General features: G+C 35.0%; 4 protein-coding genes and 2 long non-coding RNA genes across 7 annotated transcripts; 2 read left to right on the top strand and 4 right to left on the bottom strand.

Moving 5' to 3' along the window:
* Positions 1-8,191: 8,191 nt before the first annotated feature.
* Positions 8,192-18,118, bottom strand: LOC125648217 (protein FAM199X-like). Of its 2 annotated transcripts, none has more exons than XM_048875180.2 (7): positions 17,916-18,118; positions 16,306-16,404; positions 14,718-14,923; positions 13,147-13,309; positions 12,887-13,038; positions 9,681-9,814; positions 8,192-8,500 (listed from the first exon to the last, which is right to left on the bottom strand). In XM_048875180.2, exons 1-7 carry the CDS (start codon positions 17,939-17,941, stop codon positions 8,324-8,326), a joined length of 957 nt encoding a protein of 318 aa, XP_048731137.2. In that variant the 5' UTR covers positions 17,942-18,118; the 3' UTR covers positions 8,192-8,323. The 2 variants fall into 2 exon arrangements, with proteins under 2 accessions (XP_048731137.2, XP_048731138.2); XM_048875181.2 differs by having other exon boundaries at positions 18,008-18,117.
* Positions 18,119-21,112: 2,994 nt separating this feature from the next.
* On the bottom strand, positions 21,113-32,135 carry LOC125648214 (acetylcholine receptor subunit alpha-type acr-16-like). The gene is made up of 4 exons (XM_048875174.2): positions 31,893-32,135; positions 30,880-31,019; positions 23,504-23,652; positions 21,113-23,304 (listed from the first exon to the last, which is right to left on the bottom strand). The coding sequence occupies exons 1-4, from the start codon at positions 31,954-31,956 to the stop codon at positions 22,533-22,535; spliced, it is 1,125 nt and encodes a 374-aa protein (XP_048731131.2). The 5' UTR covers positions 31,957-32,135; the 3' UTR covers positions 21,113-22,532.
* Positions 32,136-48,525: 16,390 nt separating this feature from the next.
* LOC130046884 (uncharacterized) lies at positions 48,526-49,329 on the bottom strand. The gene is made up of 2 exons (XR_008795936.1): positions 49,220-49,329; positions 48,526-48,608 (listed from the first exon to the last, which is right to left on the bottom strand). It is a non-coding gene; the product is annotated as an uncharacterized LOC130046884 (long non-coding RNA).
* Positions 49,330-52,240: 2,911 nt separating this feature from the next.
* Positions 52,241-70,563, top strand: LOC125645538 (ADP-ribosylation factor 6). The gene is made up of 5 exons (XM_048871124.2): positions 52,241-52,460; positions 57,606-57,710; positions 58,423-58,526; positions 65,383-65,581; positions 68,085-70,563. The coding sequence occupies exons 2-5, from the start codon at positions 57,629-57,631 to the stop codon at positions 68,225-68,227; spliced, it is 528 nt and encodes a 175-aa protein (XP_048727081.1). The 5' UTR covers positions 52,241-52,460; positions 57,606-57,628; the 3' UTR covers positions 68,228-70,563.
* Positions 70,564-88,489: 17,926 nt separating this feature from the next.
* LOC125646398 (uncharacterized) lies at positions 88,490-121,999 on the bottom strand. The gene is made up of 2 exons (XM_048872644.2): positions 120,159-121,999; positions 88,490-90,027 (listed from the first exon to the last, which is right to left on the bottom strand). The coding sequence occupies exons 1-2, from the start codon at positions 120,261-120,263 to the stop codon at positions 89,089-89,091; spliced, it is 1,044 nt and encodes a 347-aa protein (XP_048728601.2). The 5' UTR covers positions 120,264-121,999; the 3' UTR covers positions 88,490-89,088.
* LOC130046876 (uncharacterized) lies at positions 108,942-110,072 on the top strand. Its single transcript, XR_008795925.1, has 2 exons — positions 108,942-109,222; positions 109,317-110,072. It is a non-coding gene; the product is annotated as an uncharacterized LOC130046876 (long non-coding RNA).
* Positions 122,000-122,398: the final 399 nt, after the last annotated feature.

The following is a 122,398-nucleotide window of genomic DNA, read 5'->3' as shown; positions in this document are numbered from 1 at the left end:
ACACACCAGAGGTGGGATGAGGTGCCCAGGAAGAGTACGCATCCCCTGTCGACCGGTCACACTCGCCGTGAGCCCGATATCCCGGTCAGGTAAACAGAGTTATCCGTAGTCAAAATCAGTGTGCAAAGAACGGCCTAACAATTGGCATGAAACACGTCAGACATCATTTGACCCAATGATAGGTTGTATTGGCAAACTAGATCGTTATAACGACCATAGTATATACGGAATGCTGATTTTAAACGAGACTGTTGAAACCCCTGCACCATCACTTGTTTGGCAGTAGCCTGCTTCGATTTAAAAACTGACCATACGCAGAACAAGCTCTTGCGTAGGAGAAGCAATGCAGGTAACATTTTTACAAATCCCTCGTACTTTCATTTTATTGTACATGTATATGTGCGTAATTGATCCTTGTTTTGGATATGTTAAAAATGCTTCAATGTGAGCAAGTCTTTAATTTGTGTGTGAATAAGGTAAGTCTTCCTATTGCTAAAATGTGACGCATGCATGTCTGGTTCATGATTGATGTTTTAAACTCCTTTTGAAGTAAACTTGGGGGGGGGGGGGACATCTGAAATAGACAGAGAAATGATTTTTTGGAAAAAAGTAAACAAAGAAAATATCTTTTGAAATGTTTAAATTTAGAAAATGCGATAAAATTTATAGTAACGTTGTGTTTTTCTGAATAATTTAATATATTTGGTGAATTCAATTCAAACTGAACAAAATAGAGACATAATCAGTGAAGAACAATGGCTTTCCATAGAATTTCTCAGATCTGAATAAAGTGGGATTCAAAATCAAATACATAAAACCATGCTGTAAGTTTTGTTAAATTATTATACAAAACCAAAGGAAACACATTTTGAACTACGTAAATCAAACTAGCATTGGAACATCTGTTTGCTATTCCATTTCTCGTAAAATAGTTTCAAATGCGTACGTTATATATCTGCGTTTGAAGCAGAAAGGTGATGATAACGAATAGTGATCAATCTCATAACTCCTATACGCAATACAAAATAGAGAGTTAGGCATACACAGACCCCTGGATACACCACAGGTGGGAACATGTGCCTAGGAGAAGTAAGCATTCCCTGTCGACCGGTCCCACGGAGTTATCTGTAGTCAAAATATGTGTGCCAACAACGGACTAACAATCGGTCTGAAACATCAGACAACGGTTTACCCAATGATAGGTTGTATTGGCAAACTAGATCGTTATATAAAGATAATAGAACTTGTGACATGCTGACATTAAACGATAATGTTGAAACCCCTGCACCATCGCCTTGTTTGTCAGTAGCCTGATAATGGAATATTGCCACATAAATATGGGAAATTGACGACGGAGAAGCTGAAATCATCCCGTTTGTCATAAAGTTGAGTTGTTAGTTTGCCGTTAATATCTACTTTCAATAAAATATGTAAGAAGTGGACTACTAAGTGGTGTCTTTTTTTCCCCGCGTTCACTGGGATACATCGAATCGACATATGAATGAAAATTATTATTATTACATGTAATAGATAAAACGTCGTCGATATATCTAAATGTTGAATTGAAGGCCACAGCAAGAGGTTTTTTTCCTCTCACGTATAAGTTTTTGAATAAATTTTGCTTCATACAAATATAAAAAAAACAAAAAAAAACAGGCCAGCTTACAAAGGAGCACAATTCGTGCCCATGAGAATTCCTACAGACTGTTGGAAGACCTGATCACCAAAGACTACGAAGATATCGTCAATGAGGAACCAGCATATCTTTTATTTCAACTTCAGACTACTTGTGCATGGAATCAATAGTGGTGTTTAACAGAGTAATTAGTTGGATGACTGATCACTAGATATGAATACATGCCTTTCCATTTCCCATTTTTGTTGAAGAAGGAACTGTCTATGATGTGTAAAAGTCTAGTCTTTTATTTATCGTGAGGAATGGTCGTATAAAACATTATTTTTCAAATTTCCTTCACAACAGGACCCGATGTTAAAATGTATCAAGAATTAATAGGTGTACGCCGGGATATCCGATATATATCAACATGTAACAAGACTTCGTGTACAAAGCCGAGAACAATTGGGCAAACAAAAGTCAGGGATCAAGAAAATTAGTGAGAAAAATAACTCTAAAAATTTGTTATATCAATAATAGTTTGTAGATAATTTAAAAGTGATAAATGCAGTGCATGACTGTTTTTTTTTTTTTTAACAAAATGTCCAAAAACTGACACTTTGATAACATATTTTATTGTTCCCCTTTATGTGTCACAAACATAGAGGGGCACTGTTTTACTCGAATTTTATCTTTTCTTTTCATCAGCAAACCTCTTCTTGTCCCAATCTTTGCTATGATTTGTTATGATAGTTGGCATGTGGTTATGTTTCACATGTAATATTATGGTATTTGACATGTGGATATGTTTTGTTATGATATCTGGTATGTGGGTTGTTTTGCAATGATTTTGTTAAATATCACTCTGATTCCACGTACAAGTACTCTGAAGTTGAAATTAAAAAGATGCTGTAGTTCCTCATCTGTTGGAATTCCCATGGGCACTGATTGTGACCTGTTTTTATATTCTTATGAAGCACTATTTATTCAAAAACTTCAACAGGAGATAAAAAATCAAAGGCCCCAAGGGCCTCAGAGTTAACTAATCCACATTTCCAACAAGGGGTGGGGGGTATACAGCACCGTCTTATATGCTTTAATTCTGAATCTTTAAAGGATGGTAAAACAAAATGTGCATGCATAAGTATTATGCTTAACTATATATCTATTATTTGTCGAAATGCGCATCTGGTGCATCAAAATTGGTACCGTATAAGTTTTACATTATGACCCCTGGGTCGAGGCCTCTGCTGGTGGACTGTTAGTCCCCGAGGGTCTCTACAGCCCAGTAGCTAAGTACTTCGTTACTAGCTTGAAAATACGGATGTATATTTAATTGCTGTTATAAAATTTAGAAATTCATTTCAAAATTAAGGATTATCTCCCTCATGCATAGCTCTTATCCTTGGACGAATTTGGCTCCACTTTTTTTGGCACGCTGTTTTTGGCTATATTAAGCTCTAAAACTTCATAGTTATTTCGGATTTCAAACATTTCGGTTCAACATCACTGAAGAGACATTATTTGTCGAAATGCGCATCTGGTGCATCAAAATTGGTACCGTACAAGTTTTACATCTATAGGAACTAGGAACACAACACATCGGCTTGAGGAATTTACCCATACAAGCTTCAAAAGTTGTATGAACATAAAAGTACAAGATTAAAGGTCACTAGCAATGTTAAGAAGCACATGACGTCAAAATTTGAAATATCAAAAGCCTACCGCAAAAGACAAAACAGTAACAGCCCCGACACAATTTGTAGCAGGTATTGATACAAATTATTTTCTTGAAGTCTTCAAATATCTTGATCGCCTCTTCCTTCGTTTTGTTTACATGAAGTATTCCCGCAAAAATGTACCACGTGCGTATGTAAATGATGTCAACTCATTCGTTGTTTATTTATTCAAACAAAGCAAATATAGAATTCATTAATTCATTTCAGATATAGTCAGAATTATGTTAGAATATTAATCAAAGAATCGCCATATCATTTATGTTCACGGAGTGTTAAATGCAGGATATTGAAGTCCTTATTCATCTAACCCGAGTTCTAAACCTCTCCCTCATTAATAAAGGATGAGGTGAAACAGCTATTAGAGGCGGTCCCCTTTTACTGTACAAAAGTTAGAATTTTATACACAGACACCACCGGCGATGGTTTCTGAATAGTTTTAACAGTTCCCTTAATTTTTTTATTTATTTTTTTTTTTTTTGTCATGAGGAATGACGAAATATCAATTGATTATTAAACCCTATAACAAGTAGTTTTCGTCGTGGCTTATAATCTTTCACTCCTTAAAGCTTCATGGATTATATGATAAACAAAGTGGGCGGATCTAGACACAAAGGACTACATTCAGCTTAGGAATATGAATATACCTCGTGCTTTCCCCGTTTACAAATCACGGGATGTTATTTATTCGGTGTTAGAATCATGATGGGTTTTTTTATGAAATGGAAGCTATGCATGGTTTTCACTGAATAGATATGCTGCATATATGACTGATATTTTAATGCATGCTATTCATTCATTCATCCTGATATAACTAATACCAAAAGACTTTTAAAACTTTAAATTATGAAAACACATTCGATCATAGATACCGGTGCCGGAAAAAAAAAATGAAATTAGAAATGAGAATATTATCTTTTATTCAAAAGATATTTTCAACTAAATACGGAAATTAAATGTAAAATAGTTAACCGTCAACATATATTTCCTTCAAACCCTAATTTGTTCTAATGTACTAAATATATGACATAAGTGCTCTCAAAAAATTAAGAATCCCCCCTCTTCTTTTCTCGGGCTTAGAATCGACACTTCGGGCAGGAATTTGCCTTGAAGAAAATTATTATAAATATTTGGGCTCGTACATACATGTATTGGAAATTATTCATGAAAAGACATTATTATTTTTTTATTTTTGAAAAGCACGTGCGATGTTGTGAAAATACACGGATAGCTTAATTAGTATACGCGTACATGTAAGTCTTTCTTATATCATAGGTAGAATGATGAAATGTAAAGTAGAATATACTTAAAATCCGAGTATCTGCACAAAGTGAAACTGAATGAACTCTACAAAGATTATGTACAGCTACTATCACTGGATAAACATTTATCATTGGTATCGCTTGACATGTTGTAATCAAATACATTTTCTGGCATCATCTGAGGGTTAAGTGGCGTGCTGCTATGTCGCTGAATACCTATATACCAACGTAGAGAGGCTACATGGGCGCACCCTTCCGACTTAAACTGACAATACCAATACTTCACGGGATCAGTTTCTTCCTCGGCATCAAACTACACCCAGAGAAAATACAACTTTGATGACACATGTCTAGACTGTATTTCACCCTGAATTATGTTTGACATGGTTTTTTCAACAAAAATGTCATCCCCCTTCATCATCTAAATGTTCACTAGTATAAGAAGATGCCTGTTTTATTTGGTATACGCCAAAAGTCAATGATCGAAGACAATTTGATGACAGGACAGGAAATTAAAAAGTTTTTAATAATATAAAACCATAGTTTAAATGATTTAACTGTACCTAATGTCGTCCATATATTTCCAGATCTGTAAAAGTTTGGGCGGGGCCAAATCCCTATCTATTTCGACAGACTTCATACATCTTTCACCATTATTGCTTGGCTAAATTTGAATATATTACACATAGCTTTATTGAACATGTTAACAAATCTTAAACTCAATGAAAGACATGCAGTGTCTGCTTTCATATCCGCAGTCTCATCTCCCAACTGCATTCAGGAGAAGCTCGCTACGCGAGTCGACTTAATAAGTCCCTTGTTGTGGCCTTCAACTCGACATTTAGATATATCGAAGTTTTATCTACTAATAATCATTCTAAATCATACGTCAATTCGATATATCAAAGTGAACTCGAAATAAAAGACACCACATAGTCCACCACATCTGCTTTGAACTTAGATATTTTATTGAAAATAGATGTTAACGGCAATCTAACTCAACTATATGACAAACGGGATGATTTCAGATTCTGTACCGTCAACTTCCCATATTTATGTAGCAATCAGTTTTTAAATCGAGGCAGGCTACTGACAAACAAGACTAGATTTAGACTTTAGATTAGATACTAAATTTTAGGCCGTTCTTGGCGCGGATTTTTACTACCGATTACTCCGTTTACCTGATCGGAATACATATATTGGTTATTCCGCGTACATTACGCATGGGGAAAAGTATGCGTCAAATGAATGTGATATATATATCAAATATTTATAACTACATGTATACACGTGGGGGAATTTACGCGCTTATTACGTGACCGTATTACACTTAAAATAACCACATTAATAGGGGTCACAGCGGGTGTGACCAGTCGACAGGGGATTCTTACTCCTCCAAGGCACCTGATCCCAACTCTAGTATACCCAGGGATCCGTGTTTGTCCAACTCTCTCTTTTGAATTCCTTTTGTTGGTTATGACATTGATCACTGTTCGTTATCCTCATCTTTTCCTTTGGCATGTAATTGTGTTTTGTTATATTTGGTACATGGGTTGTTTTGTTAAATTTGACACGTGGGTAGTTTTGTTATATTTGGTATGTGGGTAGTTTTGTTATGATATTTGGTATGTGGGTAGTTTTGTTATATTTGGTATGTGGGTAGTTTTGTTATGATATTTGGTATGTGGGTAGTTTTGTTATGATATTTGGTATGTAGGTAGTTTTGTGATGATATTTGGTATGTGGGTAGTTTTGTTACGATATTTGGTATGTGGCTAGTTTTGTGATGATATTTGGTATTTGGGTAGTTTTGTTATGATATTTGGTATATGGGTAGTTTTGTTATATTTGGTATGTGGGTAGTTTTGTTATATTTGGTATGTGGGTAGTTTTGTTATATTTGGTATGTAGGTAGTTTTGTGATGATATTTGGTATGTAGGTAGTTTTGTGATGATATTTGGTATGTGGGTAGTTTTGTTATATTTGGTATGTGTGTAGTTTTGTTATATTTGGTATGTGGGTAGTTTTGTTATATTTGGTATGTGGGTAGTTTTGTTATATTTGGTATGTGGGTAGTTTTGTTATATTTGGTATGTGGGTAGTTTTGTTATGATATTTGGTATGTAGGTAGTTTTGTGATGATATTTGGTATGTGGGTAGTTTTGTTATATTTGGTATGTGGGTAGTTTTGTTATATTTGGTATGTGGGTAGTTTTGTTATATTTGGTATGTGGGTAGTTTTGTTATATTTGGTATGTGGGTAGTTTTGTTACGATATTTGGTATGTGGGTAGTTTTGTTATATTTCGTATGTGGGTAGTTTTGTTATATTTGGTATGTGCTTGTTTTGTTCCGATATTTGGTATGTGGGTGACCTTACAACGATGTGTCGGTCACCTCCAATCCAGCTTAAAAGCTGAGTATCAATATTTTTTTTGACATGATTTCACATTTGGCACAAAATATTACATACAAGTGTGTCGTTCACAACTTTTAAAAATGTTAAGACAAATTCAACTCAGAAGCGAGCGAACTAAGTACACTGGGTTACCCGAGTATCACGGCACCGTGTCCAGGTCGCTTAAAGCTCTTCTGGTATTATAATTCTACCACAAATACTGCTGAGAGACCAAAAAATACATCACAGTCTAGTATCTCGTACGGCCTACGTTACATGTAACTATTGATGCCTGTTCTCAAACATAAGACAGCTCGTCCGTTGAACTCTTGTAGTCGCGGCATCTGGAGTTCCTTCTGAATTGGACATCTCTAGAATCAGTCCTAGCAAACCATGACCGGAACGACTTAGGACATTACAACATGCCATAAAGATCAGCATTTGGCCGTAAATGTTTTAAAGTAATGCAAGACTAATGCAGGTCCAATCGCAACGAAACATGTTCAACAAGATGACAAAACCACATATAAATATGTTTAACATAGGAAAATCTAATCATATGGTAAACATGTACTGCTTTATCCGTGTAGCAACAAATTTATAAAGGTAGATAATTCTTGTAAATTTTAGCCATAACCGTTTTAAAGTAAAGCAATATTTGCATTTTAAGTGAAATTGCAATGCTGCGCAAGCATGTTTAACGTCTATTAAATACATCAATATGATCATGTATGTATATATGTTCAAAACTCACCCTGTAAGTTCAATATGATAAAATTGTATGTTTAAGGAGCAATACTACACCAGAGAAATCTGATATGAATGGAGAGTGGAGAATGTAAATTTAGTCAATGAAATGCATTTCTAGTTTAAAGTGATCTGAAAATTTTTTAAAACCTCTACCGAACTTGAACCCTTTTTAGTTTAAAGTAATCTGAAAAAAATTTAAAACCCCTGCAGAACTTGAACCCTTGATCTACAGTTAAACAGTCGACACACTAACCAACTGAACTTTTCAGCTAGAAAATAAAATCCAAACGAATCAAAAAATATTGCTGCTATTTATATTTTCATTTATGTTTAAAAGGAAGTCGGCCATTATGACGATGTAGTATACCTCCTTAAAACCAGAACATATAAAAATTCAATCAAATGGTAAATAACAAATTTCAAAAGTCAATAATTCTTTTATCAATTTTATTTCCACATGATGATAAACTTTCAGAAAAAATGTGTTTCTCATCAAAATGAACATTGGTTTACACTTAGAAAAAAGGTATTGGCAGTCATGATTTAGGGAGTATAAGGGCTGTTATCCTAGAATGTCTATATCCCCATCTCCTACCCCCGGCTCGATCTCAGACACCGACAAAACCTCCTCCCTCGCAAACAGACCGCTACGTTTCTCTTTCAACATCTGGCGATACTCCTTCCGTTGTCGTTGTTTGTAAAATTTCTGTCTTGCTTTCTTTTCTTGTGTACTCTGTTTCTAAAGAGATAACGGAGAGATATAGATATAGATGGGTTTTAAAAAAATTGATACCAAATAAAATTTTTACAAAAGAATTGAAAACCAAAATCATCTCTTACATGTTTCAATGCGACATAATTTTTTTTAGTCTCATTAAAGTATACATACAAGGCCTAAAATAAAATTGTTTTTATTTAATTGAGTACATGTAATATCAGCACATGCAGACATATACGAAGAATTGATTGATTATATATTGTTTAACATCCCTCTCAAGAATCTTTCATTTATATGGAGATGCCATCATTGCTGGTGAAGGGCTGCAAAATTTAGGTCAATGCTCGGCAATTATAGCCTTTGAACAGGGAGGGATCTCTGTACATTTCCCAGTTTTTCATAAAAAATTTTTACAAGAGCATTTCCCAGTTTTTCAAGTAACATTTTACATAAGCATTTACCAGTTTTTCAAGTAAAATTTTAAAAGAGCATTTCCCATTTTTTCATGTAACAAGAGGCCTAGGGGCCTTATAGGTCACCTGAGTATCATGTAACAACCTTCCAATGTTTGAATTAGGTTTGTGTTTAAATATAAGAATTTTACTTTTGGATGGAAGAAACATTGAATAGCTATGTGGTCATGAAGTACATGTGTCATTTTTATGTTCAATCAATAAACCTTTTTAAAAAACCTAGGTCTGAGACATCATAAAGAAAAGGGTTATTTACTCCTTAGATAAAACCAATATAAGAAGATTTTCAAAGAATTTCTACATTTTCACTATATGACCAATAGAGCCCCACCCTAACACAAGAACCCCTGCCCCAGGGGCCATGAATTTCACAATTTTGGTAGAGGGCTCAACGCTCATTATAATTATGCCCACAGTTTGGCTTCTTGATGTCCAGGTGTAAAGAAGAAGATTTTTTAAAATTACACTCATTTTGATGGTTTTTGCCCCACCCCTCAGGCCCCAGGGGGGCAGGGACCACGAATTTCACAATTTTTGTTCCCCTCCACCCAAAGATGCTATATGCCAAAATTGGTTGAAATTGGTTCAGGGGTTTCAGAGAAGAAGCTGAAAATGTTCAAATGTTAACGCACGACGACGGACAAAAACAGATAGCAATAGGTCACCTGAATGATTCAGGTGACCTAAAAATTTTACATGTACATTTCCCATTTTGCGATGACTCTTACTTTGTTTGTTTGTTTGCTGTGTTTCTTTGGTAAGACATTTGATTTGTCCTTGTTGGTTATACTTGGGGTCTGAGCATGGATTGCAATATACTCCTGTATCTTCTGTAACTTCTCTTCATCTATGGAGTAAATGTCTGAAAGGAAACCAGAAATTCTGATACACAAAGTCAAAAAGAGGTAGCAATGGCTCAAAAAGTCAATATTAGATGTATCTAGTGATGGGCAATCGAAAAAAATAAAAATCGATGATCGGATTAATCGGATGCACCTTTCCAATTGATTAATCGAAAAATAATCGAATTTTATTTATTTCAAATTTATGGCATAAATATATTGAATTTAATTTATTTTTTACCCTAAATATTAAGTTAATTTGAATAAAATAATTAGATTGATTGATTGTATCTTGTTTAACGTATCTCTTGAGAATTTTTCACTCATATGGAGACATTTAAAATCATAATTAAAAATTTGAAGTTAATAATCCCATACTTTCGATTTTATTTTCCCGGGATAGGGATAGATCTCTCGACTTTTGTTGTTGTTCGTATGGGATCCAGGTTAGAATAGTGCCTCATTACCCCTTGCTTGTTGTAAGAGGCAAAGTCCGAGGCCCGGAGTCACAGCAGGTGTGGCACGATAAAGATCCCTCCATGCTCAAAGACTGTAAGCGCCGAGCATAGGCCTAAATTTTGCAAGCCTTTACTGGCTATGGTGACGTCTCCATACGAGTGAAAAATTCTCAAGAGGGACGTTAAACAATATTCAATCATTTAATTTTATCGGATGATTCAGCTTTGTCAGCCATTTTTGATAAGTCATGGCAGGAATACCGACGTTGACGATTTTCAAAATGATAATCGATTATTCACATCATTTCAGTTATAGCAACCGACAATCGAAAGTCGGCGATAATCGGGACATCACTAGATGTATCATTGTGGAACATATTTATTTACACATTTATTCATTCATACATTTTAATGTTAATGGGACATAGACATAATTTGAGCCGAAAATTTTATTTTTCCATTTTTGATGTTTAGAATGCTTAACTAAGGTATTTTTAATGGTTAGCAAAAATTTGAATATCAGTTGTCAAGGTACATGAGAGATGCAGAGCTCACAATTCCTTGTTATATGTAAACAAGGCTCGTGCCATGTTTTTAATTACATAGGTAATACACAAGTAAAAGTACATTTAAAGCAGATTTTTTCATCTCACACGTTAATTCTGAATACAATCAAATAGTTTCTAGTGTTTGGCACATCTCATTTTGTTCTAAACATGCTATTTTCTATTAAGCCATCTATATGTAAACAAAAGCATGACACAAGCCTTGTTTACATTTCAAAGAATTGCAAGTGCTGTATCTTGCTTGTAACTCAGCAACTGATATTGAAATTTTGGTTGACCATTAGAAATACTTTAGTTAAGCATTAGAAACAATAACAAGAGTACCGCAAACGGTACATAATACGCCTGTGAAATGCTTACATAGGGTGTTTTTCTTGTGCTATAATTTGTATAACTTTGCTTCAGGTAGTATCAGCCATCATGAGGCTGTGACAAACTTTCATATGAACAAAGGGTCTTAGCTTAAAAATCGAGATTTCCTCAAAATGGACCAAGTTCAACAACCTGTAATTTTTTTCAAAAATGGAAGAAAATCAAAATCCTTCCCCAGATGCACAACTTAAATACCCATACAAACACTCCACAAAATAAGATAGTCCTCACTTGAAAACTGTGGGAGGAGTTGGGCGGACAAATTATGTACCCTCCATAGAAGATTAATTTCCAAATAGACTAAGTTCAACAACCTGTAATTTTCTCAAAAAATTGTAGAAAATCAAAATCCACCCCACATATACATCTTCAATACCCATACAAACACTCCACAAAATAAGAAGGCTCTCATTTGAAAACTGTGGGAGGAGTAGGGCGGACAAATTATGTACCCTCCATATAATAATTATTTCCAAATAAAGGGGCAAAACTCCTGGAAAAAAGGTTGAAATGGATCAAAATTGCAGTATGATCTAGAGTGACCCACAAAGAAGCTACACAGCAAGTTTCAGCATGATATGTGAAAGGGAAATGAAATTATAAAGAGAAAACCCTGAACGGACGGACAGACATCGCTGTACCATAATACGTCCTGTCTAAAGACGGGCGTATAAAAATGGAAAAATGAAATTTGAAGATTGTCAGCTCCAATCGTGTTCATGCCCCTTTAAGGAGGAATAATACATCATTTCAAAATGGCTGATATCACTTCAAAACACAAATGCATATAAATTTGGCTCTATTACCAGTGCTGAAAAATAGGTGCTTTCCCAAAATGACGTCTAAAAATTCCCAAAGGATGATAAAAAAAAGATCGCAAATCAAAAGGTTTTTTTTTTGTTAACTCATCACTCAAATGGGCATTTACCTATTTTGTAGCTTTAATGCGATTAACTTCGGGATTCCATAAATCTGTCAGTGCGACAAAAACTACTACTAAAAAATTACTATCCCACAGCGAGATTCTTAGAAGATAGAAAAACATGAAGCCTGTACTTTCATATTTAAAAATAAAAGAATTGATCATAAGGTGAGGAATCCAAGTCCAGTTACAAGAGGCCACACATGGAAAATCAACAAGAGATTGTATCTGATGTTGAACATGGGCATGACAGTAGCAAAAGTCTTTCAATAGAAACAAATCCAAGGCTTTTACTTCAATTTCAGAGAACGGCAGAGAAAACAAATTAAGTATTCAGAATGTTGGAGATTTAAGTTTTGATGATCCAGATGAGGAAAAGACTTTGTTCGGGTCTTGGCTTTTCTGGAACATTTTCATCTTCCTTTACCACCAAACACTGGAAATCTGCTTATATCAGTCGATATATATATATATGAATTAGTTTTGCTTTATAAAAAAATATGTGTTTTCCCAATTTCAACCATCAAAGGTTAAAAAGAAATCCCTGTACAGTTTATTGTTGCTCATTTTATTCCTATGAGAAACTGTGTCATAAAAGTTGATGCACTTAATTACCAAAACTGCACTATGTATATAGCCAAAGTAATATAAGTAAATTTATAAATAGGATTACACAATGCTGAAAAAGATAAAGCTGCATAGAGCAGATGATTACAACTTTAAGCTGCATGAACAGTATATTAGCTTTCGTAGCATCTTTGGGATTGAACTGACCTATAACAAATTCCTTGTCTGTCGGTGATATATGCGCTGAGGGGTTTATGATTCGTATGACCTCTAGCTGCTCTCGGAGACCCAATTCGTTACTGATCACTCGACTGATTTCTTCGATGACAGATGTTTTTTCATCATCACAGAGTGTGTTCCTGGAAAGAAAAAAATACTAAGCCTTCAGAGCATCAGCCAAAGTTTAAATTGATCAAATCTTTAATACCTTAACATAGCTACTGTGCTGTTATTCCGTGGTTGCTCACCATTTGACAGTTCTGAAGTTCACTGATTTTTTTCTGTTTTGAGGGGGTGTGCTTTTATGACTTGACGCCGTGGATTCACAAGGGGTTGAGCTGGAGAGATCTGATACTGTTGATAATGTTTCCAAAGCTGTTGTCCAAACTGCACTGTCTAAAAGACATGCGTCTACAAAAAAAAAAATCATGTCTCATACTAAATGCTTTACAATAATGTCCTTTCCATGAATAATACTGCATAGTATAAAGAGGTTGGTTCACAATGGGCCTGGAAAGTTTCCAAAGTTTCAAAATAGCTAATTATGAATAAAGAAACATAAGAAACAGTCTTCACCAACAACCCACAAGACCTGCATGTCAAGAAAAACTACAGACCCTGGAAAATTAGGACTTTCCCAATTTACTGTACATTTGAATTAACATATAATTACATGTATATCAAAACAAGTGCACCTTAAACAATAGTGGTTAAACTCAATATCATATCTGTTGTGATGAATCCATTGTTGCCTACAATCGATTGTCGATCGTTTTTGGCTCTTCGATTCCGATTATCAATTTTATTTTTCATGATCGATTGTCGCCTGTACACTAGTTGATAACTAATCAGAGATTCTTCTGACTGTTAACCCCGATTTTATATCGTGACATGTGCAGGGCCGAGTCAGGGTGGACTCAATATTGAAAAGTGGGAATTCAGCAACAACAGCTATTGTCGCTGTTTTGTCCACCCTTTACAGCTTTATTTTGCGGGTTTACTTCCAAGACGTGAGGATTCAGTTATCAGATGATTATTCTACAAGTTAAGCATGACTAATACAACGCTATTTCCATGTAAAAAGCTCTAACACTGACAAATGAAGCATCACTTTGACTTAGGGCGCTTACTTGCCATTTGATTTCTTTGCGCATGACGTCAACACACAAATACACAAAATTACAATCAGCGTCAAAGTATTCTGACACGATACTCAACCGATAATTGAATCCTATCTAGATCCGCGAAATAAAGTTGTAAAAGGTAGGCAAAGCAGCTACATTAGCCGAATTCACACAATTCAATATGGAGTCCGCTCTAAATCTCGCACGCACATGACTCGATATAAAAGTCAGAGGAATCTCGGATTAGTTGATAACTTATATATATATATATACACACACACACGTATATCCCAAGACAGGGAAACCCAAGTCAGACGTCTGGATTTTTTTCCCTTTAAAGTAAAGTCAATTTTTATTTGTGGCTAGAGAAAACAAATTTCATTCCTCGTTAGGCCTAATATAATATAACATGTGTATGTTCAATATAATGTTGCACACATATCCGAGCATAAAACTAAAGAGAAATAACCCCAAAATGTAAATACCGATTATATCGATCATTGATCGATACAGTTCTTCCGATTATAACCGAATATCGATTATGAATTTTTGCTGATTATTCAACACTACTTCTTACATACATTTACAAAGAAAACGTTTACCAGAGAATAACAGAAAGGTACTGTAGAAAATGTGCAATCTCTCCATTAGATCATCCATCTACCTACACTCTTCATCAAATGATCGAAGTGTACCTTCTTCAGTAACATCCAAGATATTGACTAGCGATGTTGAAATATCTCCAAACAAAGTCTCTTGAAGTTCTGCCACTATATCCAGTGGAATCTCGTCCCCACAGTCTGAGCCGTTCTCGCTGAAGAAAGTACTGTTCAGATTCTCACTGCACTCCGAGCTCACCTCACTAGGACAAGAACTGGAGGTCGGAGATGTTCTTTTTACCCTTCAGAAGACAACATAAAATAAGAGTCTAATTGTGAAAAACAAAATAACAGGAAATATTTAAATTTTCCCCCATATATAATCCTGTGGTGATCCGGGTTAGAATAGGTCCTCAGTACCACTTGCTTGTCGTAAAAGGCAACTAACTAAGGTGGTCCTTCGGATGAGACTGCCAAAACAGAGGACTGTGTCACAGCAGATGTGGCACGATAAAGATCCCTCCCTGGTCAAAGGCTGTAAGCACCGAGCATAGGCCTAAATGTTGCAGCCCTTCACCAGCAATGGTGACGTCTCAATATGAGAGAATATTCTCGAGTGGAACATTAAACAACATACAATCAATCAATCCCCCATATCTGTGTTAGCGCTAGCTGATCACAACTTTGCCGATGGCGATTTTCAAGTAAACTGCATGTGGTGAGGTAATTTCATGCCTTACTCATGCACCACTTTGGCAAATGAGATTTTACTGACTTTCATTTCTGTTTTGTACTTAGAATTCTGATCTTAATGTTACTGTCATTCAGAAACTCATGATACCGTCTAAATACATGATGACTGAGGTCGGAGGCAGTCAAGTTTGACGAATGATTTAACAGAAGGTGACGGGTGAGGACAGGAGTGATAATCAGAATGTGCAGTATCAACTATTGAGTAACAAAATGGCGCCACGATCAATTGTAGATTGTTTTAACATTCCGTTTGAGAATCTTTCACTCGTATGAAAAGTCACCATAATTGATAATTGCAGAGCAGATGGAATGCACCCACTTTAAATGCTTTATATCAGCCCTGCATTCAGGTTGAGGGGTTAGGCAATATAGTTGAGAATCTAATAGTAAACAATTTGCTAGAGTACTCTGCATAAAGTTGTGACTTTTTTCTTACAAACACGGTGACCAGGTTCCCGTCTTGAAATCGAGTATCATAATTTTAGGATGTGTTTTCACTATTTCCCCCCCCCCCCCTTTTATTTTAGACAATCCTCAGATGGTGATTGTAATTTTGCAAATAAAAATCTTCGAAACCCATTAAATTCCTTGCTTCAAATTTAGTGTGGCTAATGAAAATGAAATGTTGCTAATGAAAATTTGACCCAATTAGCCACAGTGGCTAGAGATAATTCTACACTAGCGCTAACACAGCATATATAGGCTCCTTTTAAACAGGAAAAATGAAATGGAACTGCATGGATTTTTGGCACCCATGCCTCTATACTGACTAAGTCTAATTTATCAATACTGCAATTCCAGAATTCCCTACCACGAAATCAAGTCTGCACACTAAGTCCACAAAACTACCAACCAGCCCACCACCCGCAAAACAACCAACCAAACAAAAACACCTTTAAATGATAGTACGGAGAGCACTAGCAATGGATACCTGTCCAAATAATCAAAATCCTGTATCTCTGACAAATCTGATTCTAGAAGGCTGCTCCTTATGTTGTGGCCCATCATGACTGCCTCACAAAGCCATGGGCTAAAAAGCAAAACAAAACGATATATAAGTATTTGTTAAGTTAGGTCTAAAATAAAATTGCTATGTTTCCGCTAACCCAACTGAACCTAAATCGTAACACGTCCTACAAATATTCTTTAATAAATTGTTTAACATGTTCAAGATGCAATTGAATAAATTTTAAGCAATCAATATTATCACATATCTAGTTGCAATGGGTTTTTTGGGGGCTGATTTGGGGTTGAATATCAGCCCCAGTCCCAATCCGAAATTCCCTGAAATTTTCCCTATATCCGACCTAAAAATTCCCAAACATATTTTCTGAAAATTCTATGTATGACGCATTTAAACAAAATATTTATATTGTGTACACTTGATCTTTCATGGCACTTTCGGTGATGAAAACCTCGTGATTTCAGATACTGTACAATGGACACTTCATTCTAAATGTATGATTGATGAATATCACAAATTTTCATTAAAAATGAATTTTCCCCAATTTTCTTGTTTTGTCACTCATTTCACAATTGTAAGGGCCCCGGTCCCAAAGTAATGGGGAAAAAAACACTGACTGTTGAATCAAAACTGTAAACTTAGCCCCTCGAGTACACAGTATGTTAAGATACCTGTAAGGAGATTGTGATGAGAACGTTTCTTTGTGTACTCTAAAGATAAAGTTGGTGAAGAAACATACTTTTGTCAGTATCTACATTAACGATGTTAATTTTATCTAGGATATTAACAAAAATAGTTACCTGAAGATTAATCTACAAATAGATCATGATTAATATCATGCTATCGCCATTTAGACGATGAAATTTTGTGTGTTTATGTGCCGACGTCATGCTCAAAGAAATTGAATGGCGAGGCGGCACCCTATTTCAACTGATGCTTCTTAATTTGTCAGTTTTAAGGCCGTTTAAATGGCGATAGCATCGTATTAATCATGATCTATTTGTAGAATAATCTTCCAATAACTGAATCCTCGCGTCTTGGATGATAGAGCCGTGAAATGAAGTTGTAAGAGGTAGGTAAAGCAGCGCAACCAGCTGGTGTCGCCGAGTTCCCACTTTTCAATATGGAGTCTGCTCTGACTCTCCCCCGCACATGTCACAATATAAAAGCGGGGGAGAGCGTCAGAGGAATCTTAGATTACACACATGCATGCTGTATTACCATCGGATATGTGAATCATGTTCTATTCTAATGTTGTGTTGGGGAACAAAATATATATATAACAAGAACTGAACAAATTCGAAAAACTTAGTGAAAGTTTTTTTTTTTGGTCACGTTTCTGCCTCATTCCATATATGGCATTACTTGCGCAATGCAGCATGCTTGCACAAAGATGTCGCCCAAACAGTGAAAGTTCTCCAAACTATATCCATATGAAGATTTAGTTTAAATACTTGGCTATTATGCATAACTTACAATCTTATAGCAGTGCATATTGGTATCAAGAAAATGAAAAGCATATTGCTCGATATTTCCCGCCCCCTTTGCACATTTGGAGAAGAAAATACAACTATTACCTGTTTGTTGATGTATCAGCAAGCATGCTTAGACAAAAAGGATAAATTTTTAATCTTGAAATGAAGGAAGATATCAAAACTATCTTAATTACTTCATCCTCAACACAGTCAGCAATAACCGAATAAAGAAAATATTTTACACCATGTGTAACCAACGTGGACGTGAAACATGTGCGTCATCAATGAACACGTTTGTTAAAAGGTTTCTGATTGGAGCAAATTTATCATTACTATACGAACCCATAAGTATCTTTTCCCGGAATAATGGTGATCCTTATTTGTGTTTGGCGGTATGCAGTGGTAATCTTATCTGTGAATTTTGCAATATTGTATTATCGACCGCTCAAAGAAGCCGGTCTATTTGTAATAGCGCGATAATACTCGTAGAGATCTGCACTTGACCAGAAATGTTAGAAAGTGCGTATGCATGTATCATTGTATGGGGAAATGAGAAAATATTTTTTATTACTCTTTCAACTTTCTTTGAACCTTATCAAGTGTTCTGAATGAAATAATTTAAAAACTGATAAAATGTAAATCTAAATGACAGCTCGGAAAAAAGTCCGGTACGACTCTGTATATTATGTAATTTTGGAGGAAAGGTCGAACCCGATGCTTATATTGCCCATTACCTTTAACTTGTCTTTTTCTTCTTCTTTTTTTTTTTTTTTTATAACAATACATATTGTTAGAAGACATGGGCATGTACTTAATTGATATAATGATTGATTCGTGTTGCATATGTTGTGTTAACGTCAAGAGACACATCGAGTTTATAGAATGTCAATTTTAATAATCTGATCCCCGACCCTCATTGATCATTCGTTATAACTTTATTTCCAAGACTTTCGACACCGTTCTACATACAGATCTCATCCTTAAGCTTATCCATGGCAAAATGCTGTCATGCCTTACATCACTGCAGACAGACAGAAATATGCGGGCTATGGCCGACGGCGTTTTCGGTGGAGTCCGGAGTACTACAGAGGACAGTTCTCTGCCCACTGCTATTTCTCCGCTATATAAATGACCTTTCAAACTCAGTAACATCATAAGACAGATGGTTTGCAGACGATCGACAAATCAGACCTTGAAAAACTACAAACAGACCTTGACAACATTTTTAAAAAAAGGGGGACAACGACTGGGAAATGCGGTTCAACGCAGAAAAAAAAATGCATGATGAGCATTGCCGAAAATCAGCTCAGTTATATTCACTAAATAATTATGTGCTAGAGTAAGTACAGGACAACCCCTATCTAAGCCAACACAGGAAGCGGACCACACATATAAACAAAATTATCACAAAAAGACTCAATCTACTACATGTACATGTATATGATTCCTGGCCTAGACGTTTATCACATTGCGCAGAAAACCGCAGTAAAACAGCTTATATCTTCATGGCACGATCAGTTGGAATATGGGTCGGTCATATGGGATCCATTTTTCAAAAAGACATTAAAAAATTGAAAGGGTCCAATTGCAAACGAAGAGCCATCCGTTATATCAAAAGACATTACCACACAAAAGGAGGGTATATCAACAAGATGGTAGAGAAACTATATAGATCTAAAACCACTCCAGTACAGATTGATTGAATGTCGTTTAACGTCCCTCTTGAGAAAATTTCACTCATATGGAGACGTCACCACTGCTGGTGAAGGGCTGCAAAATTTAGGCTTATGCTCGGCGCTTACGGCCTTTGATCAGGGAGGGATCTTTATCGTGCCACACTTGCTGTGACACGGGACCTCGGTTTTTGCAGTCTCATCCAAAGGACCGCCCCATATACTCGTCTCTTACGACAAACAAGGGGGTAGTGATGACCTATCCTAACCACGGAACTCCAGTACGAAAGAACCAACCTGCACCTAATGATGTTATATAAAAGGAAGAACCAACCTGCACCTAATGATGTTATATAAAAGGAAGAACCAACCTGCACCTAATGATGTTATATAAAAGGAAGAACCAACCTGCACCTAATGATGTTATATAAAAGGAAGAACCAGCCTGTATCTAATGATGTTATATAAAAGGAAGAACCAGCCTGTATCTAATGATGTTATATAAAAGGAAGAACCAGCCTGTACCTAATGATGTTATATAAAAGGAAGAACCAGCGTGCACCTAATGATGTTATATAAAAGGAAGAACCAGCGTGCACCTAATGATGTTATATAAAAGGAAGAACCAGCGTGCACCTAATGATGTTATATAAAAGGAAGAACCAGCGTGCACCTAATGATGTTATATAAAAGGAAGAACCAGCGTGCACCTAATTATGTTATATACATGTATAAGGTGGAACCAGCGTGCACCTATTTATGTTATACACATGTATATAAGGTGGAAAGTTCTAGCTTGCACCTCATGATGTTATAGAGGGTTGTTAGTGTAGGGACTATCAACACAAAAGTTCTTATCTATAGCCAAACTGAGAAGGCAAATAAAACTCACACAATTTGAGGACTGTAAATATGAACATCCTCTCAAACAAAGTAAACAATAGCCAACTGTTTCTTATCATGCACTTAAAACTACCACATTTCATTAGTGTATTTACATGTTTGAATGAAATGTCATACATCTATACTTCTTGAAAACCACACTTGTAAGTTTTCCAACACAAATGAAAAGTATTCATGCTTTTTTTAGTAAGTTGGTTTTTAAAACTGCTTTTTCTGTTTCCAGTTTTAAATAAAAGATGTAATATTACAATCCCTGAATGGTTTTTTTTACCCGGAGCTTTGTGGCATGTTTGGTTGAAATTGGCCTAGTGATTCTTTGAATAGTTCACATGCAACAGACGATGGACGTCAGACAAATGTCGGTCAGAAAGCTTCTGCGCATGTGTATGGAATCCTATTGACGTCATGATGTTACGATGCTACAGAACCACCGCTAACGCGGCGATGATACGATGGAGGATATGGCAGCAATGGGATTCCGTAGGGGTGAACCAAAAAAGACATTCTTTGATTGAACACTGTCTTCGGGGACCTGATTGATTGTATATTGTTTAACGTCCCTCTCGAGAATTTTACACTCATATGGAGACGTCACCAATTCCAGTGAAGGGCTTCTTTAGGCCTATGCTCGGCGCTTAGGGAAGAATACAAGGACACTGATATTTGGATGGATATAGATTTTGATTGAATTTACAAGTGTTTCAAAATCTAGAGAAAACACGGTTTTTATAGATTTAGATTTTATTCCAAACGATTAAACACATATCGTTGTGTGCATGTCTGACTGACTTATACAAAACGATGAAATTGTTACTAGCAAATATTTGACATTCATCAATATGAATTTATGATATGTAATTTTTTCTTCTTCAAAATTTACATTTGCATGCTTTGTTTATATACGAGTATAATATGTATATAACATTTTTACAGAATAGTCATAATTCAAATACTCTAAGACAATTCTAGCATCGTTTAACAATACAAAGCATCCTAGAACTACTAATGTTAGATAAAGCATGATATTGTTTTCATTGTACACGCTCCATAATAATCTTATGATCGAAATGATGCAACATGATTAATCAAAACATATTGTATTGTATGTTACAATGATATTGTAAGCCTAATGTTTCCAATACAAAATTTCAATCATTGTTCAAAGTTCACTGTTCAATGAGATTACAATGCACCACATTTTCATAATAATCACAGTGGCGGATTTAAGCGGGCGCACCCACCCACCCACCTTAAAATAATTCTAATTTAAGGTCAATCGTGGTCTCTTGTTTAGAAAAACGCAAACGATAAAAGAAGCAATAATTTCTTCCACTCTTAGAGAAATAAATGACAAAATCTTTTTATTTATTGAATTACTTTTATTGGGAGAACCTACATTTTTTTGCAAAAAACCCTTAAAATGTGCGTCATTTTATTAATTTCACCATATTAAAAATGACAAAAAATTGTAAAAATGACTATACAGAGGAAGCATATTTCAAGCCTTATAAAATCTTAAAATTCGGGAGCTTCGACCCCTAGACCCCCACCAGGACTTCGCCCTGGACCCAATGAGGGCCTCAAGGCGATCCTTAGACCCCCTGCTTCATAAAGTTGCACCACCCTAACCACAGTAAATAAATCCGCCCCTGAATTATATGTAACAAATGATATAATAAGGTATTACAGATTATTGTTGTTATACAGTAAGTGGGAAAAAATATTAAGGAAATGTTGACTTTGGTTTAAAAAATGAAGTAGTTGAAGCAAATTGATTTCGGTCAATGCATACAACAACACAATTATATCGAACGCATAAAATAAATCAATTTATTTAGCACCGGAAGTATGAGTGCGCAAAATATACATAAATGCAAATTATCACCGGGTAAAGTGAACTTGTACATATAAATATATCACATTATTCCAAAAATATGGGTTGTAAAAGCTTTTTTGTAATTTTAAGTGTCATTGTCTGAAACGTAGATAATTTTATTTGTATTATCAATATTATCAACAAGTTAAAAAAAGAATACATTTGCTAAACTCCAATTTGATGAACTACTACAACCGCTTCAACCACGTCTTGTTCGTTGAGGGAATGAAAATATCCCAACTGTCTTAACTCGTTCGTGTTCACGGTTTATTTCCGGTTTTCCATCAGATTTTCTGTAGATTTCTTTTCTCCTTCAACATGTTTAGTCTGGTCTGCATGTTCGTCCCCCTTTACGTCATCAAGCAACTGCTTCTCACTCTGTTCGTCAGCTGGGGCTTCGGAAGGAGTGGCAATTTCTTCTATGCTTTCACTCTCAGAATGAACAGGTGTTTTGTCATTTTCGTCAACTGATTCTGATGCACTTTGCCCTTTGTCAGATAGGGCTTTAATGGTTCCGTTGCTGTGTTCAGTATCCTCGGTTCCAAGAAATTCTCCCGTGAAATTCCCCAAATTAGGCTCCGTTATCATATCTTCTGCATGTACAAAGGGGGACTCAACATGCTCGTCATTTTGGAACATACTTTTAGCAGTGGTATAGGACATTTTGGGCATCTGCAACGGTTCGAGGCCTCTGAATCTGTCGGTGTCTTTCCACTTGATCGTGAGATTATATGTCACTACGGCGTAAGAATCTGGACAACATTGATATTTCTTCAGACTTCTCTGAACGGACGAATCTACTATTACAATCCTAGAACTTTCTTCGTACTCGGACAAGTCTAATTTACCATGAGTGTTGTTCAAGTCCATCTTTTTAATGTTGTGTGACCAGGAACCAAATGTCCATATGCAGTAGAACACATCCATATGTGGTTTGCATTGTGACGTCAGACGTGTGGGAGGTATGTACGCCACTTGTCCGGTGTGATATACTACCAAAGGAAGGTTATCGTAAATGAGTCCAGAGTTACCGCCAGCGCTAAAATTAGACAAAGATTCGAAAATGCATTTTATTTAAATTATGGCAATCAAAATTTAACTCTGATTCTCGTTCTTTCTTTTTGTTTTAATTTTTTTTTTTTTTTTGGTCAAAAATAAGTAAAAAGATTTTCTTTACATGAATATTAAAAGTAATAGATTAAGGAATTTTACCATATTTATACAATGTACGTCCTTACTTGTTGAAGTTAACGATGTCGGGTTTCCACAATCTTTTGGGATCAAGATTGATCGACTCCAAATCATCATAATACGACTTATCCCAGACAAGCCTAGGATCCATCCACGTGATCACCTGCCACGTGTCAATCACTAGTAAATCGTCTTTCTGCGGAATACAAAAAGTATACTTTAAATTACCGTGAGGCCTCGCATTCACCTGAAAATGTGTTCAACAGAAATGTTAAGTAGCAGTGTATGCAATTACGAATCACAGAAAATAAGTGATTCGTTTATTTTTTGTTCTGTACGTTGATTACCGTCTTCCTTGGAAGACGGTACTATACAGAGTTGAGTGTTTTACAGTCTTCGGACTTTGCACTTCCTCTCTTTTTTCATTGGTAGAAAGTGCATGAAGTGACAATTTTCAATTATTTCATTGGTTGAAATGCTCTTCAAGGCAAGGGAGATAATTTTCTGGTGTTCTAATTTTCGTACGACTTAACAATTTTTCAAGATTTTCAATCTTAAAAAAATCGACAAAACGAACAAAAGAAAAATGCAATTCATGAAATTGACACATTACTTTTTTAAAGCAACTAATACAAAGCATTTCTATGGTTACTTCATTTACAGCAATGTTTTCATTTTTGCATACAAACAGAAAAACTCGCCGTTTTTTGTTTTGATTGCTTGTGTTTTGGGATCATTTTAATTGACAATCAGTGATTCCAATGCAACCATTTTTGTTTGTATTATCAGTGGCATTTGAGAACTTTGCTAATCTTAAGAAGGAATAGGATAGTAACATTTCATTACATATTATGTTGCTTAAAATTACCCCTGTCTGTATCAGGTAAACTTAAAGTTTTTGTTTTTTTCAACACATCTGTTCTAAAACTATCCTATTCCTTCAGAATATTTTTTTCCTTACAATTGCTCAAATTTGAATAACAATTATTAATCTTTTCCATCAAACTCTATGTATTTTATGATATAATTTTTGGCAAAACTATTACAATATTCTCAGGTCTTTATCCTGGTTAATTTCTAAAGCAGTTGTACTGTACAATATGCAAGAATAATTTTTATGCAAATTTGAGCAATTTAAATCTTTTTAGTTTGTTTTGTTTCATAACTTTGTTAAAAAATAAATATTTTGATATACACACTGAAAATCTCAGTTTCATTTGATATAGAGGCTTTAATCAGTGCTAATACAGGGAACAGTGATTTTGATTTCCAGTACATATACCCTTCATAAATACAAACTTTTACAATGGGAGTCAGGACACAGCTTTGTAGGCATGATGTCCGTGAGATTAATTATTTTAGCTCAATTCAATAATGAAGACAAGGGACATAATTCAACTTCGCTCTATAGAGTTGCTGCTAAAGACGGCAAGCTTTTTAAAAAAGCTTTACTTGTTGTATTTACATCCATCAAATAAATTGTGACATTTCCCAGAATTCCCGTTTGCATCTTTGAGCATGCACGCATGCCTAGTTTTATACCTTCTGATTAACAAATAGACCAAGGGCCAGTAACACATTACCTCCCCCCTCAAGGGATTTTTCTACACTATGATTTTTTGAAAGTGTGTATAAAATAAAGGTAAATGAAGGTTGTTTGATAAATTTATGTTGGGGCGTTTTCAAGATATGACCATTTGAATTTATTTAAAAAATTGACAAATTCAACATGGCTCTTACGGTGTTCCATACTGCATCAAAGACGACACATTGTAAACACAACAACGGGTATAAAAAATAGAAGACAGCGTATTATGGAAAGTGGTACATATTTTTAAATGTCTACAAATTCATGTCTTACGAAATTATACAGTGTATACTACATTCCCAAAATAACATGTACCTATTTAAAACATGTTCAATACTAAATAAACAGTATGAAAAACGGTTCATTCCTAGATACTATAATCCATAGACCCTATCTTTATATGATATATATGCCATCTTGAGTTATCAAATATAATAACTTTCAACATAAAAATCGTTGTCAACATTTCCAAGTCTTACATGATATATCTAATGTATGGAAGACCATAAATGTATATAATCAATAAAAAGGAAGCACATGGATTACTTTTGAGTATACAATGCAAAAATGGGGGAAACCCTGATAAATAATGGCTCGACTATTGAGAATATGACATATTACAAACAATAAACTAATTTATGAATAATTTAGATTTATGAATTATATTAATCTACGATTGTAAAATAGATAAATATATTGTCATATAGGGTTATTGAACTTATATTGGTGAATATTGGCACGAGTTGGCTATAAAAATGCACGAGCTTGCGAGTGCATTTTGACAGCCAACGAGTGCCAATATTCACCTATATAAGTTCAATAACCCTTTTATTATATAGCTAAAGTATTTAGTTGTTAAATTATATCCCTTTTCACTCAAACTACTCCAAAATAGACGAGAATTCATCAATATTGGCATCTAAGGTGAAGGTGTGCAATAACAGCATGCATTTCTTAACTGTTCAATATTTAACCCGTCATTAATGCATGAAGCAAACTGATTTTGTAAATGGAGACATCATAATTTATGTACAGTAAAACATTTTGCTTAAGTAAATATCAAATACCGGCTCTGTCAGATTCGGAGGACCGTCATCTGCCATTTTGGCTTGTTTACGTCGTTACGGTAACGTCAATATTGAACGCTCATACTCGGAATGTTTCGGGCGCATACAATTTACGCAATGCAAAGTTGGAGTTCAATAAATTCTCAGGATATTGAACGCTAACATTCTCTAGATTTTACGCAGATTTTATAATAGACTATTTATTAGCTATATAATAATACGTAATATTGAACACCTTTTCAATTTTCAGCTTACTTATAAAGATGTCACATAAGACAGAGTCCCAAGAATAATAAAGGCATATATTGTTTACTAGCTTCAAATGGTGCCTTACATGGTTTCTATCGCTGGTGTTATAATAATTTACAAATATTAGTTACTAGAAGTAAAACTTGAGCATTGACGAAGTTGCGCCGAGTCAAGTGAACTGTAATTAAGACTTAGAGACGTTCACTCAACCTGTGCTCACTATCGACACTTTTCCCCACCCATAAATGTTTGTTCTGTAACAAAGGAACTCAAGTACAAGGATGTTAAGTGTGTGACAAAAACAGTAGAAGCTATTTAAAAAACTCTTCATAGAATAAAAGTGACTATTAACACAATAAATTAGTTGGTTGATTGTATATTGTTTAATGTACCGCTCGAGAATTTTTCACTCATATGGAAGCGTCACCATTGCCGATGAAGGGCTGCAAAATTTAAGCTTATGCTCGGCGCTTACGGCCATTGAGCAGGGAGGGATCTTTATCATGTCACACCTGCTGTGAAACGAGACCTCGGTTTTTGCGATCTCGTCCAAAGGACCGCCCCATTTAGTCGCCTATTACGATAAGCAAAGGGGTACTGAGGACCTATTCTAACCTGGATTCCCATGGGAAAATGGTTTTCTTGTCCCATTATTCGCCTCTTACGACAAGCAAAAGGTACCGAGGACCTATCCCTTCTAACCCAAATACCCACGGGACAACTATAAGTAAAGTTCAGTATATTGATTTGGTTGCTAAGGGGGGAATATTTTATCCAACCTGTAGAAAAACGTACATTAAGTTCGATGATCTAAACAAGTCAGAACCTAAAATTGATATAATTCTTGAGCAACATGGAAAGGCATTTGACTTTATCTGAATATATGGAGATATATATCGTGTAGAATTATGTGGTTGAGAGTATGAAAATGCTCAGAGAGAGAGATACTTGTCATTTATCCCGATTCATATAACAGTGATTACAAAACTTGAAACCTAAATCAAAAACACAAAGAAAATTTGGTAGCAAAATTGAATTTCGGAAAACTCCAATGGCGAACTTATATAATCTGCATGTGTTGCTACTGAATTGAGTATGCATTTGCGTTAGCCCTTTCAAGTAAAAGAATCTGCTATGATAATCAAAAGGCAAATTTCTGACTGCCACAAAATTTCCATGCAATAACTTACCTTGGCCACCTCTCCATCATCTCTGAATACATGTGTATATAATATCTCATTGCATGTCTCTCTCAAGTCGTATCAGACAACCCATCTTATTTTCAATGGCAAAAAGGTTTGCCAAATCGTACTCTCAGGACATATGTGTCTCAGCTATGGACGGCAAATTGATATTACTTAAGCACCTCACGTTTAAAATGACTATGCACCATCTGCCGAGAAGTACTAAGTTAATTACACTATCAAACATGTTATGTCACTATATTGATTGATTGATTGTATCTTGTTTAACGTCCCTCTCGAGAATTTTTCACTCATATGGAGACGTCACCAAGACCGGTGAAGGGCTTCAAATTTAGGCCTTTACTCGGCGCTTACGGCCATTGAGCAGTGAGGGTTCTTTGGCGTGCCACACCTACTGCGACACGGGACATCCGTTTTTAAGGTAATCTCCGAGGACTCGTGACATTCACACCTGATGCCGAGCGTTTGGCGATGGAACTGTCACTACCTGTTTTAACGACTTAGGTTTGTAATTGCGGCCGGTTGTAGAAGTTACTCACAGACTCAAGAGTTTGAAACTACTATTTGCAATGCGATTACAAATTCTGCATTAATATTGCATGCAAGAATATCTCTTACAAATAACTCAGTAATTCATATACCTCGCCTTAATGTCAAACAACTTGATATATAAACAAGGGGTTAAGTGTTTTAATGCAAAATACATTTTTGCAAATGTCCATATTGTGTTTGTAAGATTCTCGAAGTTTTTCCATTTTTAAACAATACTTTAATTACAAATTTCATGAGTTTGCCCCAAAACTTGAAAAGGCCCCCTTGCATTAATGTCAAACAATCTTATTCACAATTAAAGGGTTACATACTTTCAAAAACTAATTGTTTTCAAAAGTTCATGTTATTTATATATGATCTGAAGAACTTTTCCATTTTTCGGCGATTTTTAAAGAAGAAAAAAATCATGTTTTAGCCCCAGAAGTCGTAAACGTCCCCGATTATTTATGTCAAACATCTTGTCAATCAAAGGATTACATAAGTTCACATAATACTTGTTTGTAAATGTCAATGACACCTGTATCGGATGTGAAGAGTTTTTTCCAGTTTTCGGCTATTATTTGTACAAATTTTTGGTTTTCGCTCCCAAACTCGAAAAGGTCTCAATGTTCACAATCTGATTTATAGTTATAAAGGGTTACAGACTTTCAGAAAATAATTGTTCTCAAATGTCCATGTCATCTACATAGGACCTGAAGGAGTTTTCTATTTTTCGTCGATTTTTAAAGAAAAAATCATGTTTTAGCCCCAAAACTCGTAAATTCCCTCACATATTTACGTCAAACAACTTTATATATAAACAAAGGGTTACATTCGTTCACAAAATACTTGTTTGCAAATGTCAATGACATTTATATCAGATCTGAAGAGTTTTTCCAGTTTTAGGCCCCAAAACTCGTAAACGCCCCCACATAGAAATGTCAAACAAATTGATTTATAATCTAGGGACTATGTACTTTTAAAAGATACTTGTTTGCAAAAATCCCTAGGGGGGGGGGGGGTCCCCCATTACCTTACTAGCCCATGGTCTAAAACCTTTTGATTAAGAAACGAGATCTTCATTGATTAATTCAACTTAGTCCGCACTAAATCAGGGACTAAATCTGAAAATCGGACTAAGGTGCGTTTCGCGATAAGGTGGATATTTTAACTAATGGTCTAGACTAAATATTGACTTAAATCTACATCTGCAGATGGCTAGGTATAAACTATTAGTCTTTATTGAAGTTCATTTCCTGTTTTCGTGCAGCTTCCTTACTTTTTACCCACAATTTTACGCCCTTCCCTTTTTTTCGCAGCATCAACGTTCCTGGTCCCACAGAAGACTGCACATGCTTAGTACTAAGGGATTTAAACATACACCGCTTTGTGAAACGCAATTTAGGTCCGTGTAAATATTGTTGTAACTTTGTTATTCGGACTAATGTAGGGTAAAATCTACGCCTTTTTGAGAAACAGGCCCCTAAGTCCCACAAGTGCGTCTCACGATATTGTGTGACGTTCTGATTAGACCACTCCTTTTTTCGCCCCTTCGCATTGAGGGCAAAGATGCTAAGGAGCAAACGTGCAGGGGCGACGAAGCAAAAGTGGAAAGTTGCGAGGGTGAAGAAACGAAAACGTGAAGGCAACGGAGTGATACCAGTCACGCCGGGTGTTCGGATACAAAGAACTGGAACAAAAATTTGAATTGCCGTTTTAAGATAAGTACATGACATTCACTCTCTGCGATCGTATATATGCGATGTTCACAACAGAAATGAATTGAACAATAATCTTTGCTATAATTGTGCTTTGTTCTAACCAAATTTTGAGTGTTGTAAGTGGATTCTTACAAACTGTAGTTCTCCGAATACCCGGTGTGCTAGTACTGCTCCTGTGCCTCTTTCCACAATTGACCCTTTGCCTTCGCTTCTTCACAATCGGTCCAGTTGCGGTAGCTCGATCAATGGTAGAGCATTTGCTTCATAACCGGGAGGTCGTAAGTTCGAGGCCCGCTTGTGCCATGGCCTCGTCAAATCTAAAACGTTATATAATATAAGTAGTGATTGATCCTTCGCTAAACGCTCGACTTTTAGAAGTGAGAATCACGGGTCTTTCGAATATGACCTTAAACACGAAGGTCCCGTATCGCAACAGGCGTTGGCATGTTAAAGAACTCTCACTGCTACGGCCCCGAGGGCTAAGCATACATGTAGGTATATTTTTGTGGTACTTCACCTACAGCTGGTGACGTTTCAATTTGAGTGAAAAATTATCGACGGGACATAAAACAATCAATCAATCGGAAGTTGTCGATACGCGTGCGTGAAATCAGACAAAGTAGAGTCAGGTGATGCCGATACAGATGTGGTGGATGTTTCACTACAACTGTAGACAGTTAATTGTATTTAAAAACGAATCCCCAAATCTCAGTATCGACAGTGGCTATATGTGAGAGGGTGTACTGGTCGCCCAAATTGAGCAACTGGATTCCCTCTTAGTAACCCCGCTTCCTCCCACGTCAATGACCCTTTCGCGCTATTATCCGAGCGGACGGGGAGCATTCACTTAAGTTGTAGATCCTGTTTCTTAATCTTCGTACATGAAATTTATTTTTATTATCATAGTTTAAAGGTTTGTAAAAGGAAAATTTGTTTGTGGTCGCATAATTCAGTGCATTCCCTATATGTGCATTATGTTTCGTGGGTTATTGAGTTTTTTACAAAAAAGATATCGATCACTGTACATTAAGCGTACCATCATTGTACTTCGGTGGAACCTACCAGACTTATCACTCTGTTTACGGTCAGTTGGTGAGACACCTTCACCACTGGGTTTTGGACCGTAGCAGGTCTGGCCTCCTTGTTGTATTCATAATTCAGCAGATCCTCCATGACGCTGGCTTCTGGAACATCGAATGCTTCTGCAAAATCAAATGGAATGGAGAATTATCTCAATCTAATTTTGATAATTTAATTTTGTTCTCACCACATCAAATGCGTCCTGGTTTCCTCAGGGAGGCGATAGTTCATACAAGTGCATCCTAACCGTTCTAGCTATGAATGCAGTATACGGCTCCCCGTGTTGACATTGTTTTGTCATAATATCCACTTATAAATTTGTACTGGGAAATGTTTTATTTTCGTGAGCCCTAGTGAAATTGAAAATGAAGAATTATTGCGCTAAAAAAAAGAATATGCAGATATAATCTAATAGTTTGCATAGAAAAACTAATCAAGACTCAGCCATGTCCATGTTGTAATAAAAAAGATTCCATTCAGTGAGTGATCTGTTATCTTAGACAAAATAGCACTGTTCGAAATGTTTTAGAGGGGAAATTAATTTGTTGTGAAAATTGTACAGCCGATATTCTGTATGTTGGTTATCTTTCTAAACGTAATTCTCAATATATTTCTTCGCTAAACGCTACATACCAAGACCCTCTGCATCATAAACTCGATGTCTTTAAGGAGTTTATATATATATTCATATTGTTTACATACAATCTTAATGTTGCAATGTGAAGGATACATAGCCACCGAATTTTAATCTTGCCAAAATACAACGTAGAACGTTTTGTTGTCTATGTATAATTGGTAATTTTAAAACTTAAGATCACGTCCGTTCGAGTTGTTTTCAAAAGATGGTAAATATGTGTTATAAACTGTCATATCATACAGACTTTTAACGCATTACGAGAACACTATCTTGATAATGGTTTCATTTCAAAGACAGACTTTCAACATCATAAAAAGCAATTTTGATAAAATAAAAATCATAGAAACATTTGACTTACCATTTGCACAGATGATTAGAGCAAACACACAAAGAGTACAGGTAATCTGATTGGAATTTTTCATTCTGAGTCTAACGATATTATTTTCAAATGTTGAACTTCTCTTGAAAAATGTTCCCAAAAGATAACGGAATGTCAAAAGCAGCGAATAGTTCTACATTTATTCTGATTAGCAGGTGGTTTTAATATGAACGGATTGGTGTCGGCGGTAGAGGGCGCTTCTCGTGGTATCATAACTCACCTGATAGCTTCGCAGATGGTGATGTGGCATGATGTCAGAACGAGGTCATTGGGTTAATTTTTTTATATTCCAACCAAAACAAACTTGCGTCATATTTTATCAGAACACTGCTCTGTCGGATTCAGTATCGATGTTGCATGCCATTATATAGGGTTCACAAAGTAAATTATTTGCAATCATGAGAATTGGGGCTTCTTTAATTTAATTTGTGCGTAGGTCTTGGAGGGCAAATTCACATGGTTCGAGAACTCTTGGTGGAACACAAAACGTTTATAGATGTGTCGATCTATAAATATTATATTGTGAAAACAAAAAGATTCACAAATGCATTGAGAATGCCGTTTGATTTTCATTAAATACCAATATTCCACATTCCTATAGTGACATACATGAATTTATGTACTGTGTACAAATATTTACTTAATCTGTCATGCAGTGTAAAGAAAATTAGTTCTGAAGCTGACTAACGTTACATAACACATTACATTTACAACATTATACTTTGAAATGTGTTGTATTTCATTTGACTACAACTCACACAATGACACCTAAATGACACGCTGAACAATAAGGTTGACGTTACAATACCCTTCTAACCAATATTCCTTTGAAGAAGGCATGCGTATTTATGCCATACATGTAGCTGTTCTAGATTGTTCAGCGATTTGCACGAATAGTTAGAACTATTGCAATGACACTCTAAAAAGGTATTTTCTTCTAATAAGGATTACATGTTTTAAGTACAATGTACATGTATATAATGTCCCACTGTATTCCTAATTTACAAAGTTCTTTCACAGTTTGAACACTTTAAAAGTGTATCAATTTCCAATCACTAAGATTTATTGATAATTATCTTGAAATAAGGTATAATGTGTGAAAAGTGAAGGCAAACTTTAAAGTTCATACCTTCTATTTTCAATACACAGACATCTTCAATTGAATTATTGCGCGCCAAATTTCATTAATTTGTAGATGTTCTTAATCCTTTTGTACATATTCGTAATTGCTTAGATGAGCTCAGTAATTCATTATTCAATATACGGATATAGCGACTTGTTGATATCAATAATTCAATTGTTGATCTCTCAAAATTGCATACGTTAAAACAGAAATTACTACATGTAGTTCTATGTCATTAAAGAGCTCCGCACTTGATATTTGCATTAATGACAATTTTTTGGAAGTGTGTTTTGATTTCTACATTGAATTCGGAAATTAAAATGAAAAACTGGGGTTGCAATGTGCTGTTACTGATCTACAGTGTTCCAAACATGACCTTTTAGCACTTAAAATTGATTTAAGATTTATTTATTAAACTTGATTTGTCTGTTGGTGTCAACACAAATCAATCATTAGATAAAATAGATACATAATCATGCTTTCTAACGATACAGATAAAAAAGTTTAATACTAGCAATGGATATATGGAATGACATTTTTGCACTTGATATACGAAAAAAATCATGATATCAAATTTGAGAGTTTAAAAGGACATATTAGGAGTAATGTCAATTTCTTAAAAAAAAAAAAAAAAAAAAAAAATCACAAATTTCAAAATCTTGTCTAAAACATTTAACAGTTGTACTCAAAAGCTCAGCAGCTAACTTCCTTAATTTAGTTGTAGAGGTCAACACTCGTGCTCAATGATTGCCTTAATCATGTTACTGGCGTCTTTCTACATGTATCAATGCATGCTACGATTGGATTGTTGATCTCCTAAATCGTATGAAAGAAATATCTGTAATCATTTGAAGGGAAATTCAATACTGCACAAATAAATTGACTTGATATTAATCGATTATTTGATTATATATTCCTAACAGTTTGGTTTTCCATAAATGAAAGACAAAGAAAAGTGCATAAATGGAGGACTGAGAAAATTTTCTCATGAGACAGAACAATAAACGAATAAGCAATCTACGCATGATACACATGTGCCTCCTATGACAACAACACTACTTACGATGCCTGTTCTCAAACAGACGCAGCTCGCCTGTTGTACCCTTGTAGTTCCTTCTGAATTGGACATTTCTATATAATCAGTCCTAGCAAACCCTGATCGGAACGACTTAGGACGTTATAACATGCCAAACACTAGATGCAGATATGTAAATGTAGCTCTCAGGAAAAATACTGGGACAGACCTGCAATCCCATTTTTCCTTATAGAACTACAGATCTGCTGGTCTGTCCCAATTTCCCCCAGAGAGCTACAGATCTGCTAGTTTTTCACAATATTTCTCCAGAGAGCTACATATCTGTTGGTCTGTCCCAATATTTCCCCCCAGAGAGCTACAGATCTACTGGTCTGTCCCAATATTTTCCCAGAGAGCTACAGATCTACTGGTCTGTCCCAATATTTCCCCAGAGAGCTTCAGATCTGCAGCCATAACCATAAACACCAGCAACGGTAATGTACATGTATATAACAACAAATAGATAAACAAAATAGAGGCTATTGCAACACGTCTTTCCTATGAAACGGATTCCGGGTGGATAAAAGCTTAGACGTATCTATTTCGCGGAATCCACCAAAAGGTCTTCAAAATTTTGAACCATTTAACGTTTTATAGTTGTAAGATAATATAAGGCGGAATGGACCTTTTAGGGAATATATCTTGCCTTATATCCATAACCTATTAAATTACATGAAAACATGCTTTGGTAAAGCTTAACATACAAGAAGTATACCAGCGTGAGGCGGTGCCGTTCAAACCCTCATGTATTTTCAAAATTGACATTTGTTTCATATATTCACATTCTTCTTTCATTTCTAACGGAGTTCCCAGCCCTTGAAAATTAAATAGTTCTTTATTCATACTCGTATTGCTTACAACTGCAGCATGTTCATAAAGGAATGCCTATCGATACCATTTGTAAAAATATCAAAAGACAAGAGGCCCACAGGCCTTATCGGTCACCTGATTACTAGTGAAAAGTATCATTACTCTCAAGGGCTATGAAATCTAGAAAAAAATTCCTGTTCTGAATATCTAACCTAAATTCTAATGTTCAGTAACAGTATACAACAAGATGTGTTCTTAAAACTTCAGTGCCCCCCAATAATGCATACACTGATGAAAGGCTTTACATAATATAATATGTGTATTAACATTAAAAGATGTAACTAATTTAGATCCATCCTAGAGTCAAAACCCTGAGTTGTGAAATTCACCATTTTTTGTTATCCGGTAAGGTGTGACTGCTGTTTTAGAAACATATACAATTAAAAGTGAAGATAACGAACAGTGATCAATCTCATAACTCCTATAAGCAATACAAAATAGATAGTTTGGCAAACACAGGTGGGATCAGGTGCGTAGGAGGAAAAAGCAATTCCTGTCGACTTGCCACACCTGCCGTAAGCCCTATATCTTGATCAGGTAAACGGAGTTATCCGTAGTCAAAATTAGTGTGCTAAAAACTGCCTCACAATCGGCATGAAACACGTCAGACAGCATTTCACCCAATGACAGGTTGTATTGGCAAACTAGATCGTTATAACGACCATAGACTTTACGAAATGCTGACTCGAAACGAGACTGTTGAAACCCCTGTACCACCAACTTGTTTGTCAGTAGCTTGCCTCGATTTAAAAACTGACTATACGCAGAACAATCTCTTGCGTATCGAATCAGTTGAGATATAAACACCATATGCAGGTGATAATGGAATATTGCTACATGTACAAGGAAAGTTGACGATGGAGAAGCTGAACTCATCCAGTTTGTCATAAAGTTGAGTTGTTAGTTTGCCGTCAATATCTACTTTCAATAAAATATCTAAGTATGAAGCAGAAATGGATGACTTTGTGGTGTCCTTTATTTCGAGCCCACAGGGATATATCGAATCGACATATGAAAGTTATTACTGTTAATAGATAGAACGTCGTCGATATATCTAAATATCGAATTGAAGGTCACAGCAAGAGATTTTTTCTCACGTGGAAGTTTTTGAATAAATTCTGCTCCATATGAATATATAAACAGGTCAGCTAACAATGGAGCACAATTCGTGCCCATGGGTATTCCAACAGACTGTTGGAAGACCTGATCAGCAAAGACCACGAAGATATTGTCAATGAGGAACTCTAGTATATTTTTTATTTCAACTTCAGAGTACTTGTGCGTGGAATCAGAGTGGTGTTCAATAAAGTTTTTTTTTTTTGGATGACTGATCACTAGATATGAATATTTCCATTTTCCATTTTTGTTGAAGAAGCAACTGTCTATGATATCAAAAAGTCTAGTCTTTAATTCATCGTGTGGAACGGTCGTGTAAAGTGTTGAAAAGTAATAGGTTTTGATGTTGTTGATTAGAGAAAAGTTTTGCGATTTCAAGTTTACGAAAAGATCTTTAGAATTTTTTATAATCCACATTTGATTTATACCACTTCTGGCATATGTAGTCGCACAGTACGTTTGATGTTTCTCCTTCACAGCTGTTTAAGGAGCAAAGATAGGGGCTTGGTAGAGCACTTACTGTGTCCAGCAACGTATTTTTGTTTGTAAGTTCTTTTATGTAGTTTAGGAATCCAGGGGCGCGTTTTACTAAAGAACTTACGACTTACGACCAACTTTACGTAATGGAATTTCCCAATTTATTGTAAAATCATTCTCTCCAAATGCAAAATATTTTTTTTTAGAAATGTTGAAACTTAAGCCTCAGAAAAGTTTTTACTTTATTCATTTAAAGTAATTACTGTGTAATACAATTTAAGACTCGCGACTTTGTCGTAAGTTGTTTTGTAAAACGGGTCCCTGTATACCTACGGTAACTCATCTTCATTCGACTCATTGACTGGGATATTAAATATATCTAAAACTGAAGCATGGTTTTAAAGAATTTCATCTTTTGAAAGGGCAGTTGGAGTATATCTTCTTGTATTTATCTGAACTTTCAACAGTTTCAGAACTTAAAGGTTGAGAAAGCGTTGTAGTGGTTTGAAACGTAGCTCTGCAGTGTACATATGCACGTCCTTAGGTATTCCTTCATGTCGTACTGGATCTGCATCCGATGATGTTGTTTGGATCGAATATTGTAATGCACAAAGCTTATTAACAGAATTGTATTTTGACACCCCCCCCCCCCCATATAATCATATACATATATGTACTATAGTAATTGGGATTTAAAATAACTATTTTGTCTTCAATTTCAAATACTAAGTAAATAGTTTATAGATTTCGAAATTCGATCCAAACATTTTTTATTTCAAATTACTACGGTGATTCATAATTACAAATTATTTATTTTTCAAACATTGAAAAATTTCTAGCTTACGCTAAATGTTGTACATGTATTTCTATTGGTGCATTGTCTTTCTGTAATGGGAAAGAACTGCAACCAAGAAGGCCAGGTACACTTGGAGCCGTTGAATTCAATTGTGATCTCCACCAGGTGCTCTAACACTGAACTGTACGTGGACTGGTCGGGTAGTTGAACCGCCATGATTGGTACATCCAGTCTAATTTGTTCATAACTCAAAGAGAGCAGACTCTTCCCCATGCATGTATTGTCAGTCCTGGGATATATCACAACATTAAATGTAACCGACTCTTCTCCACGCAGGCATTGTCAGCCCTGGGATATAGATCACAACATAAAATGTAACGACTCTTCCTCATGCAGGCATTGTCAGCCCTGGGATATAGATCACAACATAAAATGTAACGACTCTTCCTCATGCAGGCATTGTCAGCCCTGGGATATAGATCACAACATAAAATGTAACGACTCTTCCTCATGCAGGCATTGTCAGCCCTGGGATATAGATCACAACATAAAATGTAACGACTCTTCCTCATGCAGGCATTGTCAGCCCTGGGATATAGATCACAACATAAAATGTAACGACTCTTCCTCATGCAGGCATTGTCAGCCCTGGGATATAGATCACAACATAAAATGTAACGACTCTTCCTCATGCAGGCATTGTCAGCCCTGGGATATAGATCACAACATAAAATGTAACGACTCTTCCTCATGCAGGCATTGTCAGCCCTGGGATATAGATCACAACATAAAATGTAACGACTCTTCCTCATGCAGGCATTGTCAGCCCTGGGATATAGATCACAACATAAAATGTAACGACTCTTCCTCATGCAGGCATTGTCAGCCCTGGGATATAGATCACAACATAAAATGTAACGACTCTTCCTCATGCAGGCATTGTCAGCCCTGGGATATAGATCACAACATAAAATGTAACGACTCTTCCTCATGCAGGCATTGTCAGCCCTGGGATATAGATCACAACATAAAATGTAACGACTCTTCCTCATGCAGGCATTGTCAGCCCTGGGATATAGATCACAACATAAAATGTAACGACTCTTCCTCATGCAGGCATTGTCAGCCCTGGGATATAGATCACAACATAAAATGTAACGACTCTTCCTCATGCAGGCATTGTCAGCCCTGGGATATAGATCACAACATAAAATGTAACGACTCTTCCTCATGCAGGCATTGTCAGCCCTGGGATATAGATCACAACATAAAATGTAACGACTCTTCCTCATGCAGGCATTGTCAGCCCTGGGATATAGATCACAACATAAAATGTAACGACTCTTCCTCATGCAGGCATTGTCAGCCCTGGGATATAGATCACAACATAAAATGTAACGACTCTTCCTCATGCAGGCATTGTCAGCCCTGGGATATAGATCACAACATAAAATGTAACGACTCTTCCTCATGCAGGCATTGTCAGCCCTGGGATATAGATCACAACATTAACTGTAACGGGAAATGAGAAAACACGACTGACAATACCGAGTTTCGAACAAGAGACCTGTGGATCTCCAGGCGGGTGCTTCACCAAGTACCACCTGAGCTACTAGTATCCTGTCACCGCCGATCAAGCTGGTCTGACCGTTCTACGTTTTCGTGATCAGAACTGGTTTCAAATCAATTTAGTCATACAATATAATTAGATGTTTTAGATTTCCTATTGTCAGCGAATCGAAAAGTTTAATCTTAGTTAGACTGACCATATTGATATCTTGAAACGGATCAACTTTGATTGGAAATAATAAGATAACATATCATTCAAAATATAAGATATGCCTTTTTGAAAGATGTAGTTTAGTGAAGATTGCACAAACCATGGCTACTGTATTCGCAAGGAAGGCCATAATACATATACATGAAAAATTCTAACACGACTTTCATTCTAAAAGAAGGGCGGTAATTTGATAAAATGGTACTTAAGAAACTCATTTAACATTGATAAAGTTCATCTTAACCATGGTTTAAATGACTAATTCACAGCTTCTGTTCAAAGATGCCCGCACTTTCATAGTTGCATTACGCAGACATGAAATTTGACCTCAGGTATTTGTGAAAAAGTCCTAAAAACTCCATGTCATGAGCGGTTGCTATTTTTAGAACATTGAAAAATCATGTCTTCTCTAGCCATTTAGCGGATTGAGCAATTTTTTCTGTAATGTTCCGACCGTTTGCAACCTTCATATCATGTTTAATAAACCAAAGAAAATATATTTTATTATTCATATTTTCTCTATTTTTCTAAATATGCATAACAGTGTGACCGTTGGACCGAAAGAAGCATGAAATGGTCATTGATAAATTAGAAATAGAAATATATCCTCTCACTTGAATATACATTGTATATATTACATTTGAAACTTGAAAACCCTCAGAACATTCAAATATTAAAAATGTGTTGCGTTGGTTTTCATATAAACTGGAAAAGGGTCCACCGAGGCTTGAGGGGACGCTGAAGCATGTGATGTTACAGTTTGAGATTGCCTGTTCATGTGTTTCGGTTCATTTGCATACAAAATATATTATACATCTTGCAACACAACTTTAAGCATTTGATACGCCTTATCAATATCGCGCTGTCAACGTAACCAGTGCATTGTGACGTAATATCAACTATAACAAACACATATACCCGTATATAAATATGAACGAAAGTATGAGAAAACATTGTTTTCTTATCAAAAATGGTTGTGGTAATTTCCAAACAATTTATTGAACCTACGGTTTTTTCGATGATATACCGCAACCATATATTTTTAGATGATTCAATACACAAGAGCATGTTCTGTGTATGATCAGTTTTTAAAACAAGGAAGGCTACTGACAAACAAGTTGATGTTAAAGAGGTTTCAACAATCTCATTTAAAGTCTGCATTTCGCAAATTTCATGGATGTTATAATGATCTAGTTTGCCACTACAACCTATCAATGAGTTAAATGCTGTCTGACGAGCCCATACCGATTGTTAGGCCGTTCCTGGCACAATGGTTTTGACTATGGATTACTCCGTTTGCCTGATCAAGATATAGGGCTCATGGTGGGTGTGACCGGTCGACAGGGGAGACTACCCCTCAAAGGCACCTAATCCCACCTTTGGTATATGCAGGGGTCCGTGTTTGCCCAACTTTCTATTTTGGAATCCTGAAAGGAATTATTGCAATTGTAATTAAAACACTTATATAGCGCCCTATGAACATTAATTCTCTAAAGTGCTTTACAAATGTGAGAGAATTTAAGATAATATAAAATCGATGTGCATATACATGTGAATAAAATATTCGTAGTGTCAGAATTAAAATTAAATTATTATTATTAATATATAGCGCCTAATGTAATGATATAATTACCTAATAACATATAAAACAATTTAAAACAACCCTTAGGAAGAATTTTAAAATACTTAGTACATAGAAAGGACATAAGTATGATAACAAACCACAGTTCAAATAGCAACTGAATGTTTTTTTATGTTATGAGATTGATTAGTGTTCGTATCTTCACCTTTCTTATATTTAATTTCACAGCCAGATAAAAGAAAAAGGACAATTTTTAAAAATTCATTCTTGACTACTTTAACTCTCTGATATCTTCAGTTATTAGTTAATTAGCATAATGTATGTAGTGCGCGCGCCTTCTTCGCATGGTTGGAAAGAAAACAATGGCGTGGATTAATTCTGAAATTGAATTTACTATCAGACTAAATTAATTATCCTAGACCACTTGTAAAAATTTAAAGGGTAGTTAGGTATGCAGATTCAAGAAATGGCTCGAAAAAATAGCATGTGGAATGTATGCGATAATAAGATAGTCACGTGGTCAACACCGACTTAGCTGGTTTTGGAAAAGACGTCAGTGTTTTTTAAATAACACCCTGTATAATTAAACTATTTTCATTTATATCTCTACAACCGTAGTTTTTTTATCCACTGATGATTCGGGTTAGAATAGGTCCTCAGTACACCCCTTGCTTATCGTTTACACAAGAGGCGACTAAATGGGGCGGTCCTTTAAAATCAAATCGCAAAAACCGAGGCTCCGTGTCACAGCAGGTGTGGCACGATAAAGATCCCTTCGTGCTCAAAGGCCGTAAGCTCCGAGCATAGGCCTAAATTTTGCAGCCCCTTCACCGGCAATGGTGACGTCTCCAGATGAGTGAAAGATTGTCGAGCAGGACGTTAAACAATATACCACCAACCAGCGGAAAACACACGGTGGCTGTAAACTTTAAGACATACCGCAGAATCCGAGGTCCCGTGTCACAGCAGGTGTGGCACGATAAAAATGTTGAGTGGGGCATCAAACCATATACAACCAACCAACTCCGTAACCCGTTGATGAAAGATACGCAAGGATATGATAGGCCAATGTGTCTACCGTAGTTGTACTGAAATGTCAATCTATGCTCGAGAATAGTTCACTCATATGGAGACGTCACCACTGACCTTCACCTTTAACGTTGATATAAAAACTTGTATTACTTTAGAACGGGACCAATCTAATTCAAATTAGATCCTATGATCCGCTCATCTACTATACACCCTATGTGTAGCGATAGTAGATGAGCGGATCATCGAATCTAATTTTGATTAGATTGGAACGGGACCGACAGACACCCAAAATCTTCAGAATTGGTAAAAGGATGATGCTGTGACCTACAAACTGATATACTGGTTAGCATAGATCCCCAGTACCCCTTGCTTGTTGTAAGAGGCGACTAAATGGGGAGGTCCTTCGGATGAGACCGCTAAAACCGAGGTCCCGTGTCGATCCCTCGATCCCTGCTCAATTTAAGCCGTAAGCGCCGAGGATAGGCCTATATTTAAATTTGGCAACCCTTCACTGGCAATGGTGACGTCTCCATATATAAAAAGTGAAAAATTCTCTAGAGGGACGTTAAATAATGTACAAACAATATAGGCGGACCCAGAAATTTCTGAAAGGGGGAGGGGGTCTAGCACTTGCTCTTTTAGGTACTTTTAACAACGATTAATATTTGCATCAAATGGAAATTTAAGACAAGCAAATGCTAGCCAGTTGAGGATCAAGCTAGAAAGGCTTATTATTCAATTAAATCTAAAATACCTTTTTCAAATGATCTTTCTGTCCAAGTATGGCTTAAAATGTATCAGGCTCTCATATTACCTATTGTGACATATTCAACTGAAATCTGGGTTACTGGTTTTAAGATTGACATAAATAGCCAATCAAAGTTGCCTTTTGAGAAAGTACAAAATACTATTTTGAAAGACATAGCCTACTAGGTGTTCATAATCTTAAAGCTTCTAATGGTGCAGTACTTTCGGAATTAGGTCTAATGTTTTAAAAATATTACTGTAGGTTAAAAAAATATGTAATTTGCATTCCAAAATGATAACCCATTGTTAATTGATACTTTTAAAGAGGGTGAAAAATTATCTCATATAAAAACTAGTCCAAGCATGACTAAATCACTTCAGTATATTATAAAGATGATTGGACTTTCCTCTTTAGAGATTTCCCATGAATCATTTGGCAACAAATTAAGAAACTATTATGAAAATAAAATATGTAATCAATTTGATAACATAAAACAAAAAATTGTGGAAAATTTGTATTTTATAGCCAAGTATACAGTTATAATTTTAAATTGCAAGAATATTTGAAATTTACATTACCAAAAGCTTACAGATCTCTACTCACTGCACATCCCCTCAATATTGAGGTTGAGATCGAGATACTGTACACCTCCAATTCCACGATCTAATAGATTTTGCAAATTCTGCTTGAATGAAGTTGAGGATGAGAAACACTTATTATTATTTTGTACAAAATACGATCACGTACTTAAGGAATAAATATTCAGAACATTTTCATTTGAATGGAAATTCCATAAAAAGCCTCATGAACCCTGAAAATTATACATTCACAAAACATTTTTGTCAATATTTGAATGAGTGTTTTAATCTAAGGTACAAATGTACATTGAATTGAGAAATCAGGACAATTGTGGTTAATCTGAAAATGTGTATTATGTTTTATATATATACTGATATTAGCTGCAGAACTGTAGATCTCTGAAAATATATTTCGACGGAACAGAAGTTCCGTCAAAATATTTTTCAGAGAGCTACAGTTCTTCAGCTATACTGATATATGATGTTAATTTATGGTGTAGCCTACACCTCATATTTGGTAATCGTCAATAAAGCATTTGAATTTGAATATATCAACAAACTTTCATAGTCACATTTGATCAAAAAATGAATTTCATCACCTAAGGAGTCGGAGTATTTATTTAGATTAGTGTACCAGGTTTCAGTGTATTTATCACAGAGTAGTTTCTTTACAATTTTCTTTAATTTATTTATTGACTAGGGCCTATAATCTCTGAGGTCATAACTTATTTACAGAAACAAGACTTTAAAAGTGTCTGTGATTTTTTTAAAATTCTAAATCGTGTCCGACTCACTCACACACCAAAAATATGACCCCCCCCCCAAAAAAAAAACAAAAAAAAAACAACAACAAAAACAAACAAACCCCAAAAATAAAAAAATAAAAAATAAAAAATTTAAAAAACAACCAAACAAACAAAAAACAAACAAACAAAAAAGATAGGCCATGATTTTGGATGAAATGTGTTAAGGGAAGTATATTTCTGAATTTCACATACAACATCATATGAACATATATATGCGTGACTGCATGAACAGACAAGTTATTTTTACAATCTAGTAATTAAAATTAGATCCCATGATACGCTCATCTACAGTAAGTAAGTAATTCTATTTATTATAGTGGCATGTGTACATATATTCATACATCCAATTTCATCACAATATACAAATCAATAAACACCCGGCCCGTCGGGCCTATATGCCACTTTAAACGTTGATATAATAATATATAATGCAAATAATTGCGCATAATAACATTTTCTATAATTATATATACATACATGTGTATACATGTATAATAAGTATTTTATGTATAAATAGCTCAGTTGTTGATTTTTCCAAATGTAATAGATTGTCTAAGAGAAAAGGAGGAGTACAAGTATTTTGCTAATTGTCTTGGGTAGTTTGTTATTAACATTCGAAGAACCTCTACATCTGACATCGACATTTGATCAAATCCCGTGTTTTCAAACAAAGTTGTTCTGAGTTTAGAATACAATGGACAATAGAGTAAAAAATGAATTTCGTCTTCCACACAATTTAATGAACACAATGAGCATATTCTTTCAACAGCAGGTTCCCAATAATATCTTCCCGTCTCTATTTTTAAAGGTAAAATACCACATCTAAACTGCGACATAATTGACCTAAAGTATTTTGGCATATCCAATGTTACATAATTTTCTCGACCAAAGGTTGATTTTATAGACAACCGTACATTAAATACTTCATTTTTCCAGATATTTGAGTAATAGTAATGCATATTTGTTTGAAGAACATTCATGTCTATTAACAATTTTGAGTCAAAATAACTTTCCAGTTCCAAATTTTGCAAAATTTCTTTCAGAGCACTACACCAGTTGTTTCTACATATATCATAATCCATTTCAAACACTTTTCTAGTAATGCGTTCACTGTCAAATAACAATACTCTATTCCAAAATCTTATCATATTAATCCATCGACGATATTGACTGGGTATCCACCCCGTATCTCCATACATTGCCAATAAAGGCGCAAAACGATGTACTCCCAAAAAATATCTAATGGCTCGATTTTGAACATTATCTATTGACTGGAATTTTTTGAACCCCCAAACACTGGACGAATAGTCTAATATAGGTAAAACGCAAGAGTAAAATAATTTTTCGTAAGCAGTGAATCCAAATTCTTTATTATTGTGTATTGTAGAAATAATTTTTCCAAGTGCCCGTCCTCCAGCTTTAGCAAGATTTTCTGCATTTTTAGTAAAATTTCCAGTGTAAGTAAATATGATTCCAAGATATTTATAGCTATCTACTATTTCTAATGTATTTGTTCCAATAGTGAATTCAAACTCTGTTCCTTTTGTTCTAGTTTTACGAAAGTGCATACATTTGGATTTTTCAGTATTTATAAGGACTCTCCAACGCCTGCACCAGTTGTGCAGTTTTTGTAACATACATTGTAAGTCTTCCGGTGTCTTAGCTATTAATGCTATATCGTCTGCATATAATAAAACGGACAGCTTTTCATCTGCGATGTTTACACCCAAATCCAAAGAGTTTATTTCATGAACAAGGTCATTTGCAAAAATCGAAAATAGAGTTGGAGATAAGTTATCCCCCTGTTTAACACCAGTTTTACAGCTAAACCAGTTTGTAAGTTTTCCATTTACTCGAACGCATGACTCTGAACTTTGGTAAATATTCTTGATCGAGTTATACATTTTACCATTTATGTAAATGTATCTACATGTACTATCGCTACACATAGGTATGGATAGAATAGAATATGATTTATTTCCAAATTAGGGCCCTCTCGGGCATACAGCATACATGATTGTTAACATTTCAATGTGCAATGTTTATTTTAAAAAAAATGACGATAAAAAGAAAAGAACAAAACAAGAGCAAAATATACACTATTAGTATGAGCAATGTTCATACATGAGACATTTTGAACATGATAATACTTATTCGTATTATATGTAAGTACCACCGTGTATCCTAATGCAAAACAGTCAGAAATACACACAGAAAAAATAAAATAAAAAATATATACATGTACATAACAACACTACATGTAATAATAGTAAAGGTAGTATAAGTACATATGATTAACTCCACTGTAATGCAAAAGATACCACGGGACGGTGCATTGGTACTAGATCAACATGTCATGTTTATAATGAGTGCATATGTGCAAAGATATATGGTTTCATAGGGTTCACACATAATATACAGTAATACTAGTAGTATGAGCTTAGACAATGTACATAACATGAGACATTACTTGATGTAATATATGTAAGTACCACCGTGTATCCTAATGCAAAACAGTCAGAAATGCACACAGGAAGAAAATAATAACAATATATGCAATGACACATAATAATAGTAAAAGGCACGTAGTACAAGTACATATGATTGACTGTAATGCAAAAGATACCACGGGACGGTGCATTGATACTAAGTCAACATGTCATGTTTACAATGAGTGCATAATTATGTATAAACATATTGGTTTGAACTTTCACATGTATGCTTCATTTTATATTGCTTCTTTAATCAAATCGCAAAGGGCTACAAGTACATCAGTATTTTCACAATTGAGTAACCATATTAATCTATTCATGTTGTCAAGACTGGAAAAATGTTCATATTGTTGTTTTATAATTTTATACATGTTCTGCCTGAGTGAGTTATAAGTTGAACATTAAAAACTTAGATGAATTTCACCACCAATTTTACAAGAAGAACACTTTGTACAAAATCTTAAATGTCTAGGGATTCCTGAATATAACGACCTCGTTCTACTGGTAAATTGTGCGCTAATGTACGTAATCTTGCAAGTGCTTTACGTTGTGCAGGTGGTAAGAGTGGTAAGTAGTTTTCAAAAACAAAATTAGTTTTAAATTTAACATAACACCCAAAGTCAATAAAAGCGTGCAATTGAGGGTTTCAAAATCATGGTTTATCGACCATTCAAAATATATATGGTAACATGCCTTTATTAATGGTAAATATCTGTTGAACACTCACCTCAAATTGTTTCAAGTTAAGTATGACAGATTATTTTTTACAGTAGGTCAAAGTATGGTATATTTTTGGAGATGTTTCTCACATGTAACCTTCGTTACTGAGTCCTTGACATGATAATATGTAAGATAAACATTAATTTTCCATGTATTATTCCATAACTTGTATTGGAATTGACTGAGCATATATTTTTCTAATTTGCGAAAGACAATAAATACAGGTTTTCAAAGAAAATATTTAATCAACACAAGAAATTATCTGTTGTAAAAGTCAGCAATAAGATTTTAAGAGCGCAAAATAAACGACTAGATATCACTTTCAATATCTTTGAAATGGCAGCAGATAAAATTGATTAACAAATATTCTCGAACAGTTCAATATGTATGAAACATGAAAACAAAAGACTAGCAATAGAAAAAGAACGATAGCTTTTTTGTATGTAAATGAAGAAGCGCTATAATTATGTAACGTATGTTTCAACATTTACACAACAGTACATCCATGAAAATATTATACCAAAACGATGTCATCATCAGTTATTCTTTACGATTGATGTTGCAAAATCATAACGACATCACTTAATTCAATGGAAATACCAATTTTAATAGAAATATAACGTAGACAAGCAAAATTTTTTACCAAATGTGTCTTTTCTTCTGAATTTGTTAATTTGCAATAAATGTGTGATTAAAGCAAAAGTAAAAGATTGATATTTCGCTATATAAATGCTCATGATTCTTATAGAAATAACAGACACATGTTTTGAAACCTGGATTGCTCTTTGTTATAATAAACAATGAAAGTAACGTATGTTTCTTATTTTTCCTTTCATTACTATAAACACATCATTTCCATTCAAAAAATGGAAAGAAACATATTTACCCATTTCTAACAATCTGTTTACATTGATAATATAAAGAAAATGTTTAATTTCCCAACATTTTGATTAAATGTATACCGAATCTTATGTTTTTGTTGCTTATTTTGGAATACCTTTCCATAGAAACTGTCAGTATAATCCACCACGCGGTGTTATGAATGAATATTTAACGTGAACCTTAAGACATACATGTAGATGTCCCTTATTGATTTTGAGGTCAAAAGGACAACGGTTAAACTACTCTGGACATACGCTATTGTCCTTTGAGAAGTCTTTCCTTGATAGACATCAAACTTGAAACACTGGTACCCCCTCATGAATAGATGACCCCCATTGGATTTCAAGTCACAAGGTCAAAGGTCATACAAAATTACTCAAATGACCAGTTGCTTATAAGTATTTTGAGAGACAAAACTTACATGTATAATTATGGTAGCCTTTGACCGGTAGTTAAACCTTTATTTTCACTGTCTATACAGACATTCTACCTTTTCAGTATTGCCACAAGGGGAGCATATAATATTATTTCTAAAACATTTTTTCATGGTTGTTCTTATGTTTTAATGCATTTTTTTTTCATGGTAGTTATTCTGTACTTCTGCTCTCACAAGCGCCATTTCTGAAAAAATAAATAAAAAATTAAAAACAAGTAGAATAATATTACGTAACGGAATTTCTGGTAACATACGTTACACTCAGATAAAATATTTTTTAATGATTTATCTATAAGATTGCATAGAACAATCATCAGAGATTAATCCCTTCATTTCTAAGATATATTATGAAAAGATGCTGAATTCTAGCAAATTGATAAATGTAGAGTTGCATAGTTACATGTATCATAAATAGGACAGTGGCAGAGAAAAAACATGGCCTGTATTTCTTGCAGAGGATATCTGTATATGCTAGTGAATACGGGAACAATAACACATTTGTTTCTTCATAACATAGTTGATATTCAACAAACATATCATTAAAGATGATATTTTGTCAATATGTAGTTCAATATTTGATGTCTAATCAAGCATTTCATTAAGTAGCATACGTTACTTTGAGTAACGTATCTTACCAGCGTTCTACTCAATGTAATTCTTACACCAGCGGAATTTCGAGATATTTGGAATACGATATACATTCTTTGATATCAGAAGAACAAATTCAGACCAAAACATTCCATCTGCTTAATCAATATTGTATACCAAACATTGCAGTTGTTGTAACAGTACTTACCGTAAGAGAAAATTAATCCTAATTCTCAAAGTTTAACACGTATTGACTTTCAAACTCAAATGTTCATAGTAGACGTTCATGTCGTATACCACATCATGCAGACAGAGAGCAAAAATAGCGGGAAATTGTTCTATCATTCCCTTTAATTAATTTCTCGGTAACGAATGTTACATCACGAATGTTAACATTTGCTCTGCAAATACGTTTTCATAAAAAAATTATTGTATCGTATGTTACATTTCTAAAATCGAAATGCAAAATTTTGAGAATAATGATGACTTCTTCTCAATGCCACATCCAAATATCGCTTGATGAATATTTTCCCAAAGTTTTTGAATATTTTAGCGCCAAAATAGATTTAAAAAAACAAAGATAATACGAAAACTTTTGTTCCTACATTGGGTGTTTAATTGACCCTATGATCACATAATATAATCTGGCGACATGCAGTAATATATACACCACTGCTTAAAATCATATGCAAAAGGTGTTAAACTTTTATTGAATGAAAATTTAGGAAATACAAATGATATAAACCCAAAGAAAATTAAAAAAACACGCTCTCAGATTTTTATATTTGCTTGTTCAATTTTAAAAATTGAGTCGGCGACAGTCACGTATGTTAAAAAAATTAGGGTGTCTAGGCTTCCTACCAAGTTTATAAGTAAAGGGGAAATAAAAAGTATACCATGCCTAGGGAGGCTATGGGTCCATGAATGTATAGCACACAAAATATATGATTTGATATAGCTTATTTTCTAATAAAGTGCCGGCGACATCGATTGCACGCTTTTATTGGCTTTGAGTGATAAGTTTCAAGCTTTCCATATTGTAAACTTCTGATATATCCCCATTCTTTCAAATAATGATGGCATAACAATTCCTTACATTTTTATACCCCCCGCAACAAGTTGTGTGTGTGTGTGTGTGTGTGTGGGGGGGGTTATACTGGAATCGGGTTGTCCGTCTATCTGTCCGTCCGTCCGTCTGTAGACGCAATGGTTTCCGGGCTCTAAAGCATTATCCTTTCCACCTACCGTCACCATATCATATATATGGACTACCCATGGGATGAAGATGTTCCCTATCGATTTTGGGGTCAAAAGGTCAAAGGTCAAGCGCACTGGACATTGAAGTAGCAATATGGTTTCCGAGCTCTAAAGCGATATCCTTTCCACCTACAGTCACCATTTCATACATATGGACTCCGACTACCCATGGGATGAAGATGTTCCCTATCAATTTTGGGGTCAAAAGGTCAAAGGTCACGCGCACTGGACATCGAAGTAGCAATATGGTTTCCATTTAAATTCTTTAATGGCTTTTTTCATCGCATGGAGATGCTGTGTTCCTAGATACCTTTTGGATCATAGAGGGCGAAGCCCTCTCACGGCCCGAAGGGCCGTGAGAGCGGAGCTCTCCCTATAGGTAACACGTATATACATGTTTAAAAGGAAAATATAGGAAAACAATGAAAAATTAAACCATACCTATGGAACTTGAAAATTTTGGTACTAATGGCGTCGATTCGAATACTATCGCGTGGACATGTATTTCTCCATTTTGAATCTCGTTTACCCTAGTTCACGTCGTTCTGAGATGTTACATAAAATTCGTAAAAGCATGTAAATCTTATTTTCTTAATCATATATAATCACTCCACCATTCACGCCATGTTTGTTGTTGTGGTTCAGACGCTATGTTTGTAAATTTGCTAAATAACGACGCTGAATATGACGTCGCGTTCAATATATAGGCGGATCAAATATCCAAAATTAGGATGCTTTGATACAGCTCCGTCCTCGTGCTAACTCCGGGTTGTTTTTGTTCTGTTTTGGATATTGCTACTAATGCCAACATTTGTTTGCTTCGCCCTCAAACACGGTCACGCCGTAAAACATATTAATACTGAAGTTTTACCTATTACCAACACCCTTTGGGAGATTGGGGTAAGCGGGGGGTATTCTTAGTGAGCATTGCTCACAGTACCTCTTGTTTTTTTTAAAAATTGATAGGTTATTGATTGCAATATGATTGTTTCTAATTCCAAATAACTTTTGTACCACACCATACCATGATTGCGATTTTAATGTACAACAGGGCCGTAAATTACATGGAGGCGGAGGAGGCAGCTGCCTCCTCCAACTTTTGAGCCAAAAAAAAAAAATTAAAATTTAAAGTTCATTAGAATTTATGTTGTTTCCAATAACTAAGAACATGATACCTCCCTTAAAAAGCATTCCAAATCTTTCTTTTAGAATGAGTTAGTCAAGTAACATCTTAGAAGGCCCTAGAATCAAGGATTTTGCACGAAACGTGTTCAGTGTGCACAAAATGTGCTCAGCGTCCAGACCCCCGCCTAATTTCCTGCCTCCTCCAAATTGAAGGTTAATTTACGGCCCTGTACAAGCATTATGCTTACTTTGCATGTATGCATAGTAGAGGAAAAGAAGTATCCAGATTTTCTAATCTGTTTACACATTTTATTATATTTTTCACTACATCAAAATGCAGTGGAAACCTGCCAAGTTCGGATAGTGTTGCAAAGTTTGAGCTTTTTCTATGAAGACCTAGAATAAATTTACAGAATTTCACATGGAGGTTTTCACATTTTAATTTAGAGTAAAAATCATGTAAGGAGATATCATTGCGATTGAAAAAAAAAAAGGGCGATTAAAATGTGTAGCGATAGTAGATGAGCGAATCATAGGATCTAATTTTAATTAGATTGGTTATTTTTATAGCATACAATATTTGGGTAGCGAGGGGATAGGATAGGCCTTTGGCTTTCAAAGTGCGCGCGAATTTTAACTGTTGGAGCATAAGTCTCATGTAATGTCGTCATAACGCGAGATTCAAAATTAATCCGCATTCCGACACATATTTAAACAAGATGCCCTCAATTGAATTTTTTTCGTGTGTTATTCAAATTTTGATATAAGAAATTGATTTGTCTTATAGTATGCTATTTCAATACTTATTTTTACAACTATTTATAAAAATATATGGACTATTTTGTCCGCCATATTGCGGAATCGGTTGAGGTCACCGCATAGGTTCCAAGATGCCGAGGATTGAGGACACAAGATGTAAAATACAAGGGATTTTGACGACTTGTAGTTCAATATAAATGTCAAAATTAGTTTATCGTAGCAGCATAAGTACTGTTAAATTAACTTAGTGTATATTAAACCAACTCGGATCGTTCAGTTGGCCAAAAACCAGTCTGTTTATATGCTAGGTAGGTGTGCCAGTTTTATTATTTTTCACACCGCCCCTAACAGTACATGTCTTGTGTTATAAAAACGACTAGTTATACATCTAACTAGATTTTAATATCGGATGGGTGTATAGTAAAGCAGATACCACAAGTTACATTGACTAAGTACAGTGTATTAAACGGATTCCATGTCCTTCGTTCCCTTCACCTCGAGATCACAGCCTGTTGAGCAGGTTTTAAAGTTTCCTGTTTAGTGAAGGTCCTGTCAAAAATCAGAGATAACATTATTGGCCTGGCACTGTAAGTGGTGCTCAGCATCCATATGGTAAATGATTTAAGATATTTCTATTAAACAAGTTATTTCACAATATCTGATAACAGTTTGCAGATTAACTCTAGCTTACTTCAAACGAATAAAAATCATTAGACCTATTGAGAAAGATCATCTGCCAAGTAAGTACATAGGCCTAAAATAGACATCTCAATATTGCAGTAAATGGAATTTGGTAGAAATTTTACATGTCATAGAATCTGTTTTTCACTATTGCTATTAAATCAGACAGGGCGAAGTCATTGAATAAATCTGGTATGTACCTATCATTTTGAGGGAAAACTTGATGACTTTCTAGCGAAAAATCCGTATATCTTTATTTGGCTATTAAAACACAAGGTAACCAACGACACAGAAAATATAATGTATTGTGTTTGGACGAAATTCATTTACTATGATGTACGTATACTTTACAGAAGTATGTGTATATCATATGTATATTCTGTTGGTCTACATTTATACTGATCATGTCAAAACCAAATAGAGAAACCCTAAAGTTTAGAATTATTACGTTCTGAAATTGAACGTCCATTGTAAGTACAATTGGTAAAGATATATATATATATATAAACAGCATTCACTTATTATCTATGCAAAATTAACAATTACAGTCATCCTTAACAATCTCTTAAACATATCGACATATGTATAAAAAAAATAACTATTCTATATTAATCCGAATTCATTTCCATAACCACGTGAATTATACACTGATTGACACAGAGCTGCACTGCTTAGTGACGCAAGAAAATGTCTTCTGTCTTTACACTAGTGGACATTTCCATAAATTAAGTCTGTAAAATTGTGTAACCAGTAGTCTCAAGTGACAATCATTTGCATGAAGGGCAAAAATTATGTGCAAAACCTAGTAAGATGCTATTATCCTGATTTTCTACCAATATACATTGTTTTTGACATTTTCAGGCCACATTTAAATTTGTAATGTTCACTTAAAATGTGAAAAATGAGCATCATGTAGAGAAGTTTAAGTTTGAGTTTTTTCATGTTTTTGAAATGAAAAAGGGCTGCAAACTCCGCTTCCATACAAGAAGTAGTTGTTTTATTTTATTATAAAATTTGTACATGGTAGTGTTTTATCTTGACAAGAAAAAATGGGCACACAATTTTTATCTCAAAAATCATGTTACCATGATTTTCAGATTTTGAGAGCACCTTAATGGCCGGGCATTCTTGTTTACGTATCCCAGAATACCCAGCTGCAATACCCGAATGTGTGCATTTTTAAGATTTCGTTTTTCCAAAAAGAAAATGAGGCATGGCGATAATGTTTTTAGGGCGAAATCGATATTTTCAACAGAAAAAGGGCATTGCGCTTCGTCATGCTAAACAGCTTTAGATAGAACACTACTTGGAATTGATGGCTTAAATAGGATTTTAATAATATTGATGCAAATAATGTCATATAATCCAGCCACATTAGCAGTGTTTTCCATTCATTTCATTTGAACAGGCCCATTTAGAATTGTAACAGGCCAGGGGGGGGGGGGGGGGTATGGAAAGTTTGGAAAATTAGACGCAAAATCCTGCATTCTGAGGCATTTCAGGGGGCAAAATGACCCTTGTTCATATGCCACTTTTTAACCTACATTTTTAAATATATACCAAAGGGTTGAACATTTTTACCTCAGACAAGTTAGTCACAGTGGTGTTACACCTTTGCGATGTTTTGACTGGAAGAAATCATGTAATGTATTCGTTCGACGCTTCATTATTTTTCACTGCCATGTGCTTCTCACGCGCAAGGTGAGAGTTTAAAATATCGTCCAATCAAAATCGCCGTTTCAAAAAGCTCTCGATAAAAACATAAACAAGGAAGAAATATGAAAGATATTTATAGCCAACCAATTGCTACCGCATACATTCTTTGCAAAGATCGATCGTGTAAATCAACATCACTGAAATTGACAACATATTATTTTTTGATTTTTTATATTTGAACCGGCCAGAAAATCGTTTGAAACGGTCAATTTGGCCGGCGGCCGGTTCTTAGGGAAAACACTGCATTAGAAGTCAATATTAAATACCACTTTAATTCAGGACTGTTTAACGGGTCAGAAACATGGATAGCGTGTCTCGAAGGATTTAAACATTTTTTTATATCCAGTTAGTATTCTAAATGTATGATCGGTGAGCGGTCATTCTTTAATCTTTTACTCTAGAGTAAGGAAAGTTTTCCATCGATGAAAATATACAATTTATGTATGTGAAATATGTGTATGCATTGAAACATTAGGTAAGACCACCTTTAAAAAAAAGTTTCCTTGACCTCTCTTGACCCTGCATTTAAAATATTGGTAGATGGGTAGTAGGGATATTTTTTTCAAGAAATATTTTAATGCTAAACTTTCAAAATTTATTGAGCACAGCATTGTTTTGCTGGCATGTGGCTTGTGGGAAAAGAGTACCAATTCATTTCTCATGAACTTCAATACTAACCTTTGACCTTCTCACTAATTAACTTTATTAATTTTAGACAAATAACCACTAACTTCTGAGAGGTCACTAATAGAAAATGACAAAAATTATATATAGGGTCCTCTTGCTTTTATTGGTCATATTTTTGCTTTTTTACAACACATAACAATCTGCAGTGAATTACGTCCTTCATTTCAAACGCATCCCTACCATGGTAATTTCTTAAATCATTTCTTAATTTTATGCGGTAATTTTTCATCGCAACAATTAATTCAAACTTTTGTAATATTTCTTTTTATTACCAATAATATTACTCTTGATTTTAGCCAATCACTCAACACCTAGACATTATTTGGTAAACTGCATCTGGGTTACACTCATTCCTTGTTTTAACATTGACGTCATTTTAAATTTAGTGTCGGTCACCAAGATGCTTCTTATTATATGGTCTTATATAAGTTACTAGGTAAGCATTTTAATGATCAAGTAGTTGCAGATGTAAAATTAAAACGGGTGTCAGTGGGATGAGATGATTCCAGAATGTTAAAAACAATTGTTCTGTAAGTGGTTTTTTAGTTTGGGCTTTTTTTTTTCATTTGGTGTGGGGAGAGGGTGAAAAGAAGTTTTTTTTTAAAATGTTGGTCTATTTTCTGTGTTGCCAAGCAAAGATATTTTGAAGTTGTGTGTTAGATTTATTTATAAAAATTTCCTTTACAATATGTTCCTCCAGAATACATGTTCTTTAAAAGTAATGTGGATTGGAAATGTAACACAGTGAAAATTAATTAAATCATACTGATATTTTTCAAGCCAATTAAACTTGAAAGAGTCCTGATGTGGAAAGTACACAGATTTATTTCATAAAAATAATTTTGGCGGATACAATACCTCCTACCCCATAGCATGAACAATGGCATTGATCACACATTGAAATCATTTAATTAGCTGCTATCAAAGAGAGAGATAATGGTTGATAGAGGAAGGGGTGGGGGTTTGTTCCATACACACATACCAATATTAACTTAACTTTTTCTTTCAAATACTGAGGGTTTTTTTTAATGCAGATTCAGAATCTATTTTAAATGAAGGTTAGGTACTCCTATGTAACTACTCTCATTAACATGCCTCAAGACTTGGTCATCATCATGCAACAAATCAATAGACAGCAGGCCAATAGTTAATTCCCGTGTTTCTCTACCAAGAGATGTCTTTGTTGAAAATACATGAAATAAGCAATGTAATTGTAACCCTATAAGTGATTTTTGAATATGTATCTATCGATAGCAAGTACATGGTGCTCTCTTGAGAGTAAATTAGTTACAGTTACTACTGATGAAGAACTTTGAGTAGAAATTTTGTTTTGTTATTTCACCAAATATTAGCAAGACTCTTTTATTTTGACTGCGAGTATTTGTTGTAGATTATTACAAAAGGTCTTGTGTATATACTGTGTCTACATATCTAAACTAAAAGAGGTAAAATTACCACACGACTGAAATAGTCAGAACTGAAATAGTCAGATCTTTGTGTGGGTTACTACTGTACACTTTTGTGTACATTAATGTACACTGTACAAGCATGTTACAATCTTCACATGTTCCTGGAAAATTGTTATTTGATTAATGTGCAAAATTAGTTAACACTTGCTTGATTCCTATAAATATCAATCTGATTGAAATCAGATCCTCGATCCGCTCCTCTTTCTTCATCTTTTTTTTTTTTTCTTGTCGCTACACCTCATGTAGCGACAAGATAAAGAAAGAGGAGCAGATCGAAGATCTGATTTTAATCAGATTGTTTAGTTATTACATTGTATAATGCACACGATATTTCTTTATTTAAATATGACAGAACATGTAATGCTACAGAAGATGCAATATAACCCTATTCAACTTTTGTTTGTTATTGATCAAGTTTCGATGCATAGCACATACTGTGATATTGGGGTATGACAATCATATTCTATTTATATACATGATGAAATACATGCAGGTGTATTTGTACAAGGTACTCTGTATATATACTAGATGTAAAGACTAATCCAACTTGGATAGCCTTTTCTTAGTAAATCTTGATTCTCCAATTAATCAATGGGATAGGAAATACGTGAAGTATATAAGTGAATATATATGGCAAATCTGAAATGAATATTGTTGTTTAAAGCAAGAACTATTTATAATCCTATGATTTCCATTGTTTTACATCTGCATGTGTGAGAACATGTACAATAGCATAATTATCATGGTCTGTGAGGCATCACTTCAAAATGTACTCCATGTACAAATGTGAGAGCTTTTAATGCCTCACAGCTAAAACATTTATGTGGTAATTATTATCTTAACATCTGTGGAACGTTTAGTGATATTTATTTGTGATATTAATGCTGCTTCTACTTTCAGGTGCCAAATTCTGTTGAAACAAAATGGGGAAGCTACTTTCAAAGATATTTGGGAACAAGGAGATGAGAATTTTGATGTTGGGGCTAGATGCTGCAGGGAAAACCAGTATCCTTTGTGCATGCATAAATGTACATCATAGCATTTGTATTCTGCTTAGACAGGTACAAATGAAAAATGATGGAGACTGTTTTATAATCAGAATGATCAACATAACATACACAAGAAAGCAAGTAAAGCCTAAAAGTTTTAGATGTGCATCACTAATTGGAAATAAGTGGCTGACTGTTGATACATTATTCAATTTATATCACAAATTATGGAAAGTGGTTATTCATTGTCAATGAATTGACCTAGTTTAATGACAGTCTACCATGTAATGTTCCTTTGAAGTTTGAGATAATTATTCTTCTAAAGAATATTGACCCCAAAGCCCAAAGGTAGCATTTCTAAAGCAGGTGGTAGTTTTTGATGTCAAATTGAAGTAATGAAAATAATATGAAGTTGAGAGAAGGTAGAAAAGCATTCATTTTGAAGTTTGCTGTTTAAAGAATGTTGCATAAGGACATTGTTTATCTGAAAACTTACAAACCTTTCTCCTCTTGCCAAGGGGCCAACATGGTTTATAAGTAGCAGTTCTGACATAACTTCATTGCTAAGTATGATGCAAGTGTCTAAGTATTTGACTAGTAAGTGTTGTAAAAATTTACTGAATGTTGCAGAAATGAGGATCTCATCTGTATATTTAATTGTTTGTACTTGAAAAAGAATGCTTTAGAAAAAACACAAATCACTTGCCCATGTCCTTAACGCAGACTAGCTATTCTTTATAAACTGAAGTTGGGCCAATCTGTGACCACTATTCCAACTGTTGGATTTAATGTGGAGACTGTCACCTATAAAAATGTTAAGTTCAGTGTTTGGGTAAGTACAGAGTGATTTAAATGGTGGAATGATACGAAGTACCGGAAAATGTGGGCTTGTAAATAGTTTTCAAGAAATCGTATTATCCATCATTGCATAACTTGGGGTGCACTATTACTTTTAGAGATGAAATGAGTTACATTGATAATGTGACAGTCTTAGTAATACTGTACAGTATTTAATTACAAGTCTGTGTGTCACTGTGTGGTGTTTTTTTTTTTTTAGAGTATGACTCAGTTAAAGTGTAATGCCTCTAATAACTTTTCCTGGTGAAAGAAAAAGCTCACACACCCTGAATGCAGATAACATGTACAATATTTATAAAGCTATGAGTCAATGAATTTGCTGTTTGTATTTGTAGAGGTGTAATGGGATGTATTTGTGTGTGTGTATATATATATATAAGTAACTATTATCTATATATATATATATATATATATGTGTGTGTGTGTGTGTGTGTGTGTGAATTTTATTTATGGACTCCTCGTGTTTGCATTTTATGTTTCCCCTCTTCCAGGGGGAGATGTTTATGTACTTCCTGTCCGTCTGTCACAACTTCTCCTCCTGTATGGCTCATCCAATAGACTTGAAACTTTGTACAATGCTTCATTGCCATTTGCAGATGTGCATAATGTCTTGACCTGAGGATCCAATTAATTTCCTAAAAAGGTTATAGTGAATCTAGGAGGGGTGGAGGATGTAAAATACCTTGTGAACACTTCTACATGGCTTATCCAATAGAGTTGAAACTTTGTACAATGCTTTAGTGCCATTTGCAGATGTTTATATTGCTGGGACAGGAGGATTCAATTGTTATCCTTAAAGTTATATTAGATCTAAGAGGGTTGGAGGGTTTAAAATAGCTTGTGAAAACTTTTGCTCTGACATTGCTTATCGGATAGCCTTTAAATTTTGTACAATACTTCATTATCTGTTATCTTTAATGATGTTCACATTGACCCCAGGGGTCTAATAAAGAGAAGTGTTTTTTAGAAGGGGTGAAATGATGCATCGCGATGGGGCCGAATCGCGATGTAGAGGTCTCGATTCGATGTTCGGTTTATTCCGGGTCTTTTTGGTTCGATACGGTTCTAGAATCATAGCATACATTGCTTTTGATAACACGGTTTCTGATTGGCCAATGGAATTGAAAATTGCCCAATCAATGTACGAGTAAACTTTGCTGTACCAAAATGGACACCGTCGGGTTGAAAAGTGCACTCCCAATGTATAAATCCTGGGTATGGTGACAGTTCGGCTTTAGGACAAATGATAAGAGTGTTGCTTTATGTTAAATGCTTTTATGTTATGTAGAATTTATTTGCAGAGAGCAATAAATACAATAAACATAAAAAAAATCTAAGCATTATAAAGAATTTGTTACGTGCTATTGTATCAAATCGAAAATCATCGAATCGAGACTAAAGTATCGAGAATCGAATCGAGAAGGTACTGTATCGTTTCACCCCTATTTTTTAGCTCACCTGAGCTGAAAGCTGAAGTTACCTTTCTGATCACCTATTGTCCGTCTGTCTTTAAACTTTTCACATTTTCGACTACTTTTCCAGAACCATTAGGCCAATTTCAACCAAACTTGGCAAAAAGCATCCTTGGGTGAAGGGCTTTCAAGTTTGTTCAAATAAAGGGCCATGCCACCTTTAAAGGGTAGATATTAACAAAAATAGGGTAGGGTCATTTAAAAATCTTCTCAAGAACCACTGGGCCAGAACAGATGAAATTTACACGAAAGCTTCCTGACATGGTGCAGATTCAAGTGGGATTTTTTTTTTTAAACCACGGCCCCCAGAGGTAGGTTGGAACCACAATATAGGATGAAAGTTTTACATACAAATATATAGGGAAATTCTTTTTAAAATCTTCCCAAGAACCTCTGGGCCAGAAAAGTTTACAAGTTACTTGACAGCTTCCTGGCATAATGCTGATTCAAGTTTGTTAACATCATGGCCCCCGAGGGTAGAGTGAGGCCACAATAGGGGATCAAAGTTTTACATGCGAATATATATATGGAAAATCTTTAAATATGGGCCAAGATGACTCAGGTGAGCAATGTTGCCCATGGGCCTCTTGTTTTCCGTTTGTGTGTACAAGGATATGTTCACTTTCCTACTAGTACTTCAGCATATTAACAGTCATTATTTTTATATACAACGATGATATTGGTCACATCCATGTTGAATGTTTTCTCCATCTATTTCCTCCATGCACAAAGTACAGTTCATAATGTCTATGTTCCAGCTCATGCTTTCTCCTCCTTACATATGTATACCTTGCAGTTCAATAAGGGGAGGGTGTGTAATTTGGAGCACTTTCAATTTTGGGACCTGGGAAACATTTGTTTTTAACAAAAATAATTATGTTTAAATGAATAAAGAATAGTCATCATTTCCATCCTATAGAATACCCAATGCTATACCAAATAGTCAATAAAAACAATTGCACAAATAAACAGAAAGGTTTTCAAGAAAGCATTTCATCAGACTTTGAAATCCATTTTACATTGTGTACATTTATGCATTTCAGAGAGAATTGTTTTCATTGTAGAGGGAAAATACAAGCATTATAGTTTGAAATCAATTGAATAAGAGACACATTTTTTGTGCATTTCCTGCTAAAAATGTTCCCATTCATAATTAAATTCAAGTTGTGTTATTAACTATAGCCCTTTCATATTAATATGTACATGTGTTTAATATAAGTTGGAGTTTGGGGATGACTTTCAGCACTGGTAGTGGTAATTGTGTCCTATGTTCCAAGGATTGATTCTGAAGTTCAGGAACATACTGGGTGTCTTTTCATATTTCTTTTCTTATGGTTAATCACCCAAACAATGGTTTCACTATTTATTTGAAAAAAAAGTGGTCCTGATCTTGGATGTCAATGAAAGGAAAATTCTATAAATTAATCACAAATTCTATTGACGCATATAAATAATTAAATTTTAAAGAATATATATGTATATATGCCAAATTTTACACCATTTGTGTAAATTGCATGAATGCATACATTATTTTCCTGCATTATGATTCATGTTTCTTCAACTCCCAGCAACACAATAGGAAATGCAGCACTTTAGAGCAAAGTAATGTATAATATGGAGCAGTATTTCCTGTTGATTGATTGAATTGACAGTATTCCTTTATGCAGTGACAATTACTCTGACATTTAAAGGACACATCTCTTGTTTTCAAAATATACAAAATTATTTGCATTTTGTTTTCCTTATGCTTATAGTAATTAATTCTAATAGTTTGTTAGCCGAAATATTGCGATAATTAACCACAATACGGACTTAATTAAATCTAAGCTCCAATTTCAAAAAGTTTAATTAGTTGGGTAGTCACGGGGTATGGTGACATCATATGCGACCTTCGTCGATCAGCTCATTGTGAGAGTAGTGTTAGATATTTTTTAAAATTTGAGTTTTAGGGGCCTAATTTATTCACCATGGACAACATTTATTTCGATATTGACAAATTCAGTTTTAGCCACCAGAACATACAAATAGCGAGTAATTGCAGAGTAAATGTTTGCATGGGATTGTCGTCTAAACACTAATTGATAATATCTGTAATTAGCATTGTTGTTGGGTTTTTTTAAAATAAACAGTGCATTTATAATTAAATTTATTTTTGGATTAGATAAATAATGATACGATATGAAATTGAATTGACGACATTCGAGGCCTACTGTTACGGATGCATTTCAAAAAAATAATTTAAAAATAAAAATGATCAAATTTATAGTCGAAATCACAATACTTTATTTCAATCAAGCAATTTTATTTTAATATCATTATTTTTTAAAATTTACACATTAGGAAGTGAGAGCACGGCGTTTATAACGTATACACTGCAAGTAGAGCCATCAATCTCATTAAATTGGGTCCGATAAACGGACGCTTCCCAATGAGGAAAACCCCCCAAAATTTCCAATTTACTTATCTAGAAATTCCTAATATCACAAACTGTTACTTGTGTGTATAAAAAAAAATAAATTGTGTTACTTTCGTTTTTACTTATAACTTCTTGTGCATTTTCGACAAGGTCCGAAAAGTAAAATTTCCCAATTTGACCCAAAACATCAATAATTTTCCCAATCTAATGGGACCCAGACCCTGTACCAAAAAGAACAGTGACAGCCCTGAAGTATTGTTATGCAATCATTAAAGAAAAGGAAGCATTATAATTCAATTCAAAGTTAGGAAATACAATATTTCATTATTCATGATTGAAAGTTCAATTATCTTTAAAAAATTTGTAGATCTACCAGTTGGTAGAAATTATGCCTATATGTTATTACAAGGTGAGGGTCAGTTGGTGCGAGTGTGTATTGAATTTGAAGCATATGCTGTATAGACCTACATGTAACAGTGCTTATCTTCGATAGAACCATTTGCTCGCAGTTTATCTAAGTCTCTGTCAAATGCTTTTTTGAAATAGTACATGGGTTTGTTTTTTTTTGCCAAAGTCCTTGCGCCGACAAAAAAAATATCCACGTCTTTTCCCTCATATCTTCCTTCGAAAATTGAAAAAACCTCAGTCTAAATCCTTTATACTGATAGCTAGTACACCCTTAAACAGCCCAAAACACCCAAATGCTGTGTTATTCATAAGCCGTTAATGTGATAATTGGCTCTTGTCCATTAAATCTAATCTGTTTATGAAATTGCTAACAACTGTTTTGAAACCTTCTCGCTCGAGGTCACATATAACGTCACACATAATGGCGCGTAAAATATCGAAGTAAATGTACATATCACAAGATTTGAATTCCATCACTTTCAAACTCGAAAACTACGCAAATTGTTTCATTTAATTAAAACACATGTAAAGTAGTTTCAGGCATGAAATGAATTAATTTTGCTGAAAAAGTTTTAAAATATGTGATGTGTTCTTTAAGGAACTATTTCATGTTCTTCTATATGAAGCCTGTAACTGTACAAGTGTCGGTTACATATTTATAGCATGCCATCATTTCATTGCATGTCCGGGGTAAATGATAGGTCATAATACATTTTCTCTGTTCTACATTATTCCACATTAGCATTTAGCTTAAAAGATTACATACTTTTAAAAAGCACTGTCAGTAATTTGTAGAATGATGATTAAAATAAAGAAGTGATGTTTTGTATGTTAAGGATTCTCTTTAAATGCATGTACATGAAGAGCTGTGAATTGGTTGTAGACAAAGTACTCCTGACTATGAATAAATGAAAACAACCCCCTCCCCCCATAACCATTACATACTAATTTGAATGGCAATTTCAGTTATTCAAAGTTTTTTCTTAAAAATAATAATTGAGCAAGAAATAGGGTTTTGTTGTTCAAATGTTAACTTTTTGTTTTTGGGTTGTGGTAGGTTTTTTTTTAAAGGAGGTACTCTACATCGTCATAATGGTTGACTTCCTTTTAAAACATGAATGAAAATATAGATATCAATAATATTTGCCTATTCAATTAAAATACCATCACCTAGCTGAGTAGCTCAGTAGGTAAGCATGTCTACTACTGAACTGTGGATCGCGGGTTTGAGCCCAATAGGGGCTTTAAATTTTTTTCAGATTGCTTTCTACTAAAACTGCATTTTTCGACTAAATGAAGTAAATTTGAAAGTTTTCAATTTCAAAATATTGTTATACATATCCTCCATTTTTCATCCATATCAAATTTCTTAATTTTGGTTGATTTTTTTTGTTTTGTTTGGTTAGGTTTTTGTTGACTTGAAAGTTGTTTTTTGTGTGTTTGTCTCTCCAAGATATTTGTGAAAAGGAATTCCATTCATCTCTTACTCATGTTACTGTCGGGTTGGACTTTAGGGGCAGGGTTCTTACTGCACAAGTAAGTTAATGATAAGGTGACTAAGGTAATTGTTTTCCTATGGTTGCAATATTCTCATTCTTTGTGATATATCTAGAAAATGTGACTCGAGGGGCATGTTTAAGACATTGTTGATGAGTATGGACTACTTCTAAAAGTTGTATGATTTGTGGTGAAAGTATACCAGCAGATATATTTCCGTGTAAAAGCAATCAGTGCAATTCACTAAACAGGTTTATTTAAAGACATCATGTATCGTCATTTGTGTGTATGGAAATAAGATATTAATATCAATTTATTGAATAGCCCAGCTTCTAAAGTTTAATGAAAAAGAAGTTAAATATTGCTAGGAGGCCTGCTGAGATCATGTGATAAAGTTCAGGTGATGGTCTATGTCAGAAGATGTGGGTGTGACAGTAAACTAATATAGATTACCTTTATTAAATACAGTAGAGATAGAAGATTGAATTACATCCTTATCTTTCGCTAGTTTGAGAAAGCAGGCTTTATAACAAAATGATGCATTGTTTAATCTTTACAACTATTTTCTTGATCAGCATTTAGCATACACATGGGTTTATTTCTAAAAAGTGATTCCAAATTGGAACAACAGATGAAATAGATACTCTGATGTCTGAACATGATTATTGTCTGGGTCCAAGCTTAGATTTCTAGGAAGGATAAGACGGGGTAAATTTTAGTTAAATTAACCCTTTGGTATGATGTGCAAGTTAATATGTTATCAAAAATGAGATGAACATTTCATGTACCAAGTATGAAACTTGAAAGATCAGACTCAAGCAAGTTTGAAAAATTTCATTTCATTTTTCATTATTTTGAAATGTTTAGCGAGATGGAAATTCATTCAACTGAGTGATGTGTAAGTTCCAAGCCCTATCGGATGAAATGTATTCGGGCAGTATAATTTAAGTAAATACTAATCTGAACAAGTGACACTGTGCACAAACAATTTTTTAGTTTGAGAACAGTTTTGCTGATCCATTATTGATTGTTTACAGGATGTTGGGGGACAGGACAAGATCCGCCCTCTCTGGCGACACTATTACACAGGCACACAGGGCCTCATCTTTGTAGTGGACAGTGCTGACCGTGACAGAATTGATGAAGCACGACAAGAACTGCATCGCATAATTAACGACAGGGAGATGCGTGATGCCATCATCCTGGTGTTTGCCAATAAGCAAGATTTACCTGATTGTAAGTGGAAAATGCTAAATAGCAGAAGTGCTGTTATGTTTTGTTCATGACAACAGTGACAGGTGCACGTTTTAAAGACCTCTGTTACTCCTGCAAACAGTGGGAGTTGTCTATAGACACAAATATCTTCATTGTCGACAAAATACTTTGACATTCAAGGTATTCTCTGCAAAAGCGAATGTGTGAATACCTCATCTGACTAGTTTTATGCTTTTAGCAAGTTAAGTTGCCCAGGACTTTCCATCAGATGTTGAAAGTCTCATGGGTATGATTTTTCCTCTTTTCAGAGAAAATCCTTTGATTTGCTCAATTTTCAAACAAATGAAACACTCTGGATTTGATCTAAAGTGGCAGAAAATTACATTTTTCCAGGTAGGGTGAGGTGTTTTCCTCCCTTTTTGACCAGTTTTCCTCTGATTTCTGAGGAATTCAGTCACATCCCCGAAGTCTAATTATTATAACATAAATTTCATATGTCTTGGTGCAGCAAATCATCATTAAAATTGATTGATTGAATATTGTTTAACCCTGCCAGTGAAGGGCTTCAAAATTAAGGCCCATGCTCGGCACTAATGGCTATTGAGCAGGGAGGGATTTTTATTGCACCACACCTGCTGTGACACAGCACAAGAAGATGTCATGAATATGCTTGACTGTTGTATCAATACTTTGGCGTTTCTATTAGTTTCCTTAAGAAATATATAAGCAGGTCATCAGATCCACAAAAGATTAAAACACATTTATATCTCCTCCTACCAAACACACTTGAGTATGCCGAATGAGGAAAACTTTTTATCTGTCAGGAAAAGGTTATGTAAGTACTTAAATTCAGTGTTTGAAATTAACCATAGACCGAGTCTATGTCAAATGATACCAGTCTATGCCAATTGTAATTGGGATAGACCAAATTGTCTATGCCGATTTTCTAGGTTTAAAGCAATAGAGTTATCCCAAAAGTCGACGTCTGATAAACGTTATGATGAACATGCTGAAAGGAGTACATTGTTATGGAAAGAAAATATGCTTTCTAAGTACATTAGAAGTAAATAACAATGTTTTAAATTTGTGTTATTTTTTTGTTGTTCAATGTTGCGGTATATGCCAATTCGATGAGGTCTATGTCATTTTGTTTTGGCATAGACCTGTGGTCTATACCAAGTCTTAAACCAATTTTGAACACTGTATATTTTTCATTGAGATTGGAATGACGTTGAAGGAAAATTTGGACTGATTTTAAATACAAAACATAAATAAGTGAAATTCCAGTATATAGAATTGGTAATCATCATGATAAATGTAATATGATATAGGTCAAATTATGAATGTTTGGAGATTTTCCACTGTTTGCATTTCAATACATCCTGAGGCTTAATTGATGTATGAAATATGGATAGTTGTATATTCTTTTATTTGTCTACTCATTGCACAATTTCCGAGAGATCAGCTCTTTTGTGATGGAGGTATGTTAAATATTCTGTTGAAAGCTTGGGTGGGTACAATATGTATGTATATATATATTATATATAGTATAGATTGGCAAGGTAAATGTGAAATCGTAAATGTTGTTTATATCAGCCTAGTATGCATTAAACAGACCATATCAGGAATAGTTTGTTTGAATTATGCCATTAAATTAGATATGAAACTACTATTTATTTCCTCTTCTACACAAGTGATACTTTTATCAAGGAAAGATGATGATTATCGATTTCTGTTTTAGCTATTTTATTTTTGAATACTCTTAAATTTACTAAATTTGTGTGTCCCTGCAGTTCATCCGGTTGCATGACGTCATCCTTTAGGCAATATATGAACGCAGCGATGAGCATTTGTACCCACTGTGTGAATACGAAAACATACTTTGCATCTCACTGTGCATAAGAGTTCACAAAGAGAAATAACTATTGGGAAACTCAGAAATTGTTTATATACATGTAATAGACCATAACTATGAATTTATTTTCTATGTGAATTCCTTGAACTTGAAATTTTTTATGGTCATAACTGGTATCTATTATTTTAATAGGTTCCTGTAACAAGTATTTCAGCATGATTTACATCTCTCAATGCTACAAATTTGGTATTTTAAGTTCGTAAAGTTTGACAAAGTTTCCTATGCTTTATGACATTGTAAGATATTTAAAAGATAATTACTATCAGAGTTAGACAAATTATGATTAGCATTAATATGTTACTGCTATTTAGCACACACGCACACCCCAAATGTTTCTCATCATGGGCAAGAGGAACTGGTTCTACAGTAATTTAAAACTAGAGAATTAATATTTTGTATGTTGTATCATGACATAGTTGTAGGTCATCTTACCATGGTTAAGACTTTAAAGGTTGTGAGGAAATGAAAATTTTTACATTGTTTTGTCAAGGGATAAATGAAATGTCTTGTGATGCGAAAGGTCATTGTTAACATTAAACAAGCAATTAGATATTTTAATGCATGTTGATTTAATCTCTTATAAAAATTAATTTTCTCTTTCTTTGGCAGCAATGAAACCACATGAAATTCAGGAGAAATTAAGTTTAACTAGACTTAGAGACAGAAACTGGTATGTACAACCAGCATGTGCTACTTCAGGAGATGGACTCTATGAAGGGCTGACCTGGCTAACATCGAACCACAAATCTTGACCTGCTGATTATGCTTAAGTCATTGTTTAACCTGTGTATACATAAAATGATTCACTTTGAACATCTGTGGCAGTGTTGAAATCTGCTGGAAAGACAAATACTTAATCAGAAAAAGTCAGCAGACCCCTGGCCCCCCTTGACTTAAAAGGACAGCATGAAAAAGGTACCGTGGAAGGAACGAAAGAATTTTCAATGATCAAAGGCATGTAGGTTTCTTCAAGTTTCAACACAGATCTGCAAATAAACCAGCTTCCAGCCTTATAGGTCCATTCTTTGTCTATGTTTATTTTTCTTCATTCTGATTGCTGAGTAGTCTGCTGTTAATTTTCATCATAGGATATATATGTATACATATATGTGTTCATTTATACTGATGTAATTTGATGTAACTGATTTTACCACGAGATATGCAGCACTTTAATTCATGAAGGAATCCGGAATTTGTTCACACACCAAAAATATAAAACAGATTAGGGTTAGATACTTGATTAATTGGGATTTATTTAATTGATATCAACTGTTTTGCTGCATTTGAATTTCATTGGTGCTCTGTACTGACAAGTCAATTGTTGATAAATGGATTACCAACTTACACCACTGTAAATGATTGTATGAATGATGTATATTTTACGTCTGAAAATTTTACCTGTGTAGAATTTTTTTTATTTGTGTATTTGTTTACTTCTTTTAATGATCAGTCAACATTGAAAATGGATCTGCTGTTTGAATTTGAACAGTAGAAACTCTTTTATTTAATGACGAATTACATTTGCCTTTTGCCCTTCTTTTTCTCTCCCCACTTTCCATCACTGTTCTTGGTGCTTTGATATTTTACAGATTTTTTCCAGTATGAAAATGTAAAATTAATATATTGCTTTAATTAGTCACATGTAGTCAGGTTTTTTCTTTTTCTTTTTTTTTTATACTCTGCTTTTATATTTGTAATCAGCTTATTAATGAGAGATTTTTGCGGTATATGTATTATATTTGCTTGTCCTTATTACAAATTGTATGAATGTTATTAATATCATCTGTAAAAATTGTTTTTCTGTACATTGCATTAATATGCAAAAATTGGGGAATTACCAATTCCTGGCACATATGTGAAAACCTGATCACAGAGTAACAGTTTATTTTAAATGAGTATATATACATGTGCAGGTATTATTAATGTGCCACAGTTAGAACTCGGAAACTTAAAGACAGGAAAATTTTAAGTACAGGTTGCATATAAATTTTCCTCTTATTAGATTCAATATCAAACATTGAATATATTATGGTATTGAGATGTATGTATGAAATTATGAATTAGAATACATTGCACATTCCAAGCAACAGATTGAATTTGCTTTGCATTATTTTCATTTGATATATGTTAAGTACTAGTAACTGTTAGGCTTCAGGACTTAGCCAAGTCTCATTATCAGATAAGTCCGAAACGTGTACAAAGATCTAGCTTTGCTTATTTCATAGAGTTTAGGGCCACTGAATGCTCTTATATTGTATAAAATCACAAGAGATAAAGGGGGTTGATAGTTTGCAGATTTTCTCCAGGTGGGTATATCTGTATGTTTGTACCGTTGTATCGAGGCTGCATGTACATGTATTATGTAAATTGTTAGTTTTGTAATTGGCTCTATTGAACATCAAATATATTTTACACGTTAAAGTAAACCATTAAGGGGAAGTCTCTGGAGTTTTAATATATATTGGAGTTGTCCCTCTTTGTATACAGTGTTTCGTATTGACGGTGAAAAGGAGTGGGAAAATTTAATAATGTTATTGTAGCTCTCTGTTGTGCAATATTAATTAAGGTGAATTACCAAACTTATCAGTAATTTGGAATATTTCATAAATTGCAGCAGAGAATAAAAATCTTAATCTATATATGATTTGGGGAAAGATTAGGTTGGTTTTGTAATTTTTTTGCTGCATCAATGAACGACTGTTGTGCATATAAGTCTACAAATTTTGAAAAGATGTAGTTAATGACTGAGTGGTTTAAAAATTTAGGGTAGATTGTACCAACTTCTCTACTATATGCAAAAAAGCATTGTGAATAACAGTTGTAAAACTTGAGATTCGTAGTTTTTCTCTTCAGATTAATGTGAACATGATATTTTGTATTCCGTTTGGTGAATGATTGTATATTTTGTCTGGAAGTATTGACCTTAACCATCATACTGTGTACTATGTATATGAAACTGTTTTCCTGTTCACTCCTCTAAATATTTTGTTTTAAAATTACTGCTATTTAGTGCAAGATTGTCTGGAAGTGGTTCATTTGCTGCAGATGTTGATGATTTTATACCAGACAATAAAATATTGTTACTCTGCTTAAGTCTTTTAATTTGGGCAGCAATAAACACGTTTTTCATATGTGATATATTTCATGGCTACTTTAACATTGAAGTTGGGAGTGTTTAGTAGTGCTGTGGTTGAAGGACAACACCTGTGACCATGCATTTGAATGGAGAAAAGGGAGGTTTTTGAAATGCAGAACGAAACTCTTTCAGAGAGAACAGCTATGTAAAAGAGTTCTGATTTTCATACCCTCATGAAATTGGAAGGGTGAAGGAGTAATCTTTTTGGTTTCTTGGTCTGCAACTTTGACTTTGACCATAACTTTTGAATTATGCAAAGATTAGATTTGAATTGTGGTAAAATGAAAGGTTATGTCACAAATGAATATGCTTGGGGACATGGTGTCAAATGCAAGAACAGGGAGTTGCAATGCCAGAAGAAATGGGGTTATGGATAAGACAGGTTTGGAAACAAAAGTTAAATCCTGTCATGGCACAGTCTCGGGGGGGGGGGGGGGGGGGGGTACCGCTTTTTTTGCAACCCTGGGGTGAAATTCCCTTATTAGTCCCCTACCGACAAAGTCGAAGGTGACTTTAGGTTTGCAGTCAGTCCAGTTTTCCGCACTTTTTTTCTCTGTTCTTGCAGATATTTATTTTATATTTGGTATGTTGCTTTGCCATAACAAGTTACAGATCAAGTTCGAATTTCATCTTGGTCCGTTGATTTTTCACTTAGTTATGGCCCTTGGACTTAGAAAAATCGCATGAATTATCAGTTTTCCAGACTTTTTGGTTGTGCTTGTAGATATTCATTTGATCTTTGGTACATTGCTTTCCCATCACAAGTTGAAGATCAAGTTCGAATTTCGTCTCGGTCCATTGATTTTTCAATAAGTTATGGCCATTGGACTTGGAAAAATACATGTAGCATGAATTATCAGTTTTCCAGACTTGTTTTGGTTGTACTTGCATATATTCATTTGATATTTGGTGCATTGCTTTGCCATCACAAGTTACAGATCAAGCTTGAATTTCGTCTCGGTCTGTTGATTTTTCATTTAGTTATGGTCCTTTTACTTTGAAAAATAGCATGAATTATCAGTTTTCCAGACTTTTTTTGTTTGTGCTTGCAGATATTCATTTGATAATTGGTACATTGCTTTGCCATAAGTTAGAGATCAAGTTCGAATTTGGTCCCGGTCCATTGATTTTCCATTAAGTTATGGCCCTTGGACTTGGAAAAATAGCTTGAATTGTTAGTTTATATCCAAGTTTCTTATCTCTGTAAACACTCATTAAAACTTCTAGCATAGTAATACAACAATATAGCTAAATTATTCATGATCACCTACATGCCACAGTTTATTGACTTGGTTAAAGACCTAAACCTAATTATATATGTCTTTTTTCCTGGTCTAGTCTCTACTCGAATAGGATTTGATTTCCAACCATTCCTATCCTGGTTCCCCAATTTTCCCTTTTACCATAACCTACATAATGAACTTTGAATATTGTTTTGGCACAGTAATTTTTGCAGCCGGTAGGGGACTATGTATTGTCATGCAATACTTTCAGAATGCTAGTATTTCATAACTACCCATAAGAGATTCTTATAACCTTCCATACCTTTCTTTCATAGGATTATCTGTATCTTTCATCCGTAGATATGAGAAAACACAATATCCTACTGTCTGGAATTTATAGAAGCATTGGTAAACCTCACTTTTTCGACGCAACCTGCGTGTTTATCAGGAGACATGCATTACATAAACGAATATCACATACTACACGCTACGAAAAAGCGACCAACATTATTAATCTACATCGTTTCAACATAATAAGAGGGTCACTATCTTGAACAGTGTAATTTAACAGGAGTACTGGAGACGGTGCATAATACGCCCGCCACATGCTTTTGTGGGACGTTTTTCTTGAGCCATGAGTTGTAGAACTTCACTGCAGGTAGTATCAGCCATTAAGCTGCTACACACTTTCTTTTGCATGCAAGGTCCTAGCTTAAAACTGTGACAGGAGGTAAATAGACAATCCAAAAGCTCTACGTAAAAGATTTCCCCAAAATTTACTACATGAAATTGTAATTTTTCAAACATCAAAGAAATTGTTGAGAATCACAACTTTTGCAATTGTTGACCAAGGTCTGTTCAAAAACCGAGACGGACAAACAATTGAAATATTTCCTCCAAGTGGTTAAGTTCAGCAGCCTATATTTTTCTCAAAGACTAAAGGAAATAAAAATCCTTGTCACATACACATCAATACCCATACAAACACTGCATGATAGGAAGGTTCTCACTTGAATACTGTGGGATGAGTTAGACAAAGCAAAACATATACTCTATATACTATTTCATGTCGCTATGTCTTCAAAAGTGACCAAGTTCAACAACCTGTAATATTCTGAAAATTTTACGAAAATCAACATCCTTACCACATGCACATCTTCAATACTCATACAAACACTCTGAAAAGTAGGAAGGTCCTTACTCAAAAACTTGTAGAGGAGTTAGACGGACAAATCATGTACCCTCCATATAACAAATGTCAAATAAAGGGACAAAAGTCATGGGAGGTCGAAATGGATCAAAATAGCAATATGATCTAGAGTGATCCACATAGAAGCTACATAGCAAGTTTTAGCTTGATATACAACAGAGAAATGAAAATAGAAAACTCTAAACGGACGCACGTACAGAAATCGCTATACCATAATACGGCTCGTCAAAAAAGGAAGATAACTGACGATATCCACGTTTTAGCCAATGTTGCAGCTTGAGGAGACATTATACATACACGTATATAGGCACAAAGTATTCAATGCAATTGAAATTCATTGAACCTGAATATATTGACGTTATCGAAAAAGGAAAAGGGCCAAGTAACTGAGTTTTTCCTATTGTGGTTGTATCAAAGAAAAGTTCAGATATCCGTATATGTGTCGAGTCAATGAGGCAGTGATTCGTGAGAAATACCATATTCCAACTGTGAATGAAATCCTACAAGACTTGAATCAAAGCAAAACTGGATATGAAGGGGCTTATAAATACCAGTGACAGTGAAATTGCAGACAAGGAGGAAATGACTATAAAATTTGTAATGGCTGACCATGTGACAGACTAAAAAACAAACATTGATTTGAATATCCCTCATGTGAACCCCCCTCCTGTAGATCTTCCTTATACTCAGACAGTTAACATTGGTGAGCCAGTACCTCAATATCACAACACAGGTTTGAATAATTTTCATGGCATACCTGCAATGAACATTCCACAAAACCCTTCTCCAGTATGAAAGGTGAATATAACGAACAGTTATTTAGTCAGTTACTCATAACTCCCACTAGCAATACAAAATAGATAGTTAGGCAAACACGGACCCATGGACACACTAGAGGTGGGACCAGGTGCCTGGGAGGATTAAGAATCCCCTGTCGACCGGTCACACCCACCGTGAGCCCTATATCCTGATCAGGTAAACGGAGTCATCCGTAGTCAAAATCAGTGTGCCAAGAACGACCTAACAATAGGTATGAAACACGTCATACAGCATTTGACCCAATGATAGATTGTATTGAGGAACTAGATCGTTATAACGACCATAGAATTTGCGAAATACTGACTTCAATCGAGAATGTTGAAACCCCTGTACCATCAACTTGTTTGTCAGTAGCTTACCTCGATTTAAAAACTGACCATACGCAGAACAAGCTCTTGCGTATCGAAGCAGAAGTGGACGACTCTGTGGTGTCTTTTATTCCGAGCTCACAGGGATATATCGAATCGACATATAAATGAAAGATTATTATTGTTGATAGACAAAACGTCGTCGATATATCTAAAAGTCGAATTAAAGGCCACAGCAAGAAATATTTTCTTCTCACGTGGAAGTTTTTGAATGAATTCTGCTTCATATGAATATAAAAACAGGACAGCTAACAAAGGAGCACCATTCGTGCCCATGGGTATTCCAACAGACTGTTGGAAGACCTGATCACCAAAGACCACGAAAATATTGTCAATGAGGAATTCTAACATATCTTTTATTTCAACTTCAGAGTACTTGTGCGTGGAATCGGAGTGGTGTTTAACAGAGTAATTTTTGGATGACTGATCACTAGATAGGAATATTTCCGTTTTCCATTTTTGTTGAAGAAGCAACTGTCTATGATGTCAAAAAGTCTAGTCTTTAATTTATCATGAGGAATGGTCGTGTAAAGTGTTGAAAAGTCATAAGTTTTGATGTTATTGATTTGGGAAAAGTTTTGCGATTTCAAGTTTAGTAAAAGGTCTTTAGAATTTTTTTAGAGTCCACATTTGATTAACACCACTTCTGGCATATGTAGTCGCACAGTAACTTTGAAGTTTCTCCTTCACATCTGTTAATATTTTCGTGAGGAGCAAAGATATGGGCTTGGTAGAACGCTTACTGGATACAGTAATGTATCTTTGTGTGTAAGGGTTTTTATGTAGTTTAGGAATCCCGAATAGGTACGGTAACTCATATTCATTCGACCCATTGACTGGGATATTAATTGTGTCTAAAACTGAAGTAGCGTTTTGAAGAATTTCATCTTTTGAAATGGCAGTTGGAGTATAAGTACGATTACCAAAAGTGGAATTAATGCCAAATTCGTTTAAAATACAGTTGTAATAATGAGCCTTACAAACAAAGACAATGTTGTTACAAGCTTTGTCAGCTGGAACCAAAACATATCCCTCCTGTAAACTATCTAATTCTTTTATCACTTCTGGTTTACTAAACACAGAAGGATATATGGTATGTACTTTTGTTTTAATATGTCTAATGCGGGATTTCAATATTCCTCCTGTGTTTTTAACCCATTCTGATAATGTATCAAGTTCTTTTTCATATTTAGCCCATTGTCTGGTATAATCTTCTGCAGAATTCATGATAGAGATGAAGTTCTGTCGCCAATTGAAAGACCGAGGTTCTCTGTATTAAGGACTTTTTAGAATAAGTGATTTGAGGTCCTCATTTTCAATTATATCAACATCACCAGTAATGACATGTCCAGCTGGACTATAGTTGAAAGAAGAACAAGAACACGTAGGTGGATTATGTATAAGATGGTCTATATCTAGGCACTGCAAATTTTGTTTATAATTAAAAACTTCGGATGCAATAGTAGAAGTATAGCTGTAGGAAATACAGGGTGTAGACTTGAACTTGAAATAAGTTGGAATACCCGACTGAACCCTTTTACGACGAAGAATGTTGCTTATCTTGACGGCATCTATTCCTTTGTTTGTAAATTAAAGCTTAAGGAGGTGACGGCATGATTTGTAAGGAATATCATCCATGACCCGTGGTGGTTTAAAGAGCTTGTGATTGGCAACATCCATAATCATAGAGTTCAGTCTGTATTCAGGTGTTGAAAAAGCCAAGTATAGACTAGCTGTGGCTTCTTCAAATAACGTATGTAAAACTCTCAATGGAACAGAGTAAAGTTTTGTACGAATATGATGTGGACCTAATTGTCTGTTGACGTAAGGTAAAAGTGAATCAAACGTTATAATCATTTATACTTGGTCTTTTATATGAACGATGTCCGTGACTGCGTTTCCGTTTTTGAGTATTGGGAAAGAGTCGCATCACATTCACGTTATTTCCTTGTGGAGTAGTCAAATTTCCCACATCATATACATTATCATTGTATCCGTATGGAAATGCAGTGCCTAGGGTCCTAATCCAGTGATCTTCTCGTTGTCTACGAAAAGGGATACTTAATGTTGGATTGTTTGTGTGATGGTAATTTTTTTCAAACATCCTTACCCTCATGGACAAGATGGAGTGGTTCGTTGCATTAAAATGCTTGTAAAGAAGTTGGTTACCACCATTATTTATTTGAAATTTGTGCCCCGATATTCTTTTATTAAGTGAACCCTTAGGTTCTCTTGCATAAATTAAGCCACACAGGTTACACTCAATAGCGTAGACAACGTTAGAAAATTTACAAGTCAAATTATCAAAAGTTTTGGTACAGATGAATGAATTTCTAGTGATTAGTATATCACAAGTTTTACAATTTTTTACAGAACATTTTGAGATCGAGCACATGGGATCTGAAAAGGAATGATAAAAAATATTTATATCCCGACAGCGAGCAGATACAAGTTTACACCTACTAATATTCCGCCAATGAATCCCTGTGTTGTTCCTATGATAGACTTTTCAAAATTCATGCTGAGAAAAGACCTTCTCCTCATAAGATTTTCAAAGTTTGATGACAAAGCAGAAACTTTTGGGCATGATCTGCTACATGTTTTTCACCTTTAATAATCAGAATCTACTGTCTAATGTGTTCAAAAGATTTTACATATAAGTTAAGGCTATGCATTATCACAGAAGCTCATTTTAAAGAGTTCATCATTTGTTTTGTAAACAAAAATTACGGTATGTAATCGTTTACGAATTTTTTAAAAGAAATGGATATCGATCTAAGTTTATTATATTTTTTACATTTCAAGCATTCTTCAGGTAAAATTTGTCATCTAAAAGTTAAAATTTGTGACTATGCAAAATTATGCTTTATATTACAAAATTAATATTTCACTACTTTGTATACATAAAAAGACTGGAGTCTTTGTTTACATAACATAGATTTAAGGCTAAAATATTGCTTTCATTCTTGCATTCAGAAGGTCAAAATGTTGGCTGTCAACATTAAATGAGTTTTATTTTTAATTTTTCACCAAAAAAAAAAAATATTTTGTTCAAAAATCGTGAACCAGTCCCTATAATTGTAAAATGGTTAGGACCGGAATCATCACAATTTGCACAGACTCTGCGTTCAACCACTCCTCATGATCCACACCTTTGTCTTAAAAGAATATGGGATCGTTTTCATGATAGATATGGTAGACCATAGATGATAGAACAGGCCTTGAAGAGGAAACTCAACTCTTGCCCTGTCCTTACAAACAAGGATAACGCAAAATTATATGATCTTGTGGGCATACTTATCGAAGTGGAATCTGCGATAGCAAATCCTGAATTAACACTAGTTTTTTATATTCATCAACGGGTGTTGTCCCAATTGCGACAAAACCGCCACCCTCACTTCAGGAAAAATGGTCGACCCAAGCTTCAAATTATAAGAAACGGCATTGTGATCCATTCCCGCCATTTTTGTTTTTCGTAAATTATGTACGAGAAATTTGTAAAATGCGTAACGATACTGGATTAACGTCAATCACTTCAATTCAGCATGGAGCCAAATCCAAGTCAAAAAATACATCTAATGATGTAACACAGAAATATCAACCTCAAGTTCCGTTCGCTGTCCTATCCACAGTGCTGGTCATTCTCTCAATGAATGTCGTGGATTCAGAAAGCGATCTCTTCAAGACCGTCAGAAGTTTTTCAGAGACAAACGTATTTGTTTCCGATGGTGTGCCTCGGACAATCACATTTCAAAAAACTGTACTGCGAATGTGAAATTTGTGGTAACTCTCGCCATGCTACAGCTTTACGTGTAAATCGTAGCAATAATTTTGTTCCTTCCGTTCACACTCAAGACTTCGGATCAAACTACAGAGTCATGGGGGGAGACAACATATATGAATGCCGAGAAAGTTGGAAGTCTGTGCACTAAACTGTGTCGTGATGTCATTGGAGGTCGTTTTTGTGGCCAAATTGTTCTTGTGATCCATGTGTTTACTATTACAAATCCAAAATCAACAACACGTGTGTTTGCTGTAATCGATTATCAGAGCAACCGTACTCTAATCTCTACTGACTTGATGAATGAGTTAGGAATCGAAGTTGGAACTAAGACTTATAACCTGTCCACTTGTTCGGGAAATTCGACATTTGAAGGAAGGTATGTCGATGGATTGTGTGTTAAGTCAATTGATGGTTCAGCTGAGTTCAATTTACCTGAAGTTATAGAATGTGACTCTATTCCGAGTGACAAGATTTCTTCGAAATTACCGGAATTAGACCCGAATGTGAAATTTGGACCATTGATTGTGCGCGACTTACCCGACGTTCATCATGTCAAAGATCATATCATTGGTAGTAAAGGTCAGCCATTTGCTCAACATCTTCCGTTAGACTGTGTCATTATTGGTGAAGTTTGTATTGGAAAAACCCATCCTCCAAAGGAAGTGAATGAGCGCAAAACAAACATATTCAACGATGGCCGCCATACAACATTTTCTTTGTGTCCATACAGCATCAACGTCAAAGAAATTCATAATAATGTGTTTGTTAGGACTCCAAATGACAATTAAGTTCGTTCTTCTGTTGAGACCGGAAATTCCTTGCACTCATGGATGCTGAGTTCTGTAAGGATAAGACTGGCCACATAAAAAGGACATAGGCATAATAACAAACAGCAGGGGTTTTTTGTGGGTTTTTTTTTTTTTTTTTTTTTTTTTTTGTTAACAGCACTGCAAGAGCTGTATGTAAGAGCACTAAGTATATAAAAATAATCGCAAATTAAAAGCTAATCTAAAGAGATGCGTTTTGAGATCCACTTTAAAATTAGACAATTCGTTACTAGCTTGAAAATACGGATGTATATTTAATTGCTGTTATAAAATTTAGAAATTCATTTCAAAATTAAGGATTATCTCCCTCATGCATAACTCTTATCCTTGGACGAATTTGGCTCCATTTGTTTGGCACGCTGTTTTTGGCAATATTTAGATCTAAAACTTCATAGTTATTTCGGATTTCAAACATTTCGGTTGAGCATCACTGAAGAGACATTATTTGTCGAAATGCGCATATGGTGCATCAAAATTGGTACCGTATAAGTTTTACAATGAAGTACATTGTCTGAGTTTAAAAGGCAGAGAATTCCAGAGACTCGATGCAGCCTTGTCCAAACGTCGATCCCCATATGTTTTCGTACGTGTCCGAGGTACCTGGAGAAGATGCAGAGATTTGGATCTTAGTGATCGTGTGGGATTGTAAACTGTAAGGATATCCTTTATATAAACTGGAGATAGGTTGTTGAGAGATTTGAAAGTATGAAGAAGTATCTTATATTGTTATTTTTCTCGTGACACTTTAACCCCGCTGTGCACTTCCAAGTGCATCTGAAGCTGTAAATCTCATGAAGAAAACACAAGCAACACTTAGCGAAAATAGACATATTCGTCTACATAAAATTGCTTCAAACAGTGCTGATGTTATGGAGGCTTTTCTTATGTTTGTGAAACCTTACTTGTTCAGAACAACTTGGGGATGATTTGGGATTTGAACAAAGATTAATTTGTGTTTCAAATTGTGGAGAAAAATAGATGGGTAAATTGAATATAAAACGTTTGACAGTATTTGAAATAAGAAAAATAGGACATTATTTTTGAAATAGATAAAATGGACGAGTAATTGAAATACAAAAAATAGGACAGCAATTAAAATAGTAGCTGCAGAACTGTAGCTCTCTGAAAAAATATTTTGACATAACAGAGAGCTACAGAGCCACCCCTTATAAAAACCTTCGATTTACGGCTCACAAAAAGTTGCGCACGGTTGAGGCCTTATATCGTTGTATTCTTGAGTTGCTGTTTCATATATTTAATATCAAAAAATTCTTAACATATTTTCCTACTATACTTGTGTCTAAACATACCTTCAAATATTCATTAAAGCCCCATACGACCTGAAAACTCCCAGCTTCAAATGATTTCGTTTATTGACGTAGCCATGTTAGGTAGCCGGGTCAATTCGAATCCTGGTTAATTTCCATACTTGCACAATAACGTCTAGATGTGAATTCATATCCCCACAAATATTTTAGCTAAATATTTCAAATAATGTATCATCCCAGTGCCTTTAGATAATAATTATTCTAATAACTAAACTCACGGCAATGCAGCTTTCATTAGTCTGGTCCGGTCTCCATCTCTGCCACACGAGTGTTAAGGACTTTAGTAGCGTTTTCATGAATCAAGAGCTTATTTTACCTTAAGAAAAACTTTATTTTTTTAATTTCTATAAATTATTCGTATTGATGATCAATGAAGAGCGAATACATAACATATAACGAATTTTATGAATATATACCAACAACAACAGGGTACGAATTGACCCGGCTACCTAACATGGCAACGTCAACAAACGAAATCATTTGAAGCTGAGAGTTTTCAGGTCGTATGGGGCTTTAATGAATATTTGAAGGTATGTTTAGACACAAGTATAGTAGGAAAATATGTTAAGAATTTTTTGATATTAAATATATGAAACAGCAACTCAAGAATACAACGATATAAGGCCTCAACCGTGCGCAACTTTTTGTGAGCCGTAAATCGAAGGTTTTTATAAGGGGTGGCTCTGTAGCTCTCTGTTATGTCAAAATATTTTTTCAGAGAGCTACAGTTCTGCAGCTATTAAAATAGGAAAATAAGGACAGTAAGTGAAATAGGAAAAATAGAACAGTATATTAAATAGGGAAAATAGGACAGTAAATGAAATAATACAATAAATGGACAAGAGGCCCAAGGGCCACATCGCTCACCCGAGTCACCGTGGCCCATAACTGAAGACTTTCCATATATATTTGCATGTAAAACCTTAGTCCCTATTATGGCCCCAACCTACCCCTGGAGGCCATGATTTTTGCAAACTTGAATCTACACAATGTCAGAAGCTTTCATGTAAATGTCAACTTCTTTGGCCCGATGGTTCTTGAGAAGAAGATTTTTAAAGATTTTCCCTATATTTGTATGTAAAACTTTGATACCCTATTGTGGCCCCATCCTACCCCCGGGGGCGATGATTTGAACACACATGAATCTGCACTATGTCAGAAAGCTTTCCTGTAAATATCAGCTTTTCTGGCTCAGTGGTTCTTAAGAAGATTTTTAAAGACTTTTCCTATATGTGTGTATGTAAAACTTTGATCCCCCCTTGTGACCCCATCCTACCCCCGGAGGCCATGATTTGAACAAACTTGAATCTACACTATGTCAAAAATCTATCATGTAAATATCAGCTTTTCTGGTGCAGTTGTTCTTGAGAAGAAGATTTTTCATATATATATGTATGTAAAACTTTGATCCCCTATTGTGGCGCTATTCAACCCCCGGGGGCCATGATTTGAACAAACTTGAATCTGCACTATGTCAAAAAGCTTACATGTAAATCTCAGCTTTTCTGGCTCAGTGGTTCTTACGAAGAAGATTTTTTAAGATTTTCCCTATATATTTGTATGTAAAACTTTGATCCCCACGCCCTTGTGGCCCCATCCTGCGAAAATACATTGACAAATTTTTGGAGTCTTCTCCAGAACCAGATGGCCAATTTCAACGAAACTTTGCACAAAACACCTCCAGGTGAAGGAAATTCACGTTTGTTCAAATGAAGGTTATGCTCTCTTGAAAGGAGAGATAATCACGAAAATGTAGAATTAGGGTGGGGTAATTTAAAAATCTTTTTCCACAAGTAAATGTAACACTCATCTTAAAGACCACTGGGTCAGAAAAGTTAAAATTTCATGAAACCTTCCTGACATAGTGCAAATTCAAGTTTGTTAAAATCATGGCCCCTGGGGATAGGTTGGAGCCACTATAGGGGATATATGCCGATATATACGGGAAATATTCGGGACTGGGTAAAACCGTTTTCTCTTACTCTTTATTAACACAACTGTGTCTGAGCAAATGTAAAACTGTGAAACTCTTTGCAAGTGTTGTAGTAGGACGAACAATCATTAATTGATTGATTGATGTTTTCTGCCACACTCAACATTTTTTCAGTTATCTGGTGGCGCCCAGTTTTTATGGGTGGAAGAGAGAACCCAGATACAATGTACCTGGAAAGAGATCACCGACCTTCCGAAAGTAAACTGGGAAACTTTCTCACTTACCGGCGCGAGCGGGATTCGAAAATAACCATGTGTACAGTATTAAAGCAAATGAAAATATACAGTACTTGAAATAATTTATTACATGATTAGAATTTCGGGAAACTTTCTCACTTACCGGCGCGAGCGGGATTCGAAAATAACCATGTGTACAGTATTAAAGCAAATGAAAATATACAGTACTTGAAATAATTTATTACATGATTAGAATTTCATACACTAGTATAGAAATTACTAAAGTAGTACGACAAAGAAAATTCTACATGATAGTAAATGAAAAAGTGAAGTTAACGAACAGTGATCAATTTATAAACCTTTTTCTCAAGAACCATTGGTACAGAAAAATTGTAATTTACCTGAAAGCTTCCCGATATTGTGCACATTCAAGTTTGTTAAAATCATAGTCCACATGGGGTAGGGTTCAGCCAAAATATGGGATTATAATTTTGCATACTAGTATATGGGGGAAATCTTTAAAAAATAATGACCCCTGAGAGTAGGTGGTGCCACAATAGTGGATTAAAGTTTTACAGAAGAATATGTATGGAAAATCTTTTTAAAATCTTTTCAAGAAGCACTGGATCAAAAACACTGACATTTTATGAAACCTTCCGGAGAAAGTGCAAATTCAACAAATAATGGACCCAAGGGATAGGGCTGAAACACAATATAGGGGTATATATGCTGATATAAATGGAAAATATCTCATGAACTTCTTAAACTTGGACTTTCATATCTTGAATATAGATTCTATAAGGCAAGACCTGTTTATACTTTGGTGTTGACCTTCAAAAACGGCAGGGTCATGTGGCTCAGGTAAGGGATGTGGCCTATGACTCTTTTCTTGAAGTATATGAGATCAACCTTGAGCCTTTTCAAACTGGTATTTATTTCATGGATCGTTAACGTGCTCCATTCAATTTGCTTGTTTGAAGAGGCTTGAGGATATCATGAAAAGACGAAGATAACAGTGATCGATCTGATATACTTTCAAAACCGGAGGACATTTCTTGAATAACTGAAAGCAGGATAATAATTAATTGTGACCTTTTTTCATTCAATCACTGGAAGCCCTAAAGGCTACCAGTGATTGAGTATTTTTCCAGGGAGACGTGTCCATCAGGCGACGCTGTTGAAACACTTGGAGGACGATAGTAAGGAAATGGTGGCATCTCTTTAGAGATGGAATAGAACAGTACATGAAACAGCACAGTAAATGACAATCCACAGTAGATTAAACAGCACGTATGATAGAATAGTAAAGTAAATTTGTAAATAAAATAGAATAGTAAATACATTTGGCCAGGAAAGATGTACAAAAAATGATTTCTAAGCAATATTACTAGCAATTTCATGAATGAAAGATGAAGATAACAAACACTGTTCAATCTTTATAACTCCTATAAGCTTGTTCTGCGTATTGGCAGTTTCTAAATCGAGGAAGGCTACTGACAAACAAGTTGACGGTGCAGAGGTTTCAACGGTCTCGTTTAAAGTCAGCATTTCGCAAATTCTATGGTCGTTATAATAATCTAGTTTGCCAATACAACCTATCATTGGGTCAATTGTTGTTTGACGTGTTTCATACCGATTGTTAGGCCGTACTTGGCACATTGATTTTGACTACGGACAACTCCATTTACTTCATCAAGATATTGGGCTCACGGCGGGTGTGACCGGTCGACAGGGGATGCTTACTCCTCCTAGGCGCTTGATCCCACCTCTGGTGTGTCCAGGGGTCCATGTTTGCCCAACTATCTATTTTGTATTGATTATAGGAGTTATGAGATTGATCACTGTTCGTTATCTTCACCTTTCATAGACATATAGCAGGGTAGGAATGGTCCAATTTTGTCGATTCTTCAAATCTTTGGATTATTTTATCGTACATATGAATTGACTGCCCTAAATAAAATCTTACCACAGGTAACAACTACGATAAAATTATTTCACAGCTACGGGTATATGTGTACAGAGCAATTTGATGACAATGAATATTAAAAGATGATATGGGTGAGGCTAAATGTATATACACTTATGTTATACGTAAACAGGAAACGGTTAAAATGAAAACTAAAAGTATTGCAACTTTGATTTAAATAAATTCTGATATTGTATTAAATGGAACCTTTCAACAATTGTTGTACTAATTACTTTAAATACTCCATTCTGGAAATTCAAAATCTCTCCTTCCCATTCAATGTTTTCACCATCTTCATTCATCCATGTCTGAATTATATCTTGATTAACCAGTTCTTTGGAGGTCACTTGGTTTTCATTACATACATCCACTTTTGACTTTCTCACATTTAAAAGCATTATGGTCAGTTTTTAAATCAATGCAAGCTACTGACAAACAAGTTGATAGTACAGGGGTTTAAAGTAGCTCATTACACTAAAAAATTATTTAATGATTTGTTAAAACACCTCTTATGAAGTATGATTTCACCACCGAAAGAGTGATACAAGTTCTAATATATATTATATGATTTTTTGTGATTTATTTCGGAATAATGAAAAAGGTGCTTTGCTTGCCAATAACATACTCTGGGGTTCAAAATTCGCCGTGATTTGATGCATTATATGAATATCTAAGAAAACATGCCTGAACGACTCAGATAGACATTCTAATTTTTTGAATAAAAAAAATATTTATGAAAATTGAAAACATTATTTTTTAAATCTACGGATAAAATCTTCAAACAACATGTCAATTAGAAAAATATATATCAGAGAAATATATTTTAAACAGAAAATGAAATGAAATGGTCAAAATTCAGAAATACTACGATTTTTCAAATTTAAACCAAGCCGAATTAAAAAAAGAAAGTAGCCATAGAGAACATTGTAATCAGAAAACTACATTACTTTGATGCAAAATGGTTTACAAATTAAATGAAATTATAAAGGAAACTAATTTCTTGATGAAAAGTGCATACAATTAAAAACAATAAGATTTTTGTTTTTAGTAAATTCTATCAAATTTGATCGGGATCGGTACTTTTTCCTCTCATTTGAATATAGTGATTACATCTGAAGGTCATTTTGTTTCAATTTCTTTTTAAAATATATTTCTTCGATATATCTGTTTTCTAACTGACATGCTTTTTGAAGATTTTATCCGTAGGTTTGAAATATATCAACGAATAACGTTTTCAATTTTCATAAATTATTTTTTCTAAAAACAATTAGAACGTTTATATTTGAATCTTTTAGATTTATTTATTTATTTAGATTTATTAGATATTCATATCCTGCACCAAATCACAGCGAAATTTGGACTCTAGAATCTCTTATTTGCAAACAAAACACCTTTTTATCATTCAGGAGAAAATCACAAAAAATTCATATCAAATTTTTCGATGGTGAAACCATACTTCATAAGATGTGTTTTAACGAGCCATTATATAAAATTTTGGTGTAATGAGCTACCTTAAAGTCAGCATTTCGCAAATTATATGGTCGTTATAACGATCTAGTTCGTCAATACAACCTATTATTGGGTCAAATGCTGTCTGACGTGTTTCATACCGATTGTTAGGACGTTCTTGGCACACTGATTTTGACTACCGATAACTCCGTTTACCTGATCAGGGTATAGGGATCACGGCGGATGTGTCCGGTCGACAGGGGATGTTTACTCCTCCTATGCACCTGATCCCACCTCTGGTGTGCCTAGGGGTCCGTGTTTGCCCAACTATCTATTTTGTATTGCTTGTAGGAGTTATGAGATTGATCACTGTTCGTTATCTTCACCTTTCACAAATAAAGATTGCTTAATAGAAATATCATGTTTAAAACAAAATAAGATTTGCCATAACACTAAAAACTGATTAAGTGTGTTAAGAATTTATTTGTAATTTGATAGAGAATCTGCTTTAACCGAAACAGTTACTAGTTTATTTAACTTATTTAAACAACATGACACGAGCCTAGTTTATATAACAAAGAATTCTGATCTCTGTATCCCCCATGTACCTCGACAACTGACACTCAAATTTTTGCTGACCATAATGAATACCTTAGTTAAGTATTCTACACATTAACAAGAGGCTCATGGGCCACATCGCTCACCTGAGTCACCTTGGCTCATATTTAAAGATTGTTCCTATACATTCGCATGTAATACTTTGATCCCTATTGTGGCCCAACCTACTCCCGGGGCCATGATTTTTACACAATTGAATCTGCACTATGTCAGGAAGTGTTCATGTAAATGTAAACTTTTCTGGCACAGTGATTTTTCAGAAGTTTTTTAATGATTTTCCCTATATATTTGTATGTAAAATTTTGAACCCCTACTTTGGCCCCATCTTACCCCCGGGGACCATGGTTTTTACAACCTTGAATCTGCACTATGTCAGAAAGCTTTTGTGCAATTGTAAACTTCTTTGGTTTTCTGGCTTAGTGGTTCTTGAGAAGAATTTTTTCCCTATAAATCTGTATGTAAAACTTTGATCCCCTATTGTCGCCCCACCTTACTCCCGGGGGTCATGATGTTAACAAACTTGAACTGCACTATGTCAGGAAGCTTTCATGTAAATTTACACTTTCCTGGTCTAGTAAATTTTGAGAAGAAGATTTGAAAAAAAATTCCTATATATTTATATGTAAAACTTTGATTCCCTATTGTGGCCCCATCTTACCCCACTATGTCAGGAAGCTTTCACGTAAATCTCAGTTGTTCTGGCTTAGTAGTTCTTGAGAAGATTTTAAAAGATTTTTCTAATATACAGTATTTGTATGTAAAACTTTGATCCCCTATTGTGGCCCAATCCAAGTCACGGAGGCCATGATTTAAACAAATTTTAATCTGCACTATGTCAAGAAGCTTTCATGTAAATTGCAGCTCGGTTGTTGAGATGATTTTTAAAGATTTTCCGTTGTATATTTGTATGTAAAACTATGATCCCCTATTGTGGTCCCATCCTACCCCCCGGGGGCCATAGTTACAACGACCATAGAATTTGCGAAATGCCGACTTCAGTCGAGACTGTTGAAACCCCTGTACCATCAACTTGTTTGTCAGTAGCTTGCCTCGATTTAAAACTGACCATATGCGGAACAAGCTCTTGCGTATCGAATCAGTTGAGAGATATAAACACTATATGCAGGTGATAATGGAAAATTGCTACATAAATATGGGAAGTTGACGATGGAGAAGCTGAAATCATCCCGTTTGTCATGTAGTTGAGTTTGTCAGTTTGCCGTTAATGTCTACTTCCAATAAAATATCTAAATATGAAGCAGAAGTGGACGACTCGGTGGTGTCTTTTATTTCGAGTTCACAGGGATGTAACTTTACACTTTCCTGGCTTAGTGGTTCTTGAGAAGATTTTTAAGGATTCTCAATATATATTTGTATGTAAAACTTTCATCTCCTTTTCTAGCCTCATCTTGCCCCCGGGGATCATGATTTTTACAAACTTGAATCTGCACTATGTCAGCAAGCTTTCATGTAAATCTCAGTTTTTCTGGCTTAGTGGTTCTTGAGAAGAAGATTTTTAAAGATTTTTCCTATATATTTGTTTGGAAAACTTTGATCCCCTATTGTGGCCCCATCCAACCCCCGGGGCCATACTTTCAACAAACTTGAATCTGCACTTTCTCAGGAAGCTTAAATGTAAATTTACACTTTCCTGACTCAGTGGTTCTTGAGAAGATTTTTTTTTAAAGATTTCCCTTTATATTTGTATGTAAAACTTTCATCCCCTATTGTGGCCCAATCCAAACCCCAGGGTCCATGATTTTAACAAACTTGAATCTGCACTATGTCAGGAAGCTTTCATGTAAACTCAACAGGAGATCAGAAAAGCTCACAGGTGAGCTAAAAATTGAAATTTTCCAGCTCAAATCATGTCCGTTCCCCTTTAAAAGTCGGATAAGACATAGGTATTATTCAGTATACACTCTTTTACACAGCAGTGGCTGTTATCATGAAAGGAACATTCAGTAACATATACATGTAACTGGAAATCATTTTCATTATGATTGACTCGTCTAAGACAGATTATTGTTAGAGACAGATTATAGACAAGTTCGGGTATATTTTTTTCTAAGTAGCATGGCTGTATACCACATTCTAACAAATCAGATACCGTGACAAAAAGTGCTACATTTTTCATTTCAACACAAACAATTATAAACATGGGTACAATGCAAATTGATTACAAGTAATTAATTATAATTAATGCACAGCTTTCAGTTTGAAAAATGTAAAATACACACACTTAGTAGGTGACTTACGAACCTATCATCCCACATAATTTCCTTTAACATGGGAGTTGCTTAAGTTAAATTATATCATTTAAAGACTGAAATATCAAACATTTTCTTAGATACGTTATATAACAATAATCAGTGCACTGTCATACATGATAAATGGTACATACAATAAATAGTACAGCTCGCCTTATCGAAACGCACGATCACTGTTCGTTATCTTCGCCTTTCACAATATTGTTGTCAATGTCTTCCGGTTGATACTATTTTTAGCTTAAATGGAATTAGGTGGAATCGTTATCTTTACTATTCTGTGTAATTCATGACACCCGCTATTTTGCCAGTCCTCACGAACGTCATGTTTTCTTCAATTTCATTGGCTAAAAAGCTTACAGCTGGCTTATCACATTGAATATCTACTTTTAGTGTCTTACTGGTTTGTCAGTCCTCTCTCTCTCTCTCTCTCTCTCTCTCTCTCTCTCTCATGTTTTTTGTTTAGGAACTTCTTTTCGACATAAATACCCTAAATAAAACCATGGATTTCCAGATCCCTGTGGAATGTATAACTGAAGTTCTACGTTGGGTTTTAAGGCTGCTCTGCCTTTGTTACTATATAAAGAATACAACACTTGTTGGTCGGAATTCGATAACTTGCTTTGAAGAAAATACAATGCCGCTTTGCGATATAATTGTTCAAACTCCAGAATCACTTTTTCACTTCCAATGAACATTCCACCACCGACCCAAACATAATTATCTCGAAATATTCTGAATGGGTCTATCTTCATCGAAAACTTCTGAATTCGATTCACAGCTAATCTATTTGGATTCAAATCTGTTGGAATACTCAATTCGAATAACACATCTTTATTCACAATATCTCTAAAATATCCAATATCCAGCCAAGCATAATATGGTGCCTGAAAAACGTTTTTGCGCACTGCGTCTGCTGTAATGGTGTATTTGGTATGTTGGGCCGCCGCATATGCAGCATTTACTGTATTGGGGTAATATTTAGGATAACCAGGTAAATCATACACAGTCTGTATCTGTTCAATGACTTGAAAGGGCCATAACTCAGCCCGATTCATAAAATATATTTTTGTTGTGTTGATATGGTCAGCTCGTAGTTTTTCCATTAGATTTTTGAATTCTTTTGAGTCAGTGTAAACCACTAGAGGATTTACTAAATATTTAAATGTTTTTGCCCAAGCGAAGTATGTGTTCGTTGAGAAATGCAATTTTCCACCTGCCCCTTTTTGAAACGTTCCAAGATCCCAATAGGCCGTGACAATTGTGAGATTTGATGTATGCTCGCTAACATTTCCTTTAATTCCCACAGCATTTTGGGCAAGATTGACTGGTGAGTGTGCGTCCAGCGATGCCACCAACTTCTTCAAAAAGCTGGATTCGTTCCATAACTGCAAAAAGTAGAACATCAAATTATACATCAAAGTGGCTTAGTTAACCAGGAGATGAACCATCACAGCCCAGTCCTTTTGGATTCACTCCCAAAAAAGTCAACAAAATGATTTTTTTTTTTTAAAACATCTCATATTTTGATTGTAGCCAAAATAAAGCAAATGGAATGCTTGACAAAATTTTTATTTCAATGGTTTTGCTACGTATGGATTATATGTTGTAAATTATTTACTGTCTTATCGACAAACAAGCAGATGATGGAAAAAGTGTACAATGTGCACCAGGTGCACACCCAGTGGTCCTACTGCATGTAATGGATAAAACGGCAGTCCACTGTGGAACATTGGCGTGGTGATGCTAAGTCAATGATAAAATCCCTCATCAAATTTGGATGTCCACATAGATTATAAAATACATGTAGATCTTAAATTGTAAATGCGTCATATCTATTCTGTAGATGGTTTTAAATTGAGAGTATTTTGTCTTACACAGAACACAATCAAACGAAAACATACAATGCATTTGTAGGTGGATCGTCTCAAGCCACGATCTGGGGTTCGCATATAGCTCGTTGAACCCTGGGCGCCGACACTGTTGTGTCAACAATGTATTACAATATGTTACGTAAACTGCGATTGAATGATCGAAGGTCGCATCAAAGGTCAATCTCCGACTATGCTTTACTCGCACTGGTCAATACTTTCATGAGCTACGAGAAATACCACGTCCAGATGGGAGAGAATCGTACATATTTTTTTTTTCTAATATAAGATCAATGTTTAGAGTGATTTGAAAAAAAATAAATGGTGGATTTGATATCAAAATCAATGAATTTGAGTTAATTTATTTGAAAAGTTGTTGATAATTACATTGGTAACGAGATTTGAAAAGGATATGGTTTAAACTATCCATTCACAAAAACAACCAGGGAAAGGTGGTATGGAAACATCAACATACTATCGATTATATTTAATGCAACTTTTGTCCATTTTGCAATTTGTTTTTACGGGAATTATAAATGCGCCTGAAATAAGTATCTATGTCATTGCGTATTTGGATCCGATCATTATTAACATATAATATGAATAAACATGAGGAAATTGAATACCGTGTGGTCTGTCAATGACTTCACTCTTAGACTAACTTTTGCGATATACCATCTTGACCTTGGAAATTAAACTTTAATAATCCGGGAAAGAATAAGAAATAGGATTTCTGTCTTGACCTTCAACCTATTTATACATGTATATACGTGAGCCGCCACGACAAAACCAGGCTTGTTGAGTTTTATGTCATAATTGAGAAAACGACGTTAAAAGAAATATTAAACATCACGTTGTTTATTTTTTGACGTTGATTGTGTGCGACATCGAGCTGTGTTCCTTGATTTGTTTGGTAATAAAAATTATTATATTATCCTTTTAAATTTTTTAAAGCAGATTGTAAAAATGATATAAAGTAATCAAACTCTTCTAAAAAAAAAAATTAGCCATGCTAAGATTTATATCAGTAAAGAATGGAGTGCTGTAATGTACAATGTACATAGCGAGATAAAATATCGTGTCTATGCCAATCTAATTAAAACAAGAGGTACTGTGAGCAATTCTCACCAAGAATACCCCCCGCTTACCCCAATCTCCCAAAGGGTGTTGGTAATAGGTAAAACTTCAGTATTATGATCCAAAAGGTATCTAGGAACACAGCATCTCCATGCGATGAAAAAAGCCATTAAAGAATTTAAATGGAAACCATATTGCTACTTCGATGTCCAGTGCGCGTGACCTTTGACCTTTTGACCCCAAAATCGATAGGGAACATCTTCATCCCATGGGTAGTCCATATGTATGATATGGTGACTGTTGGTGGAAAGGATAATGCTTTAGAGCCCGGAAACCATTGCGTCTACAGACGGACGGACGGACGGACAGACAGACGGACAACCCGATTCCAGTACCCCCCCCCCCCCACAACTTGTTGTGGGGGGTATAATTAGATGTTAGATCCGCTCATATATTCGCTACACAATCTAATTAAAATTAGATGTTAGATCCGCTCATATATTCGCTACACAAACATCTAACAACTTCCCGTAGAGGGTCACGTCAGAGGTCAAATTTGCATGAAAAATTAACCAATCGCTACAAAGGTGGAATGCCATCGCCATCCAATGAAAATCCTCATTATATACTGTATTTGGTTACTTATCAAAGATCGCGACCGGTGAAGAAATGGAAGCGATTAAAACCGCTTTGAATATATTTGATCTCGAGGCTTTGAAAATGAACAAGAACAGTTACTTAAATGTCATCTTTGCTGAAGTATACATGAAAAGATCCCCCGATGTCGCCATAGTTTAAAATTTAAACAAAACACGCGATAAATAAGTCACGATCGTGGGTGCCGCCATTTTTTCTCTTCCTTGCGTAAACAATACATGGAATCGTGGGATAATACCCTATCGATATGAAGGGGGAAATTTGATTGGCTGTTGCAAATTTGACCTCTGACGTGACCCTCTATGGGATGTTGTTAGATGTTTGTGTAGCGAGTATGTGAGCGGATCTAAACCTCTAATTTTAATTAGATTGTGTCTATGCAAGCTAGCATTCCTGTTTCATGGACTTTTGAAAAGAACCTCCTATGCACAGTTATTGCATGACTTAAATGCAGAATAAATATATTTACAAATTTTAAAATATAAAAGTTGTGTAATTTGTTTCGTCAGATTTGTCGAAAACGAAAGTAGCAATTTACTTCACAGGTGTTGTTGAAACGTGGTGCGGAACATGGAATTCAATTTTTGTTCTAACCAGCATGGCATGATCTACAAATTTACGTACATAGTTTATCAATATCAATAAGATCAGTGTTTTTGTTGCATGCGTTTCTGTGCAAGCGGATGGAGCTGTAATATTTCATTAGTTATACAAGGATATCGAGGAAACTACATGCATATAGTAATTATGTTGAGTAAAAATAAAAAGAACAATGATAATGATTTCCGTGCATATTTTGTGAATTTGAAAATGCATTACAGCACCACTGTAGAACATGCGTTTTAATTCAATCATACCCGATTAATAATTGAAATTTGAAAAAACAATTGACCATTTTGAAAATTTAAATATTACTCCCACGACTTATTGCGGACATCGATTGTCGTTTTACTGCAATCTGTCACTCTACGTTAACCAAAATCGAATATACAAGTAATTACATATACACGTATCTTTAGCTGTTTCTCAAAAGGTGTAATGGGAGGCGATATTGTTATGCCATCAGGAAGATGTTTCTGAGTTTTGTTGCTGGTACGAACATGTTGATTATATGATACACATGATGCATATGTCGTTGTAAGATATGTTCCTAAGATTATAATCATGTGATATTTCACAGAACTCTAACATTTCTGCAATATAGTTTGGAGTATTGCCATTTATGATTTTATAGAAGAGAATCAATCTAATTAAAATCAGACTTCTGAGATCCGCTTCGTATACTCTGCGATTGTGAGCGTATCCTAGGTTCTGATTTTAATTAGATTGAGAAGAGAATAAGCACATGATTTCTTTTTATTTTCAGAGGTACGTGTACCTCTACAGGATTACTTACTGAAGATTTATGCTCCATTCGCGTTATTATTCTTGTCACTTCAATTTGTAGCTTCTATTATTTTAAGATACCGCCATCCCATACAACATCAGTATATTTCAATACCAGTCTAACTGAGGAAAAAGCCTGAGACATTTGCACACTTTTTGGTACTTTTTATTAAGAACTGGCAGTAAAACACATTTGATAAAATTCAATAATTGGTTTTAAAATAGATTTAACCTTTAAAATGACATATGAATGTAATAAACATTTGAGTACATGTACACAAAGGTGATATGGTTTTCTTAGACTATGCACGAAATTGTAAAAAGTACAGTGAAATTGGAATGTGTGGGACTTAAATATTGCATAAAGCTGACCTAAAACATTCACGCTTTAGGAAGGGAGGTTATAGAGATTAGCCCGTTATTCGTTATCGTAGGAGGGTCTCTAAAAGGTTTTGAACTCAAGTACATGTACTCTAAAGAGTTAAATCACTGTGATTTATGTCACACAATTTATACAATACTATATCCGTGCTCTTGAAGTTGACATGTATGTTATGGTGCAGGAAAATTTTGTTGAAATTTGAAGCTATTTTCAAAAGTCTTTGACTCCCTTTGTCTCCGCTTACAAGTCTGTATGGCACTACTTGCCAAATGCCACACACCACAACTTCAATGGCAGTTCTGTAGGGCATAGTGGCCTGTCCTCCAAAAATGTCACCTATAAAAAAAATTGTCAATAATGACATTGCAAACAGTGTAAATATTGAACATATAACATCTATCTAATAACATTGATATCTTGCAAATATGTTCGACAATAAAACAGACACGTTTTTAATTTTAATAAGAGGCCCATGGGACTTAAAGGTCACCTGAGTATCATTGCCCATACAGGAAGTCTCATGTATGCATATTGGCCTAAATATGGAGTCTTTTATGCATATGTTATGATCTTTCGAAATACATACAAGTCATATGTTTTTAAATACATTTTCATTTTGTGGTCATATTATTGGCCTTGCCCAAGGGACTGAACCCCTGACCCAAATGCCATGGATTTAATAATTTCGGTAGAGAGCTTCATGAACATCATAACCATAGATTGGGTTTTTCTCAAATATACCTGCTCACGGCGGATGTGACCGGTCGACAAGAGATGTTTACTCCTCCTAGACACCTGACCCACCTCTGGTGTGTCCAGGGGTCCATGTTTGCCCAACTTTTTATTTTGTATTGCTAATGGGATTTATGAGATTGATCAATGTTCGTTATCTTTACCTTTCATATGGGAGTAGAGAAAATTTAAGATTTAATACATTTTCACTATATGGCAATATCGGCCCCGACCTAGGACCCATTTTAACATATTTGGTCCCGCCCATGAGACCATGTTAAGAAAATAAATTTCACACTGTATTCTAGAGATGTGTCACACCAAAAGTGGTAACAATTGGTCTTGTAGTTTTCATGAAGAAGTTAAAAACGTAAAATCGTTAACGGACAATGGACAACGCACGACGCCGGACGGACACCAATGGTAATAGGTCACTTCAATGACTCGGGGGACCTAAAATAAGTGCAGGGAAAATGATATACTAGTAGTCTGAACAGTCAGACTCAAAGCCTCCTCTACAGTTAATCAGGTTGATCCAGTGAATAATTTGACTTCATGAATAGGACGGCAACATTTTTATTTGGTTACAATCTTCATCAAATTTACCATGATTATGAGTATTGTTTTCATATCCAGGATATTACTTACAAATATGACATTGTTTTTGTGCTTCCACTTTAGTAAAATATTTCTTTCGACAGTATTTTGTATTTCCTACATTCACATATTTAAAGAGAAGCCGCTTTTAATACATTTTATTGTCTCCTTCACTGCCTAACAATTCCACTCTGTCCCACTCACAAATAAATTTCCGCTAGATGCACCCCCTACACAGAAGAGCTCTTATCTCGAAACTGGCGAACATACTAGAACACACAACTGTTTCATGGTAAGGCTGTCACTACAGCAACTGTCGTCATGGCAGTCCCAAGCCTTCTACTTCAAATTCAACTAGGTACAAAGGCAGTTACTATCCCACCTCTGGTGTGTCCAGGGGTCCGTGTTTGCCCAACTATCTATTTTGTATTGCTTGTAGGAGTTATGAGATTGATCACTGTTCGTTATCTTCACCTTGCATGTAAAACTTGTATGGTACCAATTTTGATGCACCAGATGCTTATTTTGACAAATAATGTCTCTTCAGTGATGCTCAACCGAAATGTTTGAAATCCGAAATATATCATTTATAAACCAAAACAAGACAACTATAAACTAATAAACAAGAGGCCCATGGGTCACATCACTCACCTGAATCACCTTGGCCCATATCTGAAGACTGCGCATAAATATTTGCATGGAAGACCTTAGTTCCTATTGTGGCACCAACCTATATAATGTAATTGTCACCTTCTTTGGACCAATGGTTTTTGAGAGGAAGATTTTTAAAGATTGTCCCTATATATTTGTATGTAAAACTTGGATCCCCTATTGTGGCCCCATCCAACCCCCGGAGGCCATGATTTGGACAAACTTGAATCTGTACTATGTCAGAAAGCTTTCATGTAAAGGTAAACTTTTCTGGCCCAGTGGTTGTTGAGAAAAAGATTTTTAAAGATTTTCCCTACATATTTCTATGTAAAACTTTGATCCCCTATTGTGGTCCCAACCTACCCCCTGGAGCCATAGTTTGATAGCGTTTTAGGCATATTCGTTAAGGAGAATACGTACAATAAACCGGGCACTTAAAGAGGTTCGCAACTGACATTTGGAGTAATGTCAATTTTTTGGGAAGTGTATTTTTGATTTCTACATTGAAGGAGAATTAGGAAATTAAAAAGAAAAACTGGGGTCGCAACGCTTGTTATTAAGCTATAGTGTTCTAAACATGACCTTTTTGCACTTTAAATCTATTCAATTAAACTTGATTTTTCTGTTAGTGTCAACACAACATAAGTAACACAAATCAATCATTACATAGAATAGATACATAATCATGTCCTCTAACACTACAGATGAAAAAAGAAATTAATACTAGTAAAGGAAATAAATAATGACCTTTTTGCACTTGATATATGAAAAACTTCATGATGTCAAAATTGAGAGTTTAAAAGGACATATTAGGAGTAAAGTCAATTTCTAAAATTTTACATAATTTTCAAGGTCTGGTCTTCCAGTTTAAAATGCAACTAAAAAAAGTGGGGGTTGGAGATCACATTTTTGAATTATTGGCGAAAATACTGAATTCTTTTTTATAAAATTTCGAGTAAATTAATTAAAACATTTTTAAGAATCGGTGTTCTGTTTGGAAAAATATATCAACCAAGTTAATAAATTACAACATTTGAACTAGTTCCAAGTCTCAACTACCTGTATCATAAATTATAAAACTGAAATACACGATTAGGGGTATAAAAATGGACGATAAATTGGATGAAACAGAAACTGTAATACCATGCAGAATTAGAACGTTTTGATTAGTGAATCCTTCCGCCACAAAATATAGTCCCTGTCAAACCCTTTCAAAATTTGAATTGACACAAATTTTTTCAACTGGATAGGGTTCAGCAACAGATGTGTAATATATTTGCATCAATGGGATCAGTATTGAACTAGTGAATACTTAGTTGTAGCATCCTGCGTAGTTGTACTCAAAAGCTCGGGAGCCAACTTCCTTAATACGTAATGATAATTAATGCTTATATGTTTTATATGAACATGAATAACACATACCGTGATTGCTCTCCGTGACAAACATCTTCCGGATCTTCTTTCCTCCCGTCATTGAAGTTCACACTATTTCCAAGACGATCTCGTGATGTTAAACAACACATCACGCAAAAATATTCACCAGAGAATTCTTCAGAATTTTATTACAGAAAAAATATATTATCAATTAGTATGATATGATATACATATTTTAATGCTTATCTGAAAGAAAAAACCTTGCAAATTACCAATGCATTAAGTTATTCGTGCGCAATTATTCCCATATATTCATCCGCGATTCGTGAACTAATATAGGAAAACGTGGGGGTATTTTATATTTTAGACTTAGCACAACCAATGTTTTGTGATAGAGGCAGGAACAACGACAATAAATTGTATTTGGTCTTTTTTGTGTAATATTCAATGTTTTTATGAAAACGTACTTGCTTTAAAAGAAAGTGCTAATTTGTTTCGAGAATTTAGAATTTGGTAGTATAGAGGCAAAATCTGCCTGATTGCTAGAAGGCTGTCAAGCAAGCTCAACGCCTTGAAAAATCAATAAATAACAAAAAAGAAATGTGTCGTAGAAAGTCTTTTATGATATTATGAATTAGAAGTATACTGTCAGTTATACATGACTAAAATGAGAAAGGACTTAGTATAGACCCTTGAGACACACCCACTTCAGTACCCTTACATGTAATTTGCAAATGAGTAATCATCTACAACTATTTCCTACACTCTGTCGCAAATTATATAAGTGTAATTGATATTATGATATAGATTACCCTGAATACCATTTAACTTAAGTTTTTACATAGCAACCCGTTATGCCAAACCCAGCTAAAGCCTTAGAAATAGTACAGAAACAAATATTAACACCGGTACCCTAACCCTTATCTAAATTGGAAATACAATTGTTATGAATTCTTATAAGCTGGTTTACAGTGGAATCACTTGACTGAAAACCGGACTGGTGTTTGCTTAATAATTCATTTATTATCATATCATAAATGAAATTCAATTATAATATTTTCCATAATTTTACATACTGAACTTATTAGAGACATTGGTCTATAATTGACAGGGTCTTGTAGATCACCTTTATTTTCATATATTAACTTATCATAACCCCTATCAACCTGATCCCTCAACGTCAAATATTAACATGTATCGAAGATTGTTATTAAGGGGTGTGACATCACACACATGTACATTGTAATTATACTGTAACATATAACAACGAGGAAAAAACAGAGAGATCATTATCAATATCTATCAATAATTCAGTCAACCCCACCCCACCCTCTCCTTTTAGTTAGTACTCGCTTCTGGTTGAAAATAGAAGAGGTTGGTTTTAATGAGACAGGTCGTTGTATATACGATGAATGTGTGAAATTAGAAGTCTCAAGCGAAAAGTGTACATGTACAAGGCGTGTATGACAGTCTTTACAGATCCTAATGCATAACTCTACGGGTTCGTACTGCCTGGGGGCACGGCATGGCTTCGTATCGCTCGTGCCACATACAGAAAAAAAATATTTACTTCAGTTCGACCGATCTCATTATTCCTTAGATATTGTCAGACAGACCAAGTTTCAGCTGTCTTAAATAATCAATATTTAGACGACCCCAGTGTAGTCCTCTTAGTCAGATAGACAGATGCGAATTAAGTTCAGGTTTATATACAAAGATATTGAACAATATAAAGAGTACGTGTAAATTAAACTATAAAGCATGATAGACAGCCCAAACCATAAATTCTAAGAATATAAATTACACTATTTGATTTTTTTTAAAAAGTGAATTCACATCAGTCTTTGACATCAGATCGTTTGGATTTTGACAAGCTCAAGTTCATTTATTCATTCAAACCACATTATACACCCTATGTTGTGAGCGGGGTGTAGGTTATGTTGTGAGCGGGGTGTAGGCTATGTTGTGACCGGGGTGTAGGCTATGTTGTGACCGGGATGTAGGCTATGTTGTGACCGGGGTGTAGGCTATGTTGTGACCGGGATGTAGGCTATGTTGTGAACGGGATGTAGGCTATGTTGTGACAGGGGTGTAGGCAATGTGACAGGGGTGTAGGCTATGTTGTGACCGGGGTGTAGGTTATGTTGTGACAGGGGTGTAGGCTATGTTGTGACAGGGGTGTAGGCTATGTTGTGACAGGGGTGTAGGCTATGTTGTGAACGGGGTGTAGGCAATGTGACAGGGGTGTAGGCTATGTTGTGACCGGGGTGTAGGCTATGTTGTGACCGGGGTGTAGGCTATGTTGTGACAGGGGTGTAAGCTATGTTGTGACAGGGGTGTAGGCAATGTGACAGGGGTGTAGGCTATGTTGTGACAGGGGTGTAGGCTAACGAAGCGGAAATATAGATGATCGAGGTTCGTTTTTGCATAATATCTCAAGTTATGGATATATTTCGCAGAAAAGCATATGGTTAAGGAAGAAAGCATTAATTCAGGAATATATGGAAACAAATATATTCACTGTACGCTTTCTAATTTTATCAAACACCTCAACACAATTCCGAAGATCGGGGCAAGTTTGGCACTACCGCGTGTCTATGATCAAATATCAAGGCAACACTATACATGTATATCATCACTTAAAATCATATGTCCAATAATTACGTCTTATCTGTATAAGTTTACATTTATTTACTGTCAGTGAATAAAACCTATCGACCTGTTTCGCCATATACCATAAATGAGGGCGTGGAACTTTTGAGCTAAAAAGTGTATTTCAGAAATATATACCAATTATACAATGCTGACCAATTCCCAAAATTTCAACTTTGTACTTCATTTAGCTTTTTAGAGAAAATTAATTATATTACAATAAGGTTGTGCTCGGTGGCGCAACTTTCGAAGTCAAAATTATCTCGCGTTGTTTTACATGTAATTTTATACTTCGAACATGAACATGAAATCCTTCATTGTGTTTCTATATTAAAAGCCGAGGTACCCAGCGTGCACATACCATATGCATTCCTAAATTATCCGATAGAATGCGGTGAACAGAGGATTTGCTGATTCCCAAAATTTCTTCAATCTCTAGTACGGTCCGACGTCTGTCTTCCCGAATAGTGTCATTCAATAATTTTACCGTTTTTTCGTTGATTCCCTTCGGTCGGCCTCTCTTTCCTGGTGTCCTTCAGATAATAATATGTGTCATTTGAACACCAGGGAACGATCGAGAATCATTTCTGTGCGATTCTGTCAAATCTAACTTTTTTTTAGAGTCTTCGTTGGAGACAAACTGAGTTCCGTGCAAAAGTTTATGACTTCTCGGTGCGCCGCGTTTGACGCTGACGTCGCCATTTCGCTGGACATTTGCACCTCCTAACTGTCGCACGATATGTCATAATTCATTTCAATATTACGGCATAGTGATAAAATTTACGGGGTATATAATTGAGTATCTAAAGAAAACTCCTCTACAAAAAACTATTCTCAGAAATGAAATGAACAATGTTTTTTCTGCGATTGTAATTCCATTTCGATTATTTTAATCCACTATTTTTTACATTGCGCTGCTTTATTTTTCTCTATGATGAAAACCCTTAAGAGATTTCCTATTTAATGTCAATTAATATTTAAACTTTTTACATAAATAATGAATTCGGAAATTGATTTATAATGCAAAATATTATTTCAAAATTAATAAAGATTAAACCATTGTCTAAATATGTGATATAATTCATAAATATTTTCACAGGAATGCCATATTGATTCAAAATATCGAAATTAAGGGATGAGGACATCGCATAAAACTCACGTCATGATGAATAAATCCAAATGTTAGACATAACATAGTCAGTGCAAACCTGCGCTTCCATCTCATACTTCATGGATCAAGGATGTCACCTCCTTGAACCTAATATTCATCATTTTGATTAATTGCAATGCATGTAGTGGTCTACCACCGAAAGGCAAATATGATCTCAATTTCGTAATTTCACAAGGGCAAATATAAAACATCTCCAGGTAAAAGGTTATGGCTAACATCCATGATAGCATTTCCGTTTACACAATAACGGATACACCATAAGTTACGGCAATTTTTTAAATCATTGCTAATCATCAAGGTTGAAACTTTAAATTGTTTCAAGTTTATTTATTCACTCAGCGTATAGCCCAGCTTTATAAATTATGACATTTAGGTATGATTTTCTTTACATATATAGTCTAATCATTCATTAGTCTACCGAAAATCACAAATAAATAACTCAATATTCTATTTATCATCTATTTCCTATAGCAAGAATTTCATTTCTTTACGTGTACGATAAAGAGTCTGCTGGTGGAAAAAGTTTCATGTTGAAGTCAGTCAGTGCTCACCTTCTAAGTTGCGACAGGAGAATTCATTTTTAGTTTATTACAGAGGGAAAAAATATCGCCACCATATATGCACATACATGAATTACCTTAATTCCAATTAGAATTTATTTTGCATATACGAGTTAGGTATATGATTATCAATGTACATGTAGTGTATCGAAATGTACCTGCTACTCATTAGAAATTGATAGTTTATTCAACATTAGCTCTGACTCTCCCGAAACTCTATTAACCTCTCAACACTTCTATAATTGAGTAATTTCTATGGCTTAGCAGAATTATGCAATTGAATAAAAGTTGCTTTCGACATTTGCGCTCTGACTTTGTTTCAATGAAGTCATGTTGTATATACATGTGCTTATTAGATAAAGTACATATTGTATATAGAACGAGCACCTGTCTAAGGAGAAACTAACTTTAGATAAACAAACCATGGACTTTGTGATTGAAAACTATATTCAACTGGAAACTTGGATTTAATTCAGAAATTGATATTCCGTGTGTCCCTCAATTTGTGATAGGAGTACTCCAACAAGTATGTACATACAGGGGCAGTCACACCTTACCGCATAGCATAAACGGACGTCGCACAGATAAAAAACAATTGTGACATAATGCTGCCCGTTGGTATCCGTTGATGAAAGTCGTTCTCGCCGCTGCTCGAGGCTCCTGCGATCGGTGTATGAAGCGTATAAAACGCATAATAAATGCACGATTACTGGACATGGACCAGGCAATGAACGGTCGATTAACGGACATTACCGTCTGAATAACGTACAAGTACCGGATTTAACGAATGCGGGACGCATGAGAAGCCGGTATAACGCTCTTTCAAAGTTAGGCGAACGGACTAAGCGTTAGCATTATCCGGTGAGGTGTGAATTCTGCTTTATATTCATATATACTACTCGTGCGCCAAGTCAAAAGTATTTCGCCGGGAACCTCTAGCATGCTGGAGAAACTTTAAAATGTTGCACAAAGATGGGAAGTGCAAGTATTATGGAACCCTCTAGAGTTACTGCACAGAAAAAAAGTGCCTTGTTACTGCATTTAGCGGCTCCTGAAGTTCAGGATTTATACGATACTAGAGAACAGACACGTGTGAACATTGATGACATTATTAACGATCTGAATACTTACTTTGCTCCAAGAAAAAATTTTGCTTTTGAAAGACACTTGTTTTCGTCATATCAGACAACACAAAATGAAAAAGAAACGGTGCTAAATTACAAAAGCTAGCTATATCTAATGACTTTGGGAATACAAAACACAACTTAATGACAAGTGCAAGTCGACTGCTCTAAGAAGATTCCTCTGAGAAAAAGACCTTACATTTGGAAAAGTATTAGAATTATCAACAGCAGTGGAAATGTCTAATAGCCAAGCAGAGAAAATGGAAGAAAATCCGTCAATCTCACGAGACATTAACAAGGTCAGCACAAAAATTACAGCACACACAAAACCAAATTACGACAAGCCTAAACCTCAATCCAGGAATCAGAAATCAATATAGAGGGACCAGGACAAATAGTAGTCCACAGACGTTAAAATCTGGCTACAGACGCGGAAGTAAAGGTCATTATGGACTGTAGAATCACACGCGGTAAAAAGTGCAAAAATTGGGAAAAGAAGGACATTTTGCAAAAATGTGCAAAACCAAACATATGTTTTGGTGGGAACGATAAGTCAACAACTTGGGAATTTGCTTTCGGCATCACAAGACACAAAACTCCTACCACAAACGTGCGAATCAATAAAATCGCAAATGTTATTATTGATACTGGAGCCAGTGTTAATATCCTAGATGGCGATATTCTCCAAAAATTATCCTCGGGAATAACAAGAGGCCCACAGGCCTTATCAGTCACCTGAGTACTAGTTAAAAGTATCACTAGTACCAGAGGCTGTGAAATCCTATTCTCCATATCTGAGCTAAATTCTAATGTTTAGCAAAAGTATAAAACAAGATGTTTTCTTAAAACTTAATTATATAAATACCCTAGAAAGTGCCTATACTGATGAAGGGCTCTACATGATAATGTAACATAAACACGATATGACTAATTTGGACCTGTCCTAAAGTAAAAACTCTAAGGTTGCAAAATTCATAATTTTGGTACATCTTTCCTGCTTTTCCTAAATATCCAGTTTTATACCGTAACAGCAAACATAAAGAAGTCTTTCAAATGATAAAGGCAATAATCACTAAAATGATTTTGGCCTCACACTGATGCCAAAATCGTTATCGCAGGAGTAGGTCAACCTTTACCAAAATCCTTACCCCTGGGATCATCAAATTTACAATTTTAGTAAAGGACTACCCGTTCTTTCTAAATACCCCGGGGATCATGAAATTTACGATTTTGGTTAGGGGCCTTCCTGTTCTTTATCACTGTGCATTTAGGTTTTTCTTACATATGTGTGGTTGTAGAGAAGAGGATTTGAGAAAATTGGTCCATTTTTGGCAGTGTTGGCACCTTCCCAAAGGCATCAGGGGTGCAGGAGTCCTGCAATTTACAATTTATGTCAGCCTTGTTCCATAGATGCTTCATACCAAATTTGAAAAGAATTGGAATGGTAGTTATCAAGAAGAAGTTAAGAATGTTCAATTGTTAATGAACAGACTCGTGTGACCTAAAATCTGAAACAATGAAATTCTGAAATGTTGCATACTATACTCCAGCATGCTAAGGGTTCACGGCGAGATACTTTTAAGGGATGTCAACCGAGGCCCTAACTTGTTGGAGTAGTGTCAGTTACACCTCTGAAACAACTAAGAATTATAAAAGCAGATGTAAAATAAACACAGAAACAAAAACAACAACCATGTCATTCCCGGAAAATTTGGAAGCCGAACTGCTCAAAATGATTAGAGTTGATCCGCAGCTTGTTCAAACAATTATTCAGAAAACATGCAAAATAGTTTAGAAATATGAGAGTTTATTTGTTGGGAGCGGAAACCTATAATTACATTGTACCAGTTAAAGACCGACAATTGGGTATAAAAGCAGTCAATAGGTGAAAAGGGTGGAAGATATGAGTTTTCTATCATTCAGATTGCAGCAATTATTTTGCGAAAATAAAGATTATTTTTAGCTGTTGTACTAAAATTTTATAATTGGTATACCTGTTCCTCTCAAATCTGTGCATATATTGGCCATGTCTGTTTTAGATATAAATTCTCATGAAGTTTTAATTTTGGCTTTAAAAATTTGAAACGGGGCTAAATTTGTATTTCAAACTAGAGATTGACAGCTTGTGGGTGGGTTTAGCTTTTGTTGTTGTTTACACCGGATGTTGACTCACATATTACACAAGCATGTTTGTCTAGCTACAGTGTAGCTTTTGTGCCAAAGGAAACGTGTATGGTGTCCGGATAAAGCCAATTGCAAAAGCGTGACTGCGCGTTAGTCACAACACGCCGTCACGCCAACAAGCAAAGCGCCTTCGCGCTCTCACGCCAACAAGCAACGCGCCTTCGCACAGACAAGCAACGCGCCTTCGCGCTCTCACAACAGCAAGCAACGCCCTTTCGCGCAGACAAGCAACGCGCTTTCGCGCAGACAAGCAAAGAGCCTTCACGCCAACAAGCAACACGGCGCGAAGGCGTGTTGCTTGTTGGCGTGACGGTACGAAGGCGCGTTGCTTGTTGGCGTGAGAGCGCGAAGGCGCGTTGCTTGTTGGCGTGAGAGCGCGAAGGCGCGTTGCTTGTTGGCGTGACTGCGTGTTGTGACTAACGCGCAGTCACGCTTTTGCAGATGTCCCTATCCGGACACCATAAACATGTAATCAAATCCCTGTTAAAGTGAGAAAAATACTTAAACTCACATACCATTGGTAAATCAAGACTACCTTTAATTACATATAATCACATTCCTTAAAACAAAACTAGATTAACGTTATGAAAATAACTCTTAAGACTTCATTAGGACAGTTCAGTCTGATCATTGTTATAGTGTATTGCAGGATTACCGGTACCTTTTTCTCGAATAATGTCGAGCATGATGTTTGTCTCATTAAGCAACAATCTCCAATGTCAGTTATGTAACTCCAATCGTCTCTCAACAATAATGACAAACGTCCATTTGATCAACCACCACTCTAAAGTTACTTGCAATCGGACTCTTATGTTTGAACAATACAATGTCAGAAGAGGCAATCACAGATAGTAGGTCTCTAAATATCATAATGGATAGTGTTCCTTAATAATTTTTCAATGCACATTGAACAGCTACATTCCCCCTCCAATCCTTCTCATAATTGAAAGGTACCAAGAGGAAAATTACAAGCACTAGTATACTGTAATCCAAATTCTTTATTTCGCGATTCACCTGTGGTAAACTGGTTCCCGACGAGTAATTGTCGCGATCGAGCCTTTTTTCGAACCAGTGACAGACATTCAATGACTGGTTCGCGACGAAAAATATTCGCGACGATGGGATTCTTGCTAATCTTGATCGCCAAATTTTCTCACACGCGAATAAAAGTTAGCATACAGTATCATATGTACATGTACCAGTGTATTTGTGTATTTGATCTAAAATCTACATGTTTTAAAAGATATTGATAAACCGATGAGTTCATTTTCTAGTTCCTAGGATGAAGTTTTGTTAAATTTTGAACATATCCTTTCAGTGCCTCACAAATAGAGCAGAGTGGTAGAAACTTTAATTTTAATTTGATATAAATCATGTCAGTCTCCCTGTTCAAAACTATCAGCAGCAGACGGCATACTATAAAACTTGACCTGGCCCAATTGGCCTGACCTAAAAATTGGCTTGGGTTGGAGCCAAATTAGAAGCCAGATTAATTTTGAGGCCAGGCGAGGCCAATTGAGGCCAGGCCAGGTTTCATAGTATGCCGTCTGCTACAGAGCACGTGTAGAGACAAGACACTGTTTAGATTTGCCCCTCTTCCCATATATAAGCTTAGTTAATTGCTGTATGGATGTAAAAAAAAAAAAAAAAAAAAAAAAAAAAAAAAAAACCAGAGCCACGAATAGCCAAAAATGGCCATTAGTCAGGACATGATATTATTCTCGGGGACAGAAGCCAAGAATATCTATTTTTCAAATATGTTATCCTTTTTCCGATATCTTTTCAATTTGTTTTAGTTATTGACGTTCAAAGTACCCATTGTTTTGGCCAGATTGTTATTGACGTCGCAATATTGCAACGTAATGTCACAAATTTACAACGTTTCATGTATTTTTACGTGAAAGTTCTCTAGGTATAAAAGTGAAACAAAAACACTATTCAGTGCAATTTAATTTATAATATTGTACATATTTAAATCTGTCTATGTTAATTCTATATTAAAACACACACCTATATAGTATACTCGTACATCCCTTTCTCCTCTCTCTGTTTGTCTCCTTCCCTCTCTTTATATCTTTTAATTTTTATTTATATGCAACCATTCAACAGTTTTAAAGTAATATTAATTCAGTACCTCTTTACTTAGCTTTGTTATTCAAGTATGACATGAAGATAAACCCAATCCCAATATTTTAACTGTATAACCATTTATTGCACATACCGATAGTTTTCGGGGGGGGGGGGGTGTCTTAAAATGTACACGAAAACACGGTGGATCCAACCGTTGACTTACGAATAAGATCTATTGACCTATGTATGTGCGTTTCAATATTACATGTAGTTTATGTTGCATATTGATCACTTCTTTTAACAGTCTTTTATAAGTTTACGGATTTTTATTTTTATTATTTGTTTGGGGGTGTTATTATTGTCCCGCATGTACATGTACACACGCCGAAAACAGTCATAGACAGGCTTTGGACAGCGGCGTTATTTCAGACGCACGTTTCTACATGTACAACTTTGGACAGTGAGTAAACATTTTAATCCTATGTTTCACACTTTTATTTTGTGTTATGCTATATAGGGAGTTACGTTTATGATGTGTGTGTGAGGGGGGGGGGGGGGTGGTAGGGAAACTGTTACAAAAGTAGCCGTACATGTACAGAATAACACATGAACATTTAGTTTAGCCATATGGAGATAATTTATTTTGACATTAGGCTAAAAAAATGTTCACGTGAACTCATCATCAGGTAAAATATGTTCCAGTTATCTAATTTCATTAGTTTCCTATCCGGATCATTTATTACAATAATATCTAGACCTGTATGTGTTTCAAAATGCCTTAATTATTATCATTAACTCCATAACATCTATGAAACGAATTCATTAATTAAAAAATCTTATTCTGATACTGCTACATATAATAGAACCAAACTCCCTCCTTGCATATATATTTGGTTAGTGTGCAAACAAAGTTAAGCGGATGTTATTTTCACATAAATAGAAACAAGAATTTTATCAATCAAGAGGTTGACTCCATGGTGAATTAACACATTTGTAGTTTGGCATAACACTTTCACATTTCTTCCTGTCATTAGGTTTAGTTCTTATTTTACATAAAATGCATGAGGGAAACCTTTTTCCGTTATCAGACACTTCCTCCATGTGTTACATGTACAAACACTTAAACTAAATTAAGTAAGACAGTGTGGTTTAATAATGTGTTCAATTCTTCCTTCTAATGATTAGTAATATTTTACTTAATACAATTTATTTTCCTTACAAAATAAATCAGATTATTATAGTATTAATGAAAAACACAATCGCACTTTCGAGAACCCGATAAAACTCAGGGAGAATTACTCTATGTTTGGGCATTGTGTCATCATACTTTGACTTTCAATACGTCACGTTTAGTACAACGGTTGTAAACATACTTCACAAATCAGCTGGGCGTAAAGACTGTTTATTTAAGAAATAAGATATCATTTTTTAATGTTGTTGGGCTATGACATGAATTTGGTCACGTGATCAAATCCTATAACGCCCAAAGTGCCTTATAGTAGAGTTGATCACGTACCAACTTCATGTCATATCCCAATAACATTCAAAAATGATATTTTATTTCTTATATTTATATTTTCTATTTTTATTTGTGTTCTTACCGAGCTTCCATGATTATGTAGCCGATGACCAAAATAACGATCGTAGAACATAAAATATAGTTCGTTAGAGTTTTATCGAATAAAAAATTAGGAACAATATCAAAGCGAATATAAGATATAGATATTTAATTGAAAATGTTTAAAAAAGACGAAACATGTGTAAAATAAAGGTAATTTAAAGCATAAAGTTAACTGATATGACGACAAGAAGAGCGGAGTAAACTACATCCGTGACGTGATTTGGTCGCGATCAGCGATGGAGAAACTGGTGTCGGTCTAGCTTACTAAGTTGAAAACGCAATTGTTGATCACAGATTTCGACAGAAATTCAAAGGATCTGAGAGAATTGATGGTGGATATGATGGGTCAAGTTAACGTTAAGCTCTTAGTCAGGTTTTTGGAAAGAAACAACGGTATGTTCATCGTTAGGACTCGCGGTTGTAGCCATGCAGGAGACGATTCAAGACAGTAGGACAGATTTAGACAAAATGCAGGTAGGTTGCATCTTTTATTAACCTTCAGTGTGTGTAAAAGAAAATAAAAACGAACTGACGGAGTTTTTGTTCACTTGAGAGATTTCTGTTGTAGGATTTTAATGAAGACTCGCACCGGTACCCTGACATGAACATGTAAATTTTTCGAGCCTCGAAACCAGCCTCGCTTATGATCATGTCGAGTCATAGCCGTGATTATTCTCTTTAGAGAAGTCGAGAGGCATAGCCTACATCGACTTCTCTTCGCAAGCATTCATATTTTGATTCTGGAAAACGTGTAAATGCCGGAGTCGGTGACGGTTTATGCTTCGACTGACGTTTCGACTCGTATGTGCTTGGATTTACGCAATAGACAACTTGTTTTCAAACATTTAACAGTAATGCACAAAACTGTCACAAGGAAATCAACACTTACTTGCTTTTAATCCATTTTCAACATGCCCCTGTCCCGGGTTTAAATCACATCTCTGATTACGTCAGCCTGCTTTTTTCTTAACTGGTCCCCTAATTTGACAGCTCCCAAGACCAGTTAATGTAAACCCGGGACAGGGGACATGTTGAAAATGGATTAAAAGCAAGTAAGTGTTGATTTCCTTGTGACAGTTTTATGCCTCTCGACTTCTCTAAAGAGAATAAGCCGTGATGGAAGTTGCCAGGAAACAACAGGTTAACTTATCATCATAAAGTAAATATGCTTACATGTATAACTCTGCCTACATGTTTTCGCTTCCAATATCATAGAACTTTTTTAATTCGCCATGCAGAAGTTGCAGACGGTATTTAAAACTGTTTAAAATAAAACAAGAGAACGGTATGTTTAATGTTTCTGTTTTATAAATTGATGAAATTCTTGTTTGTTTACAATCATTGTAGTGGCGGATCCAGGTTTTACGAGGGGGGGGGGGGGGGTGAAAGTCAAGTATTAGCCAAAATACTCAGCCATTTTGGGTGCCAATCTGGAATTTTACTCACACTATTTCTATTATTTAAATTTGTGGCGAGAAGGGGGGATCCAAATCCCCCACTGCATTGCATAAGCAAGAAGCCAGGTGAAAATACAGGAAATGACTTTTGAAGCGGTGATTGTATTCATACGCAAGAACAAACTGATCACGTGACCAAATTCATGCCACACGAAATTGAACATCGATTTCATTAGTACTGTCATATAAGGAAATGCATTGGCAAATGTAAATATTAGAAAATATAACGGTACCCGATGACGTATGTCCAAATCGGTTGACACGTAAACAACCGAACGAATGTTGTAGATAGCTCAGAGCCTTGTAGCCTACAGTCTATCCTTTGTATTGTTATGTGGACGCCTAATTTTTGTCTGGTACCCATATATTGTACTATTAACTTTAGAAATCATTAAACAATACGGGATAGGCCAATATTTCTTCACATCTAAGTAGCCTATCGAGTTAGGCACCCCTCGGCTCTCGAAGTCTTTTTATGTACTGCGACAGCGATTTCAACAGGCTTATCAGTGCCAAGAAAACTGAATGCACGGAGATGAAACATGTGAAGCCAGATATTTATTAAATTCAACGGTCTTCAGATAATAAAAATATATATAGTGTGATAACGTATAAAGAAAATGTGTGGAAGTAAAGGCGCGGCGCAGACGATGGGTGGATCTCGATTGTATCTGGAGTGGATTGGAAGACTTAGCTTCGTAATTGTTTAATCAAATAACTAAAACTGATAACTAGAGCAAGGTTTTTGTAACTATCCCTAACATGGTTACATATATATTCAAGTTCATAAATTGAGCATGTAATCTATTTGAAATTTTGGGGGCAAAATCGATTGATGTACGTAGCCCGATTCCGACGATGGCGCGGATCCGGTTTTATTTCAATAATATTGTTTGAAATAATCATATTTTATTAACTTTGAATAATTACTGGTTTCGTAAAAAGACAATAGAACAATCCCCAACTATAATATTTAAATATTACGATTTGTATTAAACCTATAGTTTGGAAAAGTATTCGGATATCGTACATGTACATGGAATGTGAAATTCCGGTTATTTGCAGAATATAAAAAGTAAAAATTCACTTATCCCCCATGTTTCGATCTAAAAAAAAAAAACAAAAAAAAAAAAAACTCTTAACTTCTATGCAGTATGAAATATACTAATTTACAATTCATTAATATTTATTGAATCGAGGCCTGGGGGTTATACAAATTTTTGGAGCATATTGTTGGATATTATCAACTTTTACAAAAATAACACAACTGTTATGTGTTCTGCATGTTATAATTTCTATATGCGTGAATTTTCACGAAAAAAACAAAAAAAACACTGGATTTATAAAGAAGAAAGTCTAAGCTATTTCATACCATGATGGTATTTTGGAATGAAGATACTTTAATTTTACTCAAAATTACAGGGCCATATTTGGGTATTCGTGGCTCTTATCCTTTTCCTCCTTTGCCTTAAACGAGGAAAATTTAAATCCTTACAGCAATTAACTGACCCATGAAACAGTAGCACAACCAATGCAACGCCTGCCCTACCACATGAGTGAAGCCAACGCCTGCCCTACCGCATAAGTGAAGCCAACGCCTGCCCTACCACACGAGTGAAGCCGTAGAAAGGAAAATAAATGAATTATATATTTGTGACATCACAAAAGACATTAAAATCATATACTTCGTTCCAAATTGTCAATATATTAGGAATGCATGGTTGTATCCTACGTTATTCTTTCATAGAATGGTTGTATCCAGCGTTATATCTTAATTATCATTAATCAATAATCGTCTTCATTGCAAAGTTTTCTTCCTAACGTTTATGGAATACATTTGTAATGATGTCGTTTTTCATTGATGTAATTGAAGTTTAGGTGGGGTTTTCTGTTTTCTAACAAAATGACTAAAACGAACGACTGAGACCAATTTACACGAAATCTTCTATCTGTGTTAAAGTGTTTGAGCAAGTGGTAGGGGATCTCACGGAATGGTACATGTATATCATTCAAACCATAATTCATTGCGTCACAAGATAGGCTATATAATACTTAAGAGTTATCTGTACAAAGAAAAATATGGGCCACTTTCTAACCCCTCCTCACGGACATCTACACTCTCCACAGTAAATTGCCGTTGGGATTGGTTGCACTCTGCGTTAAAATCCTGTGTAGGAATGATTGTATCAAAATGACGTTTGGCCACGGTACACTCTAAAAATGGTGTTTAGATCCTAAACACAAAGTTAAACACATTTCTCGTGTACAGTTTTGAACGCGTTCTAAATCTAAACATGTTTAACACTTTCTGTGTTTAGGTTTTAAACATGTTTAATCCAATGTGTTTAGGTTTTGAACATGTTTAATTCTTTTAATGTTTAGGTGTAGAACATGTTTAACCCTTATTATGTTTAGGTTTTGAACATGTTTACCCTTATTGTGTTTAGGTTTTGAACACGTTTACCTCTTTTGTGTTTAGGTTTTGAACATGTTTAGTTCTCCTTGTATTTAGGTTTTGACTTTGTCTCAATTACAAAATGATTTGCTAACCTTCTATTTAAAACTCAATCCACAGCATTAAAGAGTCTTAAATAGTAGCTTTCTCTTCTATTATAGGAGAATAACATTGCAAAATCTAGCAAGAATATCCCTTGCATTACAAACTGGGTCTATGGGATCCATGATGTTTCAAATCGAACAATGCGGGTAAAGTGATTTCCTACACACAAAGAACACCGGAAAACACTTATAAACAGATATATTCACAAATACACAGAACAACTTGCAAGGGGTTAACAAATACAATAACTACACTGCTGCACTTTCTAAAACACGTCCGATTGCCTAGAGTTCGCGGGTAAGAGAGAGAGAAAATCACGTGCAGGCTCAGAGGACTCCGAGCCCGACCAGAAATACTAAAAATCCACCCCCCCAAAATCACTACACGGGTTTGGGCGGTTCTTCTCAAATTACATTGCAAGTCTATTTCTATATTCTAATTGCCGAAACAACACGGTTGACATTTCCGCGATACATGTTAAAGACAAAACCATTAAAAATCACTTATGCACATATAAGAAGTAAACTATACATGGTTAAATATCACCCGGCAAGTACAACTTCAACAATTTTTTTGTCTTTGATATGCTAGTTTTCGCATAACAGGCACTGTCACATGTTGAATTAAAAAAAAAAGGGGGGGGCATCAATTGCAACTGATGTTCTCTTTCACAAGATTTAAATGAATTTTGTTCCAATGCAAAGTAAGAGTGATGCATTGGTTTAAATTAACACTAAAGGCACGTCTAATACCAGAGACAATGAATTACACTATTTTTTAAAATTCAATATGTATGTGTCCAGACCTGTTCAAGTTGAAATGGAATTCCAGATAAAATTTTCTGGATACTCCTAAACTCTGCTCATTTCCAACAGGAAAGGGTTGAAGCCCATAGACGGCTCTTCTAATGGTTCCATCAATTTTGGATATCGACCTCGACAGTGTATACTTGCAATACGGCGTATGATGTACACTATGGTCACTATCGGGACCTGGAACACTATAGCAGTTTGAAGTATGGCAATTCTGACATGCAATTTTTTCTGCAATTCGAATTTCATTTACAGAAGACAGGAATATTCTACATGAAGACTGTAAAACTAATGTCAACAATGTTACTAAGCTTATCATGTTCAAAACCTAAACGCATAGACGTTTAGGATTGTGTTTAGACGTTTAGGAATGTGTTTAGCAAGTGTTTAGCATGTTATTTTGTGTTTAGATACTGTATTTTTGCATAGCTAAACATGTTCTCAGTCTGAACATGTTTAGGGTAGAACATGTTTATTACACTTCGCGTTTAGGATATAAGCACAATCCTAAACACGTTTAGACCTAAACACGTTTAAAAAGTGTTCCAAACCTAAACATTGTTTTTAGAGTGTAAGGAGTGTTATTTTACTGGCCTGGGGTAAATATGAATAATGGCTTCTAGACAGAGGCGGGGGTGGGGGCCAATTAAAAACAGAGGGATGTAATCTACAATGTACATAAGATTTTTATACTATATATGACTGGTTTATCTAACACTGTCTATTCAACATATTTTTCACTCTATCCTTAATTCTGATGGTGCCCCATGTAACTGTTAAAGTAACATAATTAGCTCTCGATCTGAAAGTTTTGTCATGATAGTTGTGTACATGTATGTAAATTTATCCAAATTAAAACTAAGTTTAAGATTATTTCAAAAAATAAGATTTCGGTTCTTTTGAATATTATATGACATTATACAGAAAGCAATTTGCGTACGGGAAGACAATAATGTAATTTTGCTTCATTCAGAGCCTCTGGATAGGTTTTCTAACGTAAGTATTGATATAATAAATAAAAAAAAAAAATAAAAAACTTTATAAACCTTATTTTCTTCTATCATTGAAATAGAAAATCACAATTTTGCAACCAAAAAGTCGACACCAAAATGGCTGATATTGCTTTCAGTGATTTTTTTTTAGCCAAAATGCCACCGATATTCGGCTGTTTCCCCTCACAAAAATTAGCTAGTTTTTCCCAATTATATCTAATATGTGTTTTCCCCAATTTTTAATCTAGGGAAATTAGGCCATTTAAAAAAAAAAAAGGTTACCGTATATTGCTGACAAAGAGTAAATACGTTTTTTTTCTCCAAACCACTGCACATGCAAAAAGCTTTTGTAAAGAATATGTAAAACAATGAAGGCATCCATATAAGCAGATATGCAGCGAAGTATATAGTTTCCAGATACACATTAAGCCATATTGTTGACACTTTCATGTTTGACCGCCATTATATGTAGGGTCAGGTTAATAACAGGAAGTGGCCAACAGTATAGGGTTTTACTAAAATCCGAAAAATACAAACAGGAGAGACATTCTGGAAACTTGATTATTAATATATTATTTACAAGATTATGGGTACAATTGCTGGTGAATTAATAATTTATTATTTTCTTTATGATATTAGACAAGAAGTGCTTCTTAGAAAAAGTTAATGATATTTATACAAGGTGTGACTTCCAATACATATTTATTTTATGCTTTTAAATCAGATCTGAAATAAACCTCAAACAAAAATTTGATTATTTTATGCATCTTTACCATTTTAATTTACTATGAGTGATTTTTCCCAGTTTGAGGAAAATATCGCTAATTTTTCCCAATTCAAAAGGAGGGGTGGTAGTTTGAAAAACCAAAAAAAAATCACTGGCTTTTTTTCTCTTCTTTTCCTCTCTTTCTATATGATGATATATTGACAGTGAGGATAGGAGAGTACTACTTACATGGGCTATGCCTGTTGCCCGGTCCTTTTTAGGTTCTCAATACAATATAACAACGATGATGATAATGATTTGTGATAAATTTGATGAAATGAAATCACGTGTAAATGAATGCAATGATTACGTCTATATATAATATGATGGATCTAATAATAGCGACACGTGGCATGTTTCTCTTACAGCAATAAGATGCATGTCACCTTTGTTGAAGAAAGAGATTCTTGAGAATTTGTGGAATTCAAGTGAAAACAATGACAAGGTGTCTGTATTATTTAGAACTGGTTGGTGCACCTGTATAATACACTGTACGTGTACAGTTGTTCAACTGACGTAATGCATTTCCCGGGCTATCCCATCCCTTAATTATTCACCATAAATTCCACACGCACAAAACAAAAAATAAATGCATATATTGATAGCAAATGGAACACAAAACAAATTAAAGCATTTCATATTCTTAAGTAATTAAATCAAATGTATTCATTAATGTTGGATAGGGAAAAGTCATATCTTAAAAGTTTTATTCTTCACCATGTTCATAATGCAACAAACATTTACATTCCATACATATTCATGAGTTTCGAATCAACGCTTGTCACATATTATTACTTACACGGTGTACAGTTGAAACAATATTGCATTTACTGACCAAGTATATGTATATTCCATATTAGTTAACTACACTTTGTGTAACGAATATATCTTGCCAACTGCTTTCAATTACACTTTATTAACGGTATTTAGTCAATATCTGTGTATTGTATGGGGAATTTTAATTTCATTATTTTTCATTGATTGAAAACTACCCCGAAAATATATTACACTTCTTGATTAAATAAAAAAAGGCAGTGGTTTTCATAGGAAAGCTAAAATCAATTTGATAATATTTTTATGGTCCCTTGATTGTCCTAAAATGCGTAGTTTACATGTATGTCCGCATTCAAGCAGTTTTAACTGTTGGATGCTAATTTCTTCCACCGGAGTTTCAGTTGTGTGATTGAGCAGTCCGCTACTGAGAAACCAAAGTAAAACCTCATCTATTAACTGTGCATAAACCAAAGTAAAACCTCATCTATTAACTGTGCATAAACCAAAGTAAAACCTCATCTATTAACTGTGCATAAACCAAAGTAAAACCTCATCTATTAACTGTGCATAAACCAAAGTAAAACCTTATATCAACCGTGCATAAAGCAGTGTAAAACCTAATCTATTAACCGTGCATAAACCAGAGTAAAACCTCATCTATCAACCGTGCATAAACCAGAGTAAAACTTCATCTATTAACCGTGCATAAACCAGAGTAAAACATCATCTATTAACCGTGCATAAACCAGAGTAAAACCTCATCTATCAACCGTGCATAAACCAGAGTAAAACTTCATCTACATGTATTAACCGTGCATAAACCAGAGTAAAACTTCATCTATTAACCGTGCATAAACCAGAGTAAAACCTCATCTATCAACCGTGCATAAACCAAAGTAAAACTTCTGATAAACCAAAGTAAAACCTCATCTATTAACCGTGCATAAACCAAAGTAAAACCTCATCTATTAACCGTGCATAAACCAAAGTAAAACCTCATCTATTAACCGTGCATAAACCAAAGTAAAACTTCTGATAAACCAAAGTAAAACCTCATCTATTAACCGTGCATAAACCAAAGTAAAACCTCATCTATTAACCGTGCATAAACCAAAGTAAAACCTCATCTATTAACCGTGCATAAACCAAAGTAAAACTTCATCAGTTGATACATGTAGCTATTTGAGGGGTAGAATTTCAAAGTTACTAGAACGACCTTAAGGATTTTCAAGATTTGATCACGTTACCAACTGCATTAAACTTACATAAATTCTAAGGAGTTTGATTATTCTACAAATGAACACAACTATTTTCATTTGTGACCTAAAAATATGTTGTGTTTTATAAAAAGTTCACCACAAAGACTGCTATCCTGAAGTTGTAAATAAAAAGTCCTGGGTCAATATAACCCCTATTCCCCCGAACAATACACTGGCATTTGTCTAAAAGTTGAAAGCTGAAAGTTACTAAATGGATACTGGTACGCAGAGTTATAAATGTGGACTAGATTGTAGGTTATGCAACTACAAAACACGAAAAATATTTTGAATTGGAACTGGTATCAGAGTCAGCTGCATGGGAATAAACTGAATTACCCAGAATCCCACATGTACGAGTAAATTACCTCCGAATTGCCCAGAATCCAACGTGTACGGGTACCCGGTAGATTACCTCCATATAACCACTGTCAGATATAATCATATGCGAGTCAGGGACGTGAGGGGCGAGTGTGTTACATATATTCAGTATCATACGTCACGGTTTGTTGTCTGTACCTTTTCACCTCATTAATTTAACCAAAGGTGCAGTTTTATGGAAATGTCAGTGAAAACAAAATGCACAGATGGTGACAGTTAAATACTATCCATTCTACTGAAATAGCAAACTAAACCGTATTTTAGTGCTTAGAATGGGATGTAAAGCTGCACAATATGTGCATTTTGTTTCCACTGTGACACACTCGCCCCTCGCCTCCCTAACTACTAAAATGAAGGACTAGTGTCAATTGTACATGTACAGATATATATAGACTTGCTCAAGTCTCTATGTTTAATCATCATTGCTCTCTTTAATACGTTTTAATAATGCCAAACATAGAGACTCTATGTTTGGTGACGTTTAATGATATTTAGACTTCTGAAGCACAGAAATTTTTTAACGAAATGATAAAGCAATAAAATTAAACAACATACAGACTTGAGCAAGTCTAAGATATATATATATATCTATGTGTTTTGAATGGCAGTCAGTCGTTTTATCCTCGGCACCGTAGTGTCGTGTATTTTAAAGTCATATTAATGTTATAACAACTAAATTACAAAATAGATAAATTCAAAAAAGACAAAATAATTCATTTAGCATGTGTCGCCTTTGGTGGCATCAGAGATCATAAATGCATATTGGATTACCCAAACCCATGGAATACACATATAATTGTAGATAGGCAAACATTGTTAATTTGGCAGTCAATATAGTTGTATTGCCAACACCATAAATTCTAAGATATATATATATCTATGTGTTTTGAATGGCAGTCAGTCGTTTTATCCTCGGCACCGTAGTGTCGTGTATTTTAAAGTCATATTAATGTTATAACAACTAAATTACAAAATAGATAAATTCAAAAAAGACAAAATAATTCATTTAGCATGTGTCGCCTTTGGTGGCATCAGTGATCATAAATGCATATTGGATTACCCAAACCCATGGAATACACATATAATTGTAGATAGGCAAACATTGTTAATTTGGCAGTCAATATAGTTGTATTGCCAACACCATAAATTTGGTTTTCATTTGATCTTAATTAAGACACAAATGATTAGCATGAAATAATAAGTATATACCTCTTCTAAAAGTAAAAATAAGTATTTGAATGAACCGGGATTAACTTTAAATACAACATTCAATCCCAACAAAACTGGGGGGCTGTGAGCACGAACATTATGCTGTTACACAGTGGTCAATATGACCGGTGACCCGTTCATTGTTTTGACAGGGAAGGAAATAGACTAGTACACGTTGATTCTGTACATACATAATACAGCAAAATCAATCACGAAGGGGGTCTGAGCTGACCATTCTTGCATGCTGTGCAAATTAACGGTGTTCATTATCATCATATTTCTGAATGTGATCATGATCAAGTTTCCTGATGAATACAGTGTACATGGAGTTCCATCCAGATTGTATACGTTCCGATAACTTCATATCTATGGGGGATTTTTAGGATGTAGGGTGAACCCCGCCCCATTGGGGTACTTTCGCAGACTACAAGTGTATGAATGACTGATAACTTATTCATTGTTATGTGTACTATTGGACTGTGATAATAAAAGAAAAGGACTTTGAAAATACAGTATAAAAATGATGCAATTGCTGTAGAATTCTATGCTGGGAATTTTAAGAGTTTCTGAAAAAAAAAGGACAGAAGTCTGTGTTAGGGGAAATATTCATATTTTGTCAAAAGGGGAAAGCTACTCTTTAACAGTAAAAAAAACCTTCAAGTTGATAAATCCTTACACACCTACATGTATACTATAATATGCTGTACTCCCCCACAATATCATTTGTGCAATGAAAAGGCTTTGACATTTTGCTAGTAAAGTGTATAATAAATTCATGTCATCTGACATAGTTCTTGTACATTGCTCTAAAAATAGCAATGGCTAACAAAACAAAGAGACCATTGACAGATTACATGAACTCTCACTATCATGGTGGTTATGTTTGAGTTCTGCCGGATCTCGTCTAAATATCGATAGTGAATAAATTTCCAAAATAAATGCCACTCCTAGTTTGCAGCACCCATTTCCCTTCCACACTTGCAAACACTGCTAACATATGTGCCTAAAAATTGGTGGAGTCAACATCAATTTACTTACTGGCTGATATGAGGCCTCCAGATATCGACCATAGTGAATAAATTTCCAAAAAATGCCACTCGTACTTTGCAGCACTCATATTTTGCTTCCACACTCATAAACACATGGTAAACACCATTAGCGTGTGTATCAAAAATTGGTGAAGTTAAACATAAATTTACTTACTGGCTGATAGAAGACCTTGTCAGTTTCGTAGCGTGAAAACAATGACAAATACACTATGCATCCAATTAGCACTGATGCCACGATTATTCCTTTCAGTTTGTACATCGTGTGATGCGCTCACATACTGCTTAACACATGTAGCCAAACGCAGCAGCATGGGGGAATAAAGGTCACGGCGTATTCGCTATACTGCAAATACACGTGCTTGTGAATACAAATTGGGAAAGACATAATGAACGACCTCGTCTGCCGTATGTGATCCGCTTTAGGAGGTGTGGTTAATAGTTGACATTGATGGAGAAGTGTACAAAAAAAATTGTGTATATGTATTTGGGTTCCGCGAAATTACGAATCTATAAACATACTGTAAATTTTACGAAATTACCAATCAGTTTTACTGTAGATGTAGATTCATTTTATTTTGCTGATGTGAAAATGTAATTGGAAATGACGTAACATTTTTCACTCACACAATTTCTTACAGTTGTACGTACAGTATGAAAATATAGAAACGCAATGACTATGGCACCCAGGGGTAGGTATAGAGTAAAATAGTACCTATTTACTTCCCATAAATCTCAATACAAATATTTGCTCCTCTCACTAATTAACTGCATGCATATTGGACAAAAGCCTGTCAACATTTGAAAGTTTATTCCAAGCACTAATAAAGAATGTACAGGGCCCATTGCTTTTATAGTGACGAAAACCTCTTAGTATCATATAAAAATTATTTAAGTTTCCACTATCTCGTAATTACGAGATACGGTAATTATCTCGTAATTACAAGGTAATTATCTTGTAATTACAAAAAAAGATATTGTAATTACGAGATAATTATCTCGAAATTACGAGAAAATGTCTCGTAATTACACGTATGAGACAATTATCTCTAATTACAAGAAAATATAAATGTTGGTCACATTATCTCTTTTTATATATAAACTATCCTTTCATTTTTCCAATCGAAACATGCGAAGTAGACCATTAGAATAGTTAGAAAGTTAAATCATTTAGTGAAAGTTATTCATTTGATTCTTCAGAATGTTCAGATCAGTTTAATTAAAGTGTTGCGTGGTGAAAGTAATAGGATAATTAGAAATTGTTACGATGAATTATATTACAACATTGATAGAGTGAAAAATTCATCTATACAAAAATAGAATTCTAGACACGTATTTACAAGACTGTAATGCACTCATGGAAAACTCTTCAAAAGGTTTTTCTGTAAGTACTTTGTACATCATGACTTCTGTAGAATCCAACCATATTTTAACAAAACCAATTCAGAACAATTTAAAGAAACATATCCCTTTCATTAGACTTTCCTCGCACTCTTTAAATTTTGAAACTGGAAGATACCAGGGTGAGAGCTGGCAGCATAGATTAAGTGATGTTGTGACACACATCAAATTAAGTATGAATTTCATATTATCCCTCAATGTCCTCAATATTTCTATCTAAGAAAATACCCTCAAAAATACTATTATAAATCACCAAGTTGATATAAATTACTTCCTTTGTTGGGTTCACAACAGACACCTACCCTGGCTGCTTTAGAAAAATATCTTCATTATGCTCTTGCATCACGTAATGCTGAGTTGTCGCCTTAATGATATGTGTATGCATGATGCCTTTATTATTATTGTTCAATATTGTTTGATACTACTTTCCAATTATGTATTATGCATTGAACTATGCATAGAGCGACCGACCGACCGTGGGTTTCCGACGATGAAAGAAACTGGACGTGTGGAACTGTGTATTTATCTTATCGTTACATTTAATTGCTGATGGGTTGTACTGCCCAAAGTTGCATTAATTGAATAAACATATATACTATTACATTACTCCTTGCTTTTCGTAAGAGGCAACTAAATGGGACGGTCATCGGATGAGGCCGCAAAAGTCAAGGCCCCGTATCACAGCAGGTGTGGCACAATAAAGATCTCTCCCTGCTCAAAGGCCATAAGTGGCGAGCATAGGCCTAAATTTCACAGCCCTTCACCAGCAATGGGGACGTTTGATTATTAATAGGGGTGTTAAACAATATACAATCAATCAATCTTCATCCTCTAGCAATTCCCAACAAAATTATGCGAAATATGGCTGTATTTTTTTTTAATTTTTTTTTAAATTTTTTGGAAAATAGAAAATTCAGAAGTACATACAAGGATTATCATATCAGAAAGCTGTCTTCTCCTTTTCTTTTCAGTGTTTATTGTTGGTTTGATTTACGT

This window comes from Ostrea edulis, chromosome 6 (genome assembly GCF_947568905.1).
Source record: "Ostrea edulis chromosome 6, xbOstEdul1.1, whole genome shotgun sequence".
NCBI lineage: Eukaryota > Metazoa > Mollusca > Bivalvia > Ostreida > Ostreidae > Ostrea > Ostrea edulis.
This window is presented reverse-complemented; position numbering and strand designations above follow the sequence as displayed.

What these genes read in the sequence shown, in the direction of transcription:
- LOC125648217 (XM_048875180.2), bottom strand. Translation starts at nt 17,941, where the DNA reads ATGCTTGCTGATACATCAACAAACAG. An exon ending in GATTTTGATTATTTGGACAG is followed by an intron (nt 14,924 to 16,305) that starts GTATCCATTGCT and finishes TGTCTTCTGAAG; the next exon opens with GGTAAAAAGAACATCTCCGA. An exon ending in AGACAAGGAATTTGTTATAG is followed by an intron (nt 9,815 to 12,886) that starts GTCAGTTCAATC and finishes GTTTCCTTTCAG; the next exon opens with ACATTTACTCCATAGATGAA.
- LOC125648214 (XM_048875174.2), bottom strand. Translation starts at nt 31,956, where the DNA reads ATGAAAAATTCCAATCAGATTACCTGTACTCTTTGTGTGTTTGCTCTA. An exon ending in TAAACAGAGTGATAAGTCTG is followed by an intron (nt 23,653 to 30,879) that starts GTAGGTTCCACC and finishes TGTATTCCGCAG; the next exon opens with AAAGACGATTTACTAGTGAT. An exon ending in GACATCGTTAACTTCAACAA is followed by an intron (nt 23,305 to 23,503) that starts GTAAGGACGTAC and finishes GTCTAATTTTAG; the next exon opens with CGCTGGCGGTAACTCTGGAC.
- LOC125645538 (XM_048871124.2), top strand. Translation starts at nt 57,629, where the DNA reads ATGGGGAAGCTACTTTCAAAGATATTTGGGAACAAGGAGATGAGAATT. An exon ending in AGATGCTGCAGGGAAAACCA is followed by an intron (nt 57,711 to 58,422) that starts GTATCCTTTGTG and finishes AACGCAGACTAG; the next exon opens with CTATTCTTTATAAACTGAAG. An exon ending in TAAGCAAGATTTACCTGATT is followed by an intron (nt 65,582 to 68,084) that starts GTAAGTGGAAAA and finishes TTTCTTTGGCAG; the next exon opens with CAATGAAACCACATGAAATT.
- LOC125646398 (XM_048872644.2), bottom strand. Translation starts at nt 120,263, where the DNA reads ATGTACAAACTGAAAGGAATAATCGTGGCATCAGTGCTAATTGGATGC. An exon ending in ACAAGGTCTTCTATCAGCCA is followed by an intron (nt 90,028 to 120,158) that starts GTAAGTAAATTT and finishes TACTTTTTGCAG; the next exon opens with TTATGGAACGAATCCAGCTT.